The following is a 140,197-nucleotide window of genomic DNA, read 5'->3' as shown; positions in this document are numbered from 1 at the left end:
AGCCTGGTCAGAGAAGTAAGATTATCAACATTATTATATTAACTACTTCAGGCTAAGTTGAGTTTAAACTGTACCTGGTGTCTCCATCTAAAGAGGCTCGGTGTGTCGATGTTAGGGTGGGTATCATCTTCATCATCTGAGACCTCAATGTGGTCCCACACGCTGTAGTCTATCCTGGACATCCTGCCAGCTACAACACGAAGCTAACCAAGTTAGCCTCCTACAAGTCGGATAAGTTGGAAGGTTAAACAAACTTGACTAGAAAATGTAATTCTGCAGCAAAAAATATCGAAGTGGAGGCACGTCTCAGTAATGTGAGTTGGCTGAAACAGACTGTTTTTTATCCCCCAGAGCAAACACAATTGGACCTCCCTAGCGACTACTAGCTAGATGTAGCTACAGAATTCTAGAAAGAATCGCTCCTGCAAGTTTCCGCCCTACGTCATCACGTCGGCCGTCAGATGCACGTAAGGTATGGCGTCTCAGAGGAGAACACATTCGGAACAAAAGGTAGAGACAAAATTGTGATTTTTTTTTTTATTATTATTTTTGTCAAAAAGGGGTATATAAAAAAAACTTGAGGCAGAGCTTTTAGAGTTGCAGAAAGATTTTAGGTCGTTTACAAAAGATGAGCACATAAAACAAGTTTTATTTAATCATAACTTGCTTTTAACTCATTAATGTTTAAGTTAACGCAGATATTCTTTGTTATAAAGCCGTACCAAAACTGTTTTCAATACATTATTTAAAAATGGAATTTAGTTTAACAATCCAGTTCTTAAATAGAATTAATATAATAAAAATAAAATAATTATAATAAATAAACAGACATAAGCCTATTTATATAGTTATTGCAGAATTGCAATAAACCGATTCTAGATTAACATTATTAGATGCTTGTCATCTAATAATGTGTGCAACATAAATATCTCTATTGAAAACATAAAATATAGAAAAACTAAAAGGAGGTTGCACAGTTGACTTTTCTTACAAACAATCTCATCATATACCTTTTATTATATACCTTTTTAAGTCAAAAAGTAAATAAAGGAGCTGGGCATATATTTGGAATTACCATTTCAACATTTGTTGCACATAGGAGTAATACATTTTGTGTTCCTATTCAAATTTCAGAATGTATTTTAGGAAATGAAACAAAATCTTTATTTCCCTGTATGAGTGCAGTGTAAGTTTCTATTTCAATTTCTAAGTTCAGAAGGATAGAGAGACACTGAAAGGATAGGGAACAAAATATTTATCTTAAAATTTAAAGTGTTGAAATGCACGTTTTAATGTGTCCAAAACATATGTAATTTTTTTCTTACTGTATTTTGTCAATCACACAAGAGTTTGTCAGTTAATAAAAAGTACAAATTTAATAATGGTAAAAATATATAGAAAGTATAAATAAAAGTTTTATACCTTCTATATTAGAACTTTAATTCCAATTAGTTCAATTAGTTGAGGGGGTTAGCCTCATAAGCATGCCACTTTTGGGTATGAAACAAATAACTTCAAATTATAAATACAGTAAGAAGATAAGAAGACTAGAAGATACTTTGGCAAAATGTCTCATTTTATTTTAACAATTTTTGTTATGTTTACAAATGAGCAAGATTTAAAAGGCCAAAAAAAAGTCCCCCCATATCTTCCTTATCATTTTTTTTCATATAATGCACTGCAGAAATTCCAGAAACCTAACAATAAAGTAGGGTTTTGGGTTCATATCCCTGTCTTGGGTCTTTCTGCATGGTCTTTTGTGTATCCGCTAGTTCTCTCTGGGTACTCCAGCTTCCTCCCACAATACAATAAACATAACTGTTAGGTTATTCAGTCTGTCTGCATTTACATTGGGTATTAAGTGTGTGCATGTGTGTCTCTTTGCTGCCCAGTGATGGACTGGCTCTCTGTCCAGGTTGAGCCCTGCCTTTTGCCTACAAACTGCTGGAGCTAGCCACCAGCAAGAACAAGTGAGACACTTGATGAAAGGATTCCTTCTGTTTGCATCGCCTTGTTTGAGGTCTGAAACAAAGCAGAAATTGTGGTATTAATACAACACAAAATCTCTAAAGATACTTCAAAAAAGATTGCTCAATGAATTGTCAGTTGAAAAAAGATTTATTAAAACCTTACATAGATTCACTGATATATTTCAACTGTTTATATGTGTTAATATTAATATGATGAAAATCTGAAAACCATTTAGGTAGAACGCTTGAATATTACCAGAGATGAATAAAAGGCGTTGTTAAGACAGTCAGGAAGGAGACTGCTGATAGTTATCTGAAGGTAGATAGACACTAGCACCCTCCCCCAGTTTCTTTAAGCATTTCTTTATGGGGGGAAAAAAGAGATTGGTCTTATGTAATATTAATATTTACATTTTCTGAGGTTAACTAAGGCGTACATCTATTGGTATAGAGAATATTGATGGAAAAACCCCTATGAGAGTCGGGTTCTTGTTTTTGTTCAAGCCTGTCTAACTTGTTTAGACAGACACCACAAGCTCGCCCCTGAACACCTTGAACGAGTGTCAACAAAATGGCAGAGGTATGATTACTATGATAGGAAGGTGTCACGTTGAAACCCCACAGTGCGTCATGGTGTAGTGTTATGCAAATGTCTACACTGAAAAGGGTTAGACTAAAGTTAGACGTTTATTATACTTCTCATTAGTGGCATTTCTAAATGACAGCATGCTTCAGAATGACACAGACCTGCTATATTGTTGCAGTGGACCTTTCTACCACTACGTAAAGGAGAACGGGTGATTTATGTTTCGGTCTTGTTTTCAGTCGGTTTGGAGTCCTTAAAACCGGAGCAGCAGGTCGAGTTTCCTCTGTGGACTTCGCAGCACCGCCGCATGTTTCGGATCACCTCCTCGCACATACTCTCCATGTACTTATTAGCTGCAGGATGTGGAAGGAGTTAGTCAAATATCCTCCTAGGCTTAAGTCTAAAACAACGCACAACATCTGAAGTACCTTGTAAACACTTCTGGATGGCGCATGCCTGCTTTTGACAAGGATCTTTCTGTGGCATTTCTGAAAATAAGTCGAAGACGCATTTTAAAACACGTTGTTTTTCAAGAACATGGTAATGGACTCAAAGTGACTCCCACCTCTGTATATAACATTGAGGCTAACCGCTACTTCCTACCCCGACACTGTTTTGGTCATGTGACACATCGACGGCGAGTCGTCACTTTAAAAAAAATAAATAAAGAGCGACATCTTGTGGAGGGAGGCAGGATTACATATAGAACTTTTAAAGAGTAAATATTTCTTAAACTCTTGTAAACCTTTAGGGAAATATGTGTGTATGACAAAACTTTTATAATTTAAAGCTGTACACTTAAAATGACCTATATGAGCTAAAATGACCTATATACTGATATCTCATATAACTTGATGAATAAAATATTGTTTTTGTTACAATAGAAAGCACATCTTTAAAAAAACATGCACCTCAGTAACCATTTTTAAGTCAGATCATGAGCATCTGTGTTGGATAAAAGCGAAATATCACTTTGCCACAGCAGATATCTAAAATTAGACAATCACTGTACTGATGAGTCATCTAAAAGATAGTGAGGGAAAGACAGGCTGAAAAAGAAACAGAAACAATGAACAAATGTGATTATATTAGAAGGCATTGCATTATTTCATGTACTGCTGGACTTTATTGCTTAAGAAAACCCAAGACTGACATTAGTAATCTAACAAAAGCAAAGGGTATCATCATCAGTAAGTGAACCAGTTAGTAAAAAGCTTATTTTTATTCATAACAATAAGAAAATCAAACCAAGAAACAGCTCGTATTTACAGCATTCCCTGCTGCTATTCATTTCAGTGCCAATAGTGGGTATGTGTCTGAAATGTTCCATAAATTCATTAAATTAGTAGGTAAATAAGACTATCATAAATATTTACTATACAAAAAACATCACATGTAAATCCTAAAATGTGAAATCTACCCTAAATCAACAGCTATATATATATATATATATATATATATATAAAATTACAGTTACCAAATATAACATTTTAACATGATCCTCATCAACATCTGCGGAATCATAAATGTGTCATAATTTCCATTTTCAACGCAACAACAGTTAAATCAGTTCAGATGAATTTTCCCTGTGAGTCAGACAGCGTGCCAACTGATCCGTTGGAAGATAGCAAGCTTCAAACACCTGCGCAAAAGCAAAAGGAGATTTCAGGGTTAGGATGCGGAGTTTGGAACATTTTAACAACTGCAGCAACATATAAATCTTCCCTCTACCTTTGATCTTTTCTTTGATAATGAACTGCTTGCTCTTTTTTTCCAGCGTGTTTGAGGCAGTGCATGTGTAAGTGCCTGGGGGCAGCGAGGATGAAGTAATAACAGCTTCTGCCTTCATTTTCTCTTCTGTGGGATGGACGGACTGCCAGCTGTATACAGGCGTAGGGTTTCCCATGGCTGTGCAGTTTAAGGTGACTTCAGCCCCTGCTGTAAAGTCTAACACCTCTGTTTCAGGACTTAGAAATGTTGGGGGAACTACAAAGGAAAAACAAATAAATAGCAGTGTTTAATTTTCAGCATAAATATACACATTGCCATGTAAAAGTGTTCATAGCACTTGAACTTTTTCAATTTTTTTCCACATTCCAGTCCAAAAAGTTAGTATGTTTAATTTTAAATCGCCAACACAAACTGAATAAAAATAAATAAAATCTGAAAAGGTCACTGCACAAACAGCCTCACAAAGACCAAGAGACACAGCAGGCAGGTCAGCGATAATTTTTAGATTATTTAAATAGCAATCTTATCAAGATATGGCTGCCAATCTAAACTGACAGGTTACAATTATTCAACAAATCGGAGGCCGATAAAAACTCTTGGAGAGTGAGAAAATCTGTCCAAAGCTTTGAAGATTTTACAATTAAATATTTGCACTGAATTTCCACAACAGACTGACAAAGTGCAAGTAATATTCATTATATCCACTTGGAATAAAGTGTATCCATTCTTTTTTGGCAAATGTTCTATTCTTTTATTGATTTTAAAAGCTAAAAGTAGAAATGAAGTGGTTGTTTTTTTTAAATATGTTTCCAAAGTTGTAGAAAAGTAAAGTTGTCACTATTCATTGTCAAAGGAAGTTGACAAACTCATGCTAGAATGGCCAAGTCAAAGTTCAGACCTAAATACGGCTGAGATTCTATGTTCAAAGACCCTATTATGCTACATTTTCTTTTGAGTTCACATCTGTGCTCTACCTTGTGTTGGTCTATAAAGTGTCATATGTACATATAACATAACTCACAGTATACGGACACAGCGAGGGGCTCTGAGGCCAGAGTGGGAGGCGGCTGTGGTCCCTCTGGTCCAAGGTCCAGCTCCGCTACACACTTATACTCTGCATCGTTTTCTGCTTTTGTTGGCGTGATGACAAGGATAGAGGACACTTGTACGGGGGAAGAAGATGTGAGGTCAGAGAAGGAGTGCTGATAGACCCCAGTCTGACCTCGGTACCACCTCAGTGTGAGGTACTGAACAGGAGCGATATTCTGAACCTCACAGAGCAGCTGGTACTCTCTCCCTTCCACCATGGGGCCAGTGTGGTTCGCCTGCCTGATGGAAATGCTGTCTGGAGTTTCTACGTAAATAACACACATATTTCTAGTCAGGAAAATAAGTTCATTTAAGTTGCAACCATATGCCGATGTCAAGAGCTGACTCACTGTAAAGAACAAGGTTGAGTTTCTCCTCACACTGTCTCGGAGCTGTGAAAAAAACCCCATAGCAGATGGGCTCCTCTATCCACTCAATAAGGCTGTCTACCTTCCACTGGACAGACCGGTCCTCCTGTGTGTGCACCGCACCAATGGCCGACTCCCAGCCCAGGACACGGACCGGGCGTGTAGCTTCACAGCTGACCGTGACTGACTCCCCGAAGCCCACCACAACCCTGGACGGCTTGAGAATAAGGGAGCAGCCTTCTCCTGACACTAGAGGAGACAGTGTCAGTCGCCAGTAAGAGATATTGTGTCATGAAAAAGAATCTACCCCCCCCCCCACCCCCTTTACAGATTTTATGTTTTTGATTTCTTTTTCCCACCTAATTGTCTCAGGTCATCAAACAAATATTCAATTTAATTTAATGGGTTATGCAGCAGGACAGTGATCCAAAGCACATCATCAAGTTTACACCTAAATACCACACACAAAAAAAGAATTTGGAGTGGTCTAGTCAAAGCTCACACTTAAATTTTATTGAAATGCTGTGGCATCACTTTAAATAGGCTGTTTTTATTTTTATCAAAGAACCTTCCAAGGTTGGTAAATTAAAACAAATTTACCAAGAAAAGTGGACAAGAATTTCTCCAGATTATTTACACCTCTCATTTCAAGTTATTGCAAATGCTTAATGGCACAAGTAAAGAGGATTAACTTTTTCACATAGGGTCAAGTTTGCTTGAATAGCCTTATCCCTTACAAAAACAGTCATTTAAAAAGTATTTTCTTTTACAGGTTTGATCATCTTGTTAGATCTTATGAAATGTCTATGTTAAAAACAGAAGAAATCTGTAAGAGGAAATAATTTCACCGCACTTGTAATGAAAACTACCATAATGGGTTTAATCCTAATTGTAACACAAATTAGCTTTTGTTTAAGTTTTAAAATTTTTTTTTTTACATTCACTAATCCCACCAAAGATTTAATGCATTCGACTGTTAGTCCCAGCTTTTTCATTTGCATCACCTTTACGTCAACATTTCTGTCCTGGACATCATCTGTATGCGAAACAATTGAGAATGAACATGTAGTCCACAATTTCTTACCTTTACAAAACATGCAAAGTACGAGTATCCAAATAAGAAAGTTGTTTCCCATGGTACTGTTTTCTTTTTTTTTTTTTTTTTCTGCTCTTCGACAGAAGAAAATTCCAACTTGAACCACCCTGGCAACTCTGCAGGGAACTATGTTGGAACAAAGCAGAAATCCCTCCCAGCTGACTTTACAGATGGGAGGGGGTAAAACAGGGGAAAAGTAAAGGGGAAGAGTGGGAAAGTTAACAGCCCATTATTTCTTTCACATTGAATTAAAAGCTCAGAAACACATCGGTAGATGTGCAACAGGAATACCTGACCCACCGGACACTTACGGCTAAAATCTGTGGAACGATTTGCTACTTCAACTGCTCAATGTAAATCTACCCAAAGATTAAAAACAAACACAAATAATGATCTTTTAACGTTCAATCTTCACAGTCACATCTCTATGGCTTTGGGTTTAGCCATGATATAGACTCATAAAACATTTTAGAGCAAATTTTAGGCGTCATAAAAAACTGTGCAGAATAGCTTGTTTTCAGTTCCTCTTGCACGCTTGTTTGAGACTGCCTCAGGCCTTCATGCTTTGTTAAATCCCAGCTGGCAGGAGAGCTGGTCTCCTGCAGCATGTGAGCTTGTAAGACTCACACTGTGACCAGAATGCTGCACAGCACATCGGCTCTGAGTGTAAGTGTGGTGCAAGAGAGCAAAAAAACACAAAAAACAAAACAAAAAAGCAGATGGTTTTTAATGTATTCATGGAGAGGAGAGCTGGGAAACTTTGCACCTTACATTGTACATTCTCACATCACTTGCAGCTTTAAATGCCCCACCTAGTCCTCCGGGATAAACATTTCTATTGTAAAATCTGTATTGTTTAGCTGTGCTAACCTAGCCCATCTGCTAGGTTGCTATGGCAGCACAAGAGAAACATAAACAAACAGTTGACCTACTTTTCAGCTAGGTCTCTGTTGGAAATGACAAGAGAATAACTCAAAGGACACAGTTTAAGGACGAAAAAAAATAATCCAAAAGACAGGATAACACATTCGCCTCTTTACATTCACTCTGTTTGGATCTAATTAGTATGGCAGTCTCAGTGCTGTATAATGTACGGCTTCCTGAAAGAAGCAGAGAAAAGGGACCGAGGGACTGACAAAGGGGGGGGTGAGGAAACACAGACGCTGTTTTGACTTTGCCTCAATCAGTATTCCGCTTAAGGAGGTCACCGACACAAAAATTGGCTAAGTTGTATGTTAACCTTTTGTTTTACAGATCATTTAAAATAGGACTAATTTATACTAGTTTTTTTCTGTTTTACATTATTTTAATGTTTACTTAAAAGTGAAAAGATCTTCTACATAAAAAAACACCCAGTAGGTTCATTTGAGCAAGCCACAGACATCCGTTTTAGCAGTTACAGAAATTGCAAGCTCTGTCTACGATAATCAAACATTAACAAGGCATGCTGCAAACAGCGAAATTATTTTTACAGAACATTACATGATTAATACGCTGAAAATTAGTTTAAAAAAATACCCACAGTGCTCACAGTTGTGCTCTGAGTAGCACTGGACAATTACTGTAGCTGTAATGAAATCTAAATAATAGTTCAAACAGCACATAGAAGAAAACATTAAAATATAATTTTGTGTGCACAAAATGCTAAATTCAATTTTTTTAAAAAAAATTCAAAATACTTTATTGATCCCAAAGGGAAATTAAATAAAATTAAAGATTATCATCTTGTTGTCAAATATGAGCACATAAGCAGTTTGTCAGCAATAAGCCAATAATCGTTTAAAAAAATGGGATTGTACTCCAACAGTCAAACTTTACAAAACATAGCGAGGCATCAAATTTGACTATGACAAAGATCCTCAATAGTTGCCTTGATGACCTAAGTGGATAGGTTATCCTATAAAAGTTCTCAAAGTTACAACAGGTACCATATTTTTACTGACCACTGCAAACAATCCAAACTGAGAAGGAAGTTATCGCTTTTGTTCTGGTTGTGAGAAGCAAAAAACACAGATGCTAAAGAATATGATAACAATCTGCTTTGCTCTTTACACAGAGATGGTTGCTTACTTATACAAAGCCAATAAGGAAATAAGTCCAACACTGACTGCGTGAAACATTTCTTTATTATTTGATAATTTACATGTACTTGAGAAATTTGTCTCTTTCAACCTTTTCACAGCTAAAGCATTAGCTTAACCCAAAATCTAAGTAAGAATCACGAATGGCTTCCAGTGCTTTATTGTGTATATTCTCATATTATTACTTGCAGCTATAAATATGCCCCAACATGCAGGATAAACATTCTGGAAGTAAGTATTTTATCTTTCAACTCATCTGCCAGGTTGTTATAGCAACACAAGAAAATAAAATACAGTTTTTTTTTTATTGTTGGAAATGACTGGGGAAAACTGTTTGAAGACAGAAATGATTTTTTTTTTAAAGTTTTATTTTATCAGCAGAAGAGAGGAAACACTTTACATTCACAATGATGTCAGGATCTAATCAGTAGATGGCAGTGGTTTTTAATGGAAGGCTGTCTGGCAGAGTCAATGGACTGAACATTTGCTAAATCTATGATGCTCCCAACACAAAAGAGTGATGCCACAATACTTTAACCTCTTAACTTAGTTGAAGTAAAACAACACCGATAATTAAAAAAAAAACAACAATGGTTAATTAGAGTTAAGATTTCAAAAACAGTTTTGTGCTTTAAATAAATTGATTTTATACACAAATGATTTTACATTAGAACCATTTTAGTATGTAGCACATACAAAGGGTATCACAGAAATTATATTTTGTAAGTTTACTCAGTGCAAGATAAACACTTTATCGATTGCTTTATGTTATACCTCAACTGGCAGATATTCATAGAACAGCTGAGACTGAAAGATATTTTAGTTTGTGTTGTTGCTTGCCCCTGAAAGCAAATGTTCTGACTTGATCATTTTGATCTAAATTACTAATTTTGTTAGTAATTCCCTTCGGCATTGTTTGATGGCTATTCCAAAGCAAAAGCATTATCGCGCAAAAACAGATAAAATATACTACAAATATGTTAAGACATTTTAAAAGAACCAACAAGCCCAGTTGTTATACAAAAACATAGAATGAAATCTCATACAATCAAATAGATAGTTGCAAAGATTTGATTTGACCATGCTTCACACGGAAATTCCACACATAAATGCTCTGATGTTTTGATCTTTTCCTCCACACAAAGAATTACTGAGATAATTTAACTTTGAGTTAAGTTTATGTTTTCAGAAGCTTAACTCAAAGTTTTAACATATATAATTTAGGTTCTTTTTTAATATAGTCTGTTTTTCTTTTTTTTATTATTTTTTTTTATGATTTAAATGCAGCATGTCTCATAGCTCAATCTTGTAAACCAATAATTTTCTAACTTCCCCAAAACCCATTATAAGAAAGATTAACTTACTGTCTCTGCACAAGCAAGGAAACCTTTAGCCTACCCAGGAACAAGATTACAATGGGAAAAAATACAGAGGTGCGTCATTGCGTGGCCCGTTGTTGTTCTTGCACAAAGCAAACATATTAAAAAGTTGACGATGTTGTCTATTATAAGACACCTTCCCAGGTGGTGGCACCATGTACCTGGAAAAGACATAATACTGCCCCTTTAAAAGCAGTAGAACGTCAGGGTGTTCATTTAAACCCATGTCATTCTACTTGGTGATGACCATCGACTTTTCCATTGAAGTGGCTACAGTGGCTCAACTCGTTTTGAAAAGAACTGGTTAGCTGAGAGCCAAGTCAGAGCCAAGTCATTTCCTCATAGATGTGTCATCCTGTAAATGTTTAGCCTTCCTCAGTTTCATTCTGTCTGTGAAGGATCATAGTACATAGGCATATTATGCATTCCAGTGCCTCCGCAAACAAATGATGACTAAGCATCTCAACCTGGACAGACTCACACAGAGAGTAAGTAGTTATTTGATAGTTTATTGAACAAATAATAATCATTGGCCCTCAGACACCGACAAAAGATCTGACTCCGGTAACCGCCGTCAGAGGCGATGAGGATTAAAGACGTCGTCCCTCCCAAGGCCCGGACACAGGAGGGACACCTCATTAGGTCTATTCTTCAAATGAACTCTGAAAAGATCACAAGGACACAAAGGCTTGTCTTTTGCAAAAGGGGAGAAACGTGTCAGACGTAGCTGTTCAGGCTAACTCCGCAGAGAGCTTGCAAACCTTCAATATTTATTCTCTTCAGAGAACAGGCATGTGATCACAGTGATAATTCAACAGCACAGGCAAGTACAGGAAATGCATTCCATATGGCAACTGCAAAGACAGGCATTTTGCACAAGATATTTCAGTTCTCTTATCTTTTCACAGCTGCAGAAGCACCTGCGCCTTGCCTGGAGACTTCTTTAAGTTTCCAGACAAATACAGCAGTTTAAATACAGCAGATATAACAGTAAACAAATGGTTAAAAAAAGTATCAACATTTCCATCACACCTCATTTTTATTTGCATTACTGAAAGGGCCAGAATGTTAAATTGAAAGTATTTGGAAGAGCCACAAAATTAGATTTTATTTTTTGCAAAAAGTTGTGAAAACACATTTATTTTAATGTTTACATCAACAAGAAACTATAGAATATTCTAATCAGTGAGAATTGTACCCCGACATATTTGTATCTGCACCAATCAAATGATTTTGCAGACTAAAGTTATGTAAATCTTGAACTATGGTTGAGTGCCACATAAAATCATTCACAGTGCCGCAAAATGGCCCCCGCACCGCAATTTGGACACGTGCAGACTACTTGTGCACATTCTCACATTACTCATAGCTTTAGATATGCCCCAACAAGTTCACAGGATATTCTGATAGTAAAGCTTTTGTCTTTGAACTCCAACAGTGTGGAAGCCCATCTGCCAGGTTGTTATAGCAACACAGAAAACACAAAAACAACCGACTCACTTTTTCAGCTAAGTCTGTTGGAAATGACAGAAGAAAATTAAGTCAGTTTTTAGACAATAATGATAATAATAAAAAAGCTTTATTGTACCAGCTGAAAACAGAATTACACAAACTCCTCTATACTATCCTGACATTTGATGTCGGGATCTAATAAGTGCAGCTGACTCGGTGCTTAATTATGTAAGGCTGATAGAGCGAGGTAAGGGTCTGACAAAGTGGAGAAAGGAAACATTTGTTGAATCTGTTCTACTTGGAGCTATTCACAACATAAAAAAGTGATGACAAAATATTTCAACCTTTTAATTTAGTCGATGTAAAAGAACACTGATGAAAACAAAACTGTTTTAATTAACTTAAGATTTCACACAAAAAAAATATTTTTCTTTTATCAGTTTCATGCTTTTTGTTTCATAATAAAACATGTTGGTATATAAAAGAGCATTGCATGGTTTGTAGGTTTACTCAGTGCAAAATAAACATTATCAAGGCGCAGCACAGCAAAATGAAAAACTTAAATTGCAGAACCTCACATGATTTGTACATGTGCCAAAAATTAATAATAAAACAAATTCACACAGCATGAAGTTGTGCTGAGTAACGTTACTGAATATATGTTAGATAGCGTCCAAACATAAAACAAAAATTACAAATAAAACCAAAAAAGAAACCCTTAAATATGATCCACTACGGTTAAATGAAAATGCATAAATTTAACAAGTCATAAGTCGAGGTTAAAATATAATACAACAAACATCCAACATGTTCATCCTCTATACAACGAGGATGCAATGATGCAAAAAATTTCCAGATTTTTTTCATTAAAAATCTGGAAATTCTAAGATTTTTGATGAAAGGTTATACAAGTTTAGCACCAAAATGAGCCTGAAATCAACTGCACAAACTACCTGCTGCGGGTTTAACAACCATAATCATGTCCAAATCAAGGAGACGACAGTTGCTTTGGTTGGAGCTGTTAAAAAAAAAAAAAAAGCTAAGCTGCACCTCAGCCACACGCATTTTGAACCCATCAGGTTCCTTCTATAATGCACTCTTCTCAGCAGGTGAAGATAATTTAATCAGGTTGTTTCCCTGGTACAGAGCTGGTTTTACTGCATAGGCTACATATTTCCAAACCATCTTTTAGTCAGGGCTTGAATTAAAAAAAACTCTGTGCTTGTGATAAGAATGAAATCATAACATATTGTTGCACATTCTTTAAAAATGGTATTTGAAAAGTACAAACAATTGCTTTTAACAGCACAACAAACAAGCAAACTTCAAGTAAGAATGTTATAATGTATTTGAACAAAATACATATAAAAAAAAGGTATAGCCTTTTTTTTGGTATACCTATGCCATGAACTGCGCCCTCACGGAAACTCAAAAAGCCACTTTCATTAATTGACATTTAAGTCAATTAATTAGCAAAAAACTGTAGGATAGTCCATACGATAAGCTAAAGGAAGAAGTTACCCAGAGCTGGATAAAGATCTTGCTGTCGTTTTTCCTGATTCTTTAAATGTTCTGGATTCTCTGTCGGTGCAGCAAGAAAATATCTGGTTGATCCAGTAGTTTTGTTTGGTCTAGAGAAACTGGTGGTCTGAGAGAGGTTGTTGCAGATGAGTGAAAGAGGCTACATGTCCCAAATGGTGCTTTAACGTGTTCAGAAAATTGGGCTGGAGAATTATAGATACTAAAGTTTCTGGTAAAGTTTCAAGGTGCACGAAAAGGGATGAAAATCTGGTGAGGAGAAAACTCCACCAACACTAGAAATGTTGAGAAAACTTTATTAGCAGGTTCAGACAATTCAGCTTGTACCGTCGTGATAGGTAAACTTGTTTCCTCAGTATTTCAAGTGTTGCTGGAGCTTCAACTTAGAGCCCTCTACCACTTTACAATCTTCACAAAATATTTTCATAAAAGCTAACATTTCAACACTAATAGACGGTGTTTGACTTTTGGGAGATGGAAAAAAAGTACTGTGCTTTTAGTTGTAGCAGCGTGCAACACCTTTTGTCTTCCGAGAGAAGACTTTGAATGTCCATCATTTCCTGAAGTAAGTTTGCTACATTTCTGTAGTAAGCTTGTGAATGTGGAGCTTTATTAAGGTTAAGAAACACAGTTAAACCCTTAGTGCAACCGGAAAAGGAAGTTTGTTTCAACAGTGGTAATAATTTGGAAATCTCAAAGGCAGAAGACAAATTCAGCATTTCTAAAAGTAGAGCCAAGCAAGTACAAACAGGCCCTGAACATGCACCACCAATAAAAGCACTCAGTTCTAAAATGAACTAACATTTCACCAAGCACAAAATCTTACAGTAAAGCCATCCAACATTGAATTATGCAAAAGTCAGATTTCTTTTGGACTGGTGGGAGGAGGTTAATAGATAGTTCTTGGGATAGTACACGATCCACTTCTTGTCACAAAAACGGCGCCGAGGATGATGATCACAATTCCCAGAGTCAGAAATACTCCCAACAGGGCTGCCATGGTGGTATAATTATCTGTGGGAGATGACAATTTCTGTTACATTCTCATTCTTTCTTGCAAAAGAATAGTGTCTTTTGTTTATGATAAGCTACACATCCCAAAATAAGGATTACAACAAAGAGTACATGAAGCCCCAGCAGTGGTCTCCGGTTGACCACCTATTAGAGAACAGTAGCATGGAGGGTTATTGACAAACAGTACAACAGGAGGAAAAGATAATGTAGGATTGCTAGAGAGATGTGATTACCTTTAGATTTGTTGAGGTGGAAATACTTGGTTGTTTTATCCACAACATTAGAGGCTACACATTTCCAGACTCCTGGAGTCCTGAAATCCAAAGTTAAAATTGGCCCAGTCGCATTTTGGTCCCGGGTCCACTTTAGCGTACTGTTCGCAAAGTGCCACTCGTAATGTGGAGTAGGGTTTCCTGTAGCCGTGCAGTTCAAAGATATTTTTGTGCCAGTAACATTTTCCAAGGTCTCATTTTTAGGCTCAGTAAGGGTTGGTGGATCTGATGATGAGCATTAAATTATGTAAAGAGAAGGAAAAAGAGGAATTAAAAATACAGACAGACTGACATTTAGCTGCAAAAATGACTCCTTTTGATGAATAGACAAACTTACAGTAAACTGTTAATTCATGCAACTCTGATCGCATCGGCTGAGGACGTTGTTTTGCTGGTAAGTCTAGCTTTGCTTCACACCAGACCTTCTTTCTGTTATCCTCTGCAACAATGTCTACTGTTGCTTCAACAGACCTATTGACTGGATGTCGATCGGTACCTTCAAACTTCTGCTCATGGAACATTTTATCTCCTTTGTACCAGGATATGATAAGTCTGTTTACTGGTGCAACATCAAAAACTGAGCACTTTAAGAGATGATATTTATCATCTGCCATCAGAGGGCTCAGAGGCTTTGGCATAGATACCTTCGCTGGCATTTCTACAGCAAAAAGTGATACAGGAAAAAAGTTAATTAGGACATAAACAGTATTTTTTATCAATCTATATTAATATGAAAAGTATCCACAGCATATTTGGTTATTTCAAAATTGTATAAAATTTATATTTTTTCTCAAAATTCTACATGCAAATACCCCATTATGAACATGTGAGTTTGTAAGTTTCTATTTATTAAAAATAGAAACCAAGAAATCACATTTATGCAAGCATTTACAGACTTTGCTTAATATGTTGACCCAGCTTTGACAACTGCGGCCTCAAGTCGAGTTGAATATAAGGCCACAAGCTTAGCTCACCCATCTTTAGGCAGTTTCACCCATTCTTCCTTCAAGGTTTCCAGTTCAATCAAGTTTGATGAGAGACGTCTGTCTGGCGTTTATAGATTTTTCCGGAGATGTTCTATCAGATTCAAGTCTGGACTCTGGCTTGGCCACTCCAGGACATTTACAGAGATGTTCTGAAGTCACTGTGAGATCTTTACAGTGTGCTTCACCTGAGTCTGAAGTCCAGATGACTCTGGAGCTGGTTTTCATCAAGTATGTCTCTGTGGATTGCTGAATTAATTTTTCTCTTTATTCTGACTAGTCTGCCAGTTCCTTTTGCTGCAAAACATCCCCACAGCATGATGCTGACACCAATATTCTTCATTCCAGGCATCATGTTTCCTCCAAACATGATGCCTGGTATTCACAGCAAAACGTTCAAACTTGTTCTCATCAGACCACAGAATTTGGTTCTTTATGAGTCTTAGAATCCTTCAAGGGCCTGTGGGTAAACTCCTGTCATGTGCCTTTTATTGAGGAGTAGTTTTCCTCTGGACACCCTGGTTACCTTCCTGACTAAAGCCCTTCTCTGATGATCTCTCAGTTTAGATGGCCGACTAGCTCAAGAAGAATCCTGATGGTTCCAAACGTCTTCCATTTATGAACGATGGAGGACATTGAGATTAAGACCATTAGAACCTTCAAAACAGCACACACCGCTATGCATCCTTCCCCAGACTCCTACTTCAAGACAATCGTATTTCAGAGGTCTACATACAATTTCTTTGATACAATTCTTGGTGTTTTTGATCTTACCTGCAGTGTCCAATGTAGGACTTTATATAGACAGGTGGTGTGCCTTTTCAGTCAACTGAATTTACTACAGGTGGTTTCTACATTTAAGTTGTGGAAACATCTCAAGGACGATCAGGATGATCATGAATTTTAATTTTCATGGTGAAGGCTTACGTAAATGTGATTTTTTTTCTTCCATTTTTAATAAATTTAGAAAACACTCAGCCTTTTTTTCTACATTGATGGGATAAGAGATTAATTCATATTCATACAACTTGTAAAGACTGCAAATGAATACTTCCCAGATTCATTGTGTGTGTGTGTGTGTATATATATATATATATATATATATATATATATATATATATATATATATATATATATATATAGGTGTGTGTGTGTGTGTGTGTGTGTGCGTGCGTGCGTGCATCTTGCATAAGACTGTCACATTTATTAATCAACTTACTTACTGTAAATAACCCTCCCGACCCCACTGAGGGACAAGGGTGTAAAGAAAATGGATGGATGGATGAACTTACTGTAAATAGTAATTGGTAGCTTTTGACTATCCTGTGAACCATTAGAGAACACGGTATAACATTTTGGTTCAGTTTCCCAGTCGTTAACATTGTCAAGGTTCACATCTAAAGTGGTGAGTCCCTCTTTTAGGCCAGTTCCTCCAAATGAAGACTCCCAGCCAATCCCATCCACACTGCTGCATGATGTATTGCAGTTGGCTACCGTAGAACCTCCAAATTCCAAATATACCATCGGGGGAGTGAACTTCATTCCACAGCCATGTGCACGCTTTCCTAGAAGGACACAGTTGACATAAATTAAGTAAAAGTTTTTACTGCACAAACAGCCATTTAAAACGGCCCTGCTAAAGATTTATTGGATTAGTACTGATAAACCTATAATTTAAATAATCTTCAACTAATTCAATAATTAATTAATCAATCGTTAACTGGAGTATACATACTCAAAACCAGGCCATTTGTTGAAATAACACAACACTCAGAGAAGTAATTAAGACAAAACAGTACAAATGATTATTAGGACACCTGCAGGATTCTTGTCGTTAGTTTGGGCACTTACCCATTCTGCAAGACTGATTAGTAACTTTGGACACCTGAGCAACTGCTAAAGCCAGTTATTAAACCATGACTGCAAACTAACTCATCTCTGCTCTCCACCACAGGTAGGCTGCAGCCTTTTGCTTGCAGATTTCAACATACATTATCCTTCCATTGATGCCAGTCTGTAACTATGTTCTATTCAGAACTCCTCAAATGGAAATTTTATAGGTTCCCCTAATATTAAAATGAGTTAATAAACTCCTATTAATCACATTTTGCTATGTAATTATTAACAGGCAAATTAAAAAAAAAATAATAATAATCAGAATAGCCCTATGCAGTATAGATGTTAAGTCAAGTAGAATAAGCTGAACGTTTTACAGGTAAATGTCAGAAGTATTTTTTTAGCTGCAGATTCGTCCTTTGCTACAAATGGTCAAGCATACACTAAAGCAAGAAAATAATTTTATTATTTTAAAAAAGAAATTGAATTAATTGTTTATTTTAATGTACTGCTACTACTGCATAAAATAAAGTCTAAGTAGTTAAATGATAAATCTAAAGAATGTGCCAGTTTTAATCCAATTTATCAATTAATCAGAATAAACAATAGAGTAATCTATTATTAAAATAATTGTTAGCTGCAGCCTTACAGCTAAATCTCTGAAGCAGTCATAACAATTACCAATAATAATTCTTATTATCATTATGAAATACATGAAATAAATACATGGACTTACAACAACAGTCATTCTGATTATACAGTGGAAAACATAAATAAAGAAAACATCAAGATTTCTCTCATCAAATATTTATAATTAAATACTGAGCTTCAAAAAGACCTGGAAAGAGCAGGTACAGTTTTAAAATAAGAAGCCTTCCACAATATTGCTCCAATATGCACAGTTGGAGCAAAAGACTCCACTGCTGAAGGAAAAAAAAACCAAAACAAAAAAAAACCAAATTGAAGCTTTTTATAAAGAATTGGTGCAGAAAAAATACAGAGGCCTGTGAAACAATGGCAAAGCTGCACAATCCATGTTTGGAAGAAAAATGATTCTGCATATCACCACAAAATAAAACAACCTGAGGTTTGCAGGTTGCAACATCATCCTTTGGGTATGGCTGTCTTAGAGAATGTGGTAACCTCACAGGGAAACTCCGAAAAACCGTTAGCATAGGAAAAAAAGAAGTCTGTAAATGTTTCCGCCTTTTTTGGGTCAGTCCTAAAATAACAAGATCTGATATAAAAATATTTTAATGAAGCAAATAAATTCTTGCCTATATGAATGCTGCATCACTACAGGTTTCATTGGCTATGGTATGTTCTTAAATCATAGAACCAGCCACAACATGGCAGCATGAGAGCAACATGTTTTCACCTTAATGATATGATTTTCTATAAAAACCAAAGGAAAACTCAACCCAGCATGCTTTACAGCAACATAGTGATCAAATATCCAGTATACTTAAGTGTTTGTGTTGCTGAAATATTATTTTAAGCAACATTTCACTTTTCAAACTGCATCACTTGATTTAAATAAGTTCTGGCAAACAAGAGTAAGTTTAATTTCTCCCAATGCTCATATAAACCTAACACATCCATGTTTCTTTAAAAGGCAACACACTTTCTCAGCAATGTGTAAATTAAAAATAACTAAAGACAGCTGTTGAAGGTATGCAATAAATGACAATGATTCATGACATGCCTTCCACAAGTTTTTACCACTTTATTTGCGCTGCAAATTTACGTACCTATACATTTTCCATACGTTTTGTCTCTTCTATAAGCTACTGGATGGCTTATGAAATCAGTAGTCATTAAAATATGATTCCAGTTCAGAAGTAATAAAAAGAGTAACCTCAGAGTATTCCTTAGAAAGAGGGCGTCGGCTGAGAAATGAAAACCGACGCGCTAATATGACAATATCGGTGGTAAACTACTGTATCAGCAGAAGCAGTCAAGAAAAGCAGCAATGAAAATTTAGTTACCTGCGTAGATCATAAAGGCGAAGAACAGAAACAACCGCATCGTGGTTTTCGGCACTGCTGGGCGTTCAGAGTGAAGGGAAGTGCGGTTATGGTGACACAAACTTCTCCCCGGATCCGCAGAGAGATTACGCTACAGTATGGCGCTTCTGCTCCGTCTCAGAACACTGGGAATCATTGAAAGCAAAAGCAAATGTGGTGCGTTGACGTGCATTTCGTAAAGCTCCCTTTCGTGAGTCAGAGCTCAAAACATGTTGCAGCAGGTAAGCGTTAAGCCCCACGCCCTTTGCTTCTCAGTGGTATCAAGAAGTAGTAAGTAAATTTTAATAAAACGAGCCTTTCGTGACATTAATTTACGGTAATTTAATGTTTTGGAGTGATTTTTTTTTTTTTATCACAACAGCTGACGGTGTTCTGTTCATGAAAAACAGAACACCGTCCGAGGAACAGCATCTGCGGTTGCTTTAACGATCCAAAGATAGTTCCTCCTAAGTGTTGAAAGGTCAAAACTGTTTTGTTTTTTATCAGACGCACGTTTTCGTTTCACCTGTGTTGCTCTAGTTTTCTTTCAAGTACAGAAGTAAACATAAATAAAAAGCATATTGAATCACTTAGCATGTTTGATTAAAAGAAATGATTGTGGCTAATAGAGAAACCCCCAAGTACATTAAACTAAAGTACTTTTCTATTGTCTAAATTTATTTTAGACAACGTGTTATGAAAATGCATAAGTTTAATAGTTAAAAAAAAACGATTTACACAAATGTAAATATTTACAGCAGTATTCACAAATGTATACAGTGTGTTGTTCTTTCACATATCACAATCGAGGCTGCTAAAGTTCCAACATTATCTGCAACGTTTATACATGCAGTCCAATTTTAAAGCCAACGTTAAACTGTTCTTCATAAATAAATAGAAAGTTTTTCATTTACATAAAAATATTTTCCTGAATTTACATGTAAAAGCTACAAATGGCTGCAGTCACTCATAGAAAAAAAAACAACAAAAAACACATTAAAGTGTTGAACAAGAGAATTTGTTCATTAGGCTTGAGCCTAGCACAGTATGGCACCACTCACAAAGGGCTGACACAGTTGGAGGATGCAGATTGTATGCAAAACACAAAAGTGCAGGGAAGTTTTCCAAATATACCTCAACCTTCACTGAGTTATTGAGACCAGATAAAAATAAATGGATATAACTTCTTAGTGACAAATTAAGTTTTACGTTGATTTTAAATCCTCAAATTTTGCCTGGTTTCTTAATGAACTGAGTAAACACTGAAGAAAGGTCGAAGATACACAAAACCAAAGCAAAAACAATAATCATAACGCGCTCCTTTCTTATGAAAAATACATCTCTTTCATCTCATTCAATTTTTCCCTTCTCACCCCATTCTTCATTTTGCCTGATCCAGTAAAACAAATGAAGATCTGACAATTTTTTCCTTCATCATAAAAGCATGAAACTTCTTTAAGAATAAAATGTGGAGAAGCAGATGCAACAATAATATGAGCAGCAGAAGCTACTCTCAACCGGTCCAAGTGTGAATCTGAATTCAGACCGAGAGGATATCCTTAATGTGCCGTTGAAAGGAGTGCTGCTAAGACAGCTTGGTGACTGGTAGCTGGATGTCCCAGCCGTTGTGAGCCACATTCCCATTGTGAATGCTGAGTTTAGGGTTTTTAAGGTTGTAGCGACGCATTTTGGTGTTCTTGTAGTAGATTGAGTAGATGAAGATGAAAATGATGGAGATAGCTACCACTGTGAGAGCCACAAATCCAGCTAGGAGGGGCAGGTAGTCCTCTGAAAGCAGAAGAACAACATGTTAATGCAAAAGAAACAAAACAACACTAAAATTCAAGACTTCTTGTTGGTTAAGAGGTTTAAAATTTATTTTTTTTTGTGTGAAAATGCATAAACCTTTTTTTATCTTGTCAGCACCCAAAGAAAAACAAAAATCTACATTTACTGATTATTCAAAATAATAAAAAGCTGTTTTTGCCAATCGAAACAGATGTTCTAGGTAAGGTTTTTGTTCTGAACACATAACAACTACATCTGTGCAGAATTTATTGTCCGTTACTGGTCAGCACAATTTGCCTATTAAGTTTATCTTTATATATTTCAGTTTTTCGTTTTAGATTTTGTGATTGTACAAGCCTTTAATGACTGTAATCTGATGGGAACTGAGCAGACAGAAAACGGTGAAAAACTTGGAGAAACGGTCCTTGGATCGAGAATCAAACTGCAGACACCTGAAGACCAGTGGCCTTCATACAGTATAGGAGACATTTACAGTAAATGCTATCAGTTTCATCATCTTGGACAGATGACGAGTTGGACCTCTGCACAAAATCTTCTCTAGAACATCCCAAAGTCTGGACACAGCGTTGACCAATCCATGTGTAGAAGCAATGTCTTTTGAGTCCAATCTGTCCAATCTGAGACCCAGGAATCCTGACATTGCCGTAATCAGGTAACCGATTCACCTCATTCTTTCAGCAAATAACGTAACTGAACCTGGACCTGACAAAAAGCAGCAACCCTCTGGTCCAGCTTGTCACGTTTACAACTTCTTTTCTTAGGCTTTTGGTAAGAAGTGAAGACTAAAGAGACACAGAGTCTCTTTACAACCTGCTGCTACTGTTCTGCTAAATAAAATTAAACCACAAACCATGATTATGATTTGATTTCATCAAACATACAAGTCATAACCGATTAATATCTCTTCCAAGACCACATAATGTGGCAGGGAGGGATTTTTTTTTCTTTTGGACAGGTGGTGTGATATGACTGGCGACATAGAAACATACTATGACGTTTAAAAACACTTTTGAACCGGGGTCTTCAAATCCAGGCTTCGAGGGCCGATTTCTGGAAGTTTCTAGATGTGTCTCTGGTCCCACAACACCAGAATAAAATGGCTGAATAACCTTTTCAGTTTGCAGTCAAGTTATCCAGAGTCCTGTTGATGAACTCTGTATTTGAGTCAGGTGTGTTGAAGCAGAGACGTATCTAAAGGTTGCAGGTCGCCAGCAGGGGTTTTAGAATTGAAAACCCCTGCTCCAGGAGACAGGATGAATATAGTTAGGTCTATCATCATCAGCAGCAGCATGAAGGCTGTGACATTAACAAACTAATGCACTAAACATTACCATCGTCGCATCCTGTCCTGTTCTGACACAGCATGCGTTTGGTTTATGGATGGACCCTACTTACTTTGTTCCTAAAAAACATTTTTCACATTCATGTTTTGCAAGTGAAATTACTTTTCTTCATAAGCTTTCAAAGAAAACGTCTGACAGTTGTGCTGAAGATTCATTTAAAGCAAACCACTATGAATCAAGCAACAGGACCCGTACAGTAAGTGTACGAAATATAAAATTCCTCAATTTTATGTTTGGTTTTTTTTTCTGAACCTGCAGAGCTTTAAAATTACCACAGCAAATCTCTTTAAAAACCCTTTTCCAAAAATGTGTTTTCTCCAACAGGATTTTAGTTACCTGTTAAAATGACTTTAATCTCATGCTTGACAATGGCAAGACTGTTATTAGCAATGCAGATGTATGTGCCTTCTTCATTTACAGTGAGCATGCCATTTGGCCCAAGAAACGCCGTGGCTGTGTAATTCCATGCGACCGTTGGGGCCGGGTTGCCGTCAGCCTCACAAACAAGCTCCTCTTTATAACCACTGATCACTGGGACCAACTCAGGAAGCTTTGTAGTGTTAATCCTGGGTTTATCTGTTGAGACACAGAGGAGAGAAAATGTGAGATAATGAAATTTATTTCAATAATTTGACTTATAACTAGTATTTTGTCCAATAATTGAAGTGACACAATCTCCATCTGTAGAGCCTTTAAACCAGGGGTCCCCAAGCTATGGCCCGTGGGCCGGATCTGGCCTGCCTCCTCATTTGGTCCGGCCCCCTGAACAATACCAGAGAGCATTCAGTGTTTTTTTTCATATATATGTGGAATTTTCTTCAACCACCAGGGGGGGCTCTTGAGCAGATATGAAACTTAGTTTCCCTCAATGGAATATATACTAGTCAGTACCAGTCACCGTTTCGCTCACGGTTTTTTTCCATTTGCATTCTGGGTAAAAATCTATCTACAAACGCGAATATGTTGTCGGAAGTAATCCAGCCCCCACCCCCCCGGTCCACAGTTTCATCCCCCCCACCTGTCAACAAAAGTTTTCTAAGGTTTCTTTCTCGAAAAACTAAGACCGGCCCCCCACCAGAAAAGGGAACAGTTATGTGGCCCTCGCAGGAAAAAGTTTGGGGACCCCTGCTTTAAACACTGACTGTAATGAAGTAAATGTAGTTCTCACAGTGGACGCTGAGGGTGAATGGATCAGATGTCATAAGAGGAGGAGGCTGAGGACCTTCGGGTCCCAGGTTCAGTTCAGCTTCACATTTGACCTGGAGTCCATGGAGAGTCCTGTTCAGAGTGATGTTCCTGGTGCAAACCACCGTTACAGGAGATTTATCCTCAGGAAAGCTGCATTCCGACTTATTGATGATTCCCACTGAATCTGAGGAGTAAAACAATAAGAAAAACACTAAAGTCCACAGTGCTATAAAAAAAGTTCTGCTTTTGTTTTTTTTTTCTGTTACACTTAAATGTTTCAGGTCACCAAACAATTCATCATTGATCAAAAATAGCCTAAACAAATACAATCAGCAGTTTTGAGATGTGGATATAATTTTTAAGGGGGGGGAAAAAAAGCGATTCAAACGAACCTGGGAGTAACGGCCTCCCTGATTAAATCATGAATGAACTGTGATTACCCATACTTTTAATTCAGTTTCACTCTCCGTGGCCAAGATTAATCACCGTCTCTTCTTTAGGATCAAGAAATCACTTAAACAGAATGCATCTGATCACATGGACAAGATCTCTAAAAGCAGCTACTCCATCATGGGGAAAAAAAAATTATTTTGCATTCCTTCATATAACCTTTGCGCTTCCTCACAATAGGTTTCAATAGCAACTGAAAGTCTTTCCAACAGTCACCACCATATTTTCTGCTATAATATAAGGTTTTCTTAAAAGTTTTTTCCATGTATGTTAATGTCTCGTTTGTGAGATATCCGAAGTTGTGTATCTTTTTCTTTAGGTATCTGAAGGAACGATAGAAAAAATATGTTTGACTGACACAAGTTTAATTTTAAGTTGATGATTAATGATTTATCTATTTTTGGAACAACTCATGGTCTTTGGGGGCAAACTGGTATCTGCATATGCTGTGTTGGTGAAACCTTTTCCAAAGTTATGTAAAATAAAATAATAAAAAAAAACACTGCCACATGTCACAAATATTAGATGGTAGTTGTTGCCACCAAAAGTGGCACAACCAGTAATTAAGTTATTCACACAGGGCCAGTTTGGGATTTTAATTTTCTCTGTTGCTTGTATTTGCACAGGTTATTGCTGATATTATACTTTATTTGATGATTTAAAGCTTTTATTTGCAAGGCAGCAGATATTTTACACACCAGTTTAAGCATTTTGTTTGTAAAATGTGTAATACAACAGAGAAGAAAGCCGTGAGGACTCCTTGATAAATGATAAGATGTACTTTGCTGAGATTGTTGACTTTTGTACCAATAAACAACAAATGATAATAATAATAAAAAAAGAATCCTGTACCAGGCTCAATAGTCTCATTCCCTCTTTGCCATAACCACCGTACTCTCAGGTGTTTTGCAGGCGCCACATCCACAATTTCACACTCCAGCGTCATGTTACTTCCCTCTTCTCTGGATGCTGAGTTGTTCACAGTTCCATTCACAGAGATATTTTCTGGTAGTTCTGCAGGTGAGATAAATGAAAATGATTAAAAGTCATATATATATGACTTGTATATATACGACAGGACACAAATGAGACCTACTTACTGTAAAGAATGTAGTGTAGAGTTTTATTACACAATCCAATTCCCCAAACCTGTGCATGACAAACAGGACTTGGGTCCCAGTCTTCATGTGTGTTTGGAGTCCAACTTATGTTTTCCTTTTTATTGGTTCCATTTTTCTGTCTAATCAGCCAGTACACGTTATCAGACACATTGTTTTTGGCCTTGCAGACCGCAGACTGTCCGCTGCTTTGGTATTGCAACACCATCGTCTCTGGTTGTATTTCAATAGGGCATTCCTGCTTGGCACCTGTGGAAAACAGAGTGGGAACAGAGAATGTTATTTCACTTAAGTGACCACAGTCATTGCGATAACACAGTATTTCCATGTAGAGTGGCATAATGAAACAGTGTTGAAAAGCGAAGAGGGCCTTAATACAATGGTAGGTCTGGACGCAGCAGGAAAAAGCTCAGGAAGGATATTCCCCTCCCTTACATGGTGGATTCTGTGCCCTGCATTCTTAAGCTATTCTGTATTGATAAGTTCAATGCGTCATATTCAAACAATCCACTTTTCTCACACTATAATAGTCATCAAGCTTGATGTTACTGCTTAAAAAAAACAATTATGACTTCGTACATTAAAGACGTTTTAAAAAAAGGTTACATTTCTGATTTTCTACTTGTAGTATTTTGATCTACATCAAGTCTGAATATGAATATGTCCCATCATATTTATACTTCTAGCTCCCCGATAAACTTTTAAACGCGCAGGCAACATTAATTTAGCAACCAGACATTTTTACTCCGACACAAAAAGAAAACATGACGTCTTAAGTGCTCACATTAAGAGCCACGACTTACTGGAGCTTGTCCCTTTAGAAAGCGCCAACAGCTGTAAAATCAAAGGCACTAAGAGCAGGCGAGGGCAGCTGAAATTCTCCATTGGAATCCAACTAAAGAGGTAATTTCTCCAGCTTCCTCTACTCTTCTGCTCCTCTAGAGTTTCTCCTGCTTCACCTCAGCTGCACGGAAACAGCAAGAGGCGGACTGAATGGAAGTATGTGGACTTTCTTTCTTTCTTTTTTTTTTAAGCAACAAGCTAAGCTAAGCTACCGTGACAGGCTCCAAGCCGCTCCTCGTCGGGCGGAGAGGAAGACAGCCCCCCCAAAAAAACACTGGGCATAGAGACACGGCATGCCCACACACTCCCACCGAGACTATAAATGTAGCAGCTGAGCAGCAACAAGCTGCGCTGGTTGCAGCTAAACTACCAGTGGAAAGAAACAAGCGACAGAATAAAGCGTTGATGATTCAAAGTGACTAATCTGGAATATTTAAATGCCTTCCCTGGAAAATATTTCAAGAACTGCCACAATATTATATTATACTATATTATATTATATTATATTATATTATATTATATTATATTATATTATATTATGTATGCTGGACTAAACATATTAAATCAGACATTTAAAGACATTAGTGAGCAGACATGTAAATGCAAAAACATAAATATTACTATGTTTTCAAAATGCACTCTTTCTCAGCTGCCTAAAGATGTTTGATATGTTTGGTGTATTTTGTTATGAAATGGCACAATATATATAAAGCTGAATTAAAAAAAAATAAACATTAGATTAGATTAGATTAGATTAGATTAAACAATTGAATCTACAAGACCAACTTGTTTTTGCCTTTGAATATGATGCTGATTATTTTAAAAACATTTATGAAATGCAGCCACAGCTACAAACAAATGTTTTAAATTAAAGCAAATTCATGTATTTGACTGGCCCAGTCAAAGTCCAGACCATGGACTCTGTAGTAAGATTTAAAAACTGTAGTGTTCACATATTATTTGTGGTGACTGAATTGAAATGCAAACTTTTCAGTTTTATTTATAAAGAACTTTGCAGCACTTGAGTTGATCTGCGATACAAACTAAAGAAAGCCCTATAAATACACTGACGTTTGTGAAACAGCAAAAAAAGTATGAATATCTTAGTGATGCATAACGTGAAAGCCATTATGTTCTTAAGGACATTAAGGAGATTTTTATGTGCGTTGTTAAGTCCTACAAATTGCAATATAAAACATTGTAACTAGCAAGTCATTATTTGACTGTTTAGATATATTCTGTGTGTTACATGCATCAGTCCCCTTCATTGTATTGGACCTACCTTTGACAGTGACTCTAACTGTTTTGGAGACATTTCCTTTCTCATTCCAAGCATGGCAAGTGTAGGAACCAATGTTGAATCCGTTGGCATTGTTGATGATTAGGCGAGATATTCCATCTTCTGTTCTCTCATTCACATTGTGAGTCCTGTAGTAAATCCAGGAGTAGTTGGGGCGTGGGTTACCTACAGAAGAGCACTTCAGTCCCAAAACCTCCCCAACCTCAACTTCTGAATCTTCAAGCTCCACTATATGTGATGGAGGGTCTACAGAAAAAAACAAATGACCATGTATAAGTTGTAGGAAAACAATCACACATCATGTGTATCTTACCAGAAACAAATTATGAAGTGCTTACAATGAACAACAATGTCCACTGTGAAGTTGAGAGTTGTCCGATTGTTTGAAACTCTGACGGAGTACTGGCCCGCATTGCTCCTTGTTAGGATGTGTGGAAGCTGAACCTCCTCTTCCTCTTTGTACCAGATCTCAGTAGGTTCTGGGAAGCCCTGACTGCACGTGAGGTTGTGTCGAGTGTGTTCTTGAACAGTATATGTATGTGGACACATCCACTCTGGTCCGTCTGTAATGAAAAACATAAAACTTTCTTTACACTAAGAACACACCACCTACAAAATGGTTAAAATGTTTGGAGAAGACATTTAAAATGCAAGAATTACACTCACAGAACACATTAAGTTGGACTCTTTTTTCAACCAAGGTAAGACCGTCTGCTTTGACCTCATATGTTCCCGAGTCATGTCTTCCCAGAGGATTCGTCAGGCTTCTGGGACGTCCATCTTTCAGCCACTCAATATTCGGAGCAGGGTTTCCTGTCACTTTACATTTCCCATCCAAAGATTCTCCCTCGTCTACCTCTACGGTGTGACATTCAATCTCAGGTCCAACTAGCATAGAACAATACAGACAATTTAACATGGGTCTAAGGATAGGGAAATGAAGTGGGTTTTGTTTTGTAAAAGGTCCTGTCACATCAGTGAAGTATTCTTATTGCATGCTGGTTGCTGTGTTTCAAGAATCCATCATGTAAAGGTGAGTGAAACATCTGGATAGCATGGTGATTATATAATGTTTTTGTTGTGCATTGCTGCAGCATAAAATTAATTCAACACTGATTTTATTTTTATGTAAATTGGTTCGATTGTGCCGAGTCCAAAGAAAGACAAACGAAAATGTAAAATACAATTTACATTACTTACACTTCACTCCAATACTTAATTCACGTGAAGATGCATTAAATTGTGGACCTTCTGGCCCCAAGTCCATATGTGCTTCGCATCTGATAGTGGTTCGGTCATCCTGTCTTGTTGGTGTAAAACGAAAGATAGACGTCTGGTTTGTGGGTTTCTTTGTGCTATTTGTAAGATTCTCACTGTAGATGATCTGGTTTCCCTGGTACCACCTTACGGTGAGATTTTGAACAGGTGCAATGTTGAGGATGCTACATGTGAGGATATACTCTTCATTTTCTCTCATTTCTTCACTGGATTCAATGCTGGAGCTGATGCTAATGTTTTCTGGAAATGCTGGAAGAAAGGAAAAGGTTTATTTTATCAGGAGTTGTTAAAGTGTTAAATTGGTCTGTGCTCAATCTGCTAGACCTACTGTAGATAACAAGTCCAAGTCTGGTGCTACATTGATTCGTGCCGCTAGTGATGAAGCACATTGGATTATTGTCCCACTCTGCCACACTTTGAACTGTCAGCATCACATATCTCTCTTCCTTAAGACCTGTGCCTCCTTCTGAAGCTTCCCAGCCGAGTCCATCAAATTCCTCTGCTGATGTTGTGCATTTGACTGAGACTGGATCTCCATATTTCACGACAACACGAGGTGGGGTCAGCTCAATAGCACAGGAGGCATCTTCACCTGTTACATAAAAGTACAGTGACATGTTATCTATTGACATGATTCATCACAAACCGTCTCTGCAATTTAGATTTTTTAAATATTTTTTTCAATAGCATTTTTTTTTTTCAATTGTCCTGAATATTGAGTCCATGGGAATGCAGATAGGACAGGAAACATGAACTAAAGTTATATTTTAAAAGAAAGTTTTAAAAAAATGCCTCACATGAGACAAAAGCCGAGTCCAAAAATAACCCAAAGTGAACATGATAGCATTCTTGCCACCAACATTTTGTAATCTGAACAAAAACAATAAAAAAATGGTTTTCAAACTCAGTGATTTTATTGGCAGTGAGGGATATGAAAAAAAAGAAGAAATAAGGTTTAGAAGATTGGCCGTCCCTAAAACAACTGTAATATTTTTGCTCCAACAGATCCAACAATGAAAGTGACATTATAAACTTAACTAAAGCAAAAGTGGATGTTTTACAAATTTACATCCACAGAAAAATCATTTCATTTTAGTTACATCTTTCTAACTCTCATGTGTTGGGATACATGTGTGTTTTTCATAGGAGTAACACTTTCAGAGCTCTGCAGTTGGAGAGAGAAGAAAGAACAGTGTGGCCTCATGTCTGAGTAATTTTGACATTAATGCAGAAACCAAGCTTAAAATGAATCCAGTTGTTGGTAATCAAAATGTTGCAGAAACAGACTTATTAGTATTGATCATTGGTAGGTCAAGTTTAAAACTTGACCTAATTCCTAATGTTATTTATTGGTTTAGTTTAATTTTGTCAAACTTACTGCACAGAATGTGCTCTGATAGTTACAGAGGGTTTATTCAGCCATTGCTTTTAAATCTGAGCTTTAAGACTTGCTATTGTCCACATTTTCAACTATCTTAACTGTCAGAAACTAAACTTTTTTTTTCAGCTGTATACAAGTCTCTTTTTTATCTCATAATACAATGCTCTCTTTTAGATAAAGTTCTGCAAATTCCTCTGGTTACGTTCCACATTTTTAGCTCAGAGATAGTTCAGGTATTTGGCAAAGCAATAACCACCTGTGTTTTTCATACAAATTAAATGGATTTTGATACATTAATAGTAAATGATCCAAAACTGAATGACCAAAAAAAAAAAAAAAAAAAAAAAAAGATATCACATAGACTACATTTTAATTCATTCAACAACAACAACAAAATCAGTGAATGTAAAACTTACCTGGAATAAGAAGCAGCCCCACAAATAGTTGAACAAATAATATCCACTCAGTCATTGGTTTGGTTGTTTTTTTTTTCTTGCCTGGTGTGAACAATGTGTCTTCTGTGGCTTGTTGCAGCTCTGCTCTGCTTCTCTTGTGGGGTAACTCACTTGGAGACCAGTGGTTTTACACATCAGAAGAGGGAGGGGGAAAAAAATACAGCCAGCTCTGATTCTCTTATGACACACACACACACACACACGCACACACACACACACACAACAAACCCTTGGTTGTTTGTGTGCAAACAAGGACACAGACTCATCATTTTTAACAGTCAGGCGCTTTAAATATGCTATTTTCAGTTTATACTTAACATTGTAGATGCAGTGGGATATTATTAGTCTCTTGTGGATGTTTGACACCTTTAAACAGCTGTGACTGTGGCTCATGTCCTCAATAGGTTCTGAGTGCGTTTTTTTTTTTTTTTTTTTTTTGGATCTCAACTGTCTTTGAGTGTGTGGATTCGTACAAGCTTTCACTGAGAATTGGAACAATTAGCCACATTTTATCTAACAACTGTCAAATGTGAGCTGACCTTAATTCTGGTGAGATTTAGACCTGGTTGAAGCGTTCTTATTTGGGTTAGTGTGCCTGACCTGATTCTGCAGTGTCAGTCATACCTCGCTTGGGGCTGCAGTATTTATTCCAGCTTGCTTGTTTTTCATGGTACAAGCTTACGCTCCCTCCTTTTGCCACTTTCAAATTTCATATCATTTTAAAAAGTTGTGTACATATTGTGAAATGAGTTTTTTTTTTTGTATGTTTTTGTCATTTCAAACTTAATTATCGGTTTAGTTTTTTTCACAAAGAACGGTGAGCTCCTGCTAAATAGTAACCGACATAGGCCCAGAAAAATAAGCATTAACTCCATGCTTTTTACTCATTAAATTTATTTCTAGTGGGCATATTAACATTAAACTCAGACCAGATGTCAGTAAAAGCCTAAGTAGTCCCCTCATATAAACGAGTCTATAAATGTTGTGTAATAAAGTAGAATAACACGTGAAGTAGATATTAACGATATGAAGAAAAGAACAAGCACAAAGGCAAATAAAGCCGTGCCTAAATCAGCACAACTTATGAAATCTACCAGGATTTTCTTCATAAAATTCTGAACAATAAGCAAGGGTGGCTTTTCTTTGGCCAAAAATTGTTTTTCTTTGGCCAAGAAAAACAATTGAGTAGTTTCAGAGAAAGACCAGTCAGTCTCCTCCTGGAATCCGGTTGAAATTCAGTGGAAAGAACTGAAGATTTGGGTGAATAGAAAAGAAAAGGAACTGAGAAAGACATGAGAGTAGTTTCTCCATACAATTCACATTTCACAGCTGCCATAAACAAAAATAGTTGTAGATATGGAATAAATAGATACGAAGTGCAAGACATTTGTATTACTTGAATGCTTGCGAACACTGTTATGACTTTCCGATAACAACTCAACCGAGAGCATTTCTTCCGGATGTAAACAATTGTTTTTTGGTAGAATTTGAAATCAATTTTATCTCTAATGCACAGTGAAGTTTTGAAGTATTTTGTCCAGACTGACATGTTGGGGAGTGATTGCTTCTTATCTGTAATCTACTGAACAGTGACAGGAGTTTGAAGCCTCTTATGAAAACTATTTCAGCGCCCACGCATCCGAAAGTCATCAAGACTCTGATTCACTCCCACACATCCAGCTTTAGACTTCTGCTGTTCATCAGTCTAATTTCTAAGTAGTTTGGATGAAATGGTCATGATTGCATTATTATGTCCTGAGAGGGCATAAAACACACATGTAAGAGTAAGACTGGACTTTCCACACTTTCCCCTTCGGAATCGCATTCTGCCCTTGTAGTTTCACAATTAGGACTTTCTGAATTTCCTTGGAATGGTAATGGATTTCCTTCCCTTTCCTGATGGAATGAGTGTAGGGATATTTATGTGGAGTAAGCTCATGGCTGCTTAGTTTACAAGATGCTATTCTTCAATACAATGATTAAAAATCTGGGAACAAAAAGAGTGTCAGGAAAAGAAAGCATCAGATACTCCCAAAGCTCCTGTCAGTCTTGGAGAGAATGGGCAGATCCCAGAAAAATGTGGTTTCAGTTAAAACAGAGGGTGGGAGTATACACAAAATAAACACCCGTACACAGCAAGTTTTCCAATCTAGAAGGGGATGAAAAGATAGCTAAACATTTTTTACTGAAGCAGTGAACAATAATGCAAAAGGGAGGTTTTGAAAGACAAACAGAAGGCTTCATAAAGGGATACGAAGATTTACATTCCAGTCATGTCCCCAAGGAAGGAACTGCATACAATAATTTATTCTCCCTGCTCCAGGATGTTTAGAGTATCAGGCTCTGAGGGTTGGAAGAGAAAACACAATCTGCTCTTATTACCTACATGCCGAGCTTTCGTCTCTGCACAGGGAGTTTGTTATTGAGCATTGTCACAGGAATGATAATTGAGGAAGGAACCGACAAACACACTATCATTGTACAAAGCGGGTTTCAGTGTCTCTCATCACACGTGTCAAACCGTCACATCTTATCTTGATCAAATAAACTTTGCGAAAAGGATGATATTGGATAAACAATTGACCCGTGAAACGTCTTGAAAATGACAGCTGAGGTTGATTTAGTCTTTCCTCACTTCAGAGCGCTTTTGGTTTCATCTGTTTGTGACAATGTTCATTTAGTAGGTTAATTGTGTTTTTGTTGTTGTTTCTACAAGATGCAACAAAGTCGACAACAAAGATATATGTTTTTTTTTATTACCATAAAATAAATTTGATTCCCCTACTCAATTCCCTCTCCCCCCACCCACACACTTTTTTTTTTTTTTGCATCCCGAGGGATCAAAAGAGAGAAGTTCCCAATCTATTTTGATATGAAAAACTGGAAGGAAGTGAACCATCATCAAAGAGCACAAGGAAGTGAATCATGAGATAGTTAGGAAAATTTTAGTTTATTTATTGTGTCACCAGCCCTGATATGTTATTTAAATGATTTTTTTTGTAAACCCACCAGCGTGCCAGTGGCCTGGTGAAAAGATGGATGTGCCTGTAAAAGAGGGATCACAATGATTTCTCTTTTTAGAAATCATGTGACAGAGAGAAAATATCTGGGAAGCCCACACAATGGAGACACAAGAAAAACACACTTCTTAAAGACAAAAGTGCAAACACAGAACCAGTGACAAATGACTTTTTGCGCAAAGGTGACAGAGCGACCTTGTGCTTCCAGAGAAAAGCTTACATCAGCGTTAGAGACCAGATGTTTTCTTCTCACACTCGCTGTATATCTCATCCGGCTGAGTAGAAACTCGGCATTCAACAACTTAATTACGGAAAGAAAAAAAAAGATTAAAGGAGACTCATTCAAGGCGTAACAATGTCAGTGTTGTTCATTTACTGAACGCTAGCTGTAATGTGATCATGCAAAATGTATGAGGCAAACAGAAGTCCTTCTGTTTCCACATTCTTTGTGTCTCTGCTGGCATTTTGAAGCCTTCACCGTTTGTAAGGAAAACCGACACCAGTGTCAGGATGCCTGAGAGACTCTTCAGCTTCAATTATTATTTTTTCCCCCATGAAAATACATTTTCCTCTGAAAACATGCAGGAATGCCAAAGCAGCACAGAGGCCTAACCTCGTGCTTCAACGGGGCTGCTAACCTTGAGAAACAGAAGTATTTCAAATCTGTTAGATTATATGTTGGATGCACTTTCTTTGCGGACCTCACACAGCACAACTTCTGCTATGAAAGGGAGAGTGCAACACGTCACTGTTGAAAGAGATAAATTTCTGTCCTAGGAGTTATTTCCTGGGAAAATTACAGTGAACTGTGGTAAAGTCCAGATAGTATTGTGTTAATAATAAGGATACACCAATTACTCAACCTGGTTTTATCTTGCCCTACTTTCAACTTCCTGGTGTTGCATAAGCATCGACATTCTGTAAAGGATTCTGTTTTAATAAAGCATAATAATAATAATAATAATAATAATAATAATATAAAATAATTTTTTTATTTTATTTTATAAAATGTGACTGAATAGTTACAGTTAAGCCCAAAATTATTCATACTTAGAAGACTTGGAGCTCATCACCGAGGATAAGGAAACCATGGAAATCCTGTGAAGTGCTGGTCAACAAACATAAGGAGGGTTTGATTGCTGAAATGCCAAAACACATTTCCATTAAAAAGTAAGATGTACAGTATATAAGATAGTTTTTAGTGTACTTTTTATACTGCGTATTATCTCTGGAGAGATGCCTGTGTCGTTTTATATCAGAAAACAATTTCTTGGTTGAATAAAAATACATTTTTATCTGAATTTAAGTGTAACTTGTTCTGCTTTTTTAAAGCAGAACTGCAATGTTGTAGTAATTTCTCAAGTAGTAGTATTTCTTGTAGTATTTGTCAAGTAAACAACAGAAAATTAGATTCCAAATGGCACTTTGTTTCTTACTGCTAACGAGTAATGGAAAAATTTATTGATTGTAGCTGAACTGCTGCACCTCAAGATGAAAAAAAAAACTATAATAGTTCGCAGATGTTCCGTTCTAAATTGAAAAAAAAACATAATATTTCTGAAATACAAAGGGTCTTGGTGTCCTTGGAGGAAAACATTTCTGAAACATGACGCAAAAACTGCAACATAAATGTCCTAGTTAAATATACTTTAACATCATTGCAGAGTTACTAGATTCACCATGAAGATGATAAAAGGGAGATAAGTTTTATGTGCAGAAATATGACCTTTACGTTTTAAAAAAAACATTCTTTGCTAGGCACAAACTGAGAATAACTTTTTCAATTTGATGGAAAGCGTGGAGCACACTGGATTACACATAAAGCAAATGGACTGGAGTCCATGCATTCCACAAAGGAACACAAGGTCGCATGTGTTTGTCAATGATAGGACTGGTGAGGGAAGCAGCCAGATGAATTGGACAAGGTTGAATAGTTCACTGAAAAGAACCACAGCAGCTCACAAATACAATCAAAACCACTAGGAAAATTTTTAACATTTTTGCTAAGGTTGAATCTAACTTAATTTTGTAAATCATTGATTAAAGACAAAACCAAAGAAAGATTGATGAAAGTTTACAAAAAGAAAACAACATTGTGCTTAGACATTTTAAAACAGATGACAATTTCAGACATTTTTTTTTTACCAGAAGTTTTCAGTTTCTTTAAGCATGCTAAATCAATCAAGAAAAACTATAAACTAGCTAAAACAAGTCAGCTGAGCTATCTCATCACATAACGGTACACATTATTGTCAATGTAGCATTGTCATGAAGTTTATGTCTTCATTGAATTCTGCATTTCACTGTGATAATTTCAATCTGATTAAAATTACGGCTCAGAAAATTCACTCTGTACAGCACAGTGAACATAACACATTACTTCTGTTTTTATTTTACTTTTATTGCTGGAATCATAACTCCTCCTTCTCTTTTCAGATGCGTTATTGAGATGTTTAATTTCCACCCTGGGTCTTCCGCAACACCACAAAGCCATCCACCTGTTGCCTCTACATCACGTGTGCTCATCCATTGCATCATAAAGAGTCTCACGATAAATCTCACCTACGGTGCCAAAGTGGCTAGGGCCAGCCTTGGTAGTGAACTTCAGGCTAATGCATACAGGAACTACATGCCAGACAGGAAATGACTGGCTGACCCTTTGATGAAAGAGAGCACAAAACAATGGAAGCTGATATAGAAGTTTAAAAAAACAAAACAAATGTTTGATGACAAAGGTCACAATCAAAAGTTATTCTCGTCATATTACTTTTATTTGATCATCCAGTGCTCTGACACTACTTTTCATTTACTCAAACTACTTTACCCAAATTTATTCTGCTAGTCAGCACCTAACTTTACAAAACAACCTACAAAAGGACCACACATCCAGGGCTCAAAACCTGCATGAATAAGCTGTGAAAGCGGTGTTTGCAAAACCAAATTCTTCACCCATCTCATTTTACCCAGTGTCCTTAGTCGGCTTGTTTCTCCGGTTTCTTTAAAATGCAACAGCTGTCTTCATTTGAAAGTGAATGACCGCTGTTGCTGCCTCAGTTGGCAAAGAAGTCATCGTTTCACAGTAAAATACAGTGTGTGATCATATTGCTTTGAGTGGAGAGTCTCCCAGGGAGACTCTCCCTGTTGTCCCACTGAGTCATGAGAGGAGGTCTTTCCAAGAACAGTCTGCCCCTTCCTGGCCCCCTCTTTTTGCGAGTGAACTGATCAGAAAACAACCAGAAACCCCAGGTGGCGGAGGGAGGATTTGTTTACGGATTGGATCAGGGAAACGGCAAGCTCTCTCAACCTGTCAGGATAGGAGAAAACTTTGTTGTTTTTTTAGATTCTAAAGAGAAAAATGCCGACCAGGTCACACGTTTTTGCACAGACATCAGATTTTTCACCCCCTTCTTTTGTTCCAGCTAGGGATGAAGGGAAGCGATATAGTCTGACATCAGATTCCAGATCCCCTTTTCCCTCCCTCTCTAACTGCATTATCTGATCCTCATGTTCTGCAGGAGAGGGTCATTAATCTGCAACATCAACCATATGGAAACGGTTAGGGAACTGGAGCATAAAAACAACTTTAAAAAAATCATCCGCCTCCTACAAGCTATTTAGGATGAACACAAAATTCTATAAAATTCTGGTAAAAATAATAAAAATTTCTTTCTTTTTTTTGTAACTCTCAGCAGCATGTTGTTGTTGTGTTTTTTGTTTGTTTTTTTTTTTCAGCAAAACTAATTTTGAGTTTATTCTACATGCAGAGGCTGTGTAAAATGATGTAATGCAGTCTGGGAGAGATAAAGAGGAAATATTTATCAGCTGAACAGCAGTGACACTCCCACGACATTTAATTGACTTGAGATGCTCTTAACCCTTTGCGTTATATTATCTTCTGAAAACAAAAGCTCACAATGTTAGGCAATTCCTCGGGGAGACAGAGAAGCATTTGAGGATGATGTTATGTTTTTGTTTTTGTTTTTTCCTTTTCTTTTCTTTTCTTTTTGTTCGGGGATTTAACTGCAAAAACAGAAGCAGAAAAGTTGCCAAACAATCAAGATCTCTGGCTCCTCCTAGAGACCGAACCTGCAACGTGTTCTCATAATACATTTCAACATGCAAATCACCAGTTCAGTCAATGTCCCTTCTACAATACGTAAAACATTTACTAAAAGGAAGATAAACAACTTACATCATCATTATCGTTATCATCGTTAAATCTTCGTAGTTTTTAGCTGCTTTACTTCATTACAACAGGTGGGGGGGAAAAAACCCATCATAATTCGCCACTAGATGGCACAATAGTGCTAAATTGCAGCAACTTGAAAACAATCTTAGGCCATCAAACAATGTGCTCTGTGCCTTGCAAAAACCTGCGGGTTTTGGTTAAGATGTAGCAGGGAGCCTTTGCAAATCTCAAAGACTGATCTCTTCAGTCTCTACAGGATCCCGGCAGTAGCAAACCACAACTACAGCATCTGCTAACTGTGGTTTCACCTGAGCTCCAAATTAATCAACAGGGTTCAAGTGTAATGAGTTGAAACTGCGACACAAATCCCAGTTTTAATGAACTGCATTGCTACTGGTGCCGACCGAGAGGGGTTTTAGTAATGCAAATAAATGTAGAAATGTATTTTTACATTTATTTACGAGAATAAATGTAAAAATAACGGTGCCTATGGGTACCTCATGCATATATTCAGCAGGAAACAGAATTCAGTGTTGTCATATAGGTTATTTTTTTATACAGACATGTCTTATCATCAAAAGAAGGTTCCGCAATTTTTTTTTGACTTCGACTAAACTTAAAATGCCCTTTACTCCCTTTATAAAATTAGTGTTGACATAAAGAAGGTGTCACTTGAAATTTGTTTCTGCTCTGCTATCCGGTTTAAACTGAGCGCGTTGCATTGTTAAACCCAGCTCAGAGGAAATGTTGGGCTCATATTTCTATCAAAAGCTTTTAAACAAATGTTTGAATTTCATAAATTTCTTTCGAGGAAAATGGTTTTCCCTCTTGCATGCCGATGGATTGCGGAGGATCGACATAGTTTTATTTCCTATCTTGCCTCATTTTGTGGTGACCAGCTGCGCCCCGGCCAGCTGTGTAGCTGCTACATAGATTATTGGTTGCATTGTGGTGGGACAGACCACAAAACTGACAATTTCTTAGGCCTTTGAAATGGTAACAAGGTAATCCAGTGTTTGCTGGAACTTTAAACATACAGATTGGCTGTCTTTCTGTGGTTTAATTTTAACCTATTTGCTTTGGACTGTCTCCAGCGTGTGCTGCAGATGGACGCTTTCTCACAGGGCTCTTCAGACTGAAACTTTTTCCCTCTCTCTCTCTCTCTCTCTCTCTCCTTTTTGGATTTTGTTCCCGGGTTCACTTGTGGCCTCTGTGGATCCCCCAAAGGGTAAAAATGTTTTATCGTCTGACTTTGTGGCTCTTTGTCTGACCTGGCAAACTCAAATGATTCTTAGCTGGTATCTTTCAGGATGTCAGGAAAAAACTTGTACTTACTATTAGAATTTTTTTTAACTTGCGTTATCTTCTGGGGAGTTTCGGTGATCCAGATGCAGATTAAAAGCGGAGACTTTTGAAAATGTTCATCTTAAACTCTGGTATCACTTAGTGAGAGAGGGTAAAGAACATGATAAAAAATAAAAAGCTAAACCTTGAGAGTTTTCTATAGATGCAGAACAAACTGAACTGAGAAAGATTGCAGAATTGTAACAGGTTTTTGACATGAGATACCCAAAAGCCCAACCCAAGGATACTAACATTGAAACCTAATAGTATTTACCCCCATTTCCCATTTGCACAGAGAACAGCTGCAGAAGATTTTGTTATTCTGTTTGTGAGCACGCCCTCCTTTCAAAGATACCAAGATGCCTCTTTAAACCCCACCCAGGTTCCTCTTGCAGCATTTCGTTTGAATCCCTGCTGATCAATGCAAAGGAAGGATGGATCAGTGATTACCCTGTGAAAGGGAAAGCATCCCCAGGTCCTTTTTGTGGGCTCTGTAGGAGCTTTGAAAGGGGCCTGTGACCTCGCCTCCCTTCCCCCGTCAAAGGCCTCTTGGGCACCATTAACACCATGAGAGAGGCACTGACTTCCAAGGTCTGCTGGAGAGTACAGCATCCCAACATCTGGAAGGCATTATGTTGTTGCTGCCCTCGGGTGAAACTCAGGGACACGGTGACGGGGGGACTGCGTGTGCATGTATCCGTGTGTGTGCTGACAAAGCAGCGTCAGAATGACTTAATTGCGTTGTTGTGTGAGATTATGAAACCACGACCTCTTAAGAAACTCTCAAATGATGGTGGCATCACAAACTGTAAATAAGCTGACGCAAAACAAAGAGATATACTGTACTCTGAGTGTGTTGGAGGAATGTACACAGTCCTGTATGGGTCTTTGTTCGTGCAACTTGTTTGAACGTCGGCTATTTTGCAGGGCGGCAGGATGTGGAAGTTCTTGGCAACGGAGCAGCTCCATCTGAACCTGGTCTGAAACAAGATGGCTTTGTGTGTATGATCACCATCCTGCCCCTCCCTTCCTTCCCCCTCACTGTACCTTTAAGGTTGGAGGCGCTGCTTTCAAGGTGCACCCCCTCTTTAGCCTCGCAGCGGTTCAGGTCATGCTGCGTACAGTGGTGGTTAGGGTAACCTGACCCTCATGTGCACCGACTGCAGCGTTTTCTCTAACAAGGACTGTTTCAACATCAGCTATGAGAAAGCAAGACGCAGGCTAGCTATCGGGTCCAGCATGAGACGCCGCAAGGTTGCTGGAAGACACTCTTGTGCTAAAATTCTTCATCGTGACACAATGAGAAATATTAACTCCAATAGGCAATCGTATTGCTCTCAGTTCAACCACAACGGTGCTTATAGATTATTTTCTGATCATCTGAGTGAACATTTCAAAGCCCAATGAAAAGTGAAATAAAGGGAAACAGACAGGTTTTCTTCTGAATTTCTGACAAAACAAAACGGTGACACTTTAGTTGAAGGGTTGTGTGTAAGACTGACCTGAGACTGTCATAACACCTGCCACGGATATGAAGGAGTCTTCATGAATGCTTATGTCGTGATGTGTCATTTGGGAAATAATGACACTTTTAATACAAAGTTGACACTTTCAGTTTATTTTTAATGGAGGATTTATTGGAACTTTCCATTAAAAGTGTCATTATTTCTGAATAATGCAAAGTTGACACGCAATGCAACTTTTAGTGCACCTTTCCATTCAAAGTGTCATTATTTACCGAATGACACTTCACGACAACAGCCGAAAACATTTATGAAGAGCCATTAATGTTCATGGCATGTGTTATGTCATGTTTATGACAGTCTCGTGTCAGTCTTATGTACACCCCTTCAAATAAAGTAACCAAAAAACTTCCACTGGTATCATATGTATTTATATTTGCCTTCTTTTTAAAAAAATAAATTCTGGGGGAAATCCAGTTTGAGAAATTTGTGAACAGAGCACAGTCTCATTGCGGAAACAATGTTTTTGTGAAGACCTGATGGATTTATAGAAAACAATAGTGAACAATCAGCTTGAAGAAGACCAAAGAACACAAAAAGGTCTGGGACTTCAGTTCTGGAGAAGCTTAAAGCAGAGTGAGGTTATAAAACAACACTGAACCTTTCACTGAGCTTTGTTAAATCCATCATTTGAAAATAGATTATGACACTACCGCAAACGTACCGAGACAGAGTACCGATCAGAGGAGCTGCTGAAAGGTTGTTCTAAAGAAAACAAGACGTTGGGGGAGATGAATACAAATACATGTATGAAGGCTTTTGAAAGGCAATGCAGATGTTCTAAACTACCTAAAAAAAAAAAAAACTGTTCATTACAAACAAATCTTGATTTTTCTGGACCCTCACCTTTACCCCATTTCTTTAAATGTAGACTTGAGTTTTGTCCTAAACATGAACATATGTCATGAGCCTCAGGCTCACAGCAGATGAAGGCCGTGGACAACCTTCTCCCTTTCTCCTTTACCCTCCTCTACCCCCACGTCAACCTGTCATCTACTCCCCTGCCCATGCTTTGCATCCCAGCCCCCACCCCCCACCCACCCTTCTCCTCTCTTGCCATCAGTTGGTTGTTGTTGAGCAGGCATTTCACAGACACTCCCACCGAGACCAGTGACCTCAGCAGCGGGCAGGAAGTCAAAAGGGTTCAAGTTCCCCCTGTGAGAGTAATCCCACACATTTCTGTGCATTTGATTCAGGAGAGGGGATCTTTGTGGGACTCCGGGGGTGTGGAGTCCCAGCATGAGACAGTTTCTCACTCTCAGAGCATGCCACATCATCTCTGTCAGGGCAAATAGACTGTGATGTAAGAGCTCCTAGAACAGGAGAACAATCTGAAAGACGAGCTAAATCCAGGTGTCCGTATTTCCTGTGAGACAACAAGGCTGCAATGTGGCACTGGAACAATGAGAAGGAAAAGACCGAAATTAGAAAAGGAGAGGAAAGGAAGTAGATTTTAACAAACGGCATTGTGTATGTTTGACTGTTAATGGTTGACAATTTGGCTTGACATTAAGAAACAAAAGCAGCTCTGTCTCCTTATCAAACGTCCTTATGCGATGGAATAATCATTAATTTGAAATACCAGGGAAAACTGGTGGGTGTTTTTTTTTTCCCCCTGAAATGGGTCGATGACCTGGACTGTTTGTCAGTCTCTTCCTGCTGATACTTTGTTGCAATGAATGTCATCAGTGGGAATGTAAACCACCACAGACATGAGTCCTTGCTAGACACACCCACCTGCACTAATCGGGGGAGAGCACCACATGGTTTTTCTTTGCGGTTATGTTGTAAGATTTAAGTGTGTTTTACTGAGATGGTCAAAAACAAGAAATGTTGCATAACAACATTTGAACAGACACAAACAAGCAAAAAAAAAAAAAAAAAAACCTGTCCCCTATGATCATTTGGGAGAAACAATGGATTTGTTCTTGTCATTTTCTTTGTTAATGTTGCCGTATTGAGCTGCTTCCATTACATCCCTTTCAGCTGTGGTGTGGCATGTGAGTACATATTTCATGCAGATCAATGGGAGCTCATTGAATATCTACCGAGGCTGTGTCATGCCGGTTCACATGTTCCCAAATTAAATCAAACAAACACAGCTGTGTTTTTTTTTTTCCTTTTTTACTATACATTGTGTATCCAAAAGAAAAGTCACCACCTGGATTTAAGGAAGCAAGTAGACTTTTCCACTGCAAGTGTCGCATTTATTGGACAATTACTGCCTGGACGATTGTTGTTGATTATTGCCAACAAGTTAGTTAACACTAAGCGATGCAAGCAGTGATTTAAGCAACCTTGTCGGAGGGCAAAGTTGCTTGAAGGTCAGTAATTTGAACCTTCTGTTTCTGAAATGCTTCAACAGCTTTAAGATGTAAATTGTTTTTGGCCTTATTCTCCCCCAAGATACAAGTTCAAACAAAACAGCTTTCTGTGTCTTCCCTAATCATTTCCAGAGTATTCGGGGGGTTTAAAAAAGTCTTTACTTACGGTTTCCCAATGATAGTTCTGGGAGTATTTGGCATGTTTCTATTTGTTTCTGTGTTTCGACATGCCTGGTTTTATTTGATACGTCATTAAGAGGATTCAGTAGAACGTGATCGTGTGCTTATGTGATTTTCTCTTTTGACTCAGATGTGTTGGAGCAGGAGAGATTGCCTCGAGAAATGGGATTTCAAAACACTGAAGGTAAAAATTTTCCATACATCCATAAAAGATGTGGCAATGAACAAAAGATTTGACATTGATTGCCAACCCCGACAACATACGTCAAAGCCTTTCATTAAATTACATTGAGTTGGAAAATTATTTACTTCCTTGTTTAATTTTATTGGGATTTATCTATGAGATCAAAGCAGATTTGTGCAAATTGTTTCAAATTTTAAAAATGTGCCGTATGTGTTCAGCCTTATTTAGGCTGATACCCCTAAATACAACCCAGTGGAGCAAATTACCTTTAGAAATCAGCTATTTGGTACATCGAGACTGCCTGTATGCCATTCAATCGTCATATAAATACAGCTGCTGTGGTTCTGAAGGTCCCAGAGGTTTATAAGAGAAAATCAGTAGGACAAACAGCATCATGAAGAGATAAGGGACACACTAGACAGGTCAGGATGTTGTCAAGAAATTTCAAGCTGATTTAGATTATAATCTAACACTGCATATAATGCTGAATCAACTAAAGCAGTCGCGTCATGCTCTGGGGATGCAATTTTTTTAAAAGCAGAAACAGGGAAGCTGGTTACACCAGGAATATTTCTAATGCAGGTTAATAAAGGTCAAACCTGCAAGGAAGCATGTTATAAAGTTCTTTGCCTTGTTGTAAAACCCAATTGTGGCCACTTTGTGCAACACGCCACAAGTCACCACAATGTTTGGAAGCTCCTTCTATGTTCATATCTTTGTAAATCTAACCTGGAGTATTTCAAACACCCTCCATCATTGTGGTGAAAGTAGCAGACCAGTCTTTATCTTGTATTATTGCTAAACTTTTCTCCAGTAGCCTGTGTGTCTAGTCTGCGTGTGCAGCAGTAATTTTGTGACTACCTTATTGATATTTCTTCTGTATTGTTACTCAACATGTTAACCAATTTCCTTCTGTCTTGTGGTTTAAACGTTTGTGCTAGCAAGTTATAGGTTCATACATTTGACTGATCAATTGGAACAACGATTCCTAACCAACATTAAAACTGGTTTTGGGAAATCAGGCTAACATTAATCTCAACATTATTAAAGCTTTATGTATTATGCTTAAAAATGAAAAATGTGTCAGGAATGAGAAATTCCAATTCTGATAAGAAGAGAGGCCCATTATCATGTCAGAGTTACAACAAAGGCAGGCAGCTTCAGAAAGCATGGCCTCGTACCAGTGTTGTGGTACTCGAGATCGGTCTTGGTGTCGAGACCGGTCTTAAGTCCATTTTCTGATGGTCTCTGTCTCGTCTCGGACTCGACTGCATTTGGTCTCGGTCTTGTCTCGGTCTGGGCGCTGAGGACTCGGCATTTTATTTCAAGACCAGTCGAGACCGCAACTGTGAAAATACCACTAAACGTGCAGCATACTGTCCAGTTTCTTTGTTAACATCTTTGTTTTCAGTGGATGCAAAACGCACCAATTAAAATCCAAGCAACTACGTGTTTCTGTTAGTCCCCCCTCCCTCTGCCCTCCCCACCTTTCACTCGCGCGCGGCGCTCCAGGACATGCGCAGTGGTTTTCTCTCAGCGGCAGAAAATGTTTGTCTAATCGTCAGTAATAATAGCGCTGCATAAATAGTAAGAAATCCGATGGCCACGGCTAACTCAGCAGCGCTTCGCTTTCACAGACGGTGGAGACAACGTCTAACTATTTTCGTCACTTAGAAAAGTAGCTCAAAGAAGGTAAGCTCCGTTAACCTGATGTTAGCAAAGCTAGCTGTACAGAGACACAAGACTTTGTGATGAAAAAAAGTCACTCACTGTCTGAGTTATTGTGCGGAGATGTTGACTGACTTGCCGCATATATGGGACAACACTATGTCCAAAAGTCTGCAATCTAGTGATGTAACATTCAGAAACAGTCGATTCTTCTCTACGGCTCTTTACTTACAGATAGGACTGGAGTGTCACTCACTGAGAGCCGTTGTTCTATCAGATTACCATACACCGTCAGAGTAGCATACGTGCAGTGAGTACCAGGCCTGCGCATGCGCATTAAGAAGTCCGACCGTCAGAGGAGTTGTCAGTTCACCATATGCAGCAAGTTATGACGAAAATAAGTAATTAAATTGTTTATAATATGACATAATATGATAACTAGATAGATATACATGCGTTGTCATGGTAACAAAGTGTATTTAAAGCAGGTCTGGCTGCAGCTGGATGCCATACAACTGTTAATAACCAAGTGTATGATGATTTACGTCATGATTCTATGTTGCTGATTAAATAAAATCATATGGTAATGACAGCGTATGCATGTCTGAGCTAAGCGTACGACTATCTGACAACGTATGCTGATCTGACAGAACACCGTGAGTTCGTGCTAAGCATATGACGATCTGACCTGACAGAACACCCGTTCTTTGTTCTAGTAATGCTCTGTGTACACTGCATCATTATTTAATTTAATAATGTACGTTGATATTTAAATTAACAAATAACTAAAACACAAGAACGAAAGAGCACGCAGAGCATGCACATTGCTCTTTGATTGTTTTTGTTCAACGTGGCAGCAGTAATGTCTGCCATGGTGTCAGACTACCTGGCTTCATGTACTGGGATAGAGAGTGAAAACAGTCACGATGAGCGCCTTCTGTTTGGTTACTTCTTGCTTGTTGCTCCTTGGTCAGTGTTCATAGTTGAGCGTTATTTACCATCAGGGCATTGCCTCAATTGCTATGTTTAATGGTACAGACAGTGGTGGTTTCTTATATGAGCAATATGGGCAAATGCCCAGGGTGTTATGTTTTTAGGGATGGCACGAGACCATCACACATTGTAACACAGAAATGGAATATTTAATATTGGTAAAATGTATTAAGTATTTAATATCTAGGTGTTCTTATGGGAATATGGATCTTTCAGACTATTTTTAGAAGCAATTTCGATCATATTTTACATTTTATTGTGTCATGTAGCGCGGGCCGCTGGTCTTGGTCTTGACTCGGTCTCGACTTTCCTTGGTCTTGGTCTTGACTTGGTCTCGGACCCTAAAAGTCTTGGTCTCGTCTCGGTCTCGATACACTCTGGTCTTGGTCTTGTCTTGGTCTCGGGTTAGGTGGTCTTGAACACAACCCTGCCTCGTACTAAATTTGGAGCCAGAACTTGTACTTTGAGCCTATCTAAATACAAATTAATTCAAACTTCATGACTCAGTTCTGGATTTGAACAAACTAGTTGAGGTGTATATTGTAAAACCATCCCAGACTGAAGAATGAATGATTCAAAGTAATTAAAGGGCCATAATTGATATACGATTATCATCCTTGATGAGTGTGTAAACGCCATATTTACACTTCACATGAGTTTCAGCCACTCAATATATTGTGCAGCAATGTCTAATCTGTATTAATCAGTGAGAATACTGTACACCCTGCTGTAGGTAAATTCAACAGTTCAACTTCTACAATGTTGAAACATTGGTTGATTCAACATTCCCAATGTGAGGAAGACTGTCCGAGCTGACAAAGGAGCAAAAGGCCTTATCTTATATGAGGAAGTATTAATGTCCACTGCACAGCCCATTTCTGTATGAGTGAATGTACTCTGAATGGATATTCACATGCTGGAGCTTTTGAGACTGTACCATTAAAACGTTATCTCTTTCAAAGATAAATTGAATTTCACCAGACTTCATTCGGTGTGATTTAGAGCTTACTAACGACCAGTATGTCGTCTGTGGTGAATGTTTGTTACATCATGAATAGGACAATCAGACAGTGAAATACAGACCAGACATTACTGTAAGTTAATATTCCCTCTTCCCAAACAGTTAAGCGGCGTAATTAAAGGGGAGGATGATGCAACGCGATGCTACTCATCTAACTTTGTATTTACGTGTGTGTTGCTGGAGTCAAATACTGCACTGATTTAAATTTCCTAAGCCCATGATACGGAAGGTTTTTTGAAAATCACTTTCTTTATTTTGCGTCTTATAGGGGAGAATATGACCAAATCTCAGTTTAAAGTTATTGCTGCACATTTTGAGAACTAAAGTTTTCTGGAAAAAGGGTTTTTGTTTCACATCCTGTGCGTTACTCCTACTCATAACCTCTTTTCTGGAGCCAGTAGGGGTAAAGTTGCAACAGGTTTGTTGCGGCTTTGTGCTGACGGAGCGGAACAGCGCTCTAGTTCCATGGAGCCGCTTTGCAACTCTAGGCTTGCAAAACACAAAGAGGTAAACCAGAAATCCCACAAAAAAACAGACTTTTAGTCAATCCGTGCAGAAGATCACAAGACCAGGCAAAAAAAAAAAAAAAAATCTGATTTAGGGTGTTGCTTTGTATGTGCCTGAAGGAGTGTAAAATAATTGCAAAATGGGCATCAGCTCTGCTTGGTTCATCACGGATCTTCGCCCACGGGAACATTGACGGGTTTGTACCCAGATGTGTGGGAAGGACACAGAGCTGAACAGTCATATCCAGTGTCTGTGAATTCTTTTGGGCTCTTTGGACACAGTCCAGTCTCGTCAATAAATCTGCCACACACTTTCAGGCACTTGCCGTCAGTGAACCCCTTACTGATTTTGCATGCACTAGCTACGTGCTTCTCCAGCCTCATAAAGGTTTAATTGCTACGATAAAGAGTAACAACACAAGGAAGTGTTAGCTTGTTTTTTTTTTTTTTTTCTTGTCTTGTTTTATCCAAGGCTTATCATAGGGGAACAGGAACCCAGCGATAAAGTAGTGCAATTTAAACAGCACCACATGTCCACAAGGCCCGCTGTCGCCGGGTCACGTCACAGTCAGCCCACTCTGCTTTCTTTGTGCAGTCAATGTGGAAGCTCTATGTGTCTTAAGGACCTTTTTTTATTTCTCTGGATCGGACTCGATGCCAATATTCATACTTTGGTGAAGCAGAACATTCAGATAAAGACAGCAGTGAGACTGGGAGGACATTCAGTGATAAACTTTGAAGCCTCACAATGAGAACATTCAGGCGCTGCAGACAGGGATGGGCCGCACCCACTCAGCACCCAGCAGATAGCCGTGGTGACCTGACCTTCAAGCTTCTGTCATGCAGTGAAAATGTAATTACGCCGTTAACAACGCTCGCCGGTCTTATTCGACACGCACAGTTTGACCGGGCAAGAAACGTTTGCCTATATCGCCACGACAATCGCAGAGTTTAGCGATCTGTAGACTGAGAGAAAGAGGAGGAGTGATAGAGAAAGCATGTGAGTGTGCGGAGATAAGTGCAGGTCACTGGAGTCTGCTTGCCCGAGGGTCAAGAAGGTCAGCTCTGATGTAGGAACGTGGAACGCCGTGAACTGTTGCTGTGTGGGAAAATTCGGATGGAGGAAAGTGGGGGGGGGGATATTTTCAGGTCTGTTTGGGATAATTGAAGTGAGTCCTTCAGCTGGAGTGTGAGTCAACAGAACCCTGGTCATATGGAGAGCAGAGGAGGGGAAGGAGAACGAGGAGATTTGGTCCTCGAGCAGGTCTGGTTCCCATTAGACCAGAGGCCTGGGGTCGGTTTGTTTGTACAGGCAGAAGGTCCCAGAGGAAAGCGCAGGCAGCTTGATGTTGCTCCTCCCCGACTGGGCCGTCATTGAGGGGAATATCAGCTGCTGCACTTCACTCGTTTGGCCCTCTGTCTTAGTCTGCTTTCTGCCTTTCCCCACCCTTCTGGAACAAAGTCCAACAAGGTCCTCCAAACTGTTTACGGATGTTCTCTGTTTATGTGCTCGTCATGAGAGCCGAGCAAGAGTTCCTGTAATACCCTTTGGCCATGATGGCACTCATCCCAACCATAAAATGGGTATGTTACTCACATGTCAGCCTAACGTTCTGGATTAATCATCCTCACCTGCATGTGGCGGGCGTGCAGCGACAGGTCTGTGCCGCTCTCCTGGGTTAGGCTGCATCGCCGAGCTCCCATCTGCCTTTTGGGGCCAAACACAGGCCGATCAATAAAATCTTTTTCACCCCGATTGTAAAATAAAGGTTGCATAACAGGGCTGTGTTGTGTCATGGAACATTTTTCCCAGCCTGCTTTCTGCAGCTCTGTCCTCCTCCGTTATATGTGTTATTACTGCAACATGAGCCTGCAGGAGGTTTTGGTTATGTGCTTCATTGTTTGCCTCAACGCTGCAACTATAAGAGGAAAAACAGTGTTTTGTTTTGTTTTTTGACCGTAGCACCAGCGTTGTGAAGTGAGGGGCAATAAAGTCTCCCAACGACAACACGGCCTCCTGGAGACACATGAACAGATAAAAGAGGCAGGAAGACCGACAGAAGGAGCTCGACTTTGACACCAATGTGGTGTGGCAGACGGGGGCTGTAAAGACCTGAGCGCACCGCGAGTGACTCAGAAGGAAACAGAGACCCTGTGGAGGTTGCGGTAAAATGGTGAGGAAGTTCTCATCTGCTAAATTTGGCTGCATTAAAGCAGTCAGAAGAAGGTGGGCGGAGCTCTTAGAGGTCGTAGAGGAAAGGGAAAAGGATGATGTTTCTCCCTTGGAGCTCCACAGGGAACAGTCTGGGAGTGGGTTTGTGATTTATGGAGGGGAGAACTGTACAGCAGAAGTTTTTTTTTTTTTTTTTTTTCTTTTTTGGTATTCGGGGTTGATCAACGGAGTGGAGGTGCAGCGCAGAACTGATCCAAATCTAGACTGTGAGCTGTACTTCATTATGGTTGTCACAATCACTGACCTCAAAAGGAGACAAGCAAAAGAACTCACTGTTAGTCATTTCCTTTTACAAATTGGACTAAATTATGAGTCTGTCTGATAGTTTTTTAATTAGATTGTGAAAGTAAAATCTTGACTGAGAGTAACTTTGTTTCTACAAACCAAAATCACAGAGGTAATTTAAGAAACATCTATGGGGGTTTTTTTTTTAGCTAAGTGCTATAACTAGTTGAATTCTTAACACCACAAAATGTGGTTCATCTTATTTCAACGGTGTGAAAGGAAATAGTCTTGGTTTTTCTAAATACACTCATGGGCTCCATTTGTGTTTCCAAACTTGAGTTTTCGTTTGCCGTTTATCGTGCGTGTGTAGAGTTGGCTTTACATTTAAAGTTAGCAATAAACTGTGAGCCTGCTGCTTCGCTGGCATGAGAGAAAATGTCTAATCCAGTCTGTTTTAGATTACTCAGATTACTGCCAGTTACAAAGGGATTCGTGTGAACTGTTAATTAAAGCCACAGTTTTGTTTTCTTATCCGGCGGCGATTTTCGTCAGTTTTCATGGAGCGTGTCTCTGTGGCCACCGCAGCGTTGCCAAATTCAACATTTTATGAGCGGATACGTGCATGTAAGACTTTGCATGTCCCATCATTCTCTCTAGAGGGGAGTGAACGCATTCGGTCTGTCACAAAGATGCTGCCCTTATCATACGTGCCTTTAAGTCAGATAGCAGTGCAGCAAGTTGTTTTTCCACTCTTGCACACTTGGAAAACTCTAATGGTATGACTCACAAATCAGCAAGCAGAACCAGACCTGCTGGCAAGCAGCAGCATGAGCTCAGAGTCATCACTTTGTGAAAGTCTTGCTCACAGACGCGTCAGATCTGCTGATGCTAGACCGCCTTTAAATGTGTTTGGGGAGAAGTCAGTTTAAGGGCGTCATGCTCACGTCTCCCTGGCTCATTATGGACTTGATCTGGGAAAAAGTGACGGCGCTTGTCAATGGGGCGGGTATTGTTTAGCATTGAAGTAAGGCGCTCTATTGTATGTGGGATGGATTGCCAGTACATGTGCAAGTCTGTGGAATCTGGATCTGTTGTTACTTATCCTCTAGCCGTTGCTTGAAACCAAATTTTAGTGCTAAAGAAGATATGCACGTGCAATTTAGTGCTTTTTCTGCGGTTTCTTACGACATTTCTCCAACTAAAGTCTTTACTCCACCTGTTGTTTTGCTTGCAAAAAGCTGTATCAGTGTCACCAGAGTCCTTTGGTCACAATGTGCTTTTTCTTCTTCACCCTTTCTATTACTCAAAGTATAGAGAAAGTTACCATTCTGTCGAAACAGACTATCTTTTCTTCATAACTACAAATGCTGTTGAAAGTTGGAACCCAGTGCAACAATTCATGATGTCAACACCACACCAGAAATTCAACCTACAAATGCCAGCTTATCTGAGAGGCTCTCGTTAGTAGCAAGGTGCTTTTATTCGAAGCAAAACGACTTGAAACCAAGCCAGGTTTGCTTCTGAATTGCTGTTTGACAAGCCCTGTATTTAGCTTACCGACAGTGACATAAACATGTTGCTTTATTACATAAAATACAACAGAACTCTGAGATGATTCATAGAAAACAAGAAGAGGAGACTTGTGCAAACAGTCACATGCATTGGATTAGTCGGAAAAAAAAACTGTGAAGAAATCACAACTTTTTTTGTTGTTGAAAGCGCCAACATTGTTCTAAATTATTTATGCTTCTTAGGATACGAAATGTATCTCTTTTACTGATACTTATTTTTGAGCTACTGTGTTTGACTCCTGTTTGCATACAAATAGAGGATGTTCCTTTCTGCCACTTATCTCTGTCATCTTACATTTAAATTTGTAGGCCAAATGTCAGGAAATGCACTGCACACTGAATGCAGCAGAGTGTGAAGCAGAAATAAGAAACCGAAGCGGAAGGTAAGGCAAACATGGGACAAAGTATCATCTGCAGCACAGTAAACAACCTCGTCTTTGCAAGGATGTCGGCTTGAATTACAGTGAAACAAGCAGCTGAAAGAAGATATTTGCATAGAGTGCATGAAAAGACTTTTTAAAACTTCTGACATTAAATAAGACTAAGCCGGTCAAGATTTAGGTCAGTTAGAATTGCCCAGATTTCTGCTTGCTAAATGGAGGTGTGACGAAGAAAATGAATACACTTTTACACAATTTGGGAAAGCCTAAATGAGGATGTCGTTGTTTTGAAAGCTTCACACACATCAGTTTGCAGCGTGTGCATTAAATCCACATGCGGATTTATTTTAAGGTGTCATTTTTAACTCCCTGCTTCCTTGTGTGATATAATAGGTCCTATATCAGGAAGATCGTGATGGACTTCTGCAAGTCGACATCAGTCGTTGGAAAAGTTCCAGATTTGTGAAGGTGCCACGTTCATTTGTTCAAACACAATCGGAGTGTCCAGGTATCTTTCTACAACGTTCAGGAAGGAGACGGGTCCTGTGTCTCAGAGATGAATGTGTTTTTGTTCAAAATGTGTTGGCAAAAACATACATTTTTGTTTGCACAAAAACACTGTATGAACAAAGATGTGTTGTGTGTGTGTGTGTGTGTGTGTGTGTGTGTGTGTGTGTGTGTGTGTGCGCGCGTGTGCGTGTGTGTGTGTGTTTTAACAAAAGGTAAATATCTAAATGTTTTGTTTACTTTAAGAGTTCATTAAAGCAAATAAATTTATGTTTATGGTTAATGTGCAAAAAAAAAAAACATTCATAAAAGCTGCTCTGTACCAGATTTGACCTAAGCTATTTTCTTTCTGAAAGTGGATCCATGCAAACCTGAGAACTTCATCTTAACAGGGAAGCACAGGAGTGACTGCATCATGTTGCCAGGTTGAGTTGCTGCAGAAGGATCTGGTGCACGTCACAAAATCGACTGCATCATGAGCAAAAAAAAAAAAAATAAAACATTATGTGGAAATATTGAAACAAGGTTTCAAGACAGAAAGCAAGACGTTAAAATGTGGGCATAAATGGACCATTATCTTTATAATGCCCCGAAATAGGTAACAAAGTGGTGTGTGGACTTTGTCAGTGATTTGGAGGGGTCATCACAGAGCCTTAATTTCGGCTCACAAAAGCTTGTAGGTTAACCTGAGAATTTGGTCAGATTTTCTGCAAACTATAGAGAGAAGCTTGTAGAGAGATAAGAATAACATTTTTAAAAAATTACGTATATTTTTACCAGACACTATGTAAGCTTCAGAATTTAAAAAAAAAACTAATGCATTTCCTCTCTATTTTGCTATTTCACAGTCATTCATTTAGTAAAGAACCATTTTGTCTCATTTGATGTCAGAACTTGGGCAAGAACGTGGTTTTTAGACGGTGTATACAAATATCTAGTTTCAACTGTAGGTGGGTGGTGTCAGCTCTGTGAAGTGGAATTTTGTCAGCCTGACCTCAGTGGAGTGAAGGCATGAGCAACTGGAGGTGCTCCAGCTGCAGCCAGTAATAAACAGTTGGGGAGGAGAGTGAAATAGTGAACTGAAGAATGTGTGCTGATCAAAGCATTGTTTTCTGGCTAGCATGTGGAAGTTTGACCACAAGGGAGGCAACACTTTGCAGCCAATAATCGTCGAAAGGGGCGCAAGTCTCTCTCTCTCGCTTTGGTTTTTTGCACGCCTGTCACAATGAAAGATTACTGCAAGAACACGCCGCATCTCCACCTTTTGATTTTTGATTTACGAATGCACAGCTATTATGTTCATTAAAAAAAAAAAAAAAAAAAGTTGATGAGTCACTTTCTCAAAGAAGTCTGTCTGGGATGCTGGGACAAAGGCAATCCCTCCCCCAGTGGGGAAGTCTGGTCTCCCGCCCTGTGATTTTTCTGTCCAGGTCTGGCTCATGTTCGCTGCGTGAATGTTTACGTCTGTGTCAGCATTTAACGACAGCGGGGCTTCAGGCTGTGTCAGGAGAGTGTGACATCTACACCCCTGCTTGCCCTCCTGCCATATTTCCTCACGTCCTTTGTGCTTCTGTTTATTGTACATTTTACAGCTTCGGCAGCGCCGCGCTGTGATTGTTCACTTTCAACCACAGGCAGAGAGTTTACGTTGAGAAACAGCTGGATGGGAATAGCGGCCGGACCCTGGTCCGTCTTATCTCATGACGCCCCGACACCCAGCCCCCTTCGCAACACTGACCCCAGGCAGCCACCATCCAGCTTCCCGTTGGGAAGTAGAGGATTACCTAGTCAAGGAAAGAAATGCACACATTTTGAGACGTTCCTTCAAACAAATATTTAGCAATCTGCCTCGAGCCAAAAAAAAAAACTCAGCAAGCATCTTGCATAGCCAAGCCTTTTTGTCTCAGCTGTACAACAACCACATTCCTCAGGCAAAAATCCCAATAGGTGCATGCTTGACCTGGTTACCAAAAGCTTGTCTTACACTCTATTGATCAACTTGACTTCCTGCAGTCCTCTGCTTACAGACATCAATCTAGTTTTCATTTCCTCTATTGCCTCCCACTCTCCGTGTTTGACTGGAGCTCTGCAGAAATCTTATGCATGGACACGCACACACACACACACACACACACACACAAAAAAGACATATCTGTTCTTTGTTTTGACATGCACAAGATCTTTGAAACATCTGTGAGCACGTATTGTGTCGTATCTGAGCGAGCATATAGGGTTCTTTGAAATCCCACCTTAACCACAGGGTCAAAAAAGAAGCAACATCTTACGTGACACTGCACATGTGAGATAACATTGTGTTTAAGCGAAACGATACTTTATAATCTGAACTTGTTGTCCCGAACAAAGAACAAGCCGGGGAGAAAAAAAAATCTAAGAAGCATTTATGTTATCATTTATGTAGAGGACACATATTCGGCTCTGCTGAGGGTTCATTTTCACCTCAGTGATGTGAGATGACAGTTGGACCACAGACCAAAACGGGTTTGCATCGCTTCAGGGCTTTTGCATCGTATCTGCTTCTACGTATAGATGTACAGTAGATAAAAATATTCTTGTTAAAAAAACTTGGATTTATGCTTGTTTTTCAAGGGGTACTTTAGTATGACTGTGCAAACACAGCGCTAATCTGCAGGAAGCCACAAACGTCACCACCTTCACCCCCACTGCAGTCGTACGGCGGGCCTCACGCTTTGCTATCCACTAAAAATGCTTTTCTTGAGTGGAGCAGGAGAGCGGGAAGCAACAGGCACCCAGCAGTAATGTTTAAAGACGGAGGTCAGACAGACATTTGCAGAAGTGGGAACAAACTCTCCAGGCTTTTCTGTGCAAATAAGTTCATTTTATGCGCAAGTTAGATCCTCCAGCAAATGGGTGCAACTGTGAAATGTCACCATACCAGAGAGGCAAGTTGTTAAAATGGTTTCCTTAAAAATGTAGATTTAACATGTGCCTTGCTGACTATATTAATACATGCATATATTGACAGTTTTTATTTTTAGATTATTTATAGTAACACAGCTCAACTGTGTCTCTGTTTTCAGTGGGAACAGATAAAGTGTCCGGAACACACACGATTATTCAGATGTGAGCGCCGCACAACAAACAGATCAAGTTCTTATGCGTAAGAAGGTAGATTAAAAAGTACTAGGAAGACCGTGGAGTTTTTCGTTGGGCGGGGGGTTGAAGTCAATTTGCGGGGTGGACGGATTTCTTCTAAAGCTGTGAGAAGCACAGACATGCGGCTTAAGCTCAGCATTTAGAGCACAGAGGAAGATAAGCCAGCCCGACTCCAGGCAGCTCTCGGGAGAATCTCCCCTCGTCTCTGTCTTCACTACTTTCTTTCCGTCTAACTTATTTCAGCAAGGCAAAATTGCACCTGGATGTGGTTTTATTAAACTATCCTGTCAAGAAACAATAAAGTATCAAAAACAACATGCCATCACGTAGAAGCGTGATACGTTTCCTTCTTTGTATTTAGCAGATCTTGGTCACAAAGTCCTGACTCAACTCTAATGCACATGACCGCCAAAAAACTTGAAGTGCCAAAAATATAGATCTCCTTCTTGGTGTGACCATCTGGGCAAAGAAAGAGAATTCTGGAAGTATGTTGTGCATTTCGTTTTCAACTGGAAGAGAAAGTGCGAGTAGATGTTTCCACAACGCTTCGCTCTCCGTGCGTATTGTCTGTTTGTAGCCGAAACAGTTCCGTGTGTTCCTTGTCTGTGAGGATCAGTGGACACACAGGCACACAAACATATCAGTCATTTATGGGTACAGCTAAAAACAAACATTAGGTGCGCAGTGTGACATATCGGAGCCTAAAGGATTTATTTTTATTCTATAATTAACACACTTGTATATGTGCTTCAGCTTTATGTGGTGTAGATAAAATGGTAAACAAAAGATGGAAAGTCCCAACCTCACACGACTCAGAGCATGAGAACGGCTTGAATGTGCTGCTAATGACTTCCCCAGTGTAATCCTGGGTCTTAAAGGAGGAACGCTCAGAAGCTTCCCAGACCACTTTGCCGTTTTCGAGACTGTTGCTCTTTGAACACAGACCTGCAGAGAGAGCTTCCACTGTCAAAGTACGACTGTCTGCAGCATAAAACCTGCTTAATAGCACGTTTTTGGTCGAGTTCAAACATAGGTTGGTAGACCACAATTCAGATGGAGGATCAAAATACGTAACACTGTTCTTCCTTTTGGTGAATGCGGGGAGCAGATTCAAACGAGTGGCTCTGCATGCAGGAACAAAACTATTTGTTCTTTTGTAAGAGATGAGGCTTGTTAATATCCATGTCAGCGTTTACTGTAATTAAATCTGCTTACCAGAAGACCTGCAGCTGATTAATCATTACAGTTTCCTGTTTCTACTTGCAAAGACACCAAGGTACAGTTCTAGATGAGAGTTAATTAGGCAACCATTTTCCCTTTTCATAACCTCATTTAATAGCTCAACTATGTTGTCTAAACACTTAAATAAAATGCAACATCAGCGTCAGCTCAGCAGGCAAGACTCATAAAAGCAGTACCATCCCACAGCGTACAGGGCCACATGTCTGCTAGCATGTGAAGTAATGCTCATCAGGGATGAAGGGGTGGCTACGGGAGGTTGCTAATAACAGCTGCCAGATGTGCAGAGTCCCCCGAGTCCCGCACACATTCTCACAGACAATGGAATGTTTGTGAGGAGCCCCAACAGGAAGTGAGGTCAGGCCTCTTGACCCCTCCCCTGAAAACCCAGAGAGAGCTGTAGCAATGGGGCAGTTTTAGCTGAGCAAGCCCCTGAAAGTGTGCCATGGCTAGGCCACGGACAGTGAGCATGGCAGTTCATAAAAGCTTCCTGCAATTAGATCACAGGACCTGCTGTCTTTCTGTAGAACGGGGCTGGCTGTAAGAACGGATGGCCAAAGTAATTAAAACTGTTTGTCAATTACAGGCAAATATAACAACTTCTCTACAAACTGTTTTTATTAGTGAGATCCTCCAACCACACACCAGGTGCCAGCCGCAGGTGAGCTGTGTGACGGATTAAGTAAAAATGTGCTTTTCTTTCAAATTCACTGTGACACCACATGGCCCGACGTTACTCACAGTGGAAACCAAGTTGTATAAACCAAAGGATTTTGAAGAAGTGCCATCTGCTTCCTGTCCCGTTTGTGGTCAATTCCAGAGTATCTGAAAGTCACCCACTGTCACGCAAACCTTTCATTTTACAATTTCATTTTCGCTATTTGGAAGTATTTATAACTTGGGAATTTGGGTAATTTCCTCATTCCTGATTTGGGAAACTTCACAAATCTTAACGTGGCACAAAGTAATCCCTGATGAAAACCTGAATCTCTTGCACAGAAGTCAGGAGGGATGTTTTTGCGAGCTAAGTGATGCATGAGAACACTAAGAAGCCCCTTCCTTTCACAGACGCATGACTTCACTGCCACTAGGGATGACTTTCAGGATAATGACTGAAGACATTATTACCCTCCACACAGGAGGCTGGATAGTAGCTCATTCTCTGCAGGCAGCACCTGCAGTCTCAGACACAGCCCAGGTGACTAACATGCTCTGACTTACCTTCACCTCACCCCTTTAACACATGAACTCATAAAATGGGTTAGAAATTCAATGGAAATTAGAGTTGGAAAACATTTCATCACCGAACAACATGGAATTATATTCATATCACTGCCGTGGCATTTCTGCCAAAAGAAGCTGTGCCAATGAGGTGTAATGTGTAATCCTCACGGGCATTACCAGCTCGAGCCAAATTACCACCATCTCCATAGACGTAACAGCAACATAACCTTGATTAGAACATTTTAGCTTTTTAGGGTTGTGTCAAAAAAACAACAAATAATAATAATTTGATCACCAATCTTCCACTTTTAACCCAATATTGCTCCTTTTTATACATACTAAGCTACAGCTGTTGTAAAAAAAAAAATAGTGAAATTAAACTATTTACAATTAGTTTCTAAGTGTTTATGTGTGAGAAGAGAAAAAAAAGACATTTGTGAACATGCTGCTGTAGTGACAGGATAGTTTACAGTGGGGATGCCAAACACATTTACATTTTGGGCCATATCAAGATCATAAATGTCCTCAAATGGCTGATTGTGGCAGAATGCGTTGATAAAACCCATGAACAAATTTCTAAAATATGAATGAATAGCTATTTCTGCCCTCAGTACGTCTTAAAGTTAAATCACATTGAACCACAATGATGTAATTTGGCAGCATACAGGTAAAAAACTGATTCAATTTGATTAATAGAACAATGTTTACGCAAAGAAATGTTACTTGAAAGTGTTCACTTAGGTGTTTTGTTAGACTTTAGAGGGCCACATAAAAAGTTATGGCGGACCAGATTTGGCCCCCCGGCCTTGAATTTGACACATGTGGTTTACGGATAAGGTTGCTATTAATCATATTTAAATAAATAAATAAATAAATAAATAAATAAATAAATAAATAAATAAATAAAAACACAAATTCAACAGATTTCCGCTAAACTGGATCATGGGTAAACATGGGTTTGATCTAGCGTCCAACTTCAGAGGTAAATGATACAGGAATGGTTTCTGTAAGTGATGGGCGTTCATATTTTTTTTTCTTTTACCGTCATACTTCTCTTTTAGGAAGTTTCTAATACAACAGAGATCAAATTAACGGGACAAGAATTGCATTTCAGTTTATGCTGGGTCACCGCAAATATCATCAGGAAGTGCTTTACAAGAGCAACAGGTGTGATACATTTTAATGAACATATAAAGCGAAACAGACAGTAAAAATTATTTTTTCTTTTTTTTAATCTCAGTTACATCTAGTAAGTATGAGTACAGCGGAGACAATTGTTTAATATAAATTTTTTTCCCCTTTCTGCAGTACAGCACCAGCGGTTGTACTTGTGCCACAGTTTGAGAAGAAAAAAGAAGTGAGGAGGTGGAACATCTGGATTTCATTCAGTACGCTACAAAGTGGTAAGGAAAAAAAAAATCCCCCAGAAATAGGTTTATTTTCCACATTAATTCATGTCCACCAAAAACTACGCCGTTATTTTCTAAAACAGTGAATCGCGGCTTATGACGTTTCCACACACCCCACACCGTCTCTCTACCGTGTGGGTGTGTGTTGGTGTGCGAGAGCGCAGTCTATTGTGTGTGTGCCTCCCAGAAGCTCCTCGGCCCCGTAGAGCTGTTGTTCCCAGCGAGCAGCAGGACAATCAGACGGACTGCTGGATTAGGAAGGACAAAAGAGAAAGTGTGATTTTTTATTTTTTTTTTCGATTTACCCTCGTCTCGGTCTCTGTCTGAGTTATGAGTCTGGATCGCATCAGTTCCCGTTTTTTTAAGGAATCATCGCGCTGTCGGCTGAACTTTGCTTCTGTGGTTCAACACAGACCGGTATGGATTTAGTTACCACAGACTAGACAAGACATGCTGTCTAGTCGTCCACTAAAGTTTTGATTGACACCGTTGGTTCCCGACCCCAGAGCGGAGGAAAACAGCGCAGCGTTTTCAGTTTTTAGGTTGTTTTTTATTTATTTATTTTTTTTTACATTTTTTTTAAACACGTGTGGGGACATTTGGACGCAGTTTTTTCACCCCTGTTGCTCCATACTCTCTTTCTCATGGGGTAAGTTGTGCGCTCTTCTAATACATATATATATAAGTTTATTGTGACAGCATGTGCTGGAGCACACGAACAATAGGTTCCGCGCTTCCCGTAAGTATCCTACGTGATACATCGAATCGATTCTTGGGACTTTGCGCGTTTCACAGAAATGTTTCATGTTCAGAACCCCATCGTCTGTGTACTCTCCCCTGATTTGCAATGTTTCTGTGAGTCAAAACGCGCGCAATGATCAACCGAACATCTGAGTTTACGACGAACTCTGGAAATGTTCCAGTGACGAACTCATGACAGTATGATCGCCCACAACAAGCGGCACCTCTGCACGCTTCAGCTCCAAACGCTGCTGTGGGTCCCACGTGACAGCTGTGCTTGTTAAACGTTCTGCTTTTTTAGTGAAAACACTTTGCAGTGATAAATGTCCACGCACAGGTCCATCCTATGCCCGCTGCATCATTTGCCGTGGAGTTGTTTAGGAGCCTCGCAGCTCCTTATTGCCGTTGCGCAGCCCGCTGCGCCCCCTCCTCCCCGCCCTCCACTCTCTGACCCTACGCTCCGATGCTGTCCAGGCTTGTTCATCCGTCACTCTAAAGAGAGCATTGTATTGAAAGGATGTATTAATAAGACAAAAGCCCCCATTATCCCCGTGTATAGGAGTTAATCTCGTGGGGTTTGAGCTGCAGCTCAGAGACTCTTGCAAGGAGTGACTTAACAGGGCACAGTTTGTCAGCAGAAATGGACGTTGCACAAGTTCTTTATGCACACATTTCATCATGTAAGGTTGCCCTGTGTGGTCAAGTTTAAGTCTTCCTTTAAAGATCGTTGTGCCGATGAAGGATGCATGGGTGTCAGGGCTCCAGAAGGCGTCCTGGGAGATTCCTCAAGTCACGGTGTGATAAGATGATAAGGCAGAGGAACTAGTGTTTATTGTCCTGATAAAGAGCCCACATCCTTCAACCTCTAGCCTGTGCTCGACCTGGTTCACACTGCACCGCGTGGAGCTCATTAACAAGCTCCCTGAATCTGCCTGGGCTTGTGAGTGTGCTGTCTAAACTCTCAGCTGCAGCAATGGGACAAAAAAAAAAAACAAAACAAGAAAAGCAGGCAGGGGTCCTGAAAAGCTTGTTTAATTCAAGCAAGCATCAGTGTGATAACATCAGGAATAAGGGAAGAAGAGGAAGCTCCTTCAGCAGAGTTTGGATAAGATTGTTGAAAGGGCTGTCAGCAGACTGAATGATGCTGCAGCTGGATGAGGGCTGCTGTCTTTGTTTCGGGCATGCATGACCACCTCTGGACCATGATCAGCTGGAGACAGGGCAGGTGGATGCGGCCACATGCCCGTCGATATTGCATTCATGCGATCACATGGCTCACTGGGCCAGCAAAGCACCCGCCCAACCCACCGAACCTGACTGCTGTCGGGTTTTTCAACACTCGCCATGCACAGTCCCTGGACCCTCTCTGGAGGGTGCTGTGAAAGGCTTCAAGACTTTGACCACAACTTCTCACCTCATGGCAGCCTGCTGATGACGTGAAGCACTCAAATTGGGCTCTGCAGAGCCGGGTTATTGACTCACAATCAGCAGGTCATCACCTCAGAGTTCAGGATCTACGTGCTGTTGGCCCAGCTCACTCTGCTCCATGGCTCTGTATTCCTCTAGAAGTTGACTGCTGAAATTTGAGCTCTCTCAGGGGGGCACTGCTAAGGGGTAGCGTGAGAAATTAAGACAAATAGATGAGTTGAATCAATAAATAGATGTATAAGTGCATGCACGGATAAATAAATTAATGGTATTTGAGTGGTGGGAACTTGGAATTGTGGGATTTTTTTTTTTTTTTTTTTTATTGAACCAGTTCACAAGGGGGTTGAAGGCGGGATGGATTTTGGGTGGGTGGTGTCCATCCCTGAAGGATGCTCACATTTCAGCCCGGGCCTGGGAGCGGTCCATTTATAGGAAGCAACGAGAAGGCTTTTCCTCTGGGAGCCTGACTTTTCTTTTGTTGTCTTCTGTCACCACTTTATAGAGTCGGCTCATATGAGCCTTGACTCCGAGAGACGATTGCATGGAGTCACGTGCCAGAGCTGACCTGTTTTTTAACCTGGTTGAATAAAACCAGTGTCGAGCCACAGCAAGAAGACTCTGCGTTTCGACAGAATAGAAACCACAGAAAACGCCAGCAGTCGATGCACATGTTCATAGCTAATTTGAGAGGTTTGTGCGGTGATATTAATAGGGGATTTGGACGGCCATTTGGGTTCTCTGTGTTAAGAGTTCTAACTGGTTCTCTTCAGAAGAAAAACACTTTCCTCGGGTGTGGCAAAAAAAAAAAAAAAAAAACGCCTTCTGTTCGCAACTTACTGAAGTGCAAGTCACAACACACAGCTGACAGCATGTAGACTTCTGACTCACAGCAAGCAGCGAGGAGTGCCCCCAATCAGGGCTATAAATATGGCGGTCTTTGTTTTTTTCTTTTTCCTCATTTCATAAACAGAACTGAAAGGAGGAGGTGCTCAGTCTTGCTTGGAGGTAGAATTACACAGATGAACACTCACTGGCCACATCTGTCTTTCCTTTTTAAAACAAACTTTCTTGGATGTAAAGGTTGAACTGATTATTACATAAACAGTTACATAAACTGATATTTGGTGGAGGGGGGGGGGCGATGACCTTTGAAGGTATTATGAAGGTATTCTTTTTCCAGTAAAGGAGCTCGTTAGTGTAAAAGTGTCCTGTTACATTCCTTTCCCACTTAAAGCACTTGGATAAACCATAAGACCCCCCATGGCCAGGCACTGATGCTTGCAGTAGCATGCCAGGATTTCCTAACGCTTTCTTGCATGTGGATAACACTTCCCTCCTCCTCACATTTCAGACTTGGATCGAGCCTCGATCCCAAAAGAAAGCTGCCAGTTGGACGAAAGGACAGAAACGGGTTGATCTGAGTAGCAGTTCTCCTTGTGGGATGTTGCTCAAGAGTTAGATGCACACAAGAACATTATACCTCCAGCAGGGACAATGACAAGTAGACTCAAAAGCAGGGTTTCTGGTTTGTGATGTGGCTGTGGATGGGATCAGCAGCACTTTGCAACCACTGTTTGGGTTGTACTGTGATTTATGACTTAGATGGGAACAACTCATCTGCTCTGGCAGCAGTCTTAATCAGTGTGGTCATGTCGTGGTTTCTTGACTTTTTGTTTTTTGTTGTTTTTTCGGACATTCTCGGAGTTCACTCTTAAGTGATGCTTTGCTGACCAGGTGCGCATTAAGATGATGTTGTTCCTTCTGACATCGTTGGTTCGCCGTTGGACGTCTTTGTTGTGCAGTCAGCTTGTTTGTACAGCTGCAAAACTCAACAGGATTACTCCAAAACCCCACCCTCCGGAGACCCTGAAATATGTTGGAAACAGTCTTCTCGGATGTTCAGACTTTCTCTACAGCTAGTCAGTCTGCTAAATCCATTTGTTTTATCTGCAACTTAAGATTTTGCGTTGTCTCTCATCCCCCGTAAGCTCCTCTGGTCTTTAAATTTCGTAATAACTGACAGACCTCAAAATTGCGCTAAAGTAATGACGTGTTTTTTTTTTTTTTTTTTTGGTTATAGCTGTTATGAGTAAAGCCTTGGGTCTTTGGATGGAGATTTACCAACAGCCACCCACAAGGATGGTCAAAACAGAGACCAGACAGTTCTCTTAGAAAAGACAGCTTCAGTGGAAGTGCAGCCAGTTTGTGTAACTGACAATGGCTCAACCGCTTCCACTTTAGATGAGCCGTGTCAGGCAGTTTAGAGTAAGGGGATCGCCTTAAACTTCCTTGGAACTGCTCCACCATCGTTCCATCATATATATTAAGCAAGTTGGTAACACTTTATTTGAAGGGGGGTGAATAAGACTGTTTAAACTTTACCTTTAATAACATAAAGTTACCTAATTTTTAAAGTGCAATCAGTAATACTTTTATAACAAATTTATATCAGTAATGATTTCTTGGTTAATGTCAAGTTGTCATAACAAAGACATTTTGAATAATGTCAACTTTGTATTAAAAGTGTCATAATTTACCGAATGACGCTTTATGACAACAGTCATAAATATTCATGAAGGCTTATTCATGTTCATGACAGGTGTTATGTCATGTTCATGACAGTGTCATGACAGTCTTATTCACCCCCCTTCAAAAAAAGTGTTACCAGCAAGTTGAAGGTTGTGAGAGGCTCTGTGTAGAAATTAATCCGGGGCCCACCTTGAACCACCACTGACCTCCTGTTGTTATTGTCAATGCTTGATTTTTTTGTTTTTATTTTTATTTTTAGCATTTTTGCCTTCTTGCATTGCTGTATTTTCATCTTCTCTCAAAAGGGTCAAGCAGCCACAGGAGAAGAGGCTATGACTTATTTATAGATCTAAAGTTTGGATGAAATATTTGCTCAGCTCAGACACAAGAGGCAGGAATTATGATCTTGAGCTTTCAATTCTGGCTGTCAACAAAACTGTTAAACTATAGAGGTTTTCCTTTACATGTGAACTAGGGATGTAATAGTATTTGCACAGAAGGTTTGCACCGCAGACCTTCTCTGCTCAGCCCACACGTGTAATGAACGGATCCAGCCTTGTTTTAAACCTACACAGATGCAGAACCTTTATGTGCGTGACTAAGGGGCACAGTTCAATTTTCCGTTGTGCAACTTTAAAAGCACACTCCAAGCTATCAGTTAAGTGTGCTGTTTGGGAACATTAATGTTTCCCAAAGCTTTCGCCACTGTGACGATGGAGAGAAAGAAATCAGCAGAACCAAAGCTCAATGTCAGCATTTTCTAACAGCGGTTATGTAGCTGACTTCACACTGATTTTAATTATTCACTTGAAACCACCGAAGGTTTCAAGCAATCAGATCGCACTGAGAAATCAGCAAAAGCAGACATGCAGCTGTATGTCGGCATTCTGCTGAGAGGAGCCCAAGTTTGTAAACTGTGTTGTTCTTGCATAAAAACAACTCCAAAGGGATTTACATGTATTTTGAATATTAAAAAAAAAAATTAAAAACAACAGCATTAACCATTTTCAGTGATTTTATTAATTGACCAAATCAAGCAAAAAAATTTCCTTCCCTCTTTTTTAAATACTGAAATATATTGATAAAATCATATTATTGTTACAAAATGTAAATGTTCCTTATGCACTCTTGAGTAGAGTAAACAGTTATGTAGATATGTTTGTTTTTCTTTATTGAAACTACTGGAAACCACCCAAATTGTGATGTAAAACCAAAGTGCAGCTGTTTTGCTGACAAGAAGGAACTTAAGTTCCACATATTTTGTTTGTAAAAAAAAACAGTCCTTTTCCTAGGCTATGAAAAATCCCTCAACAAGCCAAAAGTTAAATAACAAAATAATACTTGCAAAAACTTTATGCACTTGATTCTTATTTTTTGGGTATATTCCGTATAACTAATCTTTACAGAACCAGTTTTTTTTTTTGTTTGTTAGGTAAATTAATTCCCTTCTTTAGGGAAAACAGAAAACAACCCCTAAAGTTCTGGGTAACAACTGTAGAGTGTGTGGACATTACAATGTTCCCTCTCCAGGCAACTGTGTTTTTCTTCCACTAAAACAGGATTTTGTTTAATGGATCTGTGTTTGCCAGAGGAGTCTAAAATGTGTTTCCTATAACAGCCAATGAAAAGGAAAGACTGAGGGCTCCATCAAGTAAGATTAATACTGTTGGCCCTGAGGAAAATGCATTCAGGGATACACTGTGCTTTCTTGTGCTAGCCTTTGTGGATTTTTGTAATTTTCCGTCAGATTGCACTCCAATATTATTTATGATGTTTTTTTGTTTTTTTTTTGTATTATTCCTGGGTTGTTTACAGCCCTGTTAATCAGTGCAAAATCAGTTTAATGAACAACCCTAAGGACTTGCAAAACACACTCTGCAATGTATGTTGTCATAGCTCGCAATGCAACAAATAATCAGGCCTCTCACAGCTTTCCCAACAAAACAAGAGAACTTGAGAAAGGGTGGAGCTCAAGGTCGATCTACAGAGTAGAAAATGAGCAAAGAGCCGAAACAAAAGACGCCCAGGGAACTTGAAAACCTTTCATTAGGAGAGATCCAAATATAAAGAGAACAACACTGAAAGGTGTGAGAGGTTCAGGGTGCGTGAAGCTCAGATCAAGCACGATTCATGCCGTTGAGCTTCATGTACATCTGACCTACTGTCTCTCTCTGCAACCGATCTGCCCGAAAAGGAACTGTGCAAAGTGGATGTGCACATCTGACACACTCGAGTCCCAACATTTAGAGTGTGGTTAACACTAGCCCCCTTTCAGGCACGCAACCCTAACTAACTCGCATCAGCACTTCTTATATGAGGTCTACCTATGTCCCAGACGCAAACAAAAATTCTGCGTAGCTAACTAACGCATGTGGTGAAAACCCCAGGACAGCTAAACACCTGAGATCACATCCTGTCTGTAAAGGAAATGCACAAGTGAACAACAGTATCACCTTTTTTCTGAACATGCACATTTGAGTTGGGTTGGAAAACACTGTTTCATGAAGCAAAGCTCCTAAACTGAGAACTGACGGCCCAGTGTGGGATGTAATGAAGATTTCTATAAAACGGCTTCAAGTACAGGCCTCTTTCAAATGTGCGCTAAATAAATCTGTCTTAATGTGCATTTAATCACTTCTCTGTGGCCCCCATCCTTTGATCTCTGAGGCAAGTTTAAAATTTACGCAGCAAAGAGGGGGTGTTGGGCTAGAGATGATGTGGCTTTGGAAATCAGGGTTCAGAGTCAAGTAGAAATATGCAAATTAGAGCAATTTAAGAACCTGAATGATTTGGAGAGCAGCTTGAAGTTGACAGAAATGGTCTAAGGGTGACTGTACTAATTCCCCATCTGGGAAGAGTGAACAGACTAGAAAAGGAGAGGGGGTTATGGTTCCTGAGGCTACATGATGCCCTTCTTTACACAGCTCTTTGTTTTTACATCCTCTCGCTGTCACAAGTTGCAATAAATAAAGCATTGCCAATCAGGAGAGATAGCATTGCCCGTAGAGCAATAGAAAAAAAACAAAAAACAAGTAACTCTGAAAGTGAGAATTTAAAAAAAAAAGCAAAAAAAATTATATATAGATGTTTTTACTTCAGACTGACAGATTGGATGCTTCACAAGGGCGGTTGTGCTCAAACTGTCAAGAGTTTGACGAGCGAAAGGGTAATCCCTAATTATATGATGAAACCCCACGTATTGGGGACACACACTGCCCCGATGTCTTATAGATTATATGCAGCGTTTGTGAAGCTTGAACGTACATGGGAGAGGACAAAGAGAGAGGAAGGCATGGCGTGTGTGGCTAAAATTAAACATTTGACACAAACAAAAGGTAAAATGCACAACAGGGAACAGTTTAATTTTGCACGAAAAGAGGAAGAGCTTCACTCTTGTCCGAAAAGCTCTGATGCAGCTATGACATTGATACAGTTTTGAATTTCATACTTCTCTATTTAAAAATAGGGATGTGTTTTAGTCCTGGACCTGTCTGATGAGGGACAGTCTCTTCTTTGTTGTGTGTGTGTGTGTTTGTGTGTGTCGTGAATTGGCTGCTCTTTGAATTGAGGTTCCTCTCTAAAGACAAAATGGTGAGATGTTACAAGACCCCATCTCATATTTTACATCTTTGAACACACACGGCCTCCTTCTAGATTACTCTTCTCCTTCACTTTTGGCTTGTCTCTTGTGACCTTTAACAGAAAAAAATCTAATCTACTTCCTACCCTTTTATCCTCTTGCTTCTGTTGCATACATGCAGTGCACAGGAAATCACTGCTAAAATGTGTGAGACTCCCTGTCTCTGTCTTTCCAGATTTTGCTCTCTCGACTTCTGAAGTAGAGCGGTAAGCGCTGAGAAGGTGTCCAGATGAGTGGAGCAGAGGTCACACTCAGAGCTCTGCTGCTGACAAAAGCTGTCAACCCTTCTTTTGATGACATCTAGAGATACAAACATGTTGCGATAGCTTTGAGGACCTGAATGCATTTCTTCTGTGGGTAAGGTGACATTTACTCTGTACTCTAGTGAGAACTTCTGCTTGACTTTAATGCAACAACAGGGGCGCACGATGATCATTTCTGTTTTGCTACAGCTGCACTGCGGTGTAACACCAAAACAAAGAAGCGTGTAGATTCTGACTCTACTGTTTGCTTTTGCTTTTGCTGATTTTATTCCCCCCCAGCTATAGAGATGTGTGGCGCAGGTGTCATTCGAAGGGCCAGAATAAAGTTCAGTCGTGTCACGGCAGCCGCGACCCAAATCCACCTCCTCCCAACAGCAGTTGGAGGCAGGCTGGAAAAATGAATAAATTCTGGTGAACAATCAATAGTTTGGCTGTGCTTATGTGAAACAGTTATCGCACACAGATGGAGGCCTGGGGTCCAGTGATTGATAACACAGCAGAGAGTTGCTGCAGGCATCGTATGTGGCCACTGTGTTTTCTGGTGGCACATTATGACTCCATAGTTCAGCTCGATAAAAAACCAAAAGCCTGCCTCGGGGGGGTCATCTGAGTGCCACGCAGGGGTGGAGATGGGAACGCAAACATCATCATGACACAGTTTATGAATCATAAAGTGGGGGCAAAGACGCACGCTTGTACCACTTAAGGAACTTCTTTTGAAACGTTGTGGGAGTTGTGGTGAAACTTTGTGGTGGGAATAGCTGCGTTTCCTTCTCATCTCTGTGTGTGTGTGTGTGTGTGTGTGAGAGAGAGAGAGATAGACATGTCAACACTTGACTAGGGGAAATTTGTGACTATTGTACATGTTACATGGAATTTTCCTTTCGGGAGACTTTTTCTGCCTCATTTTTTGTGCCCTGATTTTTAAATATAAGTTTATAAGTTTGTACAAAACAAAACAAAAAAATTTACTGCCTTTCTCAGGTTGGCAGAATTTCTGTATTTATAGATGCCAGAATATTGTGATTTTGTTGTATCACTTTTCAAATTTATGAATTTACACACGTTAAGACTATGACGCTTCTTTAAAAAAAAAAAAAAAAAAAAAAAAAAACGAGAAAGCCGTTTTTAAAATCTCCTGGGAGGTTAATTCGCAACATTTAACTTAAATTAAATCACACCTGCTTTCTCATATGTCGTCATGGAAAAATTTACAGGAAATTCAACGCAGCAGTAGAAAACGGCGTATTTCTTCTACTCTGCTTGGTGCTTAATTATTTGACGCATAAAAGAGCCTCGGTCATTTATTTAAGCAATTTTGGGTGCTTTCAAGCACCCAAACGAACCAGAGTTCATTTCCCCCAATTAATTCGGACCTTTTGTGCATTTGAGATCACAATTAAGCAAACTCTGGTGCGGACCAAACAACCGGACCAGCGGTTTGGTCTCGGTCTGGTCTCTGCATCATTCAGGAAAAGAGACTGGTTCTCTGTTTTAAAAGTGTTTTGGTGTAAAATGTGCATCTTGTGAAGGTCTTGGCTGAAGCTGGTGATACAGTGTCAGTATCCACAGTGAAATGAGTCCTTTAAGCTGAATGGCCACTCGGAGAGGAAGAGGCCGTTAGTCCAAAGGCGTCAGAAAAAGATTGGAGTTCATAAATTCACATAGGGTAAAAGATGTTTATCTTTGGGACACGTCATTTTGTGTTATAGCTTAAATTAAACTGTTTGGGTATAATGATCAGCAATACATTTGAAGTAAAAAGAGAGACGTGTAATCCTGAGTACTTTCATCTCAACTGTAAAGTAAAGTAAGGTGGCAGCAATATTTTTGCATGGACACTTTTACAGAAAAAAACAACAACTGTTGAATCATTTTGGGGCTTTTAGCAAATGTGATCTAAAACACGGGGTGCCTTTAAATCTCAACTTAAAACCCACCTGTTTAGAGTTGCTTATGGCTAAATTAGGATTAGAGTGTGGGTTTTGATGTCTTCGATGTTTTTGATGTTTTTATCTTTACTTTTTATCTATTTATTAATTTCTTTTAAATGGTGTTTTAACTAAAACTCTGAGGTGTGAGAATCCTTATTAAATGGCGTTTTGACTAAAACTCTGAGGTGTGAGAATCCTTATTAAATGGCGTTTTGACTAAAACTCTGAGGTGTGAGAATCCTTGTTAAATGGCGTTTTGACTAAAACTCTGAGGTGTGAGAATCCTTGTTAAATGGCGTTTTGACTAAAACTCTGAGGTGTGAGAATCCTTGTCAAATGGCGTTTTGACAAAAAATCTGTAAATTCCGTCCTGTCAGCCGACGGGGCCTGGATAATACCTGTGTTAAATGGACGGCGGAGTCCGGCGACGACAGGCGCTTAAATTCTGTAACAAAAGTATGTTTTTATCTTTGTTTTAATCTTTTTTAATCTTTTTCTTTTTTTTCAAAATCTCTTTGTCTTTCTTACTGTTTATTCAATGTCACATGCTGTTCTTATTTTTCCTTTAATTAAATGCCTTGCTGCTGAAATGTGCTATACAAATAAAATTTGATTGATTGATTTTGATTGATTGATTGATTGATCTAACCACCTAAAACAGGAGTCATTGTCAGACATTAAAGGGAAAATGTTTTGTGTCTTTTTATGCAGAATATGCAAATATCTGTATTAAATTGTACATACTTGGTTTAATTCTTGTCTGTAATTTATTAAACCATGTCAACGAAACACTAAAGGGTTAAAGAGTCAGCAGAGGAATGTAATAAATGAAAAAAAAGTGAAGGAAGAAGAAAGATGTAGGTCACAGTTCTTTTACAGATAAGATGAACCTTTCTATTAAAAGCTGTGAAACTGACAAGGAAAGAACTGATCGCAGTAGTTGTGGCAGAAGTAGTATGGTTCTCTGTGATCATTGTGGATTATTTAATTTCTGTTTATAAAAATGGCTTTCAGCCTGATGTCTCTTAGCAAAGGAAGTCATTAAACCACTGAAGATAAATAGGCTCCAACCGTAATTAATATCCTTTTATAATAATCCTAGCATTAAAAAAAAACATTCCTTTTAAAGTCTAAACACACATCCTTTAGAGTAGCACCAGAAGCTGGATTGGTTGTGTTTGTTATTGCTACAGCGGCTTGTGTGCAAGGAGGATGAAGGGCAGATGGGAGAAGATACGTTACGTTTACGTTTCAGACCACAAACTGCTGAACTGCCACACAGGCTTTTGTGACTCATCTGACTAAACAGCCTGTGAAAACATTTGAATGCAAACAAGATAAGATGCAAATACAAACTGCCTAAATTTCAGCTTTTTTGTGTCTTATCGAAGACGGTTGCTGCAGATCGTGAGGTGGAAATGCCGTCTCAAAGCCGGGGAGCCTCGTTGATCCAAGAGCTTTTACACCAGGAGAAAGTGGAGTGAGGTTGAAGTGCGGTGCCACGGCTCGCAGGCGATGTAATGACGCGGTGTTGCTTCGTATTTTAGAGAGGCGGCAGTCTGCTAATTGGGGCTTATCGGGTGTTTCTGGGAAAGCACCAGAGGGCTTTTGTGCGGTCTTCAGTCCCATGTTGATGGAGGGAGGCCTGTCTCCTGATAGGATTATCAGGTAGCAAGAGTCAGCTTTCAAGCGCAAACCTTTTGCTTCATCTTTTGCATGGTTTTTTAAAAAAAGATTTCTGTGCAAAATACTGTGCAGCTGTGATATGTGGTGTTGAAATGTGGGCAGAGCTGCGACAACACAAACCATTCGGTGGCATGAGTTCATGGGAATGTGCACACGAACACCTTTTGAATCTTTTCTCACATGTGAAATGTAGTCTTGGCTTTTATGTTTTTGTGTTTTTGAAAAGGATATCCTGTCTCTTCTTTGGCTTCCTTTTACTTCTGTCACTTGATTTATATCTTTGCTCTTAGGTTGTTTCTTTTTATCACCTCCTAGAAAATGTCTGTGGGCCTTGCTGCTAAATTCAGGCAGGATGTTGAATTTTGTAGCCCAACTATGTCTTCAGCTGTATTTACAATGCAGGACACGCCAGCGATGCTCTGCTTTTTACATAAATAATGGACTTAAAATTCCTGTACTATTATAAACTTGTACTTCCTTCCTCTTCAAACTTTGCATCTCTATAAAGTGTAACACTAATACTGCACTATACAGTTTAATTATACAGACTGCTAAGTAAAACTTACTTATTTTGTCACTTACATATTTTAGGATCACCAAATTGAATCCTGATAGCATCCAATGATTCTGTGGGTAAATATTTATTTGCATATTTATAATATGAGTAGATGGAAAAAGGCAATGCAAACAAGCAAACCTTACCCTGTGTGAATAAGTAACCCCCTTTGGCACCTCATGTTTAATCATGAACAAACTGTCATGAAGCACAAAAGTCCAGTTTCAATTAGTCACACCCAGGGCTGATTGGTGCTTGACCTTTTGACTTAAAGGACCACTTAAATAAAACCTGTCTGGTGATTTGAAGTAGGATAAAATATCTTTAAAAAGTATCATCTGCAAATGGAGAAAATGTGGAGCCTTCCTAGAAGTGGTCGGTCTGTCAACATCCAAAAGCCAACCCGTGCAGGAGTTCTCAAAGCCCTGAGTTAAGCTAAATATTTATGATTCAACAATAAAGAAGAGACTTGGCAAAAAATGCTATCTGTGAGAGTTATGGTGCGAACAAAACTAACACGTGTCGCATTTCTTAACACACGTCTTGGTCATCTCCAGGACTTTCTGGAAGATGTTCTGTCGAGTGAAGAAAAGAAAAAACTGGAAGGTGTGCGTCCCATTATATCAAGCAGAAACCGATAAAAGAACATCAGGCCAAGAGTTAAACATGATGGTGGTGGTGCGATAATCTGGGGACTTTTTTGCTGATTTAACTGGATCAATGAATACTGGTCACTTTCAGAAAAATCCTGAAGGAGAATGTCTAGCTATGTTCTTAGGCCCAAACACACTTAGGTTTTGCTGCAGATCAGTGATCCAAGGCAGACGATTAAGTCCACCTCTGAATGGCTAAAAAAAAACACACAAAATGACTATATTTTGTAATCTCATTGGCATGATCTTAAACCTTTCGTTTGTGCTTGAAGACAGTTAAGTTTGCTTAAGACAATGCTGCAAGAAGTGGGGGCCAAAGTTCTTCATTTCTAAGACTTATTGGCAATAACTGCAAACGTCAGATGGCAGTTTCTGCTGCCAAGGCTGGCACACCCAGTTATTAGGAGAAGGGGGCAGTAATTTCTCTCACATACGTTGCTTCGGATAGCTTTTTTTTTTCTATGATTAAATTAAATCACAATTTGAAAACTGCTTGTATTACTTTCTCAGCTAATCTTTGTATGCTACTGAAATGTATCTGAAAAGCTGAAATTGTGGGGACAAAAAAGCAAAAAGCGTCTTCACGACTAAAAAAAACAACAACTCTTGTCTTACTTAGACTGCTTGGCTGAACCACTGAAGCTAATTTTCTTTAAGTTCTTTCTGTTCTCTGCTTGTCAGGAACAGCATGACTGGATTTTTGACAAGTTTTGTCTGAATGTGTGACGCCGGGTGTCTGGGTCGAACGTGGGGCACAATTTTAACAAAGGCTTATGGGAAGGAGTGGGGCGTGGATGGGGGTTGGTTTACATTGCAGGGAGTCTGTAGTGCGGCTGACCAATCACCAAGGGAAATCCTCCAAATGGCACATGGCAGGTAGAAGGGCAGGGCCAAATACAAAACACTGCTGCAAGCAAACCAGCCTGTCAGGTTTCCCCACATGCAGCCAAATCCCTTATTGACAGACGGCAAAGACTCCTCTGCGACAAGAGGACCTTGAGTTGTCCACACACAGCAGAAGGAGAGACGCAGCTTGTCCTGCAAAAACCAGACCAAGATAAAACAAAGAAAACCCTGTGGCTTTCTTAGCAGACAGAGCTCTGTGGAGATGCAGCATGAATAAAATCATTATCCTCCAATAATGCAACCTAATGTAATTACCCAGCTGCAGTAGGCACATGTGCCTAAGCTCAAGTCTCGCATTTATGTCTATAAATGGAGCTAAAAAGGATGAGGAGAAGACAGGCCTCCTGAGATGGCAGTTCGATAACAGAGTGCTCGACCGCGAATATATTCCTGTTATGATACAGTGTCAGCAGCCAAATGCATGTGTGCTCCTCCGTTATGAAGACAGAAGGCCGCCGCCGTCCACGCTGAAGGCGCCTATTGTTCGTCGTTCTTTCTTGAGGAAGCACTGTTCTCGTTCTAGCTGGCAGCCAGAAGCAGCTGTTTGCTTAACCTACCTGTACGCAGGGGAATATTTCAACTCAATAATATCAGGGTGTCACTATTGACTTTGTGTGGGGAGGAATATTTTTCTTCTTTTGTGCAAGTTTGCACTGAGTTGGTTTTTCTCTGCGAGTGTTCACGTCACAGATCCTCAGATTCTTGCCTTTGTGTCCAGATGCCGTTCCACATGCCTGATCCCCGTCTGCCTTTGTCCCCGTTCTGTCTTTATCTCCCACCCTTCCAGGTTCTGACTCTAAGCCCAGCAGAAGAGTGAGGCGGTCCAGGCGTAGTTTCCATCCATTTATGTAGAAAAAAAAAAAATAGCTGCAGCCGTCCAGGAGAACAAATGCAGGCGGAGGAAGGAATCATCAGTCTTGAATTACCCTGGGAGCTGGTCTGTAGAGGGATCGTGTTACTTTTGACAGGTTTAAGACACCGGCTTCACCTCTAATTAGATTTCCAGAGCCTCCAACTCCTCTTTGTGCTCAGTCGTGAAGCGTCCATCTGTTTAATTTTTTTTTATTTTCTTACATTTGCGAGAAGGCTGCCCCCTATAAAAGACTAATGGGAAACCATGACAGTGGGTGGAGAGGTCTTTTGGCCTTCAGGAGCATAATTCAACTCAAATTAAGTTGAATTGACTACACAGGTGCTTCATTTGGCAAAAAATTTAACATGGCATAATAGTGCCCCAAGTGAAATTTTTTCTTTTCTTCTTTTTTTTTTATTTTGCACCAGTAATATGCAAAAGTGGAAGTAATAGGGCAAAGCACATTCAAGTCTTAACAAGCATTTTCTGTTAAGAAGCCCCCGCTTCTTCCTGCCAGGTATCTGTTTGATTTGCTGCAGGCTTTTCTCAGCTGACTGGAGGTGGATGGGGAGGTGGGCGGTTGGGCAGGTCAGGGCGAGGAGTGCGAGCTGATCCACATGCTATGCTGAAGCTTCAAGAGGTAGCTCGCTAGAGTGGAATGGCTCACTCCGCACAACAATGCGGTGTGTTGACAGCTGAGTGCTCGGACAGGGTTGGAGGAATGTCCCCTTCAGACTGAGAGAGCGGCCCTTTGTTTCAACGCTCACAGAGGATTCTTTCTTTCACCTGGAGAATGACGTCTGCCTGTGCAGGTTCACCGTTAAAAGTCAAAGTAAATGACTTATTCCACTGGTGAAGATTTGAATTTTCCTTGGGAGTATATTGCGGTGACGGTATGCAAAGTGTGAGCAGAGTTTCCGTGTGCAGCGTGCTCTTCGTTTGTCATTTTTGATCGGCTGGGAAGATAAAATGCAAACTTCTTTTATTGTAGATCTCGTCGTTGTTTGCTAGAAATTGTTTGACTTTGGTCTTAGTCTTTCAACGCTTATTTTTCACAGTTCAAAATAATCTACATGTTACCTGGATACATTAAGTACATTAATCTTTGACTTTCTATTTGCTTATTCTCTGTTTGTTTTTATTTCCATTGACACTAACTTTTGCATTCTCTCTTTCTGTTTATCTACAGGTGACGCACATACGGCTCCTGAGACGTGACTGTAGGACAAGCAGCCCCCGTCCCCCTCCCTCCCACAACTGCTTTACTGTCCTTTCCAAAAAGGCAGTAATTGATTCCCTTGAGGCTCTGCTCAACTCCACAGTTTGAATGAATCTTTGCTGCAAAGCCACTGGGCTCTGCCCCCTTGCCACCAAGATGAGCATATACGATCAGTACTATAAAAAGAATCTGATCATAGAATACTATGCCTGTGCTAAGAACGAGACAGTGGCGAACACAACGAAACTCTATCAAGGTAAAAAACAGCTCGGTGAACTTAATCTTGTCCTCGTGGTCCTCTGCATCATCATCATCCTCGAGAATCTTTTGGTCTTACTTTCTGTCTTCCGCAACAAGAAGTTCCACTCAGCCATGTTCTTCTTCATCGGCAACCTGGCGTTCTCTGACCTGCTGGCTGGCTCTGCCTACATAGCCAATATATTGCTGTCAGGGCCAATGACCCTAGAACTCACCCCTGTCCAGTGGTTCATCAGAGAAGGCACAGCCTTCATCGCCCTGGCTGCTTCTGTCTTCAGCTTGCTGGCGATAGCTATAGAGCGCTTTATTGCGATCACCAAAGTCAAAGTGTACGGCTCCACCAAAACGTGCCGCATGTTTCTGTTGATAGGAGCCTGTTGGGTCACCTCGATTCTGCTCGGAGGGCTTCCCATCTTGGGATGGAACTGCATCGACAACTTCCCTGAGTGCTCAGTCGTGCTGCCGCTCTACTCTAAGAGATACATACTATTTGTTGTCTCCATTTTTACCCTCATACTGCTCTCCATTGTGATCCTTTATGTGAAGATCTATTTGATCGTTCGCTCCAGCCAACAGGAAGCAACCAACTCCCAAGCATATTCGCTTTTGAAAACAGTCACAATTGTGCTGGGTGTCTTCATCATGTGCTGGCTGCCAGTTTTTATCTTGCTGCTCCTGGATTCATTCTGCAACATCCATGACTGCCCTGTGCTCCGCAAACCAGATATGTTTTTTGGCTTTGCCACTCTGAACTCTGCGCTTAACCCAATGATCTACGTGCTGCGCAGCAAAGACATGAGGAGGGAGTTCCTGCGTGTGCTGTGCTGCTGGGGTGTGCTGCAGAGCGGCCGGCCGACGGAACGCTGCCTGGTCCAGCTGAAGAGCTCCAGCTCTCTGGAACATTGCACCAACAAATTCGAACACCAGACCACACCCATCATGCAAACGTGTACCACCTGTGTCTGACTTGAGGGCTTTGTGTGTGCATGAAACAGAGGGACGTGATGATGAGGTGGACAGATGTTAGCAGAGAAGCCAGCATGTGCTGGGACTGGACTTCTGGACCGGTTGGGACCCAGCTGTATGTTGGGACACATTACATGACGCAGAGTGCTTTTCACATAAAACTGTGTGAACTTGTTCAATGTTCAGCTGTGAAACAGGTGTTAAAACATTATTAAAGGCAACCAATTCAACATATGAAAAAGAAAAAAAAGTTGAGAAATGTGAAAAAAGCTTTGTAACTAGGTACATTTATCAGTGGATATGGAGCAAACCATTTTTATATATTTTTTTGTCTTTAAACTTGCAAATGTGTATCAACAACCAAAATCAGGATGCGTAACATCCTAGTTAGATTGAGCTGTGTCAATGCAAAGCTTGCAAAAGTTGTACTTTTGACGGTTAGCATGCAGATGGACCTGTGTAACCTTTGACTGCATCACTCTTCTTTGTAGAGAGACAGGTAGAAATCCACCACACCTTTCTATAAAAGAGGAAGAAATTTGCAACAATGAGCACTCCACGTAACCCAGACCACACTGAGTGATTTTTCAGCAAAAAACAACTAAATATTCCCTATATAGCCTTGCTTAACCAAATTGAATAACCACAACAAAAGTACATAATCTGCTTTATTTAGTGCATGATGAAAATGTAAGGCATTTTTGTAAGTGTAATGTTTTTACTATATACTCCAGCTTCCACCACTAACACTTCTTCTCCCATGTTCCCTCTCAAACTGTGTATCTCTTGCTTTTTGTAGTTGTCTTCTAAATCCTAATTGTTTCCACTGAGGAAGGCCAAACCAGAAAGCACATCAGGTTATTTGGCGCTGATGAATTTCACTCGTTAACGGCTCTCAGACTGATTTTTGCCCTGACAGTGTTGTGGCCATATAGCAGCCGTGTACCAATTTCTGCTTGTGCCTTCCTCTGAGAGAGAGAAAAAAGGCTGAATGTATGAATGAAGTGTCGGAGCGCGCGCCCTCCGTTCTAGACAGTATTATAGATCAGGATTTTGAAATGCCAAGTCACTGATGAGCAGAGAGTGGCATGAACAGGGTAGATCACCCTCACTGTGAACTCGTCTTGCACCAAGAACAAGAAATTAATTAATAGTTTATTTTGCTAGCCATAATGCTTTGCGCGACTAAAAGCGTAAACAACCACTCGTCTTTCCAAAGACCCCACCCGACTCCTCACCGCCTCTGTAGGATGGGAGAAGATCCGGTTTCAAAACGCACAGGAGGGATCTGCCCTCCTGGGAGAAATGCTTCTTCATTCTCTGACATAAAACATGCAACTTCCTCCAGATCTAGGAAGTCCTGTTTTCAACTGTCCTTTTCCTGTTGTTCAGGGTTACACTAACCTTCCTGTAGACAGACATTGAAAACTTTTCCTCTCCGTTAGTATTTTTATTTTTTTTTAAGAGTAACATTTGCATTTAGACAGCCAAGTAGAAATGGTGAAAAGCACTTTGGCAGCTTCAGTGATGTTTAAATTCCCCCTGTTTTTTTTTTTACCCCTTTTGGATGGAACAGTGTTTTAATCTGTATGATTTTCAGTGTATGTCGATGTTTTTGTTTGACAAATATTATAAATAGCAATGTGTAATTATGTTGTATCTTTGTACAGTATGTATGATTTTCTGTGTGGTATGAAATGTCTTGTGTGCAATAGCTTTGTGTGTTCTGTAGCACGCTGCCTGTGTTAAATTGGTACAATCCTAAACACTAATGGAGGTACTTAAACCTTTTGTTAAATGCATTCCAGTTTTATCAAATAAATGACATACCGAAACAAATTTTGCGTGCTCGAGTTTCATTTCAGGCTGTGAAGAAATTCGGAGGCAGCTGGGGCCTCTCTGCAGGCCCAGAGATGTTCTGTTGTTGTGCCTAGATCTGCAAAGTATTTAAAATGCAGCATTAAATCCAAACATGCTCTGACAAGGTCAGAGGAGCACTAGCTTCAACTTGAAAGCTGGGAATCGTGCGTGCAAATGCTGCGTGGGCATTAATCACGGCTTTCTTACCTAATAAAATTATTCAGTAGCTTAAAGGCTAAAGCAAGACCGGGCAATGATGGGAAACTGGGCAGAGAGCAGGGATGATGAAGTGGGGTGTGGCGAAGAAAGCTGTCTGTTTTTGAGATAGTTTGTCTTGAGAGAAGCACAGCATAAAACCCCCTGGAGGCATTTTTTTGGGGGGCGTGGAGGAAGTATTGGGGTGAAGGGAGAGACTGACTTATAGTGGCCTTGGGAGAGTTGGGCCTGTTTCCCGTCAGACATCCAGAATTCCTGGGTGGGAACATTGGCTGAATCAATCCCAGGAGGCTGTGCTACTGGGCGGGCTGCCAAGTCTTAGTGCCTTAACAGATATTAAACCAGATTTGGAAACCTGTAGGTGAGGTTTTAATAGAAAATGTTGAAATCCTCCCTTCGCATAAAACCTCTGTTAGTTATTTCTGTGCTTAGTGTTCTTTGGGGTTATTTAGGAGATAATCTCCCAAGACAAAATGGCACCAAGAGTAAGATTTCCCCGTTTGTGTCCAGCAATAAAAACACACTTTACACTTCCGCCTTCAACATTTTCCATTCAATCGCATGAAGACAGCATATAATATCTGTGTTCATATTTAAAGTGTTCTCGTTGTTGGTCAGAATGGCTCTGTTTGGATAGTGGCTACATGATGCCATCTTGTGGCAAAACAGGCAAATAGCTGATCATTTACGAAAGCAACATGTCTGTCACATCACAAATCTTTTAATTCTCTGTGGAGAGCTTCCAATTTGATAAATTAGAAAATTACATACAATTAATTTCCAAGGCATTAGATAAATAATGGAATACTGTCGTCCAAGTCCAGATAAATTTAGAAAAAACACAGTTAAGTATCCCAAAAGCCTGCTGGACAAAATGTGTTAAAACACATTTAACACTTGGAGGCATCGCAGTTGTAGCATCATACTTTAAGGCACTGTTTATTTCCATGGAACAGACAAGGAGAATTATGAACAGTTTCAAGTACCAATCAGTGAAGGACACTAAACAGCTGATGATAAACAGAAATGGCAACAAATGGTAAGTTGCCCGCATTTGCATAGCATTTTTTTTTTTTGCCAAGTTCAGTGACCTCAAGTTGTCTGAATAACTGTAGCTATTCACACCCTTATGGCGGTAAGCCGCACTGTAGCCACTGCTACCCAGAAGCTTGTCTGCCACCGGGGTCCCAACAGGTGAGGTGGGTGAGCTGTCAAAGGGCACAACACAAGGGGCAAACAAACTGGGGGATTGAACCAGAAACCTTTTGGTTACAGAACGAATCCCTACCCCGTGAACCACAGTCAACAACACAATATAGACCTTAAAAGAATAATATTACACTTCTATGACAGCTCAACCAGAGAAAAGGTCTGAATCATATTAACAATCTGTTAGCTGAACTGAAGAGGGTTATAATGCAAAACCTCAAAACCTCTTTAGGTTTTGAAAGTGACTGCAAGGACAAAGTTTAGAGTCATTCACATTTATATAAACACACCATTTGTTTACTTATGTCACACCCAGAAGATTCCAGTTTGTTTTCAATTGAGTTGAAGAGGTTACATGATACATTTATATATTCGATATCAAAAGTTTTAATGTTATATTGGTCTCATTTATCAGGGAACATTCTTTTTTTTTTAATATTCAGACTGTATGACAAATAGCTAACATAATCTGGGTAGGATCTGAATCATACATTACAGTGAAACTGTAAGCTGATCAGACGTTGCTGTTTTCCTGCACAAAACATCTCAGCTATTCAGCACTGACCTGATAAATGAAGGTCTGAAGTTATCTCTATCTGGAAGAGAAGGAGTTCAGGTGTGATGTCTCAGAAAAGAGGGCGGTTTGGGTTTCCCACCCCGGCAAATATTGCTGGAGTCCAATCTCAGAAGAGTGAAAATTCAATAGGGAGATGAGTGAACTGAAGTGAAAGATATGAAATGCTTTTATTAGACCAGAACCACAGTTGAAAATCTAAATGAGTCAAATACATGTCCTCAGAATTCTTTGAAATTTTCTTGAACCTGATGGAAAGTCAGCCATTACTTACTGGGTAGTGGCTGATTTTTCTCTGTGTAAACAGCATTTAGTACTGCAAGGTTTGGAGTGCAGATGGGGGAGTGGAGAAAGGAATTTCAGAATCTGACATATTTAGAAACTGGGCCCAATGAATGAACCAATACCTCCCTCTCCATAGAACCCAGTGATTCTTGAGAATAGGAACAAAATGGGTTTAAATTTTCCCCAAACTTTTTTTTATTATTATTTCTCAACCTTATGCAAATATGACAAATAATGTTTTGGAAATGTAAATATGCTAAGGTGCAGGCTCCCAGTTGCACAATTTTTTTTAAAATTAATTTTTAATTGACCTGACCCAGAACTTTGTCATCACCATCTGACAAAAAATAAATATAAAATATTTTTTAATGACCACATTAGTGATATTTTACTCAGTTTTACAGACAAATGCTTCTCAACAAACAAAATAAATATTATTTAAAATAAAAAACAACATAAAGTCCATCTGATGGAGTTGACAGTGCATGACGGAGTTGACACAGAACTGAAAGTGGTGACAAACTAGTGAGTAAAAAGAAATACTTGATACATGCGAAGTGATGCAATTTATGTAAAATACATTAAAATGAATTAATTGCACATTTAAGTGAGATTTGACAACAATTTCACTGAAAGAGTCACAAAAACTCTGATTTTGTTGACATCTGATGGAGTTGACGAAATGCCAAACTACCTCAATTTATATGATGTTATTCTGAAGGAAGATATATTGTAGCTCATCAGGTCCATGAAATCTTTACAGTATACTACAATTAAATTTTTATTTCACAAAATTTAATCAAAGTTTTGTAAATTGTCAGTTATGGTGTTGACACATCATGGTTGTGACAAGCAACTTAGGAATAAAAAGAAAAAAAAAACTAAATAATAACATATGCTAACCAGAGCTAACTAGCCCTCTTAGCAAAGGAAGAGAAAGGAAGTGGTCATGGGGTCCTCAGAAGTTCTGGTGCCCCCCAATAATGCCTGATTTTTTTACATTCGTTTTATGTCTGACGGTGTTGACAGAAACTTGGGACAAATTTCAATGGAGTTGGAAAACATGTAAAAATGATTTTTAATTCAGTTTATTGATACTTTTATAATTATTTATATGAATACTTATATTTAATTGTCATAATATATTATCTTAGTATTCCTTTAATTGTTTTAAACTATTATAGTGTATTGTGTTCTGCTCCAGGACAAGGGATTTTACAGACACCATCCACCTACTACAACGCTTAAAATAAAAAAATATTCAGCAAACACCAGGAAAATATACAATGTTGTGCTCACATGACCCAGGTTAGTTTAGTCAGATATTTGAAAAAACTATATTTTGTGTATATTTTATTCAAATTTTGTGCTTTATCCACAGGACCTGTTTTGTCCCTATTCTCAAGAATGACTGAACCGTAACATTGCTAAATTAGCTCAGAATGACTGAGCTGCTTTAGGACACATTCTAAAACACTGCAAAAGGTAGAGAAGCTTAATGTTCAAATGTGGTTTATCTGAAAACAGTCAGCTGATTCATTATGTACCATCAACCAGTTACCTTTTGAGGGGGGTTTTGTCACCACTACCTCTGCGTACTTCAGTGAGACATAGTTGGAACCCTGCATTTAAATCCCATCTGTTTTTTGTTTTGTTTTTTTCCGTTTTAACCTAGCATTTGAAAATATTTTTGCCAAAGTGAAATGTGGAGTTAGGAATGCGTTTGATATATGATTACAATAAAGGAGAGCTACAAAATAAACTAACTTTCGCATACTAAGCGTGTTATAAAGGTTCAAATCGCAAATGCCGAGATGGATATTTCTGTTATTGCCCATTAGTAAACAATATTCTTTTTACTTCCGCCTGTCATCGGACTTCAACAAGTGTGAAACATCAGGGGGAAACCGTGGCTGTTTGTTTATTTATAAACATGTATAATTTGGGCAATATTTAGCCTCCTAATACTAACTGTTCTACTTAAGAGGTCTACATTCGACACATAAAATGCGTTTGTGAGCCCAACTCAATTGTTCAATAGAGATTGTATATTTTATATATAGGGTATTTTACCCATAAGTCTTTGTAATGGTAGCGTTTGCAGTGCCGGGGTTTCCGTTACTGCTGTATCGCTCGCAACTGAGCCGGCTGGATGTGCCAGCTCATTATTGGCATATTCAGTAATGATACCTACCATCCGAAAAACTTTTACTGGCCATTTTATATTAACTTTGTATATCATGTATACAATGACATACTAGAAAGATATAATGATTCCAAACTATTTATGCTGAGATTCAGTTAAAAAATAAGCCAAGATCATCCATCACTCTGAAAAATAGACACAGTGTTAAGCCTCTTTCAAAAGACAGTTCTGCGACAAATCCGCAAACGGACAAAAGAGTCAAGCTCAACTAGCCAGTGAAAGCAGCTTTTCGTACCACTCCTGTCTTCACATCCTCTTACAATCTGCGATTTTTTTATAAAATGTGTAAACACGTTCTTTATTAAAAAAAAAAAAAAAGCATTTTCTAACATTTTTTATATCAACCAAGTTAAAATTATTGCATTGAGAAAACAATAATCAATAAAGGATTAGGATTGTGTTTCCATGTATGAATTACATATTAAAAGTTATTTCCCAGGGCAAGAAGAAGTGAAGCTATTTGGGAAACGGAAGACTCGGCTCTTGCTGGCGTTCTAAGCCAAAAGATTCGGCTCCCGGAAAGGACACGCAAATCCCAACGCTACATTCCGCGCGAAAACACGGCCTGCGCGCCCGAACTGCATAGCATCCACGTTAGGAAGCGTCCACAGACTGGCGGGTCACTGTGGATCCGTGCTGTGGTTAATGACAGCGGGCTCAACCTGGTGTTTTAACAGTTTTAAAGCAGTTTTATCGTGTCTGTCTTTCGGCTTTTAAGTAGCTTTTTACGATGCCATCCAAAACGTCCTTGTCTTTGCCCGACGACGTGAGAAAGAGGTATGGTAATATAAAAAAAAATGCTAATATTGTGATAGGTATGTAGCAATCTATGTTATTTTAGGAGTTACAACAGCAGGCCTGGAAATTTGTCACTTACCCCGCTGCTTATGACTGCTGAATTTCACCGCTTTGCTTGCAGTAGCATCTGCAGCTAGCGTTAGCTTGTTGCCAATTGTCAAATTCAGCTGGTAGTTTTTCCTTCTGATATTAGCTTGCTAGCATGGTTAGCCTCACAATGGATGGGTTCGTGTGCGTGATTTGGCGCCACTCATGAAGTTTTCTTATTTATGTTTTTTCCCCGTTCTTTCTGTTTACGTGATTTCAATATTACGATATATAAGTCAGCGTGCTGTTCCTTTGGGATAACTGTAACGTTAACTTGTCATGTGTTGTCGGTATAGGTTGCAGATGCTGGATGAAGATGGATCTCCAGAGGAGGCAAGTAAAGTTTGTAATCAATAACACTGTATGGCTGCTTCGTGCGACCCATGCTGTAATAGTTATTACGTCTGCTTCATTAGAATTTAATAAAATTAAGTTTGACATAATTAAGGGAATGTAATTGTGTGTTGTATTTTTTTTTTTTTACCTGAAATTGTCATTACTGTGAACCTGTTATTTCAGGATCAGGTGAAAGAGAAGCTAAGGTTGGTGCAGGACTTCCTGCATGATGACGCTCAGGACCAGCTGACCAATCTGGAGGAGAAAATGAAGAATTCAGAAATCTCAAAGGTCAGGGATTCTGTGTATTTATTTCTGTTCTTGCCTAGCTACTTGAATACATATCACTACATTGAAAAGTACATTTGTTTTATTGATTCAGTTGCAAAAATGAAAACTTGGTTTGTTTTTTTCTGTTAAATTTGGTGATGGTAGCTTAGAGTGTTTCTGTGGGACCATAAAGTCCCACAGACACCTTAAAATCACCCACTTATTCGGTCAGGTGTGTGCTTTATTAGCAGACTTCAGCTCATTTGTGTTGTTTGGATGTAATCTCCAGACAGTTTATCAGCTCAAGGAAGCAAGCAGAGGTTTAAGGTTGCTGAGCGCATCCCTGTGTTTGAGGTGATTTTGATAAGACAGCCTGTATCACCTGCTGAAGGTGACATTGCTCCCCCAAATCATCACAAACTGTGGAAGCTTCACATTGAACCTGAAACATCATGAATCCAGTGCTTCATCATTGTTCAGTCTTCTTTTGGCTACAGTTAATCCTTTAATCCTTCCACCTTTTTCCTTCCCCAAAACCTTCCATGAATGTGTTTAGGAACAGCTCTGAGAGAACTTGTTTAAGGATGAGCTTCTGTGGCCGGTTTGACCGTCTGCTGGACAACTGTCAAGTTAGCAGTTTTCTTCATGATTAGCCTTAACCTAACATTTCCATATTAAGAATATCTTCTTTAGTCGGATTTGTAATACTTTGGTTTGTCTTGTCAGATTTATAAGTTTTAATCGGCTCTAACGTCATAATCATATTAACTAATCCTAAGAAGAGTCACTGTGTATTTGACACATTTAAATTCATTTCCTCATGATTTTCTTATTCATGAAGATGCTCCTATAATCTGCCGTCTAACTGTAACTTTTTTTTTTTTCCTCAGGAGGTTTACATCTCTAAAGTTAAGGTCTTGCTGGGCAAAGAGCTTCGTCTTGAAAATGGCTCACATGAGGACGGCGTGGAGCAGAATGGAAAGGCGAATGGGTTTGCTAATGGCTCCCATAAAGATAAAGAGGACGAAGATGTAAATATGGTGACAGAACGAGAAGAAACAGAAACCAAGTCACCAGCTGCTCTCAAAGGGAAAGGTGGACGCAGGAGCAAGGCAAACTCTGAAACTAAAAGTTAGTTTCACACTTGCTCCATCAAATTCTGATTTTTGATTATTTATTTTTTTTATGTTTTGAGAGACTTTTTTAATTTCCTAAACTATTTCGTAGAATCACCGACCAGCACCAGAGTCACCAGAAACAGTGGCAAACAGCCAACCATCTTGTCACTGTTCTCCAAAGTGTACGTAACGGCTTCATGTGTTCTGAAAAGAAAAGGGAGAGTCAAATTATTTCTCTCAGGAAGTGGCTGACATTTAAATGGATTTGCTTTACAGTCAGAAACGCAAATCCGAGGACTTGAACGGAGAAGCTGTCAACGGAATAAATGAAACGCAGAAAGAAGACGACACTGAAGAGGTGATGATTTTATTGATCAGCCGATACGAACGTCTGATCAGGGTTGGACTTTCAGTGTTTGTTAAAAATCTATTTTGCACTTTGTTGCAGACTCAGGAGGAGAAACGCCTCAAGGCGGATTCTGATGAAAAGTAAGTCCTTGCCTACCCGAAAGATTTATTTTTTACTCCTGGAGTGAATTTATTACTTCCAACTTTTGTCTTGTTTTCTGCAGACTTGCTCCAGAGGAGTCAAAATCCAAGATTACTAAACCAGGACCTGCTGCAAAGGTATTGAGATGCTTCTTTTAAACATTGATGCTGTGGTTTGTAACAACATGAACAGCTTCAGTGTTTTTCTTTGACTTATTTCTTTTTTTCTTTTTTTTTTTCTCTCCAGACGCCGCCTCCTAAATGCCCTGACTGTAGGCAGTATCTGGATGATCCGGATCTGAAGATGTTTCAAGGGGATCCTGATAACGCGGTGAGAGCCTCGTGTTTTCAGATGGTCAGAGCCCCTTCAGGGTGGCGTTTAATTCCAGACCTGACTATTTTTAACCTCCACCTTCAGCTTGAAGAGCCAGAGATGTTAACTCATGAGAGTTTGTCGCTGTTTGAGGCTAATGAGGACGGATTTGAGAGTTACGACCATCTGCCACAGCACCGGATCACAAACTTCGGGTATGGAGATCCGGTCTGGATCCAAGCTGCCATGTGCTCTGTGATGGTTCTTGTCTAAGTGGTGTGTTGTTTCTTTGCAGCGTGTACGACAAGCGCGGCCATCTTTGCCCGTTTGACTCTGGGCTGATTGAGAAGAACGTGGAGCTTTACTTCAGCTGCTATGTGAAACCGATCTATGACGACAGCCCGGGCTTAACCAGTACGACGGTTTCCTTCGAGACGTAAACCTTTTGTTGGTTGCTTGGAATTCTACAACATATGCTGCGTTTTCTTCGACTCAGGCGGTGTTTTTGCCAGAAAGCTTGGACCCATCAACGCCTGGTGGATAACTGGTTTCGATGGAGGAGAAAAGGCTTTAATTGGATTCACAACATGTAAGTTCTCCTCTTCTTACCAAACGCCTTACACCATTTAAGCGACTCGCTGACATCGTCTTCGTTTGTGCAGCTTTTGCTGACTACATCCTGATGGAGCCCAGCGAGGAGTACGCTCCCATTTTCGCACTGATGCAGGAGAAAATCTACATGAGCAAGATTGTGGTGGAATTCCTCCAGAAGAACCCAGACGCCACCTACGAAGATCTTCTCAACAAGATTGAGGTGAGTTCTTGCGTGAAAATTTGAGCACTTTGAGGCTTTTTTTTTTTTTTTTTTTATGCTGCGGCGCTGATCGCCTCTGTCCGTTTCCTGCAGACCACCGTCCCTCCAGCAGGACTGAACTTCAACTGCTTCACTGAAGACACCTTGCTGCGCCACGCCCAGTTCGTGGTGGAGCAAGTGGAGAGTTATGATGAGGCCGGCGACTCAGACGAGCAGCCAATCATTGTTACTCCCTGCATGAGAGATCTGATCAAACTGGCAGGAGTCACCCTGGGAAAGAGGTAAAGATCTGTGACCGTGAGCCGACGATGAAAGCTCCTGTAAACAAGCTGTTGTTGTTTTTTTACTACTTTTGTATTTGTGTATTTATACTCCTCGTCTCCCAGATATCTAATATTCCTTTAACATTTCCTAATGCAGCATGCAGCTGTACTGGTAGGTAGGCTTTACTGTGATTGCATTTAGCTTGTTTGTGGCTGTGTTCGTGTGAAACATTCCAAAGCTTGATGCTCAAAGATCCATACCATAATTCATGCTAACATTTTGTTTTTAACCAGGGTTTTGCTTTACATACCAAATTATTTTCCTAGTTTAAATATAGCATTTTTTATCAGTAGGTGTGTGAATTGCTGCCAGTAAAATGTACACTTGGTTTCAGGCCGTAGCAGCAAGTTTGTAAAGCAGTCTAGTTTTTGCTACATTAATGTGTTCACTTTTGGTTTGAGATGTGTAAACTGGTAGTTCATTAAAAAAAAAAAACATAGTTTGTCTCTAGAAGAGGAAAAATCTTTACAATCAAGAGTTCTCCACATTCAATACCTTCACTTCAAAATGCTTTTTCCATCTAGTGTGTGTTTTTGTTTCTCTGCTTGTTGCGTTGCATGGCCTTACGCTGGGGTTTAACGGCCAGAAGCGTCATAACGTCATCACTCCACATGTGATGAGGGGAAACCAAAACAACAGCTTCAAACTAAATAACTGCCTTCCGTTGACAGGAGAGCTGCCAGAAGACAGACCATCCGCCACCCAACTAAGATCGAGAAGGACAGCAAGGGACCAACCAAGGCCACCACAACCAAGATGGTCTACCAGATTTTCGACGCCTTCTTCGCTGATCAAATAGAGCAGAATGATAAGGAGGGAGGAGTCAAACGGCAGCGTTGTGGAGTCTGTGAAGTGAGTTGGAGAAGGCCAACTGGTTTATGCCATGCTACGGTGATCCTTCTCTGCACCTCTACATGAATAAAACGTTTGATTTTGTCACCCTAGGTGTGCCAGTCTCCTGACTGTGGCAAGTGCACAGCATGCAAGGACATGATCAAATTTGGAGGAAGTGGCAAAAGCAAGCAAGCTTGTAAGCAGAGAAGGTGAGGATGTTAAAGCAGCAAAACAAAACACAAATTTAGTTGTTTTTTTTTGTTTGTTTTGTTTGGTTTTCATCTCATTTTGCTCTTTCTCTTTAATGTTAAACTTTGTAATTATTTTCCCTTAGATGTCCAAACCTTGCTGTAAAGGAGGCTGAGGATGATGAGAATGTCGAGGAGGAAGATGTTCCAGCAGAGAAGACCAAAAAGGTTCTTCAAACCAAGAAAAAGAGGCAGACCCAGTCCAAACTTGCATGGGTTGGTGAGCCTGTTGAGGTAGGATTTAATGTTGTGATAACAGGGTTGGATTTTCTATCAAACACAATCTGCATAATGACAAAAAACAAAACAAGATTCACTGCTTGAGATTTTGGGAGTTTAGATGGTTTCAATCAGAAAACAAAATTCTGTGATACCTGCGTTCTGCCAGCAGGTGGCAGTAGCATTACCATCAACATGCATGGAAACCAGCAGTTGTAGGCTGAAGCATGTTTCCGTTAACACGATTTAGTTTCCTGTTAACATCACCATGAAGTGAGGCAGATTTGTTGAAACTCAAATCAATTACATGATTCTTGTGCTTTCTATAACAGAAAGTCAGGTTAGTTATTTGCAAAACATACATCTTGTTTTTTTTAATAATCATAAAATATCCAGTGTGGAAGTGATTCATTTTTATTTTTTAATTTACAGTCTTCCTTACAAAGCACCTCACGTTTTTGTCAAATAGGGGTGGTGGTGTGGGCATGGGTTTTTAACTCTGATTCTCTTCAGACCGTAGGGAAGAGGCAGTACTACAAGAAGGTCTCCTTGAACGATGAAGTGCTGGAAGTGGGAGACTGCGTCTCAGTTTCATCAGAAGATCCGTCCACTCCCCTGTATCTGGCAAGGTATGACATCTCTTTATGTCCTCTAACGTCATCAAGAGTAACCTGCTATTACCTAATGGGATATTCCTCTCCAGGATCACGTCATTGTGGGAGGACAATAATGGGAAGATGTTTCACGCCCACTGGTTCCTCCGTGGGATCCACACAGTCCTTGGAGAGTCCTCTGATCCTCTGGAGCTGGTTATCGTCGATGAATGCGAAGACATGCTGCTGAATTATGTACAGGGGAAAGTGAACGTCATGTACAAAGCTCCATCAGACAACTGGTTCATGGAGGTCAGTTGGTAGTCTTGATGCACTGTGTATTGCATTTTGTCCTGAATTGCTTATTTAGAGGCTCCGGTTATTTCAGGGTGGGGTGGATGTTGACCTGAAGGTGATTGACGACGATGGGAAGAGTTTCTTCTACCAGTTCTGGTATGACACCGAGTTTGCTCGGTTTGAGACTCCTCCTAAGACTGAACAGTCAGAAGACTGCAAGTTCAGGTAAATGGCTTTATAAACTTTAACCTGTTCAATAAGATCAATAAAAAGGCATGTAAAATAATTTGTTTGGCATCGAATAATGCCAAGGATTACTACTTCATTTTTCTAGCTTTTTATGATGTTGTTTCGTTAACTTGGTTACGTTTTCATTTAGGTTCTGTGGCAGCTGCGCCCGTACTAAAGAGCGTGATGAGCAGGAAGTGCCTCGAGCGTTTGAACCCCTGGAAAACGAAGACAGCGACAACAAGGCTCTGTATGCGTTGGCCTGCTTCAAGGGAGAACAGTTCAGAGTTGGAGACAGCGTCTACATGCCTCCTGAAGCCTTCAGTTTTAGGTAACAAAAAATGTTTCCTTGTTTAAACAAAGTAGAAATGATTGGGTTTCTGTAGCTCGAACGGGTAGATATAACAAGGCTGCTGGAGATGAACTTGATTTATATTTGGTGCAATCAGAAGTCCAGTGACTGAGAACAGAGATGCAAACAAACTGTTGGAAGCCAACCAATCACTGACCTTTTTGACTTTTCTGGAAAAGCTACAGTAAATTATGCAAAAGAAACCAACACTTTCTGTACTCCTAGTTTCTGATGTGACCTTACAAGCAATTCTGTCAGGCAATTTGGTTCATCGTTCTGTACTTTATGGACTACAAACAAGATGTCATTCAAGCAACCTGCAAGTTATGAAATGGTCTATGAGAAATCGTCTCGATTTTACTGAGGATTGACTTGAGTGGTAGACTGACTGATCTAATAATTGACATGTGGGTCATGGTCCATACGAACTGTTTTGTGTGGAGCACTTTTTTTATGCAGTAAAGTGCAACAAAGTGATTTATGGAATTTAAAACCATGAAAAAGCATGCAAATCTCTCCAAAGAATAATGAACAAAGTAAAAATGCTTGATGTAAAATAAATAATGAACAACTTTTTCTGTTTTTTTTCCAGTGTGAAACCAGCCAGCCCGGTGAAGCGCTCCCACAGGAAAGAGGATGTGGATGAAGATCTGTATCCAGAGTACTACAGGAAGTCTTCAGACTACATTAAGGGGTCAAACCTGGATGCCCCAGAGCCTTTCCGTGTTGGCCGCATCAAGGAGATTTTCTGTCATCGCCGCAGCAACGGAAAATCGGACACCTCAGAGGTCAAGCTGAGGCTCTACAAGTTCTATAGGTACATGTTTCATTAATTTTCAGGATCTATAAGGGGGGTTTTGTGTAAAGGAGTGAAGAATTAACAGATATTTGTGTAAATAATCAGGCCGGAGAACACACACAGAGGTGTCAAAGCCAGTTACCATACAGACATTAATCAGCTCTACTGGAGTGATGAGGAAGTGACAGTTAGCATGTCTGAGGTTCTCGGACGTTGTCAAGTAGAGTACGCAGAAGACCTGAATGAATCTGTCCAAGATTACTCCAGCGGTGGACCGGACCGCTTCTATTTCCTGGAGGTACGGCTGTTGCCTCTTCTGTTCTTCTGCTGTCAATTCAAATTTGCCTGAACTAAGCATCTCTTCAAGTGTAGCATATGTCTGATATTTGTTCTGTCTTACAGGCTTACAACGCTAAATCAAAGAGTTTTGAAGATCCTCCTAACCATGCCCGCTCTTGTGTTCATAAAGGGAAGGGGAAGGGCAAAGGAAAAGGTTGGTTTTTTTTAAAAAAAAGGCCCTACATGCATATCTTGATGTTCTTGAATTTGTTGCTGACAGATATTTCACTTTACGCTTATCAGGCAAAGGCAAAGGAAAAGCATCACAAGAACCACAAGAGTCTCGCACGGAACCACAGACACTTAAAGTACCAAAATATCGCACCCTTGATGTTTTCTCTGGCTGTGGTGGACTTTCTGAAGGCTTCCACCAGGCCGGTAGGTTCATATTGCATTTCAGTTACCAGAATATTTCACACAAATATGTTGCCCATAATTTCCTCTTGTTGCAGGGTATGTGCATATTAAAAAGTTTTAAATTCACGTTTCTAAAATTAAGTCCTTAAAACGTTTTGAGTTAATTTTAAAGAATGTAAGTCGGCCTTAAATATGCAACAGCTCTGAAATGTTGTGGCAATACTAGTTAAACTCGTGAAACCTCCAGATATCCCGGGTTCTCTTCAGGTATCTCCGAGACCCTCTGGGCTATTGAGATGTGGGAGCCTGCTGCACAGGCGTTCAGACTCAACAATCCTGGCACCACGGTGTTCACAGAGGACTGCAATGTCCTCCTGAAGCTGGTCATGTCTGGAGAAAAGACCAACTCCCTTGGCCAAAAGCTGCCTCAGAAGGGAGATGTAGAAATGTTGTGCGGCGGACCTCCTTGCCAAGGTTTCAGTGGAATGAACCGCTTCAATTCTCGCACTTATTCTAAGTTCAAAAACTCACTCGTGGTCTCCTATCTGAGGTGAGTGTTTTGTTGACTCGCCATGAATATTAATTACATGGAAGACGATCCAGTTTGGATTGCTGATTGAATGGCTCCTCATGCAGTTACTGCGACTACTACCGACCGAAGTTCTTCCTGCTGGAAAACGTGAGGAACTTTGTATCCTTCAAGAACTCCATGGTCCTGAAGCTGACTCTGCGCTGCCTGGTGCGAATGGGCTACCAGTGCACCTTTGGAGTCCTTCAGGTGGGTACCACCGTGCAGACCGCTCCGTTTCTGTTGTGGATGTTTGAAACTGTCCTGTTGAGGCTAAACCAGATCTGTTTTCTCCTGCTCATCAGGCCGGTCAATACGGCGTTGCTCAGACCCGCCGCAGGGCAATCATCCTGGCTGCTGCTCCAGGAGAGAAGCTTCCTCGCTACCCTGAACCTCTGCATGTGTTTGCTCCCAGAGCGTGCTCGCTTACCGTGGCGGTCGATGAGAAGAAATACGTCAGCAACGTGACGAGGTAAAAAAAAATACAACAAAGTTTGACCTCTGCAGATCTCTGTAAGGATTGTGGATCTAACTGTTCTGTTGTCCATCAGAGGGAACGGTGGCATCTACAGGACCATCACAGTCAGGGACACCATGTCTGACCTGCCCGAGATTCGCAACGGTGCCGCTGCTTTGGAGATTTCCTACAACGGAGAACCTCAGTCCTGGTTCCAGAGGCAGATCAGAGGCTCGCAGTACCAGCCCATTCTCAGAGACCATATCTGCAAGGTCAGCTGTATTTTAGTTTTCACATAACCTCATCACAAATTACTGCTGTTCATGTTAAATAATCAATTCTGTTTTCAGGACATGAGTGCTCTGGTTGAGGCCAGGATGCGTCACATCCCTCTGGCTCCGGGCTCCGACTGGAGAGATCTGCCCAACATTGAAGTTCGGTTAAAAGACGGCACTACGACAAAGAAGCTACGTTACACGCATCACGACAAGAAGAACGGACGCAGCAGCACCGGTGCTCTCAGAGGCGTCTGCACCTGTGCAGGAGGTGTGCAAGGTTCATTTACTTGATTTCTAATAGAAATGATGACGCTTGCATCTCCAGCTGATGAAACGTCTGGTTATTTTAGGGAAAACCTGCGACTCTGCCGACAGGCAGTTCAACACGCTGATCCCCTGGTGTCTGCCCCACACTGGGAACCGCCACAATCACTGGGCCGGGCTGTACGGCAGACTGGAGTGGGACGGCTTCTTCAGCACAACCGTTACCAACCCTGAACCCATGGGGAAGCAGGTACGTTTGCTTTCTGGATAAGAATTTCATGGCTAAACCCCAAAAGCAATTATCCAATACCTTCCATCTAACCTGAAGAATTTTCAGGTTAGATGGAAGTTCATTGTGTGGCTCATGAGTAAGATGTGGATGCTTCTATTTCATAATAGACCTAATTCTTTTTTTTCTTTCCTTGTGATTTTAACCTAAACCTGTAACTACAGGGCCGTGTTCTGCATCCAGAGCAGCACAGAGTTGTCAGTGTGAGGGAGTGCGCTCGCTCTCAGGGCTTCCCCGACACCTACCGCTTCTTTGGAAACATCTTGGACAAACACAGACAGGTATTTAACAGAAGCATTTCCCCTCCTCCCCCCAAAAAAAAATTACATTTGGAGATGAAATAATCAAGTGTCTAAAATAATAAACATAAGTTCGTGATCAGAAACGACGTGCGTTTTCTCTCCCAGGTTGGAAACGCTGTCCCTCCTCCCCTCTCCAGAGCCATCGGCCTGGAGATTAAGAAATGCGTCTCAGACAGGATGAAGGAGGAACAAGCTACAGCTGGTGGGTAATTTGGTTTCTGTCTGTTTCTTTTCTCCAAACCTGCATTTACCATTTAAACGTTTTTTTTTTTTGTTTGTTTTTCAGACGTCAAACAAGAGAAGATGGATGTCTCAGATTAATTTCTCAATTTCCATGTTTTAAAGGTTTTATTGCTGATGTTGGAATACTTTTTAAAGTAATTTTGACTTCCAGCTGTCACCAAGTGGCCACTATGTACTATGTAGTAATCATTCCATATTGAGTCTTAATTGTTTTTATTCATGTTGTTAAATGTTAAATGTGGAATAAATTGTATGTAGATTTTATATGTAATATTTCAAATAAAGTTCTTCTGAAATTGTATGCGATTCATTGCATTAATACCAGTAATGGGGATGCAGCTTTTGTACAGACCTGTCATCTTTCACACACATCCAGCTCCGCAACTGGCAATAGCTGGAACAAATTTAACTAACAAGGTACACAAATGTCAAGATGATTTATTTCAGTAAATCTAACAATTCTTAGTGTATAGCTTCACTACATACTGATTTTTCAATTTATTCAGGGGATAATGGGCTATAGCCTGAAATCTAAAACCCCAGTATGGGAAGATGCTGAGTCAGCTTTTAGGTAGAGGGGAAACAAGGGCTTTAAATGAATTCACAAAACATGGAAAATGCCAGAAGATTTGACACTACCCAAATAATCTGGAAACTTCAAACTGAACCTCACTCTGTCCACAATCTAACTTCTAAATTACTTTTGTCTGAAAATTATTTTGGACCACTGAGCCCCACTTCTGTTTCGTCCTCTAATGTCTTTGGCGTAACGGAGTGTGGGCCAAATTTGGACATCTGTCTGGCAGCTCTTGAGCGTGTCACTAACCACAGCCCACACCTTGATAACCTCCAACCTCTAGAGTGGCTTTATCATCCCATCTGATTATCTTGCTTAGTTGTGCACATTCTTGCTCAATTTGTCTGAATACTACATTCTTAAATACCCAGCGATTAATGGCTTACACTGCCTATGTTAGTGACAAAAAGGACACTGTAAAAGTTAGTCTTCACCATGATCAGGCTGGTCATAATTTTCTGAACAGAAATTTAGGTTTTCAAGAACTAAACCACAACCAAAAATAAACTTAAGCTCTCAAAAACATTAGGCAATCTAAGTTTATCCTTTTGTAATTACTGAAATAACTTAATCTAATTCCAAGTCATTCTATGAATGTTTACAGCCTCTCCTGTGTAAGAGCTCACCTCTCAGGTAAGGTTTTATGCAGAATTTAAAGAGAAAAAAAGAATCCTCTTTCAATTTTAAGATAAACTATTAAAGTATAAACAGTTAAGTCTAGGTGTATAGTTGATTTGATTTAAGTAAAACTAAACTTTATATTATAGTCTCTGCCAAAGCCAAAGGATATACAACGATCTGGTAGTGACAATTTATCTTTATTTAGATCATAGTCACATTTTACAGTGACAAAATCAGGCATGTTGAAAGTCTAGTGAATCCCTCAGTTGTTTGAAGGTCTGTAAAGAGAAAAAAAAAAGTTAATAAGAAAGCATATTATTAACTTAATACACAACATTAAGTGTAAACTCACTTGGCCCATTCAACATTGAGAATAAGATGATCATATCCAAATCCTGACACGCCTGCGATGGCTCTGGCTGCATCCTCCCGCCGGTGGAAACTGATGAAAGCAAATCCCTGCAGGAAAGACAACATTAGATCAGAAAACCGGTGCTTGTCATTTACAATCATAGTGTATAAAAATCCCAATGCACAATGACGACGAACGGTAATCGACAGAGCAGAGACAGAAAAACAGAGCGAGTGCCAACCTTGGACTGTCCGGTATTCTTGTCTTTCGCCAGATAAATTCTCGAGATGGAGCCAAATGGTCTGAAAAGCTCCTGCAGGTCGGTCTCACGGGTGTCCTCGGACAGGTTGGTCACACGGATCGTGGCGTTGTCATCAGCTGTAAGGGTCAATCAGATTAATATTTTGATGCTGTTCAAGAACTGAAATGCAGAAAGTCCTTGCGCCTTCACTGATACTCACCCCTGCGGTTAGGCTGCATGGACTCTCCTCTCCGCGTTCCTCCATCCCTCAGACTCGGGGGAACGTATTTTCCAGTCTTGGCTTGTGCAGGCTGCACAGGTTCTGGTTCAGCTGGTAAGACACACAAGCAAGCCGTTTTAATCCACAAACACTCTTAAATAATAATGATAATCTGAGTATTAAATAGTGAACAAATGGTACCAGAGCCAGGAGACTTCTCTTTGTCTCCAGTAGAAAGACCCAGCTGTTCAGCCAGCTCCTTCTGCATGGGACCCAGGGTGTCCTTGTATGGACAGCGGGTTGTCCAGTGGTCGCCTTTACAAATACGACAGGACACAATCTTCTGTCCCTTAAGTTTGTTCATGGGATCTTCTTCCTGATCTTGAGCATTTAAGTCCTGCAAAAATGAGAGGAATTAGCAACTCGGGGCCAAGTTACGGATTCTGCACAACGTATGTTAGAGGCTATTACTCCATTTTTCTTCCTAATTTAATTAGCAAGGTGAGAATGTTTGAAGAGTTGTTTTCAAAGTCAAATGAAGGCAAGTTCAGGTTACTAAAATATTTGATCTAACCCACTGTAAAGTGTTCTCTCATCCTTTTATGGATGCCTCAAGTTATTTTTCATTCGTAAGCTGTGAAAAACACTGGGTTCAATAAGTGCAGCGGATTCTCACATCTTTGCTGGATATGAAGGTCATGAAGACGTCGTCGCTGACTGTAGTGGTAGCAACATTAGGACCTGGTGGATCACGCTCAGAGTTGCCAAATTTCTTCCAGTTCTGCAATAAAAGAGTGAAAACATATTACATCATTTGGGATCATTCATCAGGTGATTGCACCTTAGATACAAACCTTCCTTCTGGCAACAGCTTTGGATGCTTTCCGTGTCTCGATCTTGAAGGTGCGCACAATCTAGACCAGAAACAAATCAACAAAAAAAAAAAACATACTAAATATAATTTTATTAATAGAATACTGTAACAAAATAATCCATATAAAATCATGGCTGTATTCCACTTTAAGTCTGCCACAATGTGATCAAATAATTACCTTGGATTTCTTTCCGTCATCATCTATTTTATATTCAGTGACAGTTTTTATATTTCCTTTAATGGTTTCCTTTGGAGATGGCAGAGTGCCTGTTGAAAAAGAAAAGATTCTTCAATAGTTATCTTCAACGCAAACCTTTAAAAAATCCCTATGAATAAGACATGAGTGACATGTCGGACAATCATAAAGAAAACTAAATAATCACTAGTTTAAATTATTCGTGGTCAAACTGCCAAAAGGAAAGCTGAACTTCTCCATCTGTTGTCACGTCTCCTATTTTAGCTTTGTCAAAACGAATATGCTGACAAAAAAAAGCTAAATATTAATCAATTTGCAGTGGCCTATGTCTATCATAACTGGCTTGTAAACGTAGCCTTCCGTGACATGCTGGAAAACACTGCCCGGGTCCCTATCATCATGTCCGCCTTCTAACTATCTGGTAGCAATTGATCCATGTCTGATAGTCATAAAAATGTCTAATAAATGTCGCTTTAAAGCTATTTATCCCGATCAATCAGTGGTTAGATTTTAACTACCTTTTAATGCCCTACAACCACGTGGAAGTGGAAGCCGCCTCGCCGGGCCTCACTCTCCTCCCGCGGACTGCGAACTACCGGAGCTGTGCTAGCGTTAGCTCCACAAGCTAAAATACTCCTTACCTTCATCTCCTTCCTCCTCGACCTGGTCGGCCCAGCTGGGCTTGGAGCTAGAAGACAGAGTTGGAAATTCAGTTTTATATTCGTAAAATACTGTAAAAACAGTCAGAAACAATTAAAACTAGTGAAACTTACTCGTCGTATTCAATCGACGGCATCCTCTTCGTTAGCCTAGCTTCAAGAGGATCGCCGCGAAGTTACAGCACACACTTCCCGCATTGAAACTTCGCAATAAAGGTCTAAAGTGACGCCAATTCTTTCAAAATAAAAGTTTATGGACACAATTTTTGTTCCCTGTCCTAATAAAAGACAATGCAAACAATCATCGTATCAGTATCACCACTATGGATGTAGAAGGTTGATAATTTGGGCTTCTTTGGCAGACACATGTAGCTTTCCTTTGTAAGAAATTCTCCTGATTCAGTGCAGTAAATCTACAATATAATGGTTGAGGAAAATAAAGTAATTAAGATTTTGTATTTTAAGACCATGTTTTACCTTTATTTAACCAGGTAAAACCACATTGAGATTTAAATCTAATTTTCAAGAGGGACTTGGACAGAAATCTGAATTTAACCAAGTTCTTATTAAGGGTTTTCTCGATTTTGCAGATTTTTCATTGAATCTTTGAAAAACATGCTCAATCAAAGTTAACTTAATATTTACCAAGGGGAACAATTATTTTTTTCACAAAGAGAATTTGGTTTGAAACATTTTTTTTTGTCTTTTACATGTAATAAAATGAGGAAAACTTTGAAAAACAGGAAAATCTTTATTACAAACAAATGTGATTAAATGTATTTAGCGCAGAGCTGTTACATTCAGGCGTTTTGCAAAGATACATGCAGCAAAGTTATGTTTAGTCTGAAACCAGGGTCTACTTCCTCATCCTTCTGTGTTGTCTTCTGAGCTCTTTCCGCAGCATGCTACTCTAATACTGTCAAACACAGCCATGTAGAGTATCGGATGGATACACATGTTCAGCGTTGCCAGTCCCTTGGACACTTGGTACATTTTGTACACCCAACAGCTTAGTATGTTGTCGGGGTCATATATCCTCAAGTACAGATGATAGAGTTGGTAGACATGATAGGGCACAAAGGAAACAGCATAGAGGACAATCACTGATAAGACTAACAGGGCAACTTTGCGCTTTTCAAGTGTCGTTATGTTGACATTTTTCCACACAACCCGAAACACCACACAGTAAGAAGTAAAAGTCACTATGAAAGGAACAAGACAGCCAAACACAGCAAGGAACACCCTGTAGATAAGGTCAGATGTCTCGTCAGACGTTTGGTGACAGAAAGCCACACATAACGTGTTGTTATTGTAATTGTGTGTACAAAGAGAAGCAAACTTCAGCATAGGGCTGGAGATGACTCCAACAACAATCCATAAGACGACACTGATGACTTTGACATGAAAAGGTTCCACGTACGAGCGGGTGAAGAACGGGCACGCGATGCCCACGCAGCGGTTCACGCTTATTGTCATGACGAAGAAGATGCTCACATACAAGTTGCAGGTGAAAAGGAACCTCTCGATTTTACACACCGCCTCGCCGAACACCCAGCGTTTCCCCAGTGCGTAGTAGACAATCAGCAGAGGCAGGGAGAGGATGTAGAGCAGGTCGCTGATGGCCAGGTTGCAGGAGAGGACAACACCGGAGTGCCAGTTGCGTTTTTCTCTAACGAGCAGCAGCCACAGGGCAAACGTGTTTCCCGCCAAGGCCACCACAAACTCGACCCCGTACATGGCAGGGAGCACGCCAATCTGGAACTTCTCACATTCAGAGAAGTTGACTGCCATCCTGTTTTCTCTAAAAAGTAAAAAACGGAGTAAGACATGAAGTCTATACAGATTTCAATCAAAAAGTAAAAAAATAACTTCAGCTTACCAAAAAGGCAGACATGCAAACTTCCTACAGCTGTAATTCAATATTTTGTTGATGAAAAGGCTGAAGACAGGAATTGCTCCTCATTCATCCTCTGCTGATAAGTGAGCGACGAGCAGCTCAGAATAACACAAGAGTCACTTCCTTATGCTCCGGCTTGCATTGTGCAAGATGCAGAAGGAAAACTGAGCTGTGACGACACCAGCACCATCCATTTGCCAATATTGCGATATTAAGTCAGAACTTTGTTTAGAAAGCGACTTTACACTAAAAACTAAAAATGAAGAGATGGCCGATTGCAAATCTGCAGATTCTGAGTGGGAATGCATAACAAGATGGAATAAAAATACTTATTTAAATTACAAAATAATAAAAGTGCACATTTAATAAATCAAAAATAATCTAAATCAGAAAGTAGTTTGTTAGAAGAACTATTTGCAAGTGGAAAATATATGTCACCATGATTGGCGACATATATTTTCGCCAATCATGGCGAAAATATATGTCGCCATGATATATACATATATTTTTTAGGACATAGTGGTCCTTTTATTTAGGACCACTATGTCCTAAATAAAAGCCACAATGAAATCTTTAAGGGTTGTGACTAATTCTCTGAGCAAAGCTGCATTTGAAAGTGGAGCCAATGACCGCAGCATTGAATAGAAAAAGATTTCCAATACATCTGATTACACACAAGCAGATATTCAGTTCTCAGAATACCATCAGTACTGATCATAAAAAAAGGATGTAAACTCACTTCAAGGCTTGTTAGGGAAGTAGTTTGAATATTATTTTTAGAGTATGGCTTGCCCACACTCACAATGCCAGTGAAGTGTGATGTGCAAGTCATTTACACAGTTTAGATAATATTTAGATCTGAAGGTGTTAGAACATTATTTACAAATGATTATCAGAACGTTTTGGTTTCATGGTTTAGTGTTCTTTAGTCATAACATACATCTTAATCTAGATTTTAGTTTTTCTTTGCAGTGCAGTTCTTTGTTTAGATTCACAATTTTGTACTCTAATTTAGCTTCAATTGTTCAGATTACTTTCAGAGAATTTTACAAATTGGCATCAGATTATTGATGACAGTAAATATTTAACCGTCATTTTCCCATCCTTATACTTTACATTCACTTTTAATTGTGTTGAACGCTTAATTCTTTGTTCTTCAAATTTGATTCTCAACTGTGAGCCCTAATGTTGGGTTACAAGCGAGAAGCTAAACAAATGTTCCCAATGAAGTTAATCTAAACCAAAAACACTTTTATATTAGAATACCTAACATTAATGAAATTTACAAGTCAATGAAAGGACAAGAACTTCAGAGCAGTATATTTTATCAAAAATTGTTTTATTTTTGTTCTGAAATCGACAACTATAAAGCAATAAAGAACATTTCTGTAGGTTTTAGAATTTTACAATTCGTTCATTTGAAACTGTCCAACATTTCCTCAGACTGAAGCAGTAAGAGCAAATACATTTGCTGCCTTCTGCTGCCTTTGGAAGGTACTACATCCGAAGTCCAAATGAAGGGCGAAAAAAAAGCAAAGTTCACCGCTTTCCTTTTGTCCGTGTGAAGCCTTGCTTTCCGCCTGCACCTTTCTTCTTGAGGCCAGGCTTACCTTTGTGACCTTTTGTCTGAAACTTTTTGTCCTTGTTTTTCTTTCCATCAAAGTTTTTGCGTGGAAATTTAGTTTCCCTCTCTCCAGATTTCTTAGAGCCAAATGCTTTCCCTGGAGGCCGCTTTTTGTTCCCAAATGTTTTCTCCTCATCTTTAGATTTCTTCCATCCTTTTCCGTGAGGAGCTTTTCCTGTTTTGTCTCTGTGGTGCCCCATTGCACCTTTTCTTTTTGGTGATTTAGAATCTGGTTGTTTTGAGGATTTACCAGGCGACAGCTTTCTCTTCTTGGCGCGGTCGTGAGATTTCTCTGGACGCCGCCTCTTCTTGGCCCCCGGAAACATATCTGCATTGTCGAGAAATACATTTTAAGGATTTAAAGCAACCCTAGTGCAACAAACGGTGCACGGCTGTTTGACTTGAGTACTCACCTTCATCTGGTTCTTGCCCCACAGCCTGTCTGTAGTACTCCACATCATCATCGGATTCAACAGCAGCTGGCCGATCGTCCTGCATCCCTGGATCTTCCACCTCACTGTCCTCCTCAGCTTCAGCTTGTTTCTTCTTTATGCCTTCCAGACTCTTTTTCCTTACATGATGAAAATATTTTACAGACTTCAAGCATTAGCAATAAAGAGAAAGAAAACTGCTCAATGATTTTAGGTTCAAATTACTTGTTCTCTTCTCGTTTCTCTTTCTTCGTCGCCACATTTTGCTCCTGTGTTTTCCTGCGTTCCTCCTTTTCCTTCATCTTCGCTTCCTTCCTCTTCAGGATCTCCTGTATTTCTTCCTCTGTCTTGGAAACTGATACAAAAAAAAAAAAAAAACCCAGACTGAGAAACGGTTTTGTGCCAAATGTGCCTGAAGCTAATAAAGAGCTCAGGATGAATCAGTAAGCGTTTACTAGTAGAGATAAATCATAGAATTCATAATGCTATTGTCATCATGTTCATCTGGACATTTGAAGCAGAAACACGCTGGGAGAAACCATTCACTCACTCATGGAGTGGTAAAGGATGTTCCCGTCTCCCATCCCTTCCTGGATCTTCACCAGCTGCAGCGTCATTCGAGGACCGATCTAAAAGGAGCAAAATGAAACGGGTTCAGCTGATCCACACGGAGAGGAGGGATTTGACGTATTCTAGTCGCTTCGTACGCACTTCGGTCAAACGGACAGCGCTCTGCTGGGACGGCATGTTGCCTCTTCCGGAGTACATCTGCGGCAGCTCCGTTATGTTGTGCTCGCCGTCCTGCTCAGGTTCGCTTTCAGACAAGTTTGCTCCCCTGAAGAGTTGTTAAAAGAGAGTTCAGGTAAATTTCTACTTTTGTAAAATGGAAGCAATCTGTTATTTTTCAGTGCCGCGAGAAGAAAACAGAGAATCTTACTTCACCAGCAGTTCAGTGATATCCTCAAACTTGCTCATATTGGGGAACTTTTCTTGCATTAGCTTCTTTATTCCTCGGCTCATCCCCACAGGGACGACTTTCAGGCTACTACAGGACGCAAACAACAACCACAAAAAAACCCTCTTAATTTGTGACTGGGAAAAAGAAAAACCCTCAATAAATAACAGAACTCTGTCTCAAAGTGTGAAGGCGCATCAGCGCGTTTACTTTTGACATGCATCATGATAGTGTCAAGTCGTAATCTGTCATCATCTGAGCCCATCACTTCAAAACGCTGATATCAGATCAATACCTTTACAGATCATTACTTACTAGTGTCGAAACTGAATTTCCTGGGATGCGGGGTCAAAACTGAACAGTACACACCTCTTGATGGTGTTGAGGTTTACCTAAGAGAGAGAGAGAGAAAAAAAAGTTATACCCAAGGCTTAAACTTGTATTGTGCTGAAAACCCATTTCACAACAACAAATCAGAAAGCGTTTACTTTTGAGATCTTCACAGACACTCAGAAGACTATACTGTCATCACGTCGTTCTCAACGTAAGGTGGATGATTTTTGTTTTACTAAACGCACCTTTTGGACGTTTATGGAGGGGAACATGTTCTGGAACATGGTGGCCATGAGTTTTACATGCATGCCATCCACTCCAAAGTTGCTGAGGATGAGAAGTGGATGGTGGGTGAACTGCTGCTCATGCATCCTGTGCTTCTTCAAAGATGAAACCACGTCTTTGATAAGGGAATACTGGAAAGGGAAAAATAAAATATAAAAGTACTGAATACATGTTGATTTATAATTAAAAGGGGGTCATCAAATGGCTTTTGTAGATTGGGTTCGTCAGTGCGTTTACTTGAAAAACATCACTTTACAATCAAGTTTCTGTGCGTCATCATGTGAACCCGGAAAATTTGACGTGGATGCTACAAAACTTACCTTGAGGACCTTAAAATATAGCATGGGGCCTTTGGGAAGTCGAGCGAGTCTCTGGAAGGAGAAAGAAAATTAAACTGATGGTGACGCAGTCTTGACGTGACAAAACTGTATGTAGATCCTGATCAGATTCAGGTCTCACCATGTTGATGGTGTCGGGAGTTTTGCCAAAGATAACGAAGTGGGTCACTCCCAGGGGTCCTGCTACCGACACAAAATCCTTAAGGAGATTTTTTTTCCGTACCTGGATGTTAAACAGAAGACAAAGGCACAAACATGAGTAGATGAGTGGGTTGTTAAAGCTTAAACTGGCTTTCAGAGGAGGACAGACCTTCAGAGAGACTGCGGTGTAAGGTTGCATGACTTTCCTCATGTCCTGGACGAGCTGACCCACGTTTTTTCCAACCTGACCCCGATGAAACACGAAGGAGTGGGGCACAGACCTGTAGGCATCCTCAGCCACGTGGACAGCTTGGGCTCGAGATTTCTTCTGGTTTTTAGTCTAATGAAAAAGAAAACATGAACAGAGCTCATTACTACGGTTTAATATCCAAGACGCACGTTTCTTACACAACGCGAACTATGAACGTGATACAAATTTACAACCCAACACATATACATAAATGTCTCTCCACCAGAGCTAGATATCATAAAACAAGGCTTTTTACCAAAAACAAATCAATACGCACGCCTATGTAAATGGTTATTAGCCATTAGCTCCCATGCTATGTCTGGCACTTACCTTTGATTTCCCCATGATTTAACTTGAAGCCGACTGAATGGTTTCACCATAAAAACTCGAAAAATGTTGCTAAAGTATATATAGGCTAACCATACTGATTACATAAACTGCCTCAGCTAAATGTTTCAAATCACTAAAGTTGAAATAATCAGCTTTAAAGCGGACTACGTTCTCTCCACATGGCGTTCTCGCTATGTGCAGCACACTAATATGTCCGTGCTTCACGTTCAAGCTTGCTAGTTCCGAGCTATAGATTATAGTTTGACCACAAGAGGGCAGAAGAAAAGCGCACAATGAAAGGTAGAAATCTTTTTGACCACTAGAGGACAGAAGACGTGCAAATCGTAAGGTCAAACTCATGTAGTTATTGTATTGCAGAAAACAGAAATAAATGCATGAGTTCAATGAATAAGTAAGAAAATTGAATTATCTATAAATCCATCTTACTATATTTTAAGCAGAGAAAACCTCTTGTGTGCTTTAAAATTGCAGAACAAAATAAAGTACATACATCAACACTTGTGAAACCACATGCTTTACATCTCTGTCGATCAGAAACAGATACACACGAATAAGATGCATTTTTGGGAGTTGCGCTTACTAACATTCACAACTGCCCTCATATGTGGAGGAACCAAAATAGGTCTATGTCAAATGTTACTTTACAACAGCCCATGCAGTATTAAACAAAGTCATTCACAGGTTACATTATATGAAATAGATATCAAGCCCTAAAAACCAGATTCTCTCCTCACAATTTGAACAGAGGCAATGCATGTGTGATTTGTGTCTTGTTTTGATTATTCTTGCCCATTTCCTGCAATAGCAAGAAAGGTATAAACATATGATTTAAGGTTTAAAATGTACGTATTATTCGCAGCAACAAAAACTCTACACAAACACAAACAAAGATTTAAGCAAAAATGCCTAACTGAATGTTTATTTTTTTAATAAAACCAGTCTTCATTGAAGATGGGCATCGTCTGTGAAGTGAGTTGTGGGTATGACTCGAAGCTACAGCTTCAGCACAATGCCTTAGTGCTCTTGTCTGTCGTAATAGTGAGTTCATGGCAGGCAGGATAGCAGATGATGACAGAGGGAGGAGACATTCAGATTCCTGCTCTGAGTACAAAGCTGAGCCTGCAAGGCGGTGGCACTGGGATACTTTGTAATTACCTATCTCTTTCTTTAGAGATCTTGACACAGGAGGAACTCAGCCGACCAAGAGCAAATGTGGCTTCTGAGAAACCTGACTGCTGATTTGATCCAAACCTAAACACTTTCAGATTTGATTTTATTAATTCAAAGTGTGCAACTTTTAAACTTTTAAAAATATTTTGACATTACTTTGGGCTGCTGCTGCTGCTGCTGGAGAAAAGGACATTTGTTGTACATTTCATTTGCAAAGGTAAGTTATTAAAATGTCCAACTTTGTTCAGAAGAATGTTTAAGCCTTGCATATATATATATTTATATATGTATGTATATATATATATATATATATATATATATATATATATATATATATATATATATATATATATATATATATATATATATATATATATATATATATATATATATATATATATATACAACAACAACAGTTGTCTCAACATCAAATAAAACATTGCTATGGATATTTGTCATTGAGACGCTTGTGTAATTCAAGATCATGTATCAGTGGTTTCCTGTTCGCTTTGCTCATGATTTTGTCAGGTTATCTGCGCTGTTGATCCAGAGATGGGTGGATGTTGGTTTTGTCTGGTTTCTGTTGGCTGTCATCCTCTTTGTTGTTGATATGCCAATTTTCAGGAAGGTGAGAAATGCAAGAACAAATGGTATGTGAGGGAAGCCTCTAATTCTGCAGCATAAAATGTAAAATACAAAACCAGAGCTTGATAATTCAAACCAGGTTTATTTCTAGTCAAATTGCCCTTATCAAAATACACCCCTGATGGGACACCAAAGAGAATTGGATTTTGGGGCCATCAGTCACCACAACATTTCTGCCTGTCTAATGTAACCATTATCGCCCTTTACAGATTTAAAGTTTTACTGCCCATGCTACTATTTACATTCTTTTCATTCATGTTTTGTGTTGCTTTAACAGATTCGTTTTACATCACATATAAACTGATTGGTGCTTAAGATGAAATATAAAAGTGTAAATATATTCAAATGACATTTTGTTAGTTCTGAGAGAAATGATTTTGTTGAGTCTGGAGCTCATAAGTTACTGTCTTAACAGAGGATGGCAATAAGCTAGCATAACACAACTTGATCTCCATCTTGTCCTCTTAGAAGTTGATGTCAGATGACCTCTGGGAAAGTCAAACATTTTTCCTAATGTAGGCATAAATCGTTTCTTTACTTCTCTGGTTTGAGTGATTGCATTAAGGGGAAAGGAAGAACCTTAATCCTTATAACAACAAAACAGTAAACTCTGAAAAAACACACACTATTCCCATTTATAATAAACATTTTAAAAATGAAGGATCACAGTTTTTGTTTTCTTTAAAACAAAAACTTTTGAAGGCCTTTTGTTGGTTTGCAAATGCTTATTTTGCCTTGCATGTCCTCAAGAAACTTATCTCCTTATGCACACTGTCAAAGATGGCCAGTTCTTTGTATGGGATATATTCTCATCATCATTCTTCCTCTTTCACCATCAGGTTGTCCTCAAATATTCGACTGATTAATGGATATGACACTGGCAACATCTCTCACCCTTTTCTTCATCCTTTGCGTGACTACTCATAAAGCTGGAGCGTCATCGGGTCTGAAAGCACGTCGTTGCTCCTACACCTTCATTGTGCCACAGCAAAAAATCACAGGAGCTCTGTGTTTGAACACGCACTCTTCAATGCCCAACCAATCAGAGATAGCCGCTCTGCAGTTGGCACTCAGACGACAGCAGAAGCAACTGGAGAAGCTCCAGAGTCAAATGGAGCATGAAGGGTCTCTTGCCGCAGAGGTGAGAGCCTTGCGCAAAGAGAGCAGCGGCATGAATTCCCGAATTGCCCAACTTTACGCCCAGCTGCTGCATGAAGTCATCCATAAGAAGGACCAGGCTTTGGAGCACCAGAGGTTGGAGAGCCTCCTCCTGAATGCGACGACACATGTGAGCCAAGAGTTGCGTAGAATGCAACATCTTACAATTGGTTGAGATACCGAGCTCATCTTCATGTTTTTCTGCTTGTGGCGGGGAACTACAGGCTTTGCAGGTGTCCAGTAGCTACAGGGAACTGGAGAAGAAATATGGAGCACTCACCTCCATGATGAGCTCCCAGAACCAGGTTATCACCAAACTGGAGAAACAGTGCCAGTGCAGGGACTCCAGTCAGCCCTCGGTGGTAAGAAGCATGCTGCTTTTTTTTTTTTTTTTTTTTTTACATTTAACATGTAACTGTCTGAAGGTCAACAAATAAGCAGCCGTTATTTTGTGTTGGTCTGGACAGGCGATGACTGAACCCCCCAAAAATCGTAGTAATGAGCACAGCAACTACAGCGTCAAGGCCACCGTCCTGACAAATGACGTTCAGAGGGACCAGAGTGCTCCTTTACACCAACTACAAGCAGAAACAGTCAGAGATCAGTCCTTCTCTACTATCAGTCCTCCTACTGAACTGCCTCTCGTTGGGTTCCCTCTCACTAAATCCCCAGGTACAACAATGTAGAGCATCTGATTGAACTCCAAACTTTGTGCATAAACAGGTCTTACTTCTGTCATAGTTATTTATTTTCTCAGATAAGAAGCAGAAGCTGAGGGAGTCAGTGACCTGCTGATAGAGGTCTTATCTTCTTGGGAAAACCTAAACAGTGTCAAACACACCAAGCGCGTGTCAGATCACGGCCTCTATAATGAACACACATTTGTTCCGCAGTATTTGCTGGTGCTTTATATTACACATCTAGCGGACAGTTGTACAAACTATTTCAAGATTGAGCAGAGAGCAAGCGACCACGGCTCTTTTTTGTCCCTAAGTGTGACTAAAGATTTTTTTTTTGCTACATTTAGCTCATGTGAAAATGCTCTTTATGGTAGCGCTTTAGAATTTCACTGTGTGGGAGTTGTTCTTCTGTGTATGCATTTTGTCCATGCAGATTCCTATGTTCACCTTATCAAATTCCCCACGTCCAAGAAGATAAGTGGGCGCTGCAGAGTTTTTGCTCTACCAACCCCAAGCCTGGATTTTAGTCCACAGCTCAGAAACCAGCACAACTGAAGCACAATTATAAGCAACTAAAACGTCTACAAATTATTACATAAATATTTAGAGATATGCCATTGTCAATTGAAAGAAAAAAAAGAAGATATGTTCATTTTCATTTTTTTGAACAAAAGTGTGATTTTAGTACAGTTTTTAGCTTTTCTTGACACCAGCAGGGATGTAGTAAAGAACAGCAAACCGGTTCAAATCCTGATGGTATGGGTTTAGGAACATCAGGTTTATTTTTCTCTCCTCTTGTAATCATGCATACATTCCAACCAGACGAAAGGAGAAGCAAGATGGAGGATGCTAATGCTGGTTAGCCCTTTTCATACATTTCCAAGTGACTGGTTCTTTCTGTTGTTGATATTTTTTCCCCTCCCTTTTTCTCCAATTTCTAAGGTTCTCCTACCTGAAGCTTTCCAGCAGTGCTAATTATCTGTGGGTTTTTTGGCTCACGTTTTCTTCCTGGCAATTTGCTCTAGTGTCACACACTGTCATTTTCTGTGACAGCTTGTTTAAATTCACTAAGGAAAAAAGTGTTAAAACTGGCACCCTGCTTCTTGTGAAGAAATGTGTTAATATGATATATATAAAAAAACTTCCTTAAGACAAGTACAAATGGTGATATAAAAATATGAACAAAAATGACAGAGCAGTTGCAGGCGAGGGTGTGAACAGCACCCCAGTGAAAAGTGTTCACCCAAAACTAATATTCAAAATGAAACCTAGTGCAACCAGTTCACTAATTAGTAAGGAAAAATAACATGTGTGTAATTTAATTTCAAGATCAAAACAGTTATCTTGTAAAGCTCTCATAGGTACTTGTATACAATTCAGAAAACCATGTACTATTTTCCCTTTATTTCACAATCACACCATTTTCTGTTGGCCAGTCACACGACATCGCAATAAAACACGTGATGAATTATTGTGCAAGGTATTGTAACAGTATTACATTGGTTGCATACAATACATCTTTTTTGTTTAGGGCCATGGCGGGACTGCCAGCATGTTCTGGATTCAGGCGAGACCACCAGTGGGATTTACCTGATTCATCTTCAGAGTGCCAATCGACTCTTTCAGGCCTGGTGTGAGCAGAGTCAGGCTCAGGGTGGGTGGACTGTCATCCAGAGGAGACAGGATGGGTCAGTCAACTTCTTCAGGACTTGGGAGCAGTATAAGGTAACACCAAACAACTTTGAACCACATAGATAGATAGATAAAACAGAGACAGACAGTCAGACAGACGGATCGATTGACTGACAGACAGATGTATTAGAAGTGAGTCATTCAGGAGGTGTATTAGATTACTTACTTAAGTAAAAGTCATAGAAATTGAGCCTAATTTTCTTTTGCATGGCATTGTTACAGCAAGGCTTTGGAAACCTAAACGGTGAGTACTGGCTTGGCCTGGAACACCTCTACTGGCTGACCCAGCAGGCCAAGTACAAACTCCGGGTGGTCTTAGAAGACTGGCAGGCCCGGCAGGTGTCTGCTGAATATGACAGCTTCCACCTGGAACCGGAGAACGACTGGTACCGCCTGCGCTTGGGACAATACCACGGCAATGCAGGGGACTCCCTGTCATGGCACAACAACAAGGCCTTCACCACTCTGGACCGCGACAAGGACAGCTATCCAGGTCTGTCGCCATCTTGTCTCTGCCCAGCAGTTTTCTGAAATGATTTGTCTTTTTGTGTCAATAACTGTGCTTCGTACATCATCAGGTAACTGCGCTCATTACCAGAAAGGAGGCTGGTGGTATCACATGTGCGCGCACTCCAATCTGAACGGCATGTGGTATCGGGGTGGACACTATCGAAGCCGCTACCAAGATGGTGTCTACTGGGCTGAGTTCCATGGAGGGTCCTACTCCCTGAAGAAAGTTTCCATGATGATCAAACCCACCTGAGCTGCATTACTGCAGGAACTCACAAGGGATAACACTGACAAGGATAAAGAAGATGAAGAGAAAGTTAAACATTATGAATAAAATGCATAGTTACAGAAATGTTTTAACACAAATGCCTTAGCTGACATAAATCGTTGAGTTACGAATCATGGCTGTGACTCAGACGTTTCCTTCTCTCTCTGCTCAGATATATCTGACTCAAGTTATTGAAAGCGGCTGCACTCAAAGCAAAAACGCTTTTCCCCACATTGCTGCTTGTGGACTTAGACAATTTTCTCTGACGCCCTGATCCCTCTGTGGTTGTTTGACATTTTTGGTGTTATTGCCTCCGCTCTCCACAGAGGTTTGGTTGGTTCAATGATGCAACTACAGAATATAGGATATTTTTTAGATCTTTTTGCGCATTAGATCACTCTTCCTCTGTCTCTTTTTAAAACTGCTGCTTCTCTCTTGGTCAGTCTTAATAATTGCATTGTGTCCTACATGCCCTTATCTCTGTAGTCATCACTGGTTTTACTGTTACATGGAGACAGATTGTTGATTTCATGCCACGTCACCAGATTTCTTATTTCTGTTGGCTACCATTAGTGGTCAGTGATTCACTCCAGTTTTATCAATAAGATTCTGTGTGATGTTATCCAGTATGTACCAACACAGTCATTGGATTAGCATTTAGACAACAGATATGGAAACCTTAAAGCAAAGAAAGATTTACATCTTGGCAATAGCATTAGTCTCTTAAAGTAAGCCATAAGGCTTTGACTGGCCAGCTTGTTCAGCCATTTTCAAGAGAAGGCACTATTGATCAAAACCTATATTGTACTTGTATCTTAAAAATGAACACAATAAAAATGCTTTGACGTCCACTCAAAGGTTGAGAACTCTAAAAACTTTTTTTACAAATTACGTCTACATCTTTTCTATGGAATTTTGTGACCTCATTTATCACAGTTTCATCAAACAAAACATCATCAGAAGCTGCACTAAAGGGCGGAGAGAAATAAAAGAACGGTTGCACCAGCCTTTCCTGTTTCCTGTGAAAGAGGGTGGATTATTTACCCCGTAGTGTGCTTTCTTTTTCCTATAGTAGCTGTTCAACTGTCGGCACGTGCTGAGGCCAGTTTTTGGCCGGGATTTAACTCATCCAGCTACAAAACCCATCATTCTTTGGATCCTCCCTAAACACTATTCACCTCCTTCATGAGCTCCCATCCACCTGTGAGTCAGTCCGGCATGCTGCCTCTCGTGATGTTGGGCCTCCTCCTGCTCTCATTGTTATCTTGTGGTGAGTGGAAACAGTGCATTGAGGCTGTGTGATTGCTTCGTACTATTTTAAAGTTTTGTTTATTACTAGGATGTGATGTCGAAGTAGATTTTTTCGTTTTGTTTTGTTATTATTATATATATTTTTTTGTTTCAGTTACTATTTGAGGCAACTGACTACTATGTAGAAATGGAAAATTCTGTTAAAGACAATTAATCTTAAAGAAATAATTTCTTACAATTTTGGTATTAGATAACTGATGGTTGTGAGAATGAAGTTTTACAAAGTTAATGTCTTTCACTTCTCTGTTCTATTGGAGTGAAATAATGTGATTCTAATGGGAGGGGTAGGTGTTAAAACACTCATATGTCACCTAAAGCTTAACATATGGCGTGGGCTTTCTGCAGAAATTGGGTGTGGTGATAAAGTATATTTTATTTTGACTGCACAAGACCATTTATTTACAGTTTATAGCTCCATAAATACATGTTGTACTCACATGAGACTGTTTTATGAATGCTTGAGCTTTCATAGATAAAAACAGAAATGATCAGTTAATTCGCCTTTCCTGTGTTAACTGAACTTAAGGAGGTATTTCCTATATTCGGCCTGTTAAGGTCATACAACGGTGAATTAGACAGTTTAAGAACAATCACTCGTTTATTGTAGCCTGCAAAATTTATTTGAGAATTATTTATTTTGTCTGTCTGTATCGTTTAAACCAAAATGAATATCAGAATTTGCACCTTTTCTGTCAACTTTATAAAAGGTGGCAGAAAAGATGCAGCATAACCAGTACCACCAGAGGGCAGCAAATACTACCTCATATAATTATTTCCGTATCAACAGGGGCTGACCTCACCTGCCCCCCGACGACTATCCTGACCTTGGATGCTCCTGTGATCATAGAAAATGGAACACAACTTTATGCAAGCTGCAACACCACAGAAGAAGATTTCGAGGAGTTGAGCCTATGCCTTGGGAAAGCATGCTGTGAAAATACGCAAAAGGATGGCGTTGTCTCCTGTGTTGCAAGAGTGTCAGACTTTGAAATGAGGGCAGAGTGCAAAATGAAGCTAAATGAAACCCATGAATGCAGTGAAGGCCGTGAAATCACAGTATACAGTAAGTTTCTTTTCAATTAGAGACAAAAGCCTTGCAGAGAGATGTCTAACTATGAACACTAACATAATTTTATTATTATTATTATTATTATTATTATTATTATTATTATTATTATTATTATTATTATTATTATCATTATTATTATTATTATTATTATTATTTTATAGAGATCCCAGAGGTTATGCTCTCTGTGAGGAACGGAAATGCAACGCAGTCAGACTACGAACTGCAGTGTGACGTCTTTGATGTTCAAAACATCTCTGTCACGTGGTACCGGAATAATAAAACCTTTGAGTCCTTTATGAATTCGATTGAAGGGCCCGAAAAAACTTCTTACTTACTGGGTGTCAACATCAGCCGAGAAGAGAAATTTGCTGAGTTTAGATGTGAAGTTCAACTGAAATTCGAGGAACTAAAACCACAACATCCTGTTATTTCTACAACACATCATCTCTCAGCACGCTGTGAGTAAAAATGTTGCCTGACAATAATGTTATATTTTTAACATGTGTGGTTCCAAAAACACGTTATTAGAATTTCAACCAACATAAATTTTCACTTGGCTTTTTTTTTTTTTTTTTTTTTTTAGATGCTCCTGAGCTCAGGACAAATTCTTCTAACAAGACCATCACTGTGGCCATGGGTGACAATGCAACCTTGCTCTGTGACATAGAGGGGAACCCGCCTCCTGTGTATCAGTGGACCGTTGATGAACAGCCTATGTTGGAAACCACAAACAGGCTTCACATTACCCAGGTCAACAGAAGTTCAACTTACAGTTGCACAGCTACCAATATTCTGGGAAATACAGCTATGCATATTGTTGTTGACATGGAAGAAAATGACACAACAACAGACCCTCCAGCCATGCCAACACCCGAGGCGCCTGAAAGTATGCTTTCATACTAATATTATATGTCGTCTTAATATGTCTTATTGTGCACCAAATCAAAGTTATGGTTAAAAATTTTTGCTTTCCAATGACAGATTGCGGCTTAACTGTGACGCCCGCCGAAGTTTATGTGAAATATGGAGATTCAGCTTCGATTAATTGCAGCACAACCATCAAAGATGCTGCTATAATGAGCTGGGAGTTTGCAGTTGGCGAGACTTCTGGTGCATCTCCTCCTCATGTCACCTGGATGATTGAGAAACTAGAAGATTTCACCGTGGAACCTTTCTGCTTTGTCACTCTGGATACAAATGAACAGTGCAAAATGAAACCGAACATCACTCTTTACAGTGAGTACTCAACCACGCCTTTTGCTTTTCACTGTTTTAACCTGGAAACTCTTTCATTCAGTGGTGGAAATATTATAAAATGTGCTGTTTTATTTATTTATTTTATAGAGCTTCCAGATTCTGTGGTGGTCTCTGCAGTGGGTAATCGTCCAATGAAAGAAGGCGAAGAGCATCAGCTGAAATGCCACATTTACAATGTGGCCCCTGCAAAAAAGCTCTCGGTGAAGTGGTATAAAGACGATGAAACTGTCTTCACTGATGACCTACAAAGCTCTGACCTGACGCCACTCCCAGAATGCCTTATCGACTCCACCGTGAGACTGTGCAATGTATCATCTATCTATACCTTCACTGTCAAGAAAAGTGACAATGGATCACCTTTCAGATGCGAGGCTGAGTTTCAGTTTGGTCCTGGGGGGCCACTGGTGCCCCCCTCCATGGCCTCAGAACCTTACACTGCTGTTGTACACTGTAGGTTCTTCATCGCATTATATTTAGTGTTTCTATACCTACCAAGTCATGTTTAAATAACTGAATCCTTTAATTTTCTGCAGATAAGCCGACCATCAAAAATTGCCCTAGTTATTATACTGGTGTGGAAAATAGCTTCCACCTGAATGATTTGCCATGTGAAACTGATGGGAACCCTCCACCTACTGTTGAGTGGTATTACAATGGTACACTGATTGATTCATTCAAGCTCCTCACCAGGGCTGAATCTGGGATCTACACAGCTACAGCGCATAACTCAATGGGACAGGTTAACATTGATGTTCACATCACAGTTGAATGTGGGTCTACAACATTGAACTTTTACATTTTACTACAAGAAAGCCAAAAAAAAAAAACAACAACTGTTGATTATTCTGAATAATATTTTGATGTTTCTTTACAGATGCCCCTAGGTTTTCCTGTCAGATGCTGTATGAGGTTGAAGTAAAAGACATGCTGAAACCTTTGTGTAAACCAGAAGGTTTACCTCTCCCTAACATAACTTGGTTTAAAAACGGAAAAGAGCACTTTTCACAGCGCTGGGAAAAACACGAGAGCGGAAACTATTCAGTGAAAGCATCCAACAAACATGGAACAGCTGAGCACACGTTTTATCTGGACATTTTATGTAAGTCAAAACTTTACAGCTGCACTCTCTTTACTTTATGCCCGCTGTGGCTGCAAACAACTTAAACATGATTTCAGAAGTTTTTCATTTTTCTCTCCATTCAATAGACCCCCCAGAGTTCACACTGCCAGATACAACCACAGTAGCTGTTGTAGACGGAAATGTGTCTTTAGTTTGGGAAGCTGACGGGAACCCCAAGCCCGAGATCCAATGTAACGACTCGTTAGCAGAGAATGTACGGGCGTCCACTGTGGGGCGCCAGAGGATCATTACCGTCACAAGAGCCACGTCTACTAATGCAGGCCGTTACATCTGTGTTGCCACGAATAAAGTTGGGAAAGTGACAAGAGCAACCACTCTGGTGTTGCAAGGTATTATTCTGTGCAGGAAATTTTTTTTGTAGTATTTCTAATGTCACAAAGGATGAAAAAAATATATACAAAGAGACGCAAGCTATTGTTTCAACTTTTTTATTTTTCTTCTTTTGCAGATAAATCCACTGACCTCCTCCAGTATTGGTGGGTTTTACTACTAGCCCTGCCAGCCGTTGTAGTTTTGGTATTTGTTTTTATACTAAAGGGCCGCAAAAAACATGGACGATATAATTTCCCATTGCAAGTCAGATACACTGTAGAGAATGGGACGACATAAGCTAACGGTGAAAGCTTGAATTGAAGACAATTAAGCAGCCTGTAAATAAACGTTATTACTGTTAAAAACAACGATGTGTTAAGTGATGTATGCCTCAAAGATATGTTCGCTAAGAAGTTGATCTCACAGTAACTGCTTCTTATGTTATTTTGTTGTGTTTCAGCTTTTAAATAGACTTTTAACTCTTTCATTTCACTGCATTTGTATTTTTTTCTGTCATTGTTGGTTTTTGAACATGTTAAAATATGAGACTTTTATCAGAGTACATCTTTCAAAATACTGGATTAAAAAAATTGAGTAACTTATGCTACTTGTTTTAACTTGAAACACTGTATCTCTTTCTGAACTGTTCTGTCTGACTTTAACTACTGGCTATTAAAAAGAAACTTTCAGCATGCTGATATCTGCTGGGAGAAGAGGCTGAAGGAAATAGAAATGTAACACTATCCAACCCCTCAGGAAGTAACGCAGTTTCCAGGCCCGGCGGGTTTTATGAGTGTGCTGGCCCTTTAAGGCAGCGCACTAACTCTGGGATTTGGGAGTGACGCGGATACGCGAGCTACTTTGTCCCTCTGTTTCCTTCGCTATGAAAAATATTTGGACTTATTAGAACAACGGCTACCAGCGAAAGTTGATTGGTTTAATTATGAAGTCGATTTACACGTTTTGTTAAGAAAACGTGTTAACCAGTGGATCGCCCTGGTGTTTACTTGGTGACTGATCAAGTCGGGATTGTGTTTGTTTGCGGGCCGTCCTTCCTCCGAGCTGCTGCTGCTGCGGCGGCTGGGATAACTTTGGAAGAAGTTCTTTGTATTCAGGAAACAGTTTGGCAAAGAACATGGACTGGGGCACAGAACTTTGGGTGAGTCCACCGTGAGAAGAAATCTAGCCAGGGTGACTGTAATGCACTGTTGTTCTGCACGCTGACGAAGTTGCAGAAGGAACAAAGTTTGGCAAATCAGTTTAACTTTTTCTTTTCTTTTTTCTTTTCTTTCTTTCTTTTTTTCTTTTTTTTGCAAAGCGAAGCACTTATGAGCGCTGCTCTTTTTTGTTGCATTTTTGTATTTGCAGCTTTTCAATAAAGACGCTTTATCTCTATTAGACTTTAGTCATGTAAGCGATGGGACATATGAGGTCGTGTTCACGGTTCAGGCAAAAGTATGGAGATTGATTTCCTGCAGTGTCCAAACTCAATTTGTTCTGCATGCGGGTACTTCAGCTGTATGAGGGTTGTGTCTTTTTTTCTCTGTTTACATTTGGTCACACTTGGCTTCCATAGCGATGAAATCGTCTGCTGTGATGCGACTTGGCAACAATGGCTCATCACTGATAAGGCGCATCTACCTGACAAAGCACTGATTTCTGTGTTCTGAACGCGCATAGAAGGGCCCTGTGCAAGATTAAAACCAAATCGAGGCAGCACAGCCTTGTCGTGGACGCTAAGCTATTTTCTTGGAAGTAGAAGTGAAAGGATTGGCACTGTCCTGAACCTTAACAAAACAAGCTTCGCCACTTGTATATTCTCAGAGAACCTAATGTGTAAAGTGGAGCAGTGCAAAGAGGAGGGAAAGGAGGTTTTGGCCTCATTACTCTCTCCCCCTGGGTATGTACTCTGTCTCTTTTTTTCATCCTATGCAATGGTGCAACAGCCTAATTAGTTTTGCCCTACTTTGACAAAAAAAAAAAAAAAATCAGGGAAGCTCCTTTTACATTGCACAAAGTTTTTACAGGAGCTTTTAGAATGAATTCTGGACATAATAGTTAAAAGTGCAAATGATCATTTTTGTGTGTTTTACGCCCAAACTGGCCCACCAGGTCATTCACATTCCTGTTTGCATAATTGGTTTTGTTAATGTTTGGCTGCAGAGTCAAAGCGCAGGGCCTGTTCAGCTCTTTGGCATCTGTTCTCCTGATTGTTGTTAATCCGGTGGCTATTTTAAGCAGCTGGTTGTTGGTGCAGTGCAAGACTGCAGGTTCTGGGGTTTAGTTGTGATAATGAGTTCAGGTCCCGTCGATCAGGTCTAGTAAAATGTCCCTAATTTTCTGCAGGAATGAATGATTCAGGACTGAAACATTTGTGGAACTTTTATAGGAAAGCGTCACATCCTGGGTGGCTCCTTCCAGCATTGAATGACTTCAAAGGAAGTTGGATACTTTCTTTGGGTTCAGATATGGAGACGTTTGAGCACCTGTTGCTAACGGTTGTAGCTTTCTTATTATAAAACATATGTATATGTTAAAAGGACTGTGTGAAGTTGCTTTATAGAACTGCTTCTGATTTATGAAAATCATCTGAGCTCTAACCGCCTAAATGAAGACCTTTTAAAGCTAGTTTTGACTGTGGCTTTAGGGCGATGATAAAAGGCAATAAATAGTCTGACCAGTGCTGCGGCTTCACAGGACACTGATTTATATACACATCATTTTCAGCGTTTTAAAATTGCTTGCATTTCTAAATATAGCCATAGTATTTTGAATGAAGTGGGTATAATTAAATATTCCTTTTTAAGATAGGGGTAGATCCAATTTCTTCCAGTGTCTTTTAGTTTTAGTTTTTCTTTCTTTTTTTTTTTTAGAAAAATGGTGCAACCACAGTTGCTGCATCCCTCCCTGTTGTATTAGAGAATGTCCAGGACTTTACTTGTAGATCAAACTAGGGATACTTTCATTGTTTGGAGTCCTTTGAAATGTTTTGAGAATGCTGTTTATGCTCCTGGGGCCAAAGAAGGGGGTGGAAAACATCCAGTAAAACTGGATAAAACTGCTGTTTTCTTCCATAATGTGAAAAGTGTGCAAGAAAAAAAAGCCTGCCTTTGTCGTACCCTGAGATAAACGGCGTTAGAATATCTGTTAAAACTTACATTTGCAGATATGTATGTGGGATTACAAAGTGCCAAATCATTTAGGGGGACAAAAAGAATGCTGATTGGAGCTTCTCAATCACAGACGTTAGGATAAGAGGTTTTATCTTGATGTTCAAGTGCCCATTTATCTATCTGAGATCGCATGAATGTGATAATTCTTGCACCTTTTTGTTTTTGTTTTACGAAGCTGTTTTTTGTGTGTGAAACTGCAAAAAATGCAGAAACTCAACAGGGTTTAAGATCTGGAACCTAGTGCACACGTCCAATCTGCTGAGGCAGTTTCAAACCTTCCTCTTCGTTTCTAATTTGCGATGCTGTACTACAAACTGAAAACCAATCCAAAAGCCGAATATGCAAATAATATACGAAGTCATGCAAAATGCTTGTGGCCGGAGCTACCCGTAGCACACAACTTTTTATCTGCACTGTCATGTTGTGGTGGAATGAAAGGGTATGAACTCTTGGGATATTATGCATTCTTATCCACCTAAGTATCAAATTACAATCCCATAAAGCAGATTAAATGAACCCAAGCACCTTATTTAAAAAAAAAAATAGACAATTTCTACCTTTTGTTCCCCACCATGAGAACATTTATTTGCAAATGTCAGAAAACATGAGTATATTTCCAGCTTTATTTGATAATTTGACAGGGAAATTAGGGCCACACACCTGTTCAATGTGACTCGCATCTCATCGTATCCCTCATATAAGACAATGGAGGTGGGAGTAACATTATTTGAGCAAGTTCTTGTAGCCTGTTGAGTTGCACTTCACTGAAATACCCTCACACAGGTCATTCCAGCTGTTGCTCTAAATGCACAAAGGAAATGTTTATGGAAAGCGGATGTATTTCCTAATACAAAAGAAACTGTAAAAGCTTCTGAAGTTTATCCAAAACCAAAAGTCTCATCAATGGGAAAGGTTTTGGTTTCACTTATTTCTGTGTGGAAAGCAAAAGTTATCTTGGTTTTAATCCTCGCAGATCATTGGCATTTATAACTAGGTTCACCGTAACTTAGATCTTCATCAGTGCAGAATTTTCTGTGCATGCCTTATGGAGCAAAGTTCAAATTTGTTTTAAATGTATAAGCACTAAGAAAAAGCAGAAATGGAAATGAAAGAATCAAATTACTTCTACAAAAAGTTTCACTGTAAAAGGACGACTCAAGTCTTTCGTCTTATTAATCCATTTTTCTGCTTTATAATTAGCTTTAGAATCCTGCAACTATTTTGTGTTTGCTAATGATAATCATCAGCAACAGTTTTTCACTTTGTAACAATCATATGCTATGAAGGTTCATTTAAGGTGAGTACTAAAAAGAAAAAGCTAAGTTTTGAATAAGAGTTTTATCAATTAAAGACTTTGCAGGAAGAACACAGGAATGCCTTTTTTTGTTGGTATTTTAGAGCTTTAATTGCTCAGCAGATTGCAGCCCTCCTTGACTCTGTCCTACGATTAGCTCTGCTGTGTGTCATTTGAGCTCCATCTCTTTTCTTTAACTTGAAGAGCTTAAAAGGTGCTGAGGAACAAGGCTCGACATGTAAGGAATCCCTTTTTCACAGACTCCAAGTTCAACCTAAAAGTCAGCTGCAGGGTTAGTCAAAGACTCTGGGAACTCTTTTTTTTGTTTTTTTGTTTTATGTGCATAGTGTGGGAAGACTACAATTTCTCAACACTTCCAGACTTGTCTCAGCTTGAAGGTGTCAGAGCATCACTTACTAAAAGACAGAGAAGAGACGGAGGTAGGGATTAAAAAAAAAATCAATTCAATTCTTCCATCTCGTGTGATGGAGGAATTTAATTTCTTCTATAAATAGCAAAAAAGCAAACAAAATAATTTCTTGGCTGAATTTTTGGAGACCATAACCGACGTGCATTGGGTTTAGTTTATTGCCTCCCGGTCTAGATTCTTCTAGGTGCTCTAAATCTCGGAGAAACATCACAGCTGTGGCCTGGAGGTCAACTCAACTTCGAGGCTTTCTTTTCCTTATTTGTCTTCCTGCTCCTTCCCTTAGGATCAGTATGACATCATAGAGAAGCACACGCAGTCCGGCCTGGAACTGGTGGAGAAGTATGTGAAGTTTGTGAAGGAGCGGACCGAGATCGAGCAAAGCTATGCCAAACAACTGAGGTAGGCCTTTTAGACCAGCTCGCATTCTTGTGTGCAGCTCAAAGCATCTTGTGTTTGTGTTTGAATGTTTGCATGTTGGAAGGTTGTTTATGAAATGCTCATTGGTCTTATGACTGCTCTGGGACAGATTCTAGTTTGTCTCTGAAACACTAGCCCGATTCTCCAGCTGCTGCATGCTTTCTGCCTCTCGTCTCTCTCTATCTATCTCTCTCCTTCTCTCTCTCCTTATCCTATGCACTTTTCTCACCCAGTTGCTTCCACGCACACACAAGCCCACATCTGTTGTAGTGCTGAGCTCTGCTGGAGAGGGGAGGAAGTGGGAGCAGACTGGCACATGATATAGTGGATGTGGTCAAACGGAGAGTGAAAGGAGGAAGAGTGAGAATTGAAATTTGTTCATAATCTCTAGTTTTTATTACAGTTGTGTTAAATCCCCCTCCAAAAAAAAAAACTGCAATTGTTGCAAAAGAGTTTCTTCTTTCATTGGATGTTTCCCATTGAGTTTGTTGAATAATTAGGTTTCACTTTACATCCACATCCACAGGAATCTTTCAAAGAAATATAACCAAAAACGAAGCAACAAAGACGAGCCAGACTGCAGGTGAGCAGCTGCTTTTGTTTCAAAGTCTTTATTCTTTCTGAGGAGTCCTTCTGTTGCTACAGTTACTCATGAGGCTGTTTTGAGCCGACGCTGGTGACATTTTAAATTCCCTGAGAAGGAAACGGGAATAAGGAAGTCACAAGCTCCTTATCATAACTTGGCGTGCTGCAGAATTTTTGTGTAATTATCATCTTATCAGCGGCCCTCATCTCTCCACCCTTTCCTTTCTCCTACTAAATGACAGGCTGTCCAGCTACCAGTCTTTTGTGGACATCCTGAATGAGATGAACGACTATGCTGGGCAGAGGGAGCTAATTGCTGAGAACATGATCATGAACATTTGCATTGATCTCACCAAGTACCTGCAGGAACTCAAACAGGAGCGAAAGACGGTGAGCTTGATGTGGAGCAAAAAGTATCCAATGATTTTTAGCCACTTAAGACATGAAGTGGATATAAAAAGACTTGCACGGCAGTTTTTGTAAGGTGAAAGACTGAGACAAAGTATAATCTCAAAGTGTCATCTTACAGTAGCGTGATGTTTATTGTGTACAATTCAGCTGAAAAAACGGATATATTTGAAAGAAAAAAATCAGATGTAATTATAATTTAAGTATTCACTCTTGGGTTTAATTCCCAGCCCAGGTGTTGTAGCATTAAATTAGCATTTTTTTCAACTGTGCATGTTTTTTTTTCTTCTTCTTTTTGGCTACTCCTGTGTCTTCCCAGTATCCAAAGAGATGCTTCTTGGGTTCATTTGCGTCTATTGATTGCACCTTGGATTAAATTTCTATTTTCCTTCATATCGGATTGTTTACTTTGAATGGAAAGGCTTATGTCTGCAACTCTGCTTCTCAGTCCAGACACAGAGAATGCAGATAATTGTTGTCACATGTAAAACACAACCAGCTAAGCAGAGGTTCCTGCAGCTCCTTCAGCATTACTGTCAGGTTTCTATTAACTCTGGTAAATGTTTTAGTTAAATAGTAGTAGGTCCATAATTTCTCCAATTATCAGTGGCTATACTGTCCTAATATTTATAGGGCCAATGCTGTGATTTGGTTTTGGTATCCTTCTCCTGACTAATACCTTTTTAATCCCTAAAGTTTTCGCTAAATGTATCCAAATGCCTAGAAAATTCTAGTAGGGCAGCTGAACTTTATTCTGTGGCGATCAGTCTCTCCATAATGAGTTGCTGCTGAGAACTCAATACACTTGTCTTTTCAAAAGAAGCTTCATTAAGGTACGTTTTTAAATAATTTATTGATTTCTATTTTCTTCTAAAAACCAGTGGGTGTTTGCTGCAGTAACTGAATTGAGTATTCATTTGCACACACAGCCCAGCTTTTTTATCTTAGCCGTAATATTTGTATGCGCGACTTTCATTTTGTACAGTTTTGCAAGTTGTCGCATTGCTTTAATCAAATACACAAGGTCTTCTCAAAGTTAAACAGTGCTGTTTACTATACACTTGCATACGGGTGTGTGCCTGCATCACCATATTAAGAAATGGTTTGAGAAAATACCAAATGTTTTTTTTTTTTTTTTTTGAGTCTTGTACAGGAGTAGCATGAGGAAGAAATAGAAAAAGTAGATGTTTGGAGATTTCATTGCTGCAGCAGGAAATACGTTTAAGTGTCTCTTGAGGGAGGTCTGGTCTGTGCCGTGGTGTTTCGTTTCTCAGTGAGAAACATGCCGTCTTTGTCTTGTTGGACTGCAAAGTACAGCCACATGCAGACACTCACTGAAGATGCCTCCAACAGACACACTGGTATTTGTTTTCTCGTCTGTTTTGCTGCGTGGCTCTTTGAGGTCATTGTTTATTCTGTGCTCTCCTCCACATTTCTCTCCCTCTCCCTCTCTCTCTCTCTGTCTCTCTATTTTTATAAATGTCTGCAGTATCTATTGGAGGCCAAGAAGGCCCAGCAGAGTTTGGAGAGCACCTACAAGCAGCTCGACAGTGTAAGTCCAGTTTTGCTATTGAAAAATCTTCTTACACGCGTCTTGATGGACTCAAGGTTGAGTAGAAACACAATCAGGCGAGTGGCTGCCAAAGCAGTTGAGTTAGGTGAGTTTTGTTTATAGTCAAAATAGATGGAACAAAATTGGAAGCAACCTTATTCTAAACTCCTTTTACCCGCGCAATCAATCCTAACCCTATGAATTAGTCACCATCTCTGGTAATCGGTCTTTTAATTTGAATAAAACGATTCACTAAGAGGGTGAAATCTCAGTTAAACATTTTTTTAACATTAAATCACCAGTGTCACAGTATTTGGCACCCGTTCTGTAGCTCCTCTTTACAATCCCGTTTTGCCAGTCGGACAGCTCTTGGTTTTCTATTAGAACGTTTTACAATATTGGAGCAAATAAAGAGAGGAATGTTTGGCTGTTCCTCTTTGGACGGTCTCTAAATCATTCAGTTCTGGGACTTGCTCTTCCCTTCCAGTCACCTCACCGTGCCAAACAGATTTAGCAATCTTTTCTAGAAAGATCTTGTGGCCACGCATTGTCAGCTTTCTAGCAAAGGCCACCAGGTTTTAATTTAAAATCCTTTGGTATTTCACAGAGTTTGTCCTGGACACTAACAAGGTTTTCAGTAAATTATGAGTGGTGTATATTTGCATGCCATATGTATAATATGGCATATACATAATTACTTAAGTACTGTGCATGTTTGTTGTTTAATGCAGCACAAAAAGTTTTGGAAGGTAAAGGAGTAAGAAACTACACATAAGTTGTTTCTTGGACAAAATGGTGGATGTTGGCTAGAAGAAATTTTCTTTATTAAGCCTTCTTCATGCTTCACCATACGATCACATTTTGGACCATTTAAATTTGGGGACGACGTATCCCTGTTTTAACATGACTCTACAGGACACAGAGGAAGATCTATAAAGATCCAAATCAGTGAGTTTGGTGAGGAAGAATTTGACTGGCTGGCCCAGTCGCGATCTGAAATTGACAGAAAATCTGTTCGGGCAAATTTGAGTGGAGACTGTGAGCCAGCCGTCCTCGTCCAACATCAGTGTCTGGCTTCACAAATTTGTTTGTAAAGAATGGACAAAAGATCCCTAAACTAAATCAAACTGAACGCTTTCTCAGAAGATTCTAGAATAAACATCAACCTCATGAATTAAGAATAGGATGCTGCTGAAGTAAATAAATATGTGACATAGGATGAGAAAATGGTAACATGCCAGTATATTTGAGCTGTAGTTTCTTTTATTATCAAAAGCAATCCTCAAAAGCCATTTATGGTCTACGTTGCTGCAATTGAGGAATAGCTGGTGAATTACTGACAATATCCAGTTGGCTCCAAATTCAACCCATTTCATTGTAATACACTGATCAAAGAATTGAATTTAGGTCCAATTAACTGAAATCTAAATAGATCCTAATTATGAAACGGCGCAATACAGTTCAATACAGTTACTCCAGACAAACGGGTAGATGTGATCACACCTCAGTAGAGAAAGTAAAGTGTTTGTTTTTCTCCCCTCCAGAGTAAAAAGCGCTTTGAGAGAGAATGGAGAGAAGCAGAGCGCGCAGCACAATATGCAGAGAAAACGGATCAAGACATCAACGCCACAAAAGCTGATGTTGAAAAAGTAAGAACTACTGTAGAATACACACTGGAGAGAGAGAGAGAAAAAAAAAAAACACTTAGCGTGATTCATGTTGCACTTTTCAACCTGTCTGCTTCTTCTGCGGTTTTTAGGCTAAGCAGCAGGCGCATATGAGAGCACGTGTAGCTGAGGACTGCAAGAATGACTACGCTGCTCAGCTTCAAAAGTACAACAAAGAGCAGAGCCAGTTCTATTTCAATGACATGCCACTTATTTTCAATGTAAGTGAACCTGCTGCAGCCCGCAAACCTGCCACCGGTGGCCCTGTGGGTTCTGGCATAACAATGATGTGACGAGAATTGATTTGGTATCCAGATCTTAGAAAATATGCAACTTAATTACACTTGGGAGCAGACAATTACATCAAACCGTACTGCTAACTTTGGAGTGCTATGTTGAACATTTTGCATTTTTGTCAGAGTCCTGCAAAATACACAGTCTGAACTCAAAAGATAAATGCAATGAGGAAAAAACAAACAAAAACAAAACGTGTTTTTATCATCTGCGGTCCCAGAAACGCGTCTTATTTGTATGGAAGCCTATGAGAAAGGTGGTCCATCTGTCATTGATTTGTCATTTTCAAAAGATTTTCAAAGATTGCAATCGCTATTTTTTAAGTTATTTGATGGAATTCAAGGTTCCTTAAAGACTGGGAGCATCACAAATCTCAACTTTAGGCCTTAAAATAGGAGTGACGACATTGTGCACCAATACACACATCTTCATTTCAAGTGATGACTGTTTACTTCAACCGTCTTGTTCTTTCTAGAAATTGCAGGATTTGGATGAGAGGCGAATACGAAAGTTGGGACATGGCTACATCTTGTTCTCAGACACAGAAAAGAATGTGATGCCCATCATTGGCAAGTGCTTGGAAGGGATTACTAAAGCTGGCACTAATGTCAATGAGAAAAATGTGAGTTGGTTTCGACGCCGAAACATTTAATTCTGCAGAGCAGAGCCACACAACAGTTATTTCTTCGGAAAGTATTATTAACAATTGTGCTTATTGCAGGACTCCATGGTTATAATAGAGCAGAATAAGTCTGGATTTGAACGTCCTGGAGACTTAGAGTTTGAAGACTACAGCCAGGGTATTAACCGAGCCTCCTCTGACAGCAGCCTCGGTACGCCTAAAGGCCCCATGGACCTTCTGGGGAAGAACAAGAGTAAAAACTTTTGGCTTTTCAAGAGGAGCAAGGTAGGACGTTTTCTCGTTACAGTCCGACATTGATATGAACTGACTTTGACAGTTATTTGAATGAGTTTTCTATTCCCCTCAGTCGGTGATTTTAAAAATGTATCATCTATTGCGGATACCCAAGTCGATGATAAATTCCTCTCCTAAAGTGATTGATTTGATGGCTTGTTTTGTCAGTGAAACTTTGTTTTTCTGTGAAATAAATATGCCTGAGAAGAATTAAAAGTTTTACAAAGATGTCAAAAGTTTTTTTTTTTGTGAACTTTCACAGATACAAAGTTGATAAGTTGCCATGCTTCAAGTTCCCACAGAATCACTGAATTTATAGGAACAAAGTTACGCTCTGTTTTTATACCTCAAACTAATGGTTTACAATAAATTCAACTTTTTCACAGCTACAGATTTTTCTGTTTTGCTCAACAATATTGAATCTCATTTAATAAGAACTAGTATGACATTTGCACAGATGCTCTGCAGTATTTTAGATCAATTTAAATCTTCTCTTTGTTGATGTCTGCTTTAGATTCGTTGTACTTTTCTAAATTTGTGAGTTTGTTGTTCTTGTGGATGACGAAGGGTTTGAGACTACTCGTCTAGTTTTCTTCTGTTTTCTGACATTTACAGGAAAAAACACCAGTCAGTCTCTTGTTTTCTCATTTACTCACCACACATTATGTGTGCTGCATATAGTTCCTTTGTTCCCTGCAGGATTTATAGGATTTATATATGTTGTAGTTTGCTGCTCCAGATTTGCTCTCAGCTTTGCTTTACCGTTTTCTGTGTTGTGGATTTATATGCTCTGGCTTCTGGATTGACTGCTCTGTCAGCAGTCTGTGTTTGTGTGAGTTAATGAAACCTCTTTGCCTCAGTTCCCTACTAGTGTTTAGACAGCTTAGTGTTGTGTTTGGGTTATTAAAGCGGATTCCTTCTCATTGAGCACTGTAAGAGCTTCTTAAAACTTTTCACATTTATATTAAGACTTCAAACTATTTTGCTGTTTTCTTATGGAAGATCAACAGAAATTATTTCATAATTGTGAAGTTGAAGGAAAATGCTAAACAAATTTTCCTTTTTTTTTTTTTTTTTTTCAAAGTCCAGTGTACATATTTATTTATCCAGCTTATTTTTATCCAGTAAAAAAAATTAAGTGGCATCCACCAAGTAACTGGGTTTTATGTGAAGCTCTTATTGGTTTGTTAGAGATAAGTGAACAAACAAACTGCATCATGGAGATCATAAAACACACCAGAGAGCTGATGAATGAAGTTTTAGAGAAAATTAAAGCAGATCCAGGTTAGAAAATGGTATCTGAAATTTGAACAGAACACTGTTTCTGTCCAAATTGTATTTATATAGCACTTCCCACAGGTTATTAACCATGAAGTGCATTACAATTAAAGGAAGCATAAAAACACCGATTTAAAAGAAGAAGAAAGCCATCAGAGGCTTCCCCTTCAGTTTGCCACAAGCCATAAAGGTGCATCCATGCAAATTATTAGAGGATGGAAAACATCATACACTATTGCCATAATGAAACATGGTGGTGATGGCATCATGCTGGGGGGATGCTATTCTTTAGCAGACAGGGAAATTGGTCAGTGTTAAATTGGACGATGGAAGAAGTTAATATGGGATAATCACTAAAGTGTTAGAGCCTGCAGAAGACTTGTGACTGTGGAACGAGGTTCTGAAAGCATATTCCTGTATTGGAATGGCCCAGTCAAAGTCCTGCTCTAAACGCAACTGAGAATTTGTGATAAGACTTCAAAACTGATGTTCACAGAAATTCTACATCCAGTCTGACAGAGATCGACAGAGCAAATAAGAATTGGCACCAAACTCAGTCTCTGGATCTGTAAACGCAGCTCCGCAATACCTGTTGCTGCAGTTACAGTGGAAATATGTCACAAGAGGTCTGAAGAGAGAGAAGAAGAGATAAAATACATATATACAGTTCATGTATTCTTTGCTTCCACTTCACAAATGTACTCCATTATTCTGGTTTATCATAAAAACCCTAATAAATGACCTAATAGTTTGAGGTGTATATAAATACTTTTTCTAGGCCCTGTTTGTTTTTGTTTTTTTTACATGGATATGCAGAAGTAATTAATCATTTCAGTCACTGTAGTTCACTTCTGTCACAATGAAAAGAATTTATAATGAAGCGTAGCAGGAATTTTTAGTAACGCTTTAGAGGTTTAACAGGCAGAAAAACAGCAGCTGCGCTACTTCCCTCTCACCTTCCCCTTTTTTTTTCTACAGAAACCAAGTTTGAAAGACATGGTTGAGGGGGAAAAAGGTGAATGTTTAGTCTGTTATCTTCTAATGCTCATATCTTTCGAGAGATGGATACATGAGAGCTTGCAATATGAGATTCGCAGTGTAATGCTTAGCGTTAAGGGCAGTGAAATCCTCTTTGCTGCAAATAAACAGGTTAGTTTGTGCCTGAGTCGTTACTGTTTCATTTGTTTGAGGTATAAAATTACAGCTTTCATACTTTAGACTCTGGAGCTACTCACATTTTCTGAGTTTTACCAGCATTTTTCTGAGGTGGTAAATGTAATTGCTCATTGTCTTGGCAAGTAGAAGCCCTTTCAACATATCCACAAACATTAATATTACAGGCACTTGGTGTTTCACAGAAAAACAAAAACTTTTTTTCAGGTTTCAACTCTTGGGTCAGAGAGTCCATTAGGAGCAATAATTAACCAGATTAAAAATGTTAATGTTACTATTTTAGGATAATAGTTGACTTCTTGCTTGGCAGAACCAGGAAATCCTCCAAATAGCATTTGTGGTGAACCTGTAGTTATGGCAACACACGAAAAACACACCAACAATGTGAATACTTTCTCTATTCTAAAGCATAGAGCATTCTAAAATTAATGCATGAGCCTCTTTCGTCTCATTTTATATACACTCCAGCACTTCTAGACAAGACCTTTTGCATGATCCTGTCCCTGGCTGCGAGTGAATAAACCTTGACCCTCCAAATACACACAGACACGTACACGTATCTCTGCATCCTGGCTTCCAATAGGTCAACTTGCAGTCAGCATTTTGCTGTGCTTGTGGTTTCATGAACACGGGACCCAAACTACATTGAATTTTCCTCCGTGGGCCTCCACAAACACACTGCCTCTATTATTCTGCCCAGGACCTGGCACAATGTGCATCACAACAAATTCTTTGTGCCAACATAAGAACGACGCCGAGTTAAGATGGAGCAACTCAAACTGACAAAAATTTATGTTGGTCCGTTAGTATCTATTTGGAGCATAGGGTACTTTACACAGCTGTGAAACTTTAAGCAACTTTAATATCCCCACACTGGTGCTATGGTTGGCCGACTGCTAACCAGCTAATGGTCCCCTCCTCCAATCCCAACACTAAATGATCCCTTCCTCTTTCCCTGCAGTGTTCTGCTTGTTCAGCACCTCTTCTTCTCTCTGCATGTCTTAGTGGCTGTGCTCAGCTGTGCACTCTTCCTGTTCTGTGTACGTGTGCGACGCAGAGCTCTGTGTCATCAGTCATGCTCTCCTAATTAGACCTTAGAAGTGTGAATAGAAAACTGGGTGTACTGGTTCAAGTAGCTCGTGGTTTATGTCTGGCCCTTAAGCAGTCCTATTAACTACGCTCCTGTTGTTAGAGCCCCATAACGCTAAGAAATGTAGCCCCAAAGTAGCAGCCATTCACATAATAACAGTCCTGTACTTCGGGATCTCTGTGTTTACACACGGGATCTTGTTGCAGGGCAGTTTAAGCCCGTCTGCATTGAAGACTTGAAGCCATCAGCCTGCTGTGTAATTTAGCTAATGGACCCCACCCCACCACCTTTCGGCATGGATGTAGATGTTTGTAGTTCACTCCCGTCATGTTGTCAATTTACCCTCTCTCTAATAAAGGCCATTTGCCCTGCCTCAAAAATCTATATCCACTGTTGGTAATTAAGCCAGCTATTTATAACGACTGCACTGGTTTACAAGCTGGTTTTATTTATGTAGGTCAGCTTCTGGAGTCTGCAGCACTGTAAAAGAAAAAAAAAAAAAAAATTTCCCTCGCATTGAATCCTGATGGTTAAATGTTTGCTTTTACAGTATTGATGATCGATGCACGACACAAGGTACAGGCTTGTAAACTGTGAGCAATCTGCTACGAAAATAAACAAGTGTAAGCTGTTCAATCACAAAAAGGCAATTAAAATGCTGTGAAGAGATGGGTGGAAAGCTTCAAAAGAAAGAGAGCCGCTAATTTTGAAATCTGAAGCCATACAGATGTTTAGTCTTGGTGGCCTGCCCCATGATCCTCACTGAGTCTTACGCTGCCCTTCAACTTTTACCCGAGTTTTGTTGCAAGTGTTGGGCTGTTGTAGCACCAGTGTGGAGGCGATGGCTGGTTTCTTACTGTGATGTTTTTGTGCTTCTGGTCATTCCATGCAAGTTCACGCAACTCTCCAAATCCGTACTTACTGCTAGAAAACTTAAGTGGTCTTAGATTCAAGTGGTATCAAAAGAAAATTGTAGTTTCATCCCCATTTTTCGATTGGCTTTAGTAAAAGACAAATTTACAGAATTTGGGTGGGTTTTTTACAGCAATTTATTTCTGTTCAAGAAAATAGAAAAAATTGGAAACGTATACTGATTTGCAAATTTTAAGTTTGCTTACAGGTACAAAATAGAAGCAGGAAGGAACAAATTTTTGCATTTAGGAACAAAATGGTGCATACAAAATTGGTAAAGGGATTTGGGTAACCAGGAGCTCAGAGTGGCTTTTGATTACTGCAGAGGAAGTTGTACAAACATGACCAAACTCTTAAAGATTAACATAAGAAAAGAGTCCATCAGGATCTCATTAATTATTTTTATTTTAAGTTTCCATAATTTACATGATTGTTTATCCTGCTAAAATGATTGTGAATTGGCATGGAATGTCCTATTTGATTTGAGCCAAAGATGTATCTTTGTGCTTTCATGCTGTTTAGGCTCGTTGCTGGGTTTGTGTTTTCCTTCAGGCATTGTGGTGCGCTTTAATGTGTTGACGGTGTCTTTTTCTTTCCTTTGTCACCATGTTTTGTTTGTTTTTTTTTGTTTGTTTTTTGTCCTCTCTGTCCCCCCCATATCTCTGTTATCCTCATCTTCCCCTCCCCCCCTTTTTTTTATACCATCTTATGCCTGCACACCTCATTTTCGGGTGCTGGTGCGTTTGGTCTTACCCGACCCCCAGCTCTCCTCCTCCACACTCACTCCTTTCTCCACACCCCCTGCCCCTTCACCTCCTAACGGAGCCCCGTCCCCCAAGTTTGGCCGGGACCCCCTGTCGTACTGTTTGAAGGAGATCAATAAGACAGTCAAACCCAGAATCTCTTCCTTCCGGACACTCAGGAGATCGGTGAGTGACAAGAGGAGATGATTCGGGTGCAAGGCCACCAACACTTCTAGTGACATAGACATTATTCTCTGCTCTTTGCCTCTCCAAAACCTTCTCCATCATTATCAAAGTTAAGGCATGCATCCTAAAGCATACTCTTTTGCATACCGATTAACATATTTGTGACATAATGCAACCATCTTTTGAGGTTACCTAAGCAGGTAAACAGTTAAAGTTACTGTAAGGTTTTTACTGGATATGTGCTGTTTCTCTTTCTCCCCTCAGAAATTTACCCCAGACAGGATCATGGTAGGGTAACAATGTCATCAAAAAAAATGGTGTGGGGGTCTAAGTTTTTTAACTCATAAAAAAATGGACATGTTTTCTTTACAACATCTCTTGTGTAAATTTATGTTGTTATTCCTCAACAACAAGAACAACAACAAAAAAATCTTGTAATGTATTTGTATTTATTGATGACCTTTGGTGTTGTATTGAAAAGGTGGCCATCTGGTGGAGGAAAAGTGACACTTAGTTCAGGATGAAACTTGTCAATCAAGAATCCAGTTTGCAATTTTACTTTTGTGTCTCACCTCTTTAAAAGTTTTTTATCTATATATATGTATAGCTTTTTTGGGGGGGTCTAAAAACCACATAACTGTTGCTAGTTTGTAATTGTTGGTAAATGGGAATTGACTTTGTGTTCGGCTCTCTAATGAGCTAATTTGTCTAAGAGATCTAAATAAGCGATCTAAACTTTGAGCTGGTTGCAAAGGGCATTCTTTCTCACCTGTCTGGTTCTGTAGTGACGGTGACGGCACGTTTACGAAGGTGACAAATATGAGTCCGAGTTCAGTGCTAACCCACCCTTCCTGTGACGACTTCTTGCAGCCTACGGTGACGGAGGACTTCGGCCATCTCCCCCCGGAGCAGCGCAGGAAGAGGTTACAGCAGAAATTAGAGGAAATTTCTAAAGAGCTGCAGAAGGAAGCGGATCAGAGGTGTGTGTGTGTGTGTGTGTGCGTGTGTGTGTGTGTGTGTGTGTGTGCATGCACATGACGGCTTCCTGCCCATTCGTAGCAATCCCTGTTCGAACCTCTCTGCTGGAAGAATAGATACAATATTCATGCAGTGTAAACAAGTCTGTCTGAGCGTGAGTGAATTGTTTACCCACCCCTGAGGTGTGGGGGATCAAAATTCCACCGAAAGTCACTTTGCTTCTTCTCCCCCCTTGTTCATGTCTTCTTTCTTGTTTTCTTTTGCAGCGAAGCGCTCGGAAAGATGAAAGATGTTTATGAGAAAAATCCTCAAATGGGAGATCCAGCTAGTCTCGCAACCCAGATCAGTCAGACGTCTCAGAATATAGAGAGGCTCAGAGGAGAGCTGAACAAGTACGAGGTAATTATCCGCTCTGTTCTTTATTCATAAGACGAAGGCCTCGTTTCATTATAATTTAGGACCCTGGGTTATGTGACAGTGTGCCAGTCGTGCAGATAAAGCTGGCAACATTAAACGCGTCTCTGTTATTGTCAGACTTGGCTGTCTGAAGCAGGTGTTCGGGGGGACACACTACGATACAGAGCTCACTCATTTAACAATAATGGAGCTCATGAAGTTCTTAGGTGGGTTGATTTTCTTCCTTTTTAGAGATGCATTTAAAGCAAAGTGTGTTTATTCTCTTTGTTTCTAAAAAGACGGGTTTCCTTTTTTGCTTTCCAGTCCTGATGGCGCACATTCAGATGAAAGCACTCCCGACCCCTCTCAAGCTATTTATGCTGAGTTTGATGACGACTTTGAGGATGAAGAGCCAGTGGCGCCCATCGGGAAATGCACAGCGATGTATAACTTCCCTGGTATGTTTTTATTTTTATTTAATCTAAAATATGTTATTTTTATTTAGTTTCTGAGTCAATTCTGTTTTGTATGATTGCATTTATTTTTTTTACTTCAGTTTTTTTTTATTGTAATTTCAAATACCGTATAAAAAGATTGAACAAATTAACAAATTAAAGTTCCAGATATTTTATTTTCCCTTCAAAATAAATGACTGGGGTAAAATGAAACTTGACAGAATGCCTTGCTGGAATGTTGGCCCAATCCTAAAAGGACTGGTGTAACTGAGTCAGGATTTTAGGCCACTTTGTCACCTTTTTAGCTCTACCCGCAATCAATCTGTGGGAATGAGATTACCACTCCAAAACATTGACTTTGTTTTGTCTTAAACCTAAAGTAAACCCACATTATTCATGTAAAGTTCTTTTCTTTTTCATGCCGAATATTTTGTTGAATGCACCAGTCAATCAAAGACACTCACAAAAGGATGCTGACACTTCCATATTTGCTTTCCCCTTTTCTTCCAGGTGTAGCAGTGATAATACTGACATTCACCTCTGTAGGGCTTGTTTCACTGTGGATACTGACACTCCTTTATCAGATACAGCGCAGCATCTTTTGCTTGTGATGAGCACATTTTGCTCCAAAACATTATTCATCTCTGAGACACAGAATTAGTTTTCTGCCTGTATGATATGACTGGTCATTCTCCTGATGTTTTGTCTTGCATGTATGTAATTAAGCAGATGAATGCGAATGAATTTGAATGATTTTCTGCTAAGGTTGAATTGGAGAATTGTGGAGATTCACAGCTGTCTCCCTGATATCTCATCTTATTTCTTTGGAATTTTTTTTCATGATGTCACACAAGAAAGCTGTGTGTTTGACATTTTGAATAAATTATTTATACTGAAATGTGCATGTAGCAACACAGCTCAGAATAACCTAAGCCACTCTTACTTTAAGCTTTTTCCAAAAAGGACTGTTTTAAGTTTAGTGTTAAAAGTAGATGGGGTTTCTGCCCTATGGACAAAAGCTAGGAATTGGTTCCACAGCAGATGAACCCAGTAACTAAAAGATCTAGGAACCACCACCAGAGAACTGCAGTGTTAAAATAAAGGGAAGATGCAATCTGATTTGTGATATAAGAAGAAGGGAAAAAAAATTATGAGAACACTAGCAACAGCATTTTGGATAAGTGGAAGCATTTTATTACAATAGTCAAGAAACAACTGCATGGACTAGTATTTTTATTTTTTTTAAAATGTTGGCAGTGTTGTAGAAGTGACAGAAGGAAATCCAACAAACCTGTTTAATGTGACTTAAAAAACAACAACAACACAAACATTTCATTTATTCTATTCTGTCTGATTTTTTGGCTAATTGGAAGCATATATATGTAGACATATAGATATATCCATATATGAGAATTGGTCCAATCACTGGGCCTTGTGGTACTTGAGTAACCGTGGTGTGTGAAGATGTCATTGACATTAACAAACTGAAATCTGTTAGACAAAGACGATCTAAATATGATTCAAAACAGACTTTTCCATTGATCCGCACATGTCCAACCTGCTGTAGGTGAATACTGTGATCGATGGTATTAAAATGGTATTAAATGCGTCTCTGAGATCTAAAAGATAAAGTGTGTATATATATATATATATATATAAAAAAAAAAAAATTCCCCTCTCACCCTCCGTGGGTGGTGTCTTTCATCCTCTGAGCTCGGGTCCTCTACCAGAGGCCTGGGAGCTTGAGGGTTCTGCGCAGTATCTTGGCTGTGCCTAGAACTGCACATTTCTGGACTGAGATGTCTGATGTTGTTCCTGGGATTTGTTTGAGCCACTGCTCCAGTTTGGGGGTGACTGCCCCGAGGGCCCCGATGACCACAGGCACCACTGTGGTCTTCACCTTCCAGGCCTTCTCCAGTTCCTCTCTGAGGCCCTGGTATTTCTCCAGTTTCTCATGCTCCTTTTTCCTGATGTTGTGGTCACTTGGTATTGCTACATCCACCACAACGGCTTTCCTCTGTTCTTTATCCACCACCACAATGTCCGGTTGGTTTGACATTACCATCTTGTCTGTCTGGATCTGGAAGTCCCACAGGATCTTAGCTCGGTCATTCTCCACCACCTTTGGGGGTGTCCCCCATTTTGACCTCGGGGCTTCCAGTCCATATTCTGCACAGATGTTCCTGTACACTATGCCCGCCACTTGGTTATGTCGTTCCATGTACGCTTTCCCTGCCAGCATCTTGCACCCTGCTGTTATGTGCTGGACTGTCTCAGAGGCCTCCTTGCACAACCTACACCTATATATATATATATATATATATATATATATATATATATATATATATATATATATATATATATATATATATATATATATATATATATATATATATATATATATATAACATATATGCGCTGTCAGTATCAGAGGAGCATTAGTGACTTTCACTGGAGCTGTAATGAGATCTGAAACCTGACTAGCTTTTCAAACAGGTAATCACTGTGTAAATGTACACACAGTTGATTCATCCATAAATGTCTGATTTTGAAGAAAGTAGTGGAGGGGGAAAAAAAATCACATTGCAACAAATTCTTGGTCTGATTTCATATTACCTGGTGAGTGAGTGGAGGAAAATATATATATTTTTTATACAGCGTATGTAAATGTCTGATTTGATATAGTCACTATGACATTACAAAGTCAATGTTTTGCATTTCAGGTGCCAGTGAAGGGACCATTTCGATGCAGGAAGGGGAAGTGCTGGCTGTAGTGGAAGAGGACAAAGGAGACGGCTGGACCCGAGTCCGAAGACACAATGGAGATGAAGGCTACATCCCTACATCTTATGTCACCATCACATTAAACAAATGAGCGAGAAAGAGACATTCAGGTTACCGTTTTAACGTCATTTCCGCCACATGTTGGAACAATCATGATGAAGCCATGTCAGAAATGGGTGAGACCATCCAAAAGTGCTTTGATATGTTTTTTTTTTTTTTTTTTACTTTTTACAAGAGAGGCACCACATCTGATTACTATGACTATTTTACTTTATCCTTGGCATACTGTAAATTTGCAGTAGAGTTCTCACTCACATTTTGGAGCAGATAGTTCTTATTAACACCTGTGTTGGTTAGGAGAATGTTGTTTTTTTTTTGGTTTTGTTTTATTTTGTTTGTTTTTTTTGTGAAAAACTGAGCTGTTACCTTTCACAACCCCTCATGCTGCAGAAGTCCATATTATGTATTACCTCTTTCATTTTTCATTTGCCTCAAGAGTGTCAGTTTTGATTTGAAATGCCACTTGAGTGTGCCCACTCGAGATTTTGGTGCAAGAATGTTCCACCTTTAACTTTACAACAATTAGTCCTCTGTTACAGTGAAACATACACACACAAAAAAACTATATACAAATTGTTAAATGTTCAGACAATCTCATCCATATCATCATGTAATTCCAGACATTTATCAGTAGCAAAGAAAATACAGCAGATGTCATTTTCTTACAACAGCTGATAGAAACCTGCTGCTGTTTTATTTTTATTAGATATTGTACTAGAGATAATTTATTACAAGCGTGTATGAATAAAAATGTTTATATTTGGAGAAAAAAAAAAACCAAGCTCTTTGTATTTAGGATGTTCGGACGTTGCTTTTTTTCCTCCTTGCACAAAGTGTGGGACGGACTGTAGCCACAAAAGGGAGGAAATATTGCACACACTAAATATGTTACATTGAGAATATTGTATTTATATAATATATATATTTTAGCAATCACAACACCACTATTGTCTTATTAGCATTTTTAACTATTCAAATAAAGGTTGTTTTATTGTAAGAGAAAACAGCAAGTTTTGAAGTTTGTTGCTTATGATGTTGCATAAAGGTTCACAAGATTTTTTTTTCTCCCTGTAGTGCAGATTACTACCTTTCTGCTTAATACTTATTTGTCTTTGGTGCCTTTCTGGTTAAAGCATTGTGTACATACCTTTTGAGCTAATTTGTCCTTTTTACGATACTTAATAATTGTAAAGCACATTTCAACAGTAGAAGTCATTATGTTCACTTTAAACTTGAAAAATAAACTAGTGAAACATGTACCAACAGTGTAAAGTATGTTACTTACAGCGGCTTGCAAAACAACTCATGCTCCTTATAACATTTTCCAAGTATTATCATGTTTTCCTATAATTCCAATTCTAAGTTTCCTGTTGCCCTTCATCGGGTTTCATCCTTCACATTTGACCAGCTGCTCTGTCTGTGCTGTAGGTTTCACTAGGGGGTGTGGCGATTTGAGGTTTTTAGTGTTATTACAAACTGAAAGTTTCATTATGATCTCCTGTGACCAGAGTACTCTTTTTTTCTTTTTTTTTTTTTTTCATACGTTTCCTGGTTTGCTTGTAACGAACATGCGGAGGGAATCTCTTGTGGCTTTCTTTCCACAGCCTTGCCACTTTTCCATAGAAAAACATCTTTGTGGAATGCTCATCTAACAGTCTCCAAGAGTCTTCACTAGTTCTCCAATTGTTGTCCTGTCAGTTAGTTTAGGATGGCCATGTCTTTGTGGTTATGCAGTTGTGCCTCACCATTAACATCTGCATATAATAATTTGAATAGTGTGAGATCTTCACATTGTTTGGGATATTTACATTTACAATCTGGCCCTCCTATAAACGTCTTCTTAACTTCATCTCTGACCTGTCTTGTCTGTTCCTTGGTCTTTGTGATGCTGCTTGTTCATGAACGTTTCCTAACAAACCATCGAAGCCTTTGTTGAACATCTGGGTTTAGATTGAATTAAGCTGCACACTGGCTTATCCTATTTACTAATTAGTTGACTTCTTAAGCAATTTATTGCACTAAGCTGCATCTAACTGTAGTAAATTAAAAAGATTTGAATGTATCTCACACTTCAAATTTGTATTCGATCTATTTTACAAGTATCCACTACTTGCAATTGTCTAACAAAAACCCAAATAAAATATGAAACACATTTTTGGCTGAAATGTGGCAAAATGTGAGAAACGTCAAGCATCTTATTGCTTTTTTTTTTTTTAAACCTGAAAAAATACCACAAAAAAATTTTATTGTGCAATTCAACCTACTTGAGTTAAAAGTTTAGAGGTTTTGCATGCATATATTCCATAAATACACATAGGAATAGTGTTTGTGTCTTTTTTTGTTTGTGTTATTGTCTGAATACATAGCGTCTCTTCTTATAGCTCACATCAAAATCCGAGCACAATGTTTGTAATAAATCTCAATTCCAGGATATTACCACTTAGAAGCGAGTAGGCATGCAAGGTTCTAGAGTTTACCAGTAGGTGGCAATGTTGCATAATTTCTTTGGTCTTTTTTCCTCCCTTCCTCTCCACATAATTGCGTTTTAATATAGTTCCTTGCATTTGCATTTGCGATTAAATTACACTAGCTTTGGAGCCATACCGTTTATTATGACTAATTAAATAACCCAAAATTTGCAAGCTTGCCACTCTATTATTACCTAATTCACAAAAAAAAAGGATGACAGCATTCACAAACGTGAATATTAACATTTTAATGAAGTATTCCGGTATATTTTCAGATAGAACGGAGCATACTGATGAGATCCACTGAGCAAAGGCAGAATCCAGCAGTGACATTTTGTGACGGTGAATAACTGGCCACATGACTGAGGAATCAGATCAAAATTTGTATGCAAAGCCTTAACCCTTTAGATGCATTAAAGGTCAGCTTTCCCCTAAGCCGATATCTTGCACTTGCCTGCAGCTGGGAGGCAATGCTGCATCCTGCCACCTCTGCTCACCCTTGTGGGGGTATTAATGAGGAGCTTCACAATGATCATGCAGAGATTAAAGAAAGAGCAATTTTAGTGCCGGATGTGGCTTCATATTTTATGCATATTGCACTTCTGGCAAAGCCCAAATGAGCTACAAAAACTGCATTTTTTTTTTTTAGGTGGTTCATAGGCTTTAGTTTGCCCATCATTAATTTTTGAAGTTTTATTATTTAAAAACATCACACAGACGGCCAAATTAGCATGAATTGA

At 39.6% G+C, this 140,197-nt stretch overlaps 13 protein-coding genes across 20 annotated transcripts in view; 5 read left to right on the top strand and 8 right to left on the bottom strand.

Moving 5' to 3' along the window:
• Window positions 1–446, bottom strand: part of cdc37 (cell division cycle 37 homolog (S. cerevisiae)) — a 4,889-nt gene extending 4,443 nt beyond the window's left edge. The window contains exon 1 of the mRNA XM_014983413.2: window positions 75–446. Coding sequence (XP_014838899.2) covers window positions 75–182 — 108 coding nt within the window. The 5' untranslated portion in view covers window positions 183–446. The remainder of the gene's footprint in view (window positions 1–74) is intronic.
• Window positions 447–1,558: 1,112 nt separating this feature from the next.
• On the bottom strand, window positions 1,559–3,164 carry LOC106915668 (C-x(9)-C motif containing 4 homolog (S. cerevisiae)). Its single transcript, XM_014983414.2, has 3 exons — window positions 2,985–3,164; window positions 2,718–2,909; window positions 1,559–2,022 (listed from the first exon to the last, which is right to left on the bottom strand). Exons 1-2 carry the CDS (start codon window positions 3,040–3,042, stop codon window positions 2,773–2,775), a joined length of 195 nt encoding a protein of 64 aa, XP_014838900.1. The 5' UTR covers window positions 3,043–3,164; the 3' UTR covers window positions 1,559–2,022; window positions 2,718–2,772.
• A 595-nt stretch (window positions 3,165–3,759) lies between these two features.
• Window positions 3,760–7,370, bottom strand: LOC106915666 (vascular cell adhesion protein 1-like). The gene is made up of 5 exons (XM_014983412.2): window positions 6,829–7,370; window positions 5,727–5,993; window positions 5,309–5,641; window positions 4,288–4,542; window positions 3,760–4,198 (listed from the first exon to the last, which is right to left on the bottom strand). Exons 1-5 carry the CDS (start codon window positions 6,878–6,880, stop codon window positions 4,191–4,193), a joined length of 915 nt encoding a protein of 304 aa, XP_014838898.1. The 5' UTR covers window positions 6,881–7,370; the 3' UTR covers window positions 3,760–4,190.
• Window positions 7,371–10,793: 3,423 nt separating this feature from the next.
• Window positions 10,794–19,577, bottom strand: LOC106915665 (vascular cell adhesion protein 1-like). The gene is made up of 5 exons (XM_014983411.2): window positions 19,385–19,577; window positions 16,853–17,125; window positions 14,915–15,235; window positions 14,539–14,802; window positions 10,794–14,305 (listed from the first exon to the last, which is right to left on the bottom strand). The coding sequence occupies exons 1-5, from the start codon at window positions 19,422–19,424 to the stop codon at window positions 14,181–14,183; spliced, it is 1,023 nt and encodes a 340-aa protein (XP_014838897.2). The 5' UTR covers window positions 19,425–19,577; the 3' UTR covers window positions 10,794–14,180.
• A 519-nt stretch (window positions 19,578–20,096) lies between these two features.
• Window positions 20,097–31,620, bottom strand: LOC106915664 (B-cell receptor CD22). Its single transcript, XM_014983409.2, has 11 exons — window positions 30,529–31,620; window positions 29,060–29,323; window positions 28,654–28,980; window positions 28,120–28,341; window positions 27,792–28,016; window positions 27,436–27,699; window positions 25,293–25,559; window positions 25,045–25,206; window positions 23,723–23,926; window positions 22,891–23,130; window positions 20,097–21,190 (listed from the first exon to the last, which is right to left on the bottom strand). Exons 1-11 carry the CDS (start codon window positions 30,581–30,583, stop codon window positions 20,988–20,990), a joined length of 2,433 nt encoding a protein of 810 aa, XP_014838895.2. The 5' UTR covers window positions 30,584–31,620; the 3' UTR covers window positions 20,097–20,987.
• Window positions 31,621–59,571: 27,951 nt separating this feature from the next.
• On the top strand, window positions 59,572–78,913 carry s1pr2 (sphingosine-1-phosphate receptor 2). Of its 3 annotated transcripts, XM_014983407.2 has the most exons (3): window positions 59,572–60,091; window positions 67,956–68,137; window positions 75,821–78,913. In XM_014983407.2, the coding sequence occupies exon 3, from the start codon at window positions 75,959–75,961 to the stop codon at window positions 77,072–77,074; it is 1,116 nt and encodes a 371-aa protein (XP_014838893.2). In that variant the 5' UTR covers window positions 59,572–60,091; window positions 67,956–68,137; window positions 75,821–75,958; the 3' UTR covers window positions 77,075–78,913. The 3 variants fall into 3 exon arrangements, with proteins under 3 accessions (XP_014838893.2, XP_014838891.2, XP_087863755.1); XM_014983405.2 differs by lacking the exon at window positions 67,956–68,137; XM_088007629.1 differs by lacking the exons at window positions 59,572–60,091; window positions 67,956–68,137 and adding an exon at window positions 68,149–75,463.
• Window positions 78,914–83,258: 4,345 nt separating this feature from the next.
• Window positions 83,259–94,939, top strand: dnmt1 (DNA (cytosine-5-)-methyltransferase 1). The gene is made up of 34 exons (XM_014983404.2): window positions 83,259–84,201; window positions 84,606–84,642; window positions 84,829–84,936; window positions 85,806–86,046; window positions 86,143–86,215; window positions 86,310–86,391; window positions 86,482–86,522; window positions 86,606–86,660; window positions 86,770–86,853; window positions 86,941–87,050; window positions 87,131–87,249; window positions 87,332–87,424; window positions 87,498–87,649; window positions 87,743–87,930; window positions 88,645–88,825; window positions 88,919–89,016; window positions 89,142–89,289; window positions 89,788–89,903; window positions 89,978–90,179; window positions 90,256–90,389; window positions 90,544–90,723; window positions 91,337–91,561; window positions 91,649–91,841; window positions 91,946–92,036; window positions 92,126–92,260; window positions 92,507–92,789; window positions 92,876–93,017; window positions 93,113–93,279; window positions 93,359–93,536; window positions 93,615–93,810; window positions 93,893–94,056; window positions 94,260–94,376; window positions 94,503–94,599; window positions 94,684–94,939. The coding sequence occupies exons 1-34, from the start codon at window positions 84,155–84,157 to the stop codon at window positions 94,716–94,718; spliced, it is 4,512 nt and encodes a 1,503-aa protein (XP_014838890.1). The 5' UTR covers window positions 83,259–84,154; the 3' UTR covers window positions 94,719–94,939.
• Window positions 94,940–96,016: 1,077 nt separating this feature from the next.
• On the bottom strand, window positions 96,017–98,606 carry eif3g (eukaryotic translation initiation factor 3, subunit G). Its single transcript, XM_014983402.2, has 10 exons — window positions 98,495–98,606; window positions 98,363–98,409; window positions 97,704–97,792; window positions 97,506–97,565; window positions 97,328–97,432; window positions 96,853–97,048; window positions 96,652–96,762; window positions 96,432–96,568; window positions 96,191–96,297; window positions 96,017–96,116 (listed from the first exon to the last, which is right to left on the bottom strand). The coding sequence occupies exons 1-10, from the start codon at window positions 98,515–98,517 to the stop codon at window positions 96,101–96,103; spliced, it is 891 nt and encodes a 296-aa protein (XP_014838888.1). The 5' UTR covers window positions 98,518–98,606; the 3' UTR covers window positions 96,017–96,100.
• Window positions 98,607–99,111: 505 nt separating this feature from the next.
• Window positions 99,112–100,469, bottom strand: p2ry11 (purinergic receptor P2Y11). The gene is made up of 2 exons (XM_088007628.1): window positions 100,260–100,469; window positions 99,112–100,181 (listed from the first exon to the last, which is right to left on the bottom strand). The coding sequence occupies exon 2, from the start codon at window positions 100,169–100,171 to the stop codon at window positions 99,245–99,247; it is 927 nt and encodes a 308-aa protein (XP_087863754.1). The 5' UTR covers window positions 100,172–100,181; window positions 100,260–100,469; the 3' UTR covers window positions 99,112–99,244.
• A 1,126-nt stretch (window positions 100,470–101,595) lies between these two features.
• ppan (peter pan homolog) lies at window positions 101,596–105,194 on the bottom strand. Its single transcript, XM_088007627.1, has 12 exons — window positions 104,965–105,194; window positions 104,554–104,724; window positions 104,365–104,466; window positions 104,226–104,276; window positions 103,866–104,036; window positions 103,603–103,679; window positions 103,270–103,377; window positions 103,044–103,167; window positions 102,883–102,961; window positions 102,558–102,687; window positions 102,315–102,472; window positions 101,596–102,229 (listed from the first exon to the last, which is right to left on the bottom strand). The coding sequence occupies exons 1-12, from the start codon at window positions 104,977–104,979 to the stop codon at window positions 101,817–101,819; spliced, it is 1,599 nt and encodes a 532-aa protein (XP_087863753.1). The 5' UTR covers window positions 104,980–105,194; the 3' UTR covers window positions 101,596–101,816.
• Window positions 105,195–106,129: 935 nt separating this feature from the next.
• angptl6 (angiopoietin like 6) lies at window positions 106,130–111,983 on the top strand. The gene is made up of 7 exons (XM_014983400.2): window positions 106,130–106,372; window positions 107,640–108,088; window positions 108,183–108,320; window positions 108,426–108,630; window positions 110,170–110,363; window positions 110,553–110,823; window positions 110,909–111,983. The coding sequence occupies exons 2-7, from the start codon at window positions 107,666–107,668 to the stop codon at window positions 111,091–111,093; spliced, it is 1,416 nt and encodes a 471-aa protein (XP_014838886.2). The 5' UTR covers window positions 106,130–106,372; window positions 107,640–107,665; the 3' UTR covers window positions 111,094–111,983.
• Window positions 111,984–112,094: 111 nt separating this feature from the next.
• Window positions 112,095–116,800, top strand: LOC106915658 (hemicentin-1). Its single transcript, XM_014983395.2, has 10 exons — window positions 112,095–112,378; window positions 113,207–113,482; window positions 113,650–113,946; window positions 114,072–114,374; window positions 114,470–114,724; window positions 114,833–115,195; window positions 115,279–115,515; window positions 115,620–115,844; window positions 115,952–116,215; window positions 116,335–116,800. The coding sequence occupies exons 1-10, from the start codon at window positions 112,294–112,296 to the stop codon at window positions 116,493–116,495; spliced, it is 2,466 nt and encodes an 821-aa protein (XP_014838881.2). The 5' UTR covers window positions 112,095–112,293; the 3' UTR covers window positions 116,496–116,800.
• A 239-nt stretch (window positions 116,801–117,039) lies between these two features.
• On the top strand, window positions 117,040–138,248 carry trip10a (thyroid hormone receptor interactor 10a). Of its 6 annotated transcripts, none has more exons than XM_014983396.2 (16): window positions 117,040–117,357; window positions 121,379–121,494; window positions 122,039–122,095; window positions 122,340–122,487; window positions 123,995–124,057; window positions 125,602–125,706; window positions 125,817–125,945; window positions 126,494–126,640; window positions 126,740–126,925; window positions 132,152–132,316; window positions 132,581–132,604; window positions 133,187–133,296; window positions 133,561–133,693; window positions 133,829–133,917; window positions 134,015–134,148; window positions 136,869–138,248. In XM_014983396.2, exons 1-16 carry the CDS (start codon window positions 117,334–117,336, stop codon window positions 137,018–137,020), a joined length of 1,782 nt encoding a protein of 593 aa, XP_014838882.1. In that variant the 5' UTR covers window positions 117,040–117,333; the 3' UTR covers window positions 137,021–138,248. The 6 variants fall into 6 exon arrangements, with proteins under 6 accessions (XP_014838882.1, XP_014838883.1, XP_014838884.1 ...); XM_088007624.1 differs by lacking the exon at window positions 117,040–117,357 and adding an exon at window positions 117,367–118,098; XM_014983397.2 differs by lacking the exon at window positions 132,581–132,604 and having other exon boundaries at window positions 117,041–117,357.
• The last annotated feature ends 1,949 nt before the right edge of the window (window positions 138,249–140,197 follow it).

Source organism: Poecilia mexicana, unplaced genomic scaffold (assembly GCF_051168715.1).
Source record: "Poecilia mexicana isolate PSO_F unplaced genomic scaffold, ASM5116871v1 scaffold_8, whole genome shotgun sequence".
NCBI lineage: Eukaryota > Metazoa > Chordata > Actinopteri > Cyprinodontiformes > Poeciliidae > Poecilia > Poecilia mexicana.
The sequence above is the reverse complement of the archived record's forward strand: the minus strand, read 5'-3'. Positions and strand labels throughout refer to the sequence as shown.

Coding starts and splice junctions, on each gene's coding strand:
- LOC106915668 (XM_014983414.2), bottom strand. CDS start 3,042: ATGCCACAGAAAGATCCTTGTCAAAAGCAGGCATGCGCCATCCAGAAG. Junction 2,910..2,984: donor CATCCAGAAGTGTTTACAAG/GTACTTCAGATG, acceptor CACATCCTGCAG/CTAATAAGTACATGGAGAGT.
- LOC106915666 (XM_014983412.2), bottom strand. CDS start 6,880: ATGGGAAACAACTTTCTTATTTGGATACTCGTACTTTGCATGTTTTGT. Junction 5,994..6,828: donor ACTTTGCATGTTTTGTAAAG/GTAAGAAATTGT, acceptor TGTCTCCTCTAG/TGTCAGGAGAAGGCTGCTCC. Junction 4,543..5,308: donor CCTCGCTGTGTCCGTATACT/GTGAGTTATGTT, acceptor TTTCCTTTGTAG/TTCCCCCAACATTTCTAAGT.
- LOC106915665 (XM_014983411.2), bottom strand. CDS start 19,424: ATGCGGTTGTTTCTGTTCTTCGCCTTTATGATCTACGCAG. Junction 15,236..16,852: donor GCTACCAATTACTATTTACA/GTAAGTTCATCC, acceptor TTTTTGCTGTAG/AAATGCCAGCGAAGGTATCT. Junction 14,803..14,914: donor GCATGAATTAACAGTTTACT/GTAAGTTTGTCT, acceptor GCTCATCATCAG/ATCCACCAACCCTTACTGAG.
- LOC106915664 (XM_014983409.2), bottom strand. CDS start 30,583: ATGACTGAGTGGATATTATTTGTTCAACTATTTGTGGGGCTGCTTCTT. Junction 29,324..30,528: donor GGGGCTGCTTCTTATTCCAG/GTAAGTTTTACA, acceptor TTTATGTAACAG/GTGAAGATGCCTCCTGTGCT. Junction 23,131..23,722: donor ATTCACCCTCAGCGTCCACT/GTGAGAACTACA, acceptor GTGTCTCAACAG/ATAAACCCAGGATTAACACT.
- s1pr2 (XM_014983405.2), top strand. CDS start 75,959: ATGAATCTTTGCTGCAAAGCCACTGGGCTCTGCCCCCTTGCCACCAAG.
- dnmt1 (XM_014983404.2), top strand. CDS start 84,155: ATGCCATCCAAAACGTCCTTGTCTTTGCCCGACGACGTGAGAAAGAG. Junction 93,811..93,892: donor CGTCTGCACCTGTGCAGGAG/GTGTGCAAGGTT, acceptor TGGTTATTTTAG/GGAAAACCTGCGACTCTGCC. Junction 94,600..94,683: donor GGAGGAACAAGCTACAGCTG/GTGGGTAATTTG, acceptor TTTGTTTTTCAG/ACGTCAAACAAGAGAAGATG.
- eif3g (XM_014983402.2), bottom strand. CDS start 98,517: ATGCCGTCGATTGAATACGACGA. Junction 97,793..98,362: donor CGAGGAGGAAGGAGATGAAG/GTAAGGAGTATT, acceptor CTTTTTCAACAG/GCACTCTGCCATCTCCAAAG. Junction 96,298..96,431: donor AGAATACCGGACAGTCCAAG/GTTGGCACTCGC, acceptor TCTTTCCTGCAG/GGATTTGCTTTCATCAGTTT.
- p2ry11 (XM_088007628.1), bottom strand. CDS start 100,171: ATGGCAGTCAACTTCTCTGAATGTGAGAAGTTCCAGATTGGCGTGCTC.
- ppan (XM_088007627.1), bottom strand. Junction 104,467..104,553: donor ACACCGCAGTCTCTCTGAAG/GTCTGTCCTCCT, acceptor TTTAACATCCAG/GTACGGAAAAAAAATCTCCT. Junction 102,473..102,557: donor GAGAAACGAGAAGAGAACAA/GTAATTTGAACC, acceptor TCATCATGTAAG/GAAAAAGAGTCTGGAAGGCA.
- angptl6 (XM_014983400.2), top strand. CDS start 107,666: ATGGATATGACACTGGCAACATCTCTCACCCTTTTCTTCATCCTTTGC. Junction 108,089..108,182: donor TCCTGAATGCGACGACACAT/GTGAGCCAAGAG, acceptor GGGGAACTACAG/GCTTTGCAGGTGTCCAGTAG. Junction 108,631..110,169: donor CCCTCTCACTAAATCCCCAG/GTACAACAATGT, acceptor TTTTTTGTTTAG/GGCCATGGCGGGACTGCCAG.
- LOC106915658 (XM_014983395.2), top strand. CDS start 112,294: ATGAGCTCCCATCCACCTGTGAGTCAGTCCGGCATGCTGCCTCTCGTG. Junction 115,196..115,278: donor TTACACTGCTGTTGTACACT/GTAGGTTCTTCA, acceptor AATTTTCTGCAG/ATAAGCCGACCATCAAAAAT. Junction 116,216..116,334: donor AACCACTCTGGTGTTGCAAG/GTATTATTCTGT, acceptor CTTCTTTTGCAG/ATAAATCCACTGACCTCCTC.
- trip10a (XM_014983396.2), top strand. CDS start 117,334: ATGGACTGGGGCACAGAACTTTGG. Junction 126,926..132,151: donor GGCTTTTCAAGAGGAGCAAG/GTAGGACGTTTT, acceptor CCCGACCCCCAG/CTCTCCTCCTCCACACTCAC. Junction 133,297..133,560: donor CAGAAGGAAGCGGATCAGAG/GTGTGTGTGTGT, acceptor TTTCTTTTGCAG/CGAAGCGCTCGGAAAGATGA.